A 136,410-nucleotide genomic window follows, 5' to 3' on the forward strand; every position below is an offset into this window, starting at 1 on the left:
GCCCTGAGACAGGCCGTAGACCTGTGGGGCAGCAGCTGTTCCTTTTAATGAGAGCATTCGCTGTGGAAAGAGGTCAGCCCCCCAAGGAGGAAGTGTGTGGGTGCCTGAAGCTGCAGGGATAGTGGCAGTGGTAACATTCCAGGGAGACAGGAATCAGAACCTCGGAGGCTTCTAAACCTGTATCGTCTTCCTACCTGGGGGAAGAAGTCATGTCAGGGAGGAGAGAACAAACTCAAGACACAGACAGAGAGCCCAAGAATCAGGGGCATCTTTTCAGCTGGACACTAGTAAAAAAAAGAGAGATGTCAGGACCCCACCCTCGGAAAGGAGGTCAATCTCACGCAGACGCTCTATCTTGACCCTCTCCAGATCCTACCTCACTGCTCCACATACAGGGATGTCGAGGGCTCGAGGATTGTTGAAAGGACAGGGGTGGACAGGCTGCAACAGGCTGTATTTTCACTTTCTGCCATGCAGGACTCACTTCGGGACCTCAGAGACGGGAAGCAGTGGGAATCAGCTCCCTTGAGAAGTGACCCTCTGCAGCCCTGGGATGAGCTAAGCCAGGAGACTGGAGTGATGTCTCCAATTACAGAAGCCTCGGGCATCACTTAAGAAAGCAACAGGCATGGCGCACTCGGGTGGCTCAAGTGGTTGAGCACCTGACTCTTGATTTCAGCTCAGGTCACGATCTCAGGGTCTCGGGATCGAGCCCCGAGTTAGGCTCCACCCTGGGCATGGAGCCTGCTTGGGATTCTCTCTCTCTCCCTCTGCCCTCACTCCCTCTCTCAAAAAAAAAAAAAAAAAGCAACAGGCAAGACCAGTGGTCTTCAGTCCTGACTATAATACCCATGCGCTCACATATCCCATGTTTAACGTGGGGTTAGAGAGCCATTTTTTACTCACTAATCTTCTTAAAATAATATTGGAGTGTAAATACTTATCTTACTTTTTCCATCTATTTCTAGAAGTGTTGGTAGAGGGCTAGGGAGGGAGAAATGCCACACAGCCCGGTTCCCTGAAATTTGTTGCACCAAACATAAATTCCAGTTCTTTTGTCTGCATTAACAATTTAGAGAAGACAGTGGCATCCGATGGAAGGAGGTTATCATGGCGATAACACCTGGTTGGAATGAGACTCGTCAGACCAGCCTATAAAATATTAACCAGCATTTATTGAATCTATGCAAGTACCGGGCACCATGCTGGTGCTTGGCATTAATTGGCCCACTTAATCCTCACCCAAAAAACTGTAAAACAATTATTATTGTAATAAGGTGTAGCAGTGGTTCTCAAAGCGTGGCCTCTAGACCGGCATCACTCAGGAACGTTTAGAAATGCAAATTCCTCATGCCCACCCCAGACCAACTGAGTCAGAAACTCTAAGGGTGGCGCCCAGCCATCTGAGTTAAAGGAGTTTTCCGGGCGGGCTTGAAAATCACTAAGGTATAGAAGCGTCTCTATCTTTTTTTTTTAATGATTTTTTTTATTATATTATGTTAGTCACCGTACGGTACATCCCCGGATTCCGATGCAAAGTTCGATGAGAAGCGTCTATATCTTAATACCTGCCACCAGAATTCCTCTTGCAGAAAGAACTTTTTTTAAAAGATTTTATTTATTTATTTGTCAGAGCGAGAAAGAGAGAGTGTGCGCACAAGCAGGGGAGCAGCAGGCAGAGGGAGAAACAGGCTCCCTGCCAAGCAAGGAGCCCGATGCAGGACTCGATCCCAGGCCCCTGGGATCATGACCTGAACTGAAGGCAGACACCTAACCGCCTGAGTCACCCAGGCGCCCCAGAGCTGTCTTTACTTGAATAAATACATTAAGTTCTTGGGGTAGAAGATGGGACCCTAAGTGCCTGGATGTTGGCTGGCAAGACATTAGAGGGAGAAAGGAGAGAGGAATTGGAAGTTCCCAGAACAATCATGGAAGTAAGGGGTGAAGGGGAGAGGGTCCCAGAAGCGAGGAGGATAGACACCAGGAAGGAGATGATGGGCCATGCTGTGGAGTGTGGTCCCACCCCATGGTGTCCACAAGACCTTCAGCAAAATCCACTAAATTCAAACTCTTGGCGTGAGCACTGAGTTCACATGACAGAGGAAGGACTGGGTCTCACATCAGAGTGGGTCTGAAGGAAGGGGACAGGGACAGGTGGGTCCAGGGCAGGAGCATCACAGCCGGTTCTCAAACCCAGTTCTGTCTGAGTCCAAAGCCTAGCCACTGTACCCCCAACGCCTCTGAGGCCAAAGCCAACTACAGGGCAAAGAAGTATATTTGAAAAAGGGAGAGAAGGGAAAGTCACTCGGAGAAGGGCAAGGAAGTGGGAGCAAACGAGGAAGAAACACCAGTGAGAGCTGGCGTCTAACTATGTCCAGAGTGGAGGGTCCATTTAAACAAGGGTCAGTAGGGGGCCCCTGGATGGCTCAGCTGGTTAAGCATCTGACTTTGGCTCAGGTCATGATCCCAGGGTCCTGGGATGGAGCCCCGCATCAAGCTCCCTGCTCAGTGGGGAGCTTTCTTCTCCCTCTCTCTCTGACACTCCCCCTGCTCATGCCCTCTCTTTCTCTTAAATAAAATCCTTTAAAAAAAATAAAAATAAACAAACGTAGGTAGGATGCACATGGGGGCCTGGCCCCAGACTGTCTCCTTCCCTCTCTTCTTTGAAAAACCAGATTGACCCAGACAAAAAGACTTATCAAAGCCGAATTTAAGTAGTTCTACCATCCAAAAAGCCCATTTGCCACCTGCCCATAGTGTCGTGTCATCAAACATAAGCAGAAAGATCACCAGATATTTGAGAGAAGTTTCCAACATCGCAGACAGAGACGCAACGAAACAAGCAAACAAACAGTGAAGAGGAAACTGGGGGAAACGGAAACAACGTGGAATCTAGAACAATCTATCAACACATTTATACACGTGTGTGTGTGTGTGTTAGTGACCTCAGAGTTAAGAACAGCAGTCGTGAAACAAGAGCTGGATGTTATAAAAGAGGGACAGAGAACAAAACAAAACAAAACAAAAACCTCTCTGGAATTAAACATATGATAACTGAAATTTAAAGTACAGCTCAGATGTTTGAAATTAAAGGAGAGAAGCCAGAGCTGAGGGATAATCAAAGGCACCGGTCAGGGATCCGCTAGCACTGAGGGTGACGTCAGAGCTGCCGGAGCCCCCAGCTCCGTTCCAGAAGGCCCTCCCCCCAACGAAGGAGCTGCACGCTGGAATCATTGGGGTGCTTTTTAAAACCCCAACAGCAGGCCATATCCCAGACCAACAAAGTCGGGTTTGCTGGGGGTCAGACCAGTGACCTGACTGCCCTCTAGGTCATTCCACTATGCAGCCAAGGTTGAGAATCTCTGACTTAATAGAAACAGCATTGTACTCAAAGAGCTCAAGCGGACGACGTAAATAATAAGAGGCAGGGCTCTGCAGGATCTGGTTCGCTTCATCCTGGAGGGAAGGAGGACGGGTTTGGAAGGGATTTGGACCACAAAGGATGTCATAAAGAGGAAGTGTGGCTGATGGGATGTGGAGTTAGCTGGAGCCATGTGCTCGAGGGAGCAGCCTTGCAGGGTTTGCAGACTGCGCCCAACTCTCCTCCGAGTCAGAAACAATAGTAAGCCGCAGAAGGGCATCTCTGCTTTGGCTGCTAGGCGTTGCTGCCTGCAAGGAAAGCTCAGGAATGAAACTCTGGGCAGGGAAAAGGCAGACGCCCAGCCTCAGAGCAATCCAGGCCTCCAACTAGGGTAGATGGTCAATAATACGGAGCCATTTTCAGAGGCCCAGCATATGTTCGGGAAGGCAGTATGGACCTCAGAGTGTGTTTAGTGTCGTGGCCTCGATTTTACTGATGAGGAAACTGAGATTCAGCGAGGGGCCACCCCCTGCTAAAGTTCCCACGGGCAGTAAGTGCTGGGGATGGGATTTGAACCCAGGTCGGTCTGACTCCATGTTTGGAGCCCGTCTTCATCACACTACTAACGCTGCAGCCCTTCAGCAGGCCTCCTCCTCCCACTGAGGCAGGGAGTGGGTGTCCTTCCTTTCCCACCCCAAGGCCTTCCTCTGACAAGGGTCGGTCCTGCTCCTGGCAGCTGACACACTGTCTTGCCCAGGGAGGCACTGCACAGACTTTCGTTGAATGAAGTGATCATGAGACCGTCATCCCCTTCGGGTGGCTGAGCCTCCACCAAACCAGCCAAGGTGTTCCAGGAAGACCACAGCCGAGGCCGTGGAAGATGCCTGGAGCAAGGGGGCTGGGAGACACCAAAGCCCCAGGCTCTCCTTTATGGGGGGGTCAGGAAGCGGACGACTCTAAAGTCGAATCAGGGTGAATAATACCAGGCCCTCTTAAGGGGGGGTGGTGGTCTCAGGCCCCTTGGTCACCTGTCTTTCCACAGTCCAATCTCCACCTTATGTGCTTTGGGCCAAAATGCAGGGAGCTCCCACTTCCCTGCGGAAATGCTCTGGTTCTAAACGGCACTGCGCGCGGCATCAGAGGCCAAAGGCACACAGAACACGAGGAGTCTCCGATGGACAAGAATCTCTGAGTTGTGTGTGAAGGTCACAATGGCAGTCTCACTGTCGCACCTGCGGGGGTGCGGGTTTTGGGGGATCTGCCGAGCTGGAGGGCTGTGTGAAAGTATCGCGGTGGAAGGAGTGAAATGAAAATACCCTGGTGTGGGATGTCACGAGAACCACAGGCATGAAATGAATAGCAGCCTAAAATGCTTCACCTTGTACTGGCCTCGGCTTTATCCGCCCTCTTCTGGGATCTCAGGGTGGCCATGTAGACTAAGGAGGGTAGTAGGGGAGGTTTGGTCGTATGGGTCACCACATGGGAATCTTGGAGAAGTGTCTTCATCACGAAAGCTGAGCCGCTTAGCCAAAAGCCCCACTGGAGGCCCTTAGTCACCCCGAACAGAGCCACAGGGATCCCGTCATCCCCCGGGTCACACGCGGTCAAACATCCCTATCCATCTGCCCAGGAGTCACCCCTCTTCCACCAGCAGAGACGCACAACAGGGACACCAGAACAGTGCCATTAGGCATTGAGAGCCAAAGCTAACGCACTTTATTATTCTGCCCACAGAAGCCCTCCACTGCATTCCAGAACCCACTAAAACAGCACCCGGAAGGAAAACCTGACCCAGGAGGCAGCCTGAGAACAGAGAGCCTGGCCGGCACCCATTGAAATGATGAGGAGTTGAGGCTTTCAGGGGCGGCCAGCCTTAGTGACAGGCTTGGAGAGACTTGGAGGGATATATGTGCAGGGAGCCCTCTCAGAGCCAGGCCCTGGCGCCCCGGGCTCTGCACAGAGAGAGGGGATTGGGCTTTAGGGTTAGGGTTCAATAGAGGCCAAGTCCAGGTCCTGCAGACAATGGCCTGGGCTTTCTGAGCCAGTCACGCTCAGAACCGGCCCCCGGGGCCGGGCACGCAGATAGGGCGGGGGCTGCAGGTGGTGCGGACCGCAGCAGGACTACAGGAGACCGCAGGAAGGCAGGGGAGGCACGACTTGGTGGGCGAGTGGTCAGGGGCACACGGGTTACATGGCAGCCTAAGAGAAAGGGAAAGTTCAGATTACCGTGATTTTCCAATTGCTGTTTGCAGTAACTCAGAGCACCTTAAAAGTCACCCAGTCCTGCCCCCTTGTCTTACCAATGGGAAAACAGAGGCCCAAAAAGGACTTGCCGGGGTCACGTGATGAATTTGTAATAAGCCCAGAACTCAAACCCAGGGCTCCTGACTCCAAATGCTGGGGTCTTCCCAGGCACCATGCGGTCTCCCCAGAATTTTGTAGACTATCGGGAAGACAAGGGAGCATGCAGTGACACTCACTTGCCCTCCTCGCTCTCCAGCAGGCCCCGGTACGTGTTGATCTCGCACTCCAACCGGGCCCGCACGTCCAGCAGCACCTGGTACTCCTGGTTCTGCCGCTCCAGGTCGCTCCTGATCTCGGCCAGCTGGGACTCCACATTGCCGATCAGGTGCTGCATCTGGGCCAGCTGGGAGCCGTAGCGCCCCTCAGTCTCTGCCAGGGTGGATTCCAAAGCATCTCTCTGGGGGGCGAAAGACGAAGACGGGAAGTCAGAGAAGATGCCCTGAGCCATCTGGGTCTCAGTGAGTCCTCAGAATCCGAGAACAGAAGCTCAGAGAATCACTGTGAACCGGGATGAACCACAATTGGACCCCTCATTTGAGACAGCCAGTTAGCCCCTGCAGCCTCTCTGATCTAGAGAGTATCTCCCCTATTAATGATATCTCTGAGGAAGTGATAATTACTCAGGTAATTACTCAGAAGGAATCTCCTTACACAAGTCCAGGAGCTGCTGCCGGAACATGTCGGTTGCTATAGGTCTCCTGTCTTTCACCACTAGGACGTTTGGGAATGGGGGCTGGGACCTCATTCCACCCTACGCAGAACATCCCTGGTGCTCAAGAACTTGAACCCCTGGAGCCTGCCTGTGTGGTCAGAGCACGGAGGCCCAGGGGCTTGTGTGCTGTGGGGTTTGGTCCCCCAGCAGCCCTGCTCAGGCCTCGGGCTCACCATGCTCTGCTGGGCCTGCAGCTCGATCTCCAGGCCATTGACTGTGCGTCTCAGCTCGATGATCTCTGCCTGGCAGGTCTGCAGCTGCTCCGAGCTGGACACCACCTGCTGGTTAAGCTCCTCGGTCTGAAACATACACACACAGGACCTGGTCAGGAACGTCAGGATTCAGCTTCAGAGGTCTACAGAGGCTTCATAGAATCATGAGCCAAGAAGAACCTTCCAGAACAGCCAGTCCAACCCATTCATTTCATCCTTGAGGACATCATTGCTTAGAGGACAGCAACCTGCCCAAGGTGCACAGCAAGGTCAAAACAGAGCTGAGGCTCAAACTCAGTTTCCTGATTCGGAGCCCCAAGGTCAATTCTGTCTGACCCACCCTGTATTTCTGTTGCACTGACTCTCTCCGGGTGCCTACCTGAGTGTTGAACCATTCTTCAGCATCCCTGCGGTTATTCTCCACCAGGGTCTCATACTGGCACCTCATCTCATCCAGGACACGGTTCAGGTCAACAGGCGGGGCAGCATCGACCTCAACATTGAGCCGGTCACCAAGCTGGCAGCGCAGCGAGTTGACTTCCTGTGGCACAGAACAGGGTCAGCACGAACTGTCCCAGCTGGCTGCCTCCCTCCCCTCCTCCCCTATGCCCACCTGCTCCCCATGCCCACCTGCTCCCCCATGCCCACCTTCTTCCCCATGCTCACCTTCTTCCCCATGCCCACCTGCTCCCCCATGTCCACTCTCTTCCCCATGCTCACCTTCTTCCCTATATCCACCCATTCCCCCACGCTCACCTTCTTCCCCATGCTCACCTTCTTCCCCATGCTCACCTCCTTCCCCATGCTCACCTTCTCCCCCATGTCCACCTTCTTCCCCATGCTCACCTTCTTTCCCATATCCACCTGCTCCCCCATGCTCACCTTCTTCCCCATGCTCACCTTCTTCCCCATGCTCACCTTCTTCCCCATGCCTACCTGCTCCTCCATGTCCACCTTCTTCCCCATGCTCACCTTCTTTCCCATATCCACCTGTTCCCCCATGCTCACCTTCTTCCCCATTCTCACCTTCTTCCTCATGCTCACCTCCTTCCCCATGTTCACCTCCTTCCCCATATTCACCTCCTTCCCATGCTCACCTGCTCACCTCCTCCCCTGTGCTCACCTCCTCATGGTTCTTCTTGAGGCACAGCAGCTCCTCCTTCAGGGACTCCACCTGGGCCTCCAGGTCGGACTTGCACAGGGTCAGATCATCCAGGATCCTACGCAGGCCGTTCATGTCCGACTCCACCAGCTGCCGCATGGACAGCTCCGTCTCGTACCTGGCAGGAGCATAACAGGATGCCTGAAGCTCCATTTCTTTTTTATGTCCAAGTCACATCCCACCCCAGGCTGTCCTGGTTCTGTGTGTCCCACCTTAATGCCTCAGTGACTTAGTGCAACCAAAACCCTGCGTCCTGGCATCACCAATGTCCACTCTACCAGCCCCCATCCAAGGAGCGAGCAGGACACTCACTTGGTTCTGAAGTCGTCGGCGGCCAGCTTGGCGTTGTCGATCTGCACCACCAGCCTGGCGTTCTCTGCCTTGGTGCCCAGGGTCTGGGGAAATAAAGAAGTGACATCAGTGAAACGTGGGACTATCTGCTGGCTGGAGCTCCCCAAAGCTGGTGAGGACTACCTCCAGGGGGAGGGAGTCAGCCGTCCCTGGATTCCTGGCTTCTGAGGCTCTGTGAAGGCTTACAGGCATGCAGTAGGGATCAGACAAGGAAGCTTCTACAGCCCTTCCCAGTGCAGTACCCCTGGGACCCATAACCTGGCACAGACTGAGGGAGATGTGGAAATGCTGCAGCAAAGACTGGCATGGTGGCCAACTCTATCTTCCTATCCCCAGGCCACTGGGGGCTCAGGGCAGGTCATGAACAACAGCGTACTCTGTGATTCCTTGGTCACAAATGGTCCCTCCCAGGAGCCAGCAAGTACCCTCAGAGGATCTGGGTGGGGCAAGAAGGAAACCGGATGGGCTTTTCCTTCCCTGAGTTCTTTATAGAAAACCTGATCTGCACCAAACAAATCAAGTCCAATCCCCTCACCTTAAAAAAAAAATGAAGACAATAAAACTCATAGAGATAGACCATGCTAGCAAAGGCTACACAGCCAATTAGTTCATAGAGCCTATGTCCAAGCTCCGGCTCCCCCAGCTGCCAGCTGGACCACCTAGAATACGGCACTCAACCAGCCTGAGCTTCGGTGCTCTCATCTGTAAAATGGGCTAATGACACCTCCCTCATCCCATGACTAGGAGGAGCAGATGAGGCCACAGATGTGAGAACGCCCTGTGACCTCTGCAGTGCCCCATGGGAGCAGGGCTACCAGCCCAGGTGTTCTAGCTTCCAGACCAGCGCTCATGGCATCAGACTTCTGGGCAGCCAGAGCCGCTCTGAACCTCCTACCTTCTTCTGGAGCTCCTCGATGGTCCGGAAGTAGGACTGGTAGTCAGGGCACAGGTAGGGCACCTGCTGCTGGCACCACTCCCGGATGCGGCTCTCCAGGCTGGCGTTCTCCTGCTCCAGCTGGCGCACCTTCTCCAGGTAGCTGGCCAGGCGGTCGTTCAGGGACTGCATGGTCTCCTTCTCGCTGCCGGTGAGGATGCCCTCCCCAAACCAGCCCCCGCCCAGGCTGTAGCTGGTGGCAAAGCCTCCAGATGGGAGGCAGAGAGCAGGGAGGCAGCTGGCCGCCCTGCAGCTGCTCCTGCCCAGCCCGACGGAGCACGCAGAGAAACTCCGGGCCCCGCGGGAGAGACTCGGGAGCTTGCAAGAGCTGCTGGAGTACATCGCGGACACGCGAGTAGAGCCCCCGCCAGCCCCTCCCAGGCCCTTGAGAGACGCCGAAGAGAAGCTGGTCTTGAGGCACTTGGAAGCCATGGCCTCGGCAGCCCAGACACAAATGATAGGTCCTCGAGGCCAGGTGCCCCCCGATTCAGAGAAACAGCTCTTCACCCCAGGTTTATATCTCTGCTCCAGTGGGCGTTGGCCTTTACAAAGGGTTTTCTCCTCATTAAAGTTATACCACTTTCTATAAGAACTCCTCATTACCCTGTTATTTAGCTTCCCATGAACATTTCCCGGCCTCGTAAAACGGGAGCCCCGTTGAACTGACGGCTATGTCGAGACGTCTCCTCCGCCCCATGTTGCTGAGAAGACCAAGTATCCGTCAGTTCTTCAAAGGGGCCTGTCATCCAAGCCCAGACCTCAGCCTCCGCGTTAGGAGGTGTGGGAACCCACAGCCATGGTCTTGACTTTCTCTAGCATTATCTCCTTTTATGGGCCCCGGGGAGTAGAGGAGGCCTCTGGTTGGCCCCTGGGCGATGAAAGAGCAAGCCTGGTTGCTGCAGGAAGCAGAGACCTCATGCCCAAGGAGACACAGAAGGTTCTAGAATGGTCCTGAAAATAAGGCCATGGGGACCAGCTATCCCAGTTTCCGCAGGACTGTTCTGGTTTTCGTGCCAAAAGCCCCCTAATCCTGGGAACCCCTCCGTCCCACACAAAATGGGAAAACTGGTCGCCCCAAACAGAGCAGAGCCCTGGTGGACACACTCCCCCCTACTCCCTCCCTCACCAGGAAATCTGGCTGGTTGTGTAGCCCCAACATCAGCCAAAACGACTAGAGGTCGGCTAACTGAGCACCTGCCCGTGGTGACACATACCATGTGTAGGAAGATACGTCTCCCCGGGCCCTGGTTGAGAAGTGGAGCAGCCTTCCCTGCCAGCTGCCCGGGGGCTGAGGCGGAGCGCGGGGGCATGATCACAGGCCTTCTCAGAAGACACACTGTGAACTTCGAGTTTCATCTCTGCTACAGGAGTTGTCCGGGCTGATGTCCAGAAAGCTTGACAAGGGTGGGTTATTTTTCCAGAAAACCCAATGTACCAAGCGAGTGAGGCCTGGGAGAGGGGCCAAGAGCTGAGCTAGAGGGCAGGTGGCACTGCTCATGGGGCCTCGTCAGGTGGATCCCCGTGCGACTCGCCTTCCAGCCTGCCCTCGGTTTAGGGTCCTGTTTACTCTTCTAGGGACAGGTTTTACCTTCCTGTCGGAAGAACAGCTGTGAGCTGAGTGCCAGCAGCCTTCCCAGTGCTCAGCATGGTCTCACTTCACCCTCATGTTGCCCTGTGAGCCCGGACTTGTCACCCCCACCTCAGAGCTGAGGAAACATCTAGAACAGCAACTGCTCATGGTGAGTGCACAGAAATGGCAACCGCTATGGTTACCGGCCCCCACGTGGGCGGAGTCTTACTGTACTCCAGGTGACGGTGCTAAGCAGCTGTCACCGGGGAGTGTAGATGGACTCTGAGCACCTGGGCCACCATGGCCCAGGCCAGGTGCCTGTGTTTGGGGGCCCTCAGCTCCAGAACTCTCATGAGTCACCGTGCCCTTCCCACACCCAGGAGCCTGGTGTGACCGGCACCCGCCCAACACAGAGCCAGGGCCCATTGGCTGTCTCACCTTCTCCTCCCTGGAAATCCATGCTCCAGTGCAAAGGACGCAGCTGAGCTGAGAGCCGGGATGAGGCTCCTTTGGTGTTCATGGTTCGCATCCCTGTGAGCGCGGGGCTCCACCCAAGCCCTGCTAAGTCACAGCGTCCCGTGCTCTGGGCTCAGTGAGGGCTACTCTGGATCCACAGGACCCGGAAAAGCCACAGCAGCCAGGGCCTGGGAAGCCTCATGTTGTTTATACAGCCCTGGGGGTCACATGAGTTTCTAGGCAGGGCTCCACACCTGTGCTACCCAGAACGGGTTTGTCTCCCCGACACAGCCCAGTTAATGACAAGGCTCATGGTACCAGCCATCGGTCACAAAGTGCTTAGGACGGCCAGGCCCCGTGCTGAGCTGTCTCCAGGCATTCTCTCACTCACTGCTCACAACAATCTCCTGAGACTAGCATTGCCAATAGCCCCATTTAGCAGATGAGTAAACTGAGGCTTGGAATGTTTCTGGAGCCTACCCTTGCTCCAGCTCTGCTTTGCCCTCCTGGCTCTGAACTTTCCCTCCAGGACCTGTGCACTCTGCTGAGATGGGGTCTGCACTGTCCCCCGAACATGCCGTGGGTCCTCTTGGCCATGCTGTAAAATATCCTTTGCCCTCCTCCTTCCGGTTCTGCCCATCCTTCAAGGCCCCCATGAATTCCAGACTCCCCGAAATCCCCAGCTCTCAATGATCTCTCCGCATCCTCAGGACCCAAGAGCCTGGCCCACACCCACACCTGCCATGCCTGTGCCGGGTGCCAGCGTGGGCGGTCGTCTCCCCTGCTAGGCCGTCGGCTTCTGGAGGTCAGGGCCTGTGATCCCACATTGGGTCCAGCTGCTTCCCCGGCACCCCCACTTCTCCCTAGATGTGCCCCTGCGTTAGCACTGGGTTTTTTGTGCATGGGGTGTTCAGTCCACATCTGTTGACTGACTAATTGATCTGAGTGTGTGTCAATGAGCCAGAGAGCAGCTCAGCAAAGCCAGAGAGCCAGAGAGCAGCTCAGCAAAGTATAAACAAGATCAGAACCACCTCGAAAGAAAGGACTATGTTCACTCTGGGGAAATTTGATAAAATGTAATGTTTTATATCATCTCTCTCTTATTGTCAAGAAAAGAGCAATGACATGGGCGTCAAAAGGCTTCTCAAGCCCTCTCAGGGCATCCTAAGCCTGCCACTCACTGCGCCTGTGTGGGCCTGGCCCCCAGCAATGCTAAGTTCTTGTCTGCTCAGCAGTGAGTGATTTAAGCCGAACTCAGTGAAGGGTGGGTGTGAGGTTGAGAAGAGGGGGGCTTCCTTAACCAGGCCAAAATGGGGAGAGGCAGACCTCAGTCCCCAGAACAGGAGTGTGGAGCACAGAGAGAAGCAGGGCAGTACAGGGCTGCCCCCTGACTCTGTCCAGCAGGGAGTAATGATTCAGGTGGGGGTGGGGGGGACACTGCGTGCTGGGAAGAGCACCGGCGTCGGAGTCAGAATGGCCGGAAAATGGCCTCTTCTCTGCCGCTCACTGCTGTGTGGCCTGCAGAAAGCTGCGGTCCTCTCTGGGCCTGTGTTCTCCACGGAAGAATAAATCAGGGGGACAAAGAAGGCATGGGGCCCTCATACTTCTCACAGGCCATGCTTCTCTGCTCGGAGGGGTGTCCGGGGCCCGGCACTGTTGGGCTGGACGCCCAGAAGATCATGACTCAGCCAGTAGAATTCGGGGCACTCTGACCTCAGCCCCACAGTGAGCTTCCCTCTCCCTGCTCCATCTCTGACCCCCCCCCCACACGCCATTGTCCCTGCCACCCTTTACTTCAGCCCTGTACCCGGCGCTGGGACAGGGAGTCACCTGGCCTCCTGCCTTCATCGCCCAGATAGCCTCCCTGAGGTGGTCTGCCCAGGCTGGTTGGTCCTGGAAACCCCTCTCCTCAACTGTCACCGGTGTCAGGCCTGGGGGTGAGCCAGCAGGGTGGTGGAAGCTGGACAAAGGAGGCGAAGCTGAAGGGAAGGGGAGAAAACCCCCAGATCCAGGCAGGGCAACCGAGGAAGGCTGGCTCGGGAGGCTTTGCCCCTTGTGGGGCCGCCCCAGGTAGGTAGCTATGGACAGGGCCAAGCCTGTCCTGGGTAATGGCTATGCCCATCTGTCCTTATGGGCCAGGCCCTGAGGTATCCCCATTCTTAAATATTTTAATCATCCTATCACTTCCTACCACCCAGACCCAGAGAAGACAGACCTGAAACCAAAACCCAAAACTTTACTGTGACCCGATCAAATATCCCCATTAACTAACCTCATGAGAATAGACAGAGTCAAGTTTGCAATGCCAAGAGAACACACTTTATTGGATATATTTCAGGGGGACCTAGTTTTGCATAGCACAAAAGCAGTTAAGTCCAGAAACTCAATATAAGAAGTATTTTGGTAGAAAAAAATCTGCTGAGCGGGGAGCCCCTGTAGGGAGTGGCGGGTCGTCTGGAGCCGGGAGCCATAGGCGTGTACTTCCAGTGGGCTGGCTAGAGCGGGCAGGCCTGCAGGTGCTCCCTGGAGGAAATGACTTTCCCGTCTCTGATCTCCTCCGTGATGGTGCGGATCTGGGTGCTGATCTGGGGAGCCGGGCCACAGGGTGCAGCCGGAGCACAGGGCCCAGTCGAGACGTAAGGTCCCCTAATCGATGGCTTGCATTCTGTGGCACAAGGGTGGGCAGGCAGCCTAAGGAAATGAAATCAGATCAGAGTGCATTTGGCACCGGGGCATGGGACTGAGATTCCTGTTAAACGGATTTAGGGGATAGATATAGGTGGGTGACAACAACGAATGGCTTCAGTGCCTCTGAAACCCCCAAGGGCTGCAGGGAGGAAGACGAGGAAGCCCCAGCCAAGCACAATGGTTGGAGAAGAGCTGTAGGGACGGGCTAGGGTGGGGGGCATCTTGTCCCCCGGTGATGGCTGGGATGAGAGGGGATCTCTAGAGAATGGCTTTGGATCGATCCTTGTCATCTGTGCGATCACCTCTGCAAGGACTGACACCCCCTCCGAGGCCCCGAGAGCTGGTCCAGGGAGCCCTGCCCCCACACCTGGCTCCCCGGGGTCCACAGGCACTCACTTGCAGTCCTCGCCCTCCAGCAGGCGGCGGTAGGTGGCGATCTCTGACTCCAGGCGGGCCTTGACGTCCAGCAGTACCTGGTACTCCTGGTTCTGCCGCTCCAGGTCACACCTGATCTCAGCCAGCTGGGACTCCACGTTGCCGATCAGGCACTGCATCTGGGCCAGCTGGGAGCCGTAGCGTGCCTCGGTCTCCGCCAGGGTGGATTCCAGGGAATTCCTCTGGAAGGGAAAGAGGAAGAGCTGCTTGTGGGAAGGAGTCCCACCCAGAGTCCCGTAGCCCTGGGTATCTGCGTATCCCACGTGATCACACCCCAGGACAAGCCCCCTGCCGAGGCTGGTGGGTCAGGGCTTGCCAGGGGCTGTGGCCGGTCCCTCAGGCAGAGGCCACTCACCATGCTGTGCTGGGCCTGCAGCTCGATCTCCAGGGCGTTGACCGTGCGTCTCAGCTCGATGATCTCCGTCTGGCAGGTCTGCAGCTGCTCCGAGCTGGACACCACCTGCTGGTTCAGCTCCTCGGTCTGAAACACAGGAGGGCCCAGAGCACGGTCAGACCGAGCCAAGCTCCTTCTTTCAAGGAGAACCCCTGCCCCAGGAGCCTGTGGTGCCAGGCAGCCCCAGCCCCACCTGGGTGTTGAACCAGGCCTCCACGTCTCTATGGTTATTCTCCACCAGGGCCTCATACTGGCATCTCATGTCATCCAGAATCTTGTTGAGATCCACCGGGGGGGCGGCATCCACCTCCACATTCAGTCGGTCCCCGAGCTGGCAACGGAGTGCGTTGACTTCCTGCAGAGAGGAGGCGCGATGGCGTAAGGTTGTGGGAAGGATGCCGGATTAAGAGTTTGGGTGGCTGGGTTTAAATCCTCCTCCCTCGGGGGCTGGCTGTGTAACCTCAGACAGGATCTTAACTTCTCTGAGCCTCGGTCCCCCTCATGGACATGCACCTACCTCCTCTGGGGATTCAGGGGGGTAAAAGGAGATGATGCAAACATCAGGCAAATAGAATGCATGTGATCGGACACTAGCGTCCAGAGGGAGATTTTAGTGTCATGGGCAGGAGTGTGGGATCTGTGTGACCTTAGGCAAGTGACTTCACTTCTCTGTGCCTCATTTTTCTCATCTATAAAATGGGACGATTGTGAGGATGAAACGAATTGAGAACAAAATGCAAAGTGTTTCAGACAGCTCCTGGCATACAGTACGCCATCAGCAAATGTTCCTGTGGGAGCCGTGGTCACTGCCGTTGTGCCCAAGGGCCTCCAGGGGCTCCCTGCTGATGGGAAACACGGGGAGGTTGCACGGCACCAGCCTCACCTCCTCGTGGTTCCTCTTGAGGCACAGCAGCTCCTCCTTCAGGGACTCCACCTGGGCCTCCAGGTCGGCCTTGCACAGGGTCAGCTCGTCCAGGATCCGGCGCAGGCCGTTGATGTCCGACTCCACCAGCTGCCGCAAGCCCAGCTCCGTCTCATACCTGCACACACAGCCCTGCTGAGTCGGCAGGGCAGGAGCCAGGCACAGGCAGGGGGCAGGGAAGGAGCCGGGCACCGGCTGCCCTCCATCGGCTGCAGGGGCCGATTTGGGGTCAACAGCATGGTGAGCCTTTCCTCAGACCCAGATGGGATCCAGGGCCTGTGCTGTATTCCCACTTATGGTTCCATCTGGCCTTCCTCCCAGCTCACCAGCTCCCAAGGCCGGGGACAGAGGCAAAGGCAAGCACAGCAGAACTTCCCCGATGAGGCCACTCACTTGGTCCGGAAGTCATCAGCAGCAAGCTTGGCATTGTCAATTTGCAGGACTAGCCTGGCATTCTCAGCCTTGGTCAGCAGGATCTGAGGAACAAGGGGCATCCCATGAGCTAGGAAAGGCCTAGCAGTGAGGGGTGGGTGGGCAGGGATCACCCAATTCACAGAGGCCATGCTTCCAAGTACCCCAGTACCCTCAGCACCCCCGGCCCTGAGTCCTGAACCCAGGTGTGGAGGGAGGATCAGTCCAGGAGGGGCATCCCTAGAAGTAGGCCCCAGAGGGGCACAGTGGGACACCTCAGGGTAAGGTGGAAAGAACCAGGCAACCGGATTCAGATTCTACATCTAACACTCAGAGGCTGTGCAATCTTGGGCAAGGGGCTGAACCTCCCTGGTATTTAACTTCTGTATCTGCTAAATGGGTCCAGTAATACCCATCTCTCCAAGATGAGGAATAAATAGTCTAATGGCTACAAAGCGTCAGGCATGGCACCTGCATCCAGCAGGGGCTGGGTGTACATTATGGCCCTTCGTGTAGCCGAGATGGCGAGGGGAGGGGCGGGAGGGCTAGTATAGTTATGCACAAGCAAAAGACTCACACAGAGATCTGGGCGCCCCAGGAAACCAGGACCCCAGACAGAAGAGCTGTCCCTGGACAGAGAATTCCCCAAGAGCTACCGTCGGTAGCTAGTCCCTTGGGATGTGACAACCCCCCCCACACACACACACACCCAGGGCTGGGGATGCTGGAGAGGGGCCAGGTCCCCGTTACCTTCTGCTGGAGCTCCTCGATGGTCTTGAAATAGGACTGGTAGTCCGGACAGATGTACGGGATCTGAGACCCGCACCACTCCCGGATGCGGCTCTCCAGCTCCGCGTTCTCGCGCTCCAGCTGGCGCACCTTCTCCAGGTAGCTGGCCAGGCGGTCATTCAGGAACTGCATGGTCTCCTTCTCGCTGCCATTGAAGGAGCCCTCGCAGAACCAGCCCCCACTCCCGACAAAGCCAGAGGGGTGGCACCCAGCGGACAGGTAGGAGCCGGGGAAGCAGCTCCCGAAGCTGGACAGGCCCAGCCTGACGGAGGAGGCAGACCCAGCAAGACTGGGCACCCTGCAGGAGCCCATGGAGCGGACGGAGGACACCCGAAAGAGGCCGCTGGCCGGGCCACACAGGCCCTTGACAGACCCAGAGGAGAAGACGGGGGAGCAGACCTGGGTGGCCATGATCCTAGCAGAAGCAGGCTTTGGTTGAGCAAGGAGCTCGGGTTCTAGGCTCTCAAGGCCTCTCTGGAATATATATATACACTCTCCATGGGGTGTTGGCCTGTTACACTTGGGAAACCCTATTCCTCTTCCAGAAAGCTAATCTCATTAGAATGTGATTTTTGCTACCCATCCAGAATTTCTTACCTTATAAAAAAAAATTTTTTTTTTAATTTTGTTTGCTAAGTCAGGACTCTTGTCTGTTGTCATTTCCTGGCAGAATATGAATTTTATTGCCTCTTCAAAGTCTTTGCACCAGATCCCATAAATCGGGAGTGGCCTCGCAAATGACATTTAGTTCCTGCTCTCTCTGCTGTGCCCTCCCCTGAGCATCCCACTCTCCCCACTTGTCACCCCCATCCCCCTCCCCAGCGCTCACAGGTGCTCATGGACACCTGGGCCCCTGGGATGGTTAAAAGGGAGCAAAGGGAGCTACAATTTATGTCCATCCCAGCAGTCCCGGGAGGTGGCCGATCTGTCTCCGTGTCACCGACCTAGAAACAGAGACGCCGAAAGGCTAAAAACAAGCTTGCTCAAGGTGAACCAGCAGTGAGTGACAGAGACTGGAACTGAGACCGGGGCTCTCAGACCCCAAATCCTACACTCATGCCCCTCCGCTTCTCTCAGACAACCAAGGGCATGTTCAGACACCCAGAACTTAGGGACCAGAGACCTAGGTCCAAATGGTGCCTCTGTGGATAATCTGCCCTGTGACGTGAGCATAGGTCACTCTCTGGCATACCTCTTTGTCCCCACCAGGACAGCAGAGGTCATCAGCCTACCCTGCCTGCCTCACACAGATACAAGGAGAATCAAACAGAACGGAAGTAAAGGTGATTTTGAAAGCCCTATGCGCTAGGGAAGCACTGCTTACATAGGCCAGTCTTTGCTGATGGCTTATGGCTGTGACCAGCAGAGAATCGGGCTGTGAGCCCTCAAAGGGGCTGCGTTGGAGGGCAGGTTCCTTTGTGACCCGCAGGTCTCTGCACCTAGGAGAGTAGAATCAGGATCCTGGGGCAGTCTATGCGGACCCCCGCCCCCGGCCCTGAGAGATGGGCCAATGCGGATGACCCGAGCTGATTCATGCAGGCTCTTTGGACAGGGAAGGAATAAGAAGAGCAGCCGAAGCCCTGCCAGGGGGTCAGGCAAGCTGGGAGGAGCGCCTGAGACTTCGCCACCACAGGGAAATTCCTTCTTCCGCCGCACGAAGTGGGATTTCCCAAGGCTTGGGCAACCTGCTCACGCTTCTCCCACACAGACTCGGTTTGCAAGGCTGGCGTTTATGGAAGCTTTTATGTGCTTCTGGGGTTGTAATTTAGCAACCTCTTAAAATGCTTTATAAGCTTCTCTCTGGAATTACTCAGGAGGGTTGTCTGTGATGCACACACCTCGCCCATCACAGGGGACACCTCGACGGGGTGCCTGAAAGCAGCCCCTGCTGGGAGCGAGAGCGGGGACCTCAGGCCCTTCCAGCAGCCCCATCATCCCTGCTGTCCGGACACAGCCTCGGGTTTCTCAACCTCGGCACTGTTGACATCATAGACTACGGAATTCTTCGTGGTGGGGGCTTCCCAATAGCAACCCTTTCCCCCCGTTATGACAACCAACTGTCTCCAGACATGGCCAAATGCCCCCTGGGAGGCAAAACCACCCCCACTTGAGAACCACTGGGCCATCAGGACAGGGATGGGGTCTCTGACCAGACCACCTATAAACACACCCCTTTACTTTCTAGGGAAACTAGCGCCGAGTCTGGCTGTGCCTGTGGGACCCACTCGGGCACGTGCTTAAGGCACCCAGGCTTCAATTTACCTCGCTGGTGACACAGTGTGCTCGTTCTCAGGGCGGCCCTCCCTGAGCCCTGGAGCGGCTCTGCTCTGGGGTGTTTGGCTGCTGGGCATCTGAAGTTAATGTTCTCCTTTTCTGGTTTTTTTTTTTTAATCCTCTGCTGTGCCATCCATGTCTGAAGACGATGCTAGGTGTCTTTCAGGGCAGGTGTCCGCTGCTCCCATCACCCCCAGCCCGCACATCAGGACCGCCATGGGCCCGAGTCCAGGCAGGTGTCTTCCAAGCTATGAGGAGAGACACACACCTCTCCTGGAGCAGGTGACAAGAGGGCCAGAGAAGGGCTTTTGGTCCCTCTTGGTCCCCTGCCTTTTCTCCATGGTGTGGACGGCAAGGCCACCTCTCAGAGGCAAGCGTGGAGGGGGCCTTGTGGGAGGAATTCCTCGGCTTCCTTCCCCCCAGGAGTCTGGACCATCACAGGATGAAGCAAGGCCCACGTGGAACAGAAGCTCTACCTGCATCAGGGGACAGAAGCCAGGACTCACAGAGCTGCTCATCTCCCAGCACAGGCCTGGGGATCCGACCACCCCACTCCCCGTGGTGGCCCAACCCCGGAGAAAACCCACCTGTTCAGTGCTAAGGAGACCAGGAGTGCCCCCTCATCAGGTTTTATTTCAAAATAGAGTCCTATTCCGAGACCGTTCTTTCTAACGTTAATCTAAAATGCATTGGGCTAAGGGTCGGGGGCCTGGACTCTAGGCCAAGCTCAGCCCCAAACTCCCTGAGTAAGCCTCGTCCACTCCAGGCCCCAGAGCCCCCATCTGGGCAGCTTGACATCTCAGACATTAGAGGCATTTCCTGTGGAGGGGGCCAGGCGTCACCTGGACATGTCTGTGACTCATTCACCTTCCCCCACAGCCACCATCCCTTCTTTGCCACTGACCTACAGAATTAAAGAATAAAGAGGAGTGACAGACAGCCACCCTCATGACATAGAGTTTCTTTTCTTGTTGTTTTGCTTCTGCAAACTCCCTTGGACCTCAGGTCACCCTTTGCGTCCACGCTGGCACACCACCAGAGCTGTGCTGTGGCACGGACTTCCTCCGGGCCTGCCCTTACCGGCAGAAGCCCCATTAAGCCACCTCCCAGGGCTGTTCCCCCCCCCCATTCAGAGGCACAGTGTCACCAGGATGTTGAGCGGGCATCCCAGCATGTCCAAGCTGAAATGACATCTCTGGTCCCCTGAGCCGGGACGTGGCTTTGCAAAAGGAGGGGCTCAGATAGTGTCAGGCTGGACAGCGGGGGCGCTGGGCCTGAACACAGCCAGACCTGGTTCAAGCCACTCAGTCACTTTGAGCCTTGGATTTCCCCAAGAGGCACCACATTCTCAGGATTGAGAAGTAAATGGAAACATGCTTGATAAATAGGAACTGCTATCATAGATTTAAGAAATCAAAACTGTTCTTAGAACCCATTTGACTGAGCCTCAGTCAAATGCTATATTCAAGGGCACAAGCCCCTCGCCCTGGTTTCATGGGATACTGGCCTGGCCCAGCTGTGCAAGGAAAGACCGTGGCTGGGACTATGTCAGAGCATCAGGGGCCCCCCAGACTAGGCATCTGACCCTTATTCTAGCAGCTTCCAAAGCTACCCTCACTTCCTGCTGGCACGAAGTGCTGGTTTTAGGGCTACAGAGCTGACAGAATGCTCTCTGCCCACCGTGGCCCCAGCTTCAGGGGCGAGGGGAGAAGGGGAAATGCAGCTGCAGGAGCATAAAACGCCCTGGCTTTCCCCAAACCCACCTTGGAATGCCAGCAAGTTCAAAATCAACCACCGGGTTTGTGGGTCCCTCTTTAGTAAAATGAAGTTTCCGCTCCCAGATGAGCTTCCAAGTGAAAGCCAAGGTTCTCCGTGGGCAACAACCCAGGAAATCAAGCCTGAGCCTCCTTCCCAGTGGATCAATCCCTTCAACACAGAAGGGACCAGGCATAGCCCGTCACAGTGCGCCCAAGGAAGAAATCAGGGTCCCTCTTTTCCTGCTTCTCAGGGCTGTGGTTAAAAGGGGCCAGTCATCACCACCACACGGTGCCCCAAAGGCATCAGGGGAAGCAGACAATGGACCACGGGGCAGCCAGGTCACCTACCAATGGGCACCAACAGGAGTAAGATCATTCCAGAAGCACAATGTCTCTCTCTCTTTCTCTCTCTCTCTGACTGGCCTGCTGGCTTAGGCTTGAGTTTCCTGGCTTTGATCTTTGATGCCCATACACACAGGTCCTGCAGAATTTCCCACTATAAGAAGCATCTAAGAAATGTTCCTGGCTGGCTCAGTCAGAAGAGCATGTGACTCTTGACCTTGGGGTTGTGAGTTCGAGCCCCACGTTGGGTGTAGAGATTACTGAAATAAATAAAAACTTGAAAGAAGTGCTTTTAATAAAAATAATGTAAAAACAAGGAAATGCTGATCCTAAGTCTTCAACTCTTGAGACCCTACCCAGCACCCCCACCCACGCAGACCCGGGGAGACCCACACGGATCTTCATTTCTTCCCCCACGCAACTGCTTTTCCCATTTATTCAAGCAACAAAGTACCCGGGATGCCTGGCCCCTCCCCGAAAAGCAGGGTTACTCTATATTCTGTGTCTAAGAACCACATCAAACGCTCCTGCCCAGTCTGCAGCCAACTGTGGGTTCTGGTACACACCTGCCGTGACAGGTCCACAAAGTCGAGGGAAGCATTATGGGAGGGGAAGTAAAACTTCAATTAAGACATTTTGAGCCACGAATTTGATTTGTTCAAAGAATCAGACAAAAGTCTCACTTCTTTGGTCTTGAGGACACGAGACTCAGAGCTATTCCCAGACCTGCTCAGGATAGGGTGGCCCTATGTAGCAAATAAAATTGCATACAATACTGGGACATGCTTGTACTGAAAATTATTCTATTGTCTATCTGCAGTTGTCAGTGAATGAGGCAGGGCCACCATCTTTGCCCTCACAGGCAACAGCGAGCAGGACTCCCATGTACCCTGCTGGGTTGTCCTCTCACCTCAGTGACATTCCCCCCACAGAGCAGCTGCCTTGAGTAAGGTGACTCAGATCTTCTCAGGCAAGATTTGGCAAGTCCCTCCCTTCTCATTCCCACTCCCCCGGCCTGTGTCCCAACCCTCCACCTACCCCCTGCCATTGCCAGCCCTCACCGGGCTCAGGACAGTCTGGACGCACACTAAGCAGCCAAGAGGGTCTTTCCCTACTCCCCTGGCTGCCTCTCTGAAGGGCCCAGAGCCCACGCTCAGCGGCCTCAGGAGAGCTGATGAGCAGGCCACGGGCCTGAGCTGTGGTTCCTCAGTAGGCTAAGGGGGCGTCCTGGGAATGTGGCTTCCCAGCATGCTGCTCTTTGCATGGCCCCGAGTCCCCACTGGGCCGGGACCTCACCCAGATGAGGCCTGGAAACTCCCACTTCACCAGCTCTAGAACCCCCCGGAACTCTCACTTCCCCCCAGAATACAAAGGTACTTTCTCTCCCCCGAGGTATAATGTTGGCAATTGCCCAGGGCTTTGGGATTCTGCTCCAAACGGCTGTGGCCTCGGAGGAGGCCCAGAAAGCCACCCTGACCCCAATCTTCAGCCATACCTCTCCGGTCCTCTCTTGCCAGGCTCTGCCTCCTGCGTCCCAGGGCCCGCTTCCCTCACCAGCCGGCTCTTCCTGCCCGGCTGCATCGGCTCACAGCTCCCATCTGGAAGAGTCCAGAGCCTCCTGTTCACATCCACTTGGCCCCTAACTCCCCCCCACCCAGCTTTTATGGAAAATGCCAGAGCTGTCACTGCTCTCCCCAAGGTGCCGAGAGAATCTGTGGTTTGTGGGAGACGCGCGGCCAAGCCCACTGGGGGGAAAGAAGCGGAACCTCGGTGTCCCGCGTCCCCTAGAGTCAGGTACCACTTAACTGAACTACAAAGCAAACCTCGCAAACCCCTCTTTAATTGGATGCCATCGTCCGCATGTACAGGGCCCGGTGTGCCCTTGGTCTCAGTGTCTCCTCCTCACGACAGCGTGTCTGCAAACCAGGATCCGGGCTCCAGGTTGTAATTAACTAGGCTTTACACTGTGGATTCCGCTTCCAAACTAGTCCGAGATCCTTGGATGAAAGAAGCCACAGAGTCGTTATGGCTGCTCATAAAAATGGGCCAGAAGAGTGCATACCAGCTCTTCGCCAACCGCCCCCTAGTCACACTCCCGACGGGGGCCTGTATGGGTCTCAGCACCCACCCACCAACCTGATCCCTCTGAACCCCTGCAGGAGGATGGAGGCTGATGCGTGCTCAGCTCTTCCAGAACCTCCCAGAGGAACTGCTCAAAGGGATGCCACCCACATACCCTGGTCCAGTCCAGCCACTAACAGCCCCGGGAACACCATCCAATAGGAGGCAGGTCCCCGGGCAGCCCTGAGATGTGCTGACCCAGGCAGAGGACAAGAAGGGCCCCAGCGGCCCACATGGGAAAGATGAAACTGTGCGTAGTCACAGGTCCTTGACTACAGCCTTCCTGTGATGCCCCTTCCTTCTCTTCCCTCAAGCTTCCCTTGAGAGTCCCCTTCCCAGAAAGCCCCAGGCACCCTTCATCTCACACTCTGGGCCCTTTGTGGACCCTTAAAGTTTGCCACCCAAAACAGAGAGTTAAGTGACACACAAGGGGTCTCAGGGCCACAGTTCTAGCCTCAGCCGTGCCCTGTTCACCAGAGTGCCCAGCTGCCCAGCCCGAGCCTGGGGACGGGCCAGGGCCTCGTGTCGAGACCAGACCCAGATAGGATCAGGTCTGGGGCTCTGTCCCTCCACCGTGGGTCCCGGCAGGTGGCCAAAGAGGAGCTGATCTGCTTCCTGGGCTGAGCCTGCCCCCTGCAGGACCCAGGCGGGACAGGCAACCGCATCGGGGAGGGGCAGACGTTCCCACCGGGTGGAGCCTGAGGAAGAGGGAGGCACCTTTTGCTGCGGGGGAGGAGCAAGGTGACCGAAGCCGGGAGCCACAGAGGCGACACAGCAATGAGCCACCCTTGTGCAGCACCTACCATGTGGAGACGCTCACCTCCGCAGCCCGACCAGCTCTGAGGCACTGGGGCTTAGAAGAGAGCCTCATTTCTTTCCCTAGATTCCCAGCGCTGATCGACAGAAGGCCAACCGCAGTCTTGGAAACCACATTGGGACACAGATCCCCGCTCTCATGATAGACAGGCCCCTTCACCAGAGTGGTCCTCAGTCTTCAGATGCATAAAATGGGCACAAGGGTGCCAACTCATGGGCTTGTTATCAAGATGACATAAAGAATGAAAGAAGCTCTGTAAAGAGTCAAGAGCTAGCCACATCGCTCCTCTCCCCTCTATTTTCACCCCCTCGTGTTGGCATCTCTTGCCTTCTCGTGTGCTCAGTGGCAATCACGACAGAGAGCCTAGCCAGACCCTCGTAGCCACAGCCCTGGGAAGCAGGGGTGTGAGCCTGGGGTGGGCGGGGGCACCTAGCCAACCGGGGAGGGAAATACAGACCCAGCAGCCCTGATAAAGCTGTCCTGCCCCCAGTGGCCACCCCCTGCAGATGACAGGGAAGAAAACTGAGTCCCGGATGGAAAGTTCCACCCCTCAGATGGCACCACTGAGGCGACCACCTCCTCCCAGTTCAGGAAAGCTCCTGGGTTGGCTTGCACAGCCCCTCCTGGGCTTTCCTCCAGGCTTCCCTGGGACTCCCAATAGGGCCACAGAGGTCGTTGGGTGGAGCCCAGCTTCTCAGTGTCCTTCCTGCAGTCTGGGTGAAACGGTCCCAGGCCAGAGCCCCCACTGGGCCGAGGGTCCAGCTCAGCTCCCTGCTCCACATGGACCACTAACCTCAAACCACACCAGCCTCTTCAACACAAGCTCAGAAAAAGAGGGGGCTGCCCCCTAAAGAGCCTTGGCCTGGGTCTTGGGGACAGCAGCTGCTCCTGGCCCAGCAAGCCTGGAATATGGACCCCGGGGGCCTTGGACAAGCCATAGGGCTCAGCTCTGAGGAGCTCCTCTGGCCCGGGTCCCTCCATCAGCCTAGGGGACACCCCTTCTCTGGGTGCTTTCAGTGCAATGTGCCGCCTTACCTCTTTCAACCCCATGGCTCGTCTTTATCCACTCTCTCATCCTCCATCCGGCAGGTTTATTGAGCTCCTAGAACATTCTGGGTATGAGGGTGAGGACGACTACAAAGGACTGTCCTGCGAGCACTCACGGTTAGGGAAGAGGGTCGGAAAGCTCTCATCTACTGAGCACTTGCTGTGTGCCCGGATGGCTCTAAGCACATGACTTTAACAGCCTCCAAGGGAGGCAGGGCTGGGGGAGGAAAGTGAGGCCACAAGGTCCGTCTCTTGGCCAGGGTTACAACAGAGCATGGGGCAGCGCCAGGACACACAGATGTTGCTCCTGAGCCCGTGGCCCTCACTAACTGCCGCGATGGTCATCAACACAGGGGGACAGGTGGGGACACTGGAGGCCTTGGGCACAGATCGGGAATGCCGGGAGTGGTGGGGGGAGACCAGAGAGGGTGAAGCATCAGCTGAGCTTTGAAGGTTGCAATCTCTTATTGTGGGGGTGTCTCCTCCCCCTGCCCCATCAGTCAGTCCGTGAGCTTCCAGAAGACAGGCGCCACCTTTTGCCCTTCTCTCCAGGTCCCCCACACAACACCTGTCACACAGCGGGCACTCAGCAAACAGTTGCTGATGAAACCGAACCCCAGACAGGGACAAAGCTTTCAGGAAAGGAGGCCGGGTCCTGTTTCTCTTTGACGCCTCAGCTTGAGTGCAGTTCTGGTCACAGCTCGCCCCGCGCATTCCGCGGCGGGGTGGGATCTGGAACCATCTGGCTTAGTCAGCCGGGTGGGCCATGTCTGAGTGACCCGTGTGGGACGAAGCCATCCCCCCGGAGCCCACAGCAGGCTTGAGATTGGAGGAGGAGAAGGAGGACAAAGCATGAGGGGATCAAACCGCAGGGCGTTGGGGAGCCGAAGAGAGGGAAAATGAGGCAGGGCCAGCAGCCCACCTATGTTCTGGACTAAACCCCACGAGGGAAGCTCGATGGCATCTGACAGGCACTGCCCAGTTCCTTCCTCCGTCTGGGCCTCTGTTAAGAGGGGCTGAGCCCCCAGGCAGGCTGGCCCTGAGACGGAAAGACAGCCCCGCCCCTCCAAGTGCAAGGTCCGTGTTGTGCGGGCCCAGACGTGCACACACCTGAACACACCCCACACTATCCCGAGGCCACAGAGGAGGGAGAGTTCATCTCAGTCTGAATGTTGAATTAAAACCTGGTAGTTTCCAATGACACAAAGATGAGGGTGCATGTCAGACGGAGGTCACTCACGGAACAAGGGCCTGAGGCTCCCGGCCACACGGCTGGGTCACCGAGAGCAGTTTGCAGTGTCAGGACTGCTTGGAGTGAGAGGAGGAGATTGCAGAATCCAGGGCTGGGGAGAGGCAGGACGAGGCCCAGGGCCTCTCCACCAGGGAGTAGTGGGGGCTGTGCTCAGTGGCCGGGGGTAGCTTTGGAAGCATTGCCAGGCCAGAAGGAACACTTTCCATGTCCAGCAATCATGCCCGCTGGAGAGTGGAGCAAGGACGCAGGGGAAGCTCCGACTGGAGGCAGGAAGGCCAGGGAGGCTGTGAGGACGTTATAGCGAACAGCATCCACAGAACGGACTTGAAGGGGAGTAGGGAGTGAGGAGGCCACGGTGATTCCTGGGCTCCTGGCTTGAGTTTCCAGGCCCTCTGGAATGGGGGACGAGGAAAGCACAGATCTGGGAGAATGAGGGGTGCTCCTTCCGACAAGTAGATTTGGGGAGGCGATGGCCAGTGCTGTTGAGTGTGAGAGTCTGGCGTGGAGGACAGGGGCCTCACTGGAGTGTCATCGGAATGTATGGGTAATTGTGACCACGGACATGTCCCAGATGGGCCGAGGGGGGAGTGAAAAGGAGAAAGAGAAGGGTGCCTGTGCCAGAACCCAGAGGACCAGGCTCCATGTGAGGAGTGAGCCAAGTAAGAGGAGATTACAAGTCTGAGCTGGGACACTGAGGCAGGGGGCGCAGGGGTGCAGAGGGGAGTTGGGAAGGACGGTCAGCTCAGATGGAGGCCACTCATAGAGTCATGTGGCTGATTCATTGAGTGGGTTGGAATGGCAGGACCTTGGGGTAGGCTACAGGGTCAGGGGCAACTGAAGGTCAGGATGCCCATCATCTTAAAAGGAAAGACTCTGGGGGCGCCTGGGGAGCTCAGTCGGTTAAGCGTCTGCCTTTGGCTCAGGTCATGATCTCAGGGTCCTGGGATTGAGTCCCATGTGGGGCTCCCTGCTCAGCGGGGAGTCTGCTTCTCCCTCAGTCCCTTCCCCTGATCATGCTCTCTCTCTCTTTCTCACATAAATAATCTTTAAAAAAAAAAAGAAAGAAAGAAAAGAAAAGGAGGGGCTCTGCAGGGAGCAGGGAGGCAGCAGTGTGGGCCTGGGGTAATTGTCCTGGCTCACCTCTTTAAATCAGCCCTGCACTGGCCCCTCAAAGCCTGCCCCAGAGCCCTCTGTACCGCTTCCCGTATCTCCCCATCACCAGACACTACTAGAACCCCATTGCTCCCTTATATCCTACAAGGTGTTGAACTGGCTCACGTGTCCCCTGATGTCTCCAGTTTGCCCCATTTGTTCATGTTTCCTGACCACCATCATCCATGAGCCACCTGTTCCCCCGTGTTCGTGCCCTGATGTTTGGCCCAGGCGCCTTGCATCCTCCCCAGCTGGGAGTGTCCTGGGCCAGACCTTGTCAGGCAGAGCCACTTGGCCCAGGGGCACCCATGCACCCCCTGGCCCAAATCAGGACCTCGGCAGGTGCTACCCTAAGAAACCAGACCGGAGTCAAAAATACATTTGCAAAAAGGCAAGAAACTTTATTGAATTATCTTTTCTTTTTAGTAGAGAAGCTAAGAAGTCAGAGTAGCCAGGTAAGGAGGAGAAGGAGAGCACGGGGAGAGAGGCCTGGAGCCCCCGCCCTCAGGAAAGCACGGGCAGGGGAGCATCCTGCGGTCGGTCTCCCCGCCTCTCCTGCAGGGACCCATCGGCTCTCGCCTCTGGATGCTGGAGACAGCAGGAGAGAATGCTGGGGATTTAAAGCTTCCGGGTGTCTGAAAGGCGGCGACTGGAAGAGGAGGTAGAGGTGGTGACCGTGACCCCGGCGCTTCCTGAGGAATGGAGGGGGCAAGGGACACTCAAGCCCGAGAAGACCGACCTCGGCAGGTCAGGGTCCCCCAAGAGGGCCCCAAGCCCCCCCGCCAAGGGTCAGGTCGGAGGTTAGTTGATAGGGACTCGTGTTACTGTCGCCAAGGTTGGCTCTCTCCAAAGTATCCCAGTGGCTCTATGGGGCAGACCCAGCTATTTTACAAAGAAAACAGACGAGCAAATGACCACATCCACCAGAGCCCCCTCCCTCCCTCCCTCCCTCCCTACACTGGGGAGTCTGGCATGGCCTCTCTCCCAGCCACCCAGGGTGGGGAACAGGAGCCAGACTCGCCCCTCCCCCCAGGGTGTTTCCTTACCTCCTGAGGCGGTTACGCCAGCCATCCTGGGAGAGAGAAGAGAGGTCACGTGAGCAGAAGGCACCAGAGGACAGCTGCTCACCTGTCCTCGGATGGAGCGTCTCGGATCATCCTTCAGAGCCCCTGAGTTGGGCAGTTTTTACCAACCCTGCCCCCAGCCCACAGGGGGTGCAGCTGGGGCCCGCCAGGCCCGTCTGCTGTCTGTGAGACTTCAGGAAATACTTCTGGCCTCCAATCCAGGACATTTGCCCAAAGTTTTGTCCTCCCTCTCGTCCATTTGGTACCGCTCCCCCACCACCACCACTCGCCCTGAGCCCACAAGGATGGCCTGGTCCCTGCAAATGGTCGGAGGGGAGTTAAATCACCACGTTTATAGCTTTGTTCAGTTGATCTGAACCCAAGGTAATATTTTGCCAATATGAGATGTTCTGTCCATGGCCCCTATTCCTGCCAATCTAATCCAAAGGTCCAAACTAGAAAGTTTAAAGGGACTGATCCTGCAGCCTGCTGAGGAAATGCCCCCACAGTCTGCTTCTAAAAAACAGGGAGCTCTGGTCCTGGATCTGCATCCAGTCTGTTTAAGCTCAGAAGGTCCCCTTCCGTGTGGACCTTGAGGACCTGATCCCTAAAGCCCTGTCTGCTCGGATGTCCAAAGGCCCTGTGGTCACTTTCCCGAGAGAGAGAGACTCGAGGGGCCCCACCTGGCGTCCTGGCCTTCCAGCAGGCTGCGGTAGGTGGCGATCTCCTGCTCCAGCCGCGTCTTGATGTCCAGCAGTGTCTTGTACTCCTGGTTCTGGCACTCCATCTCGCTGCGCAGCTCGCTCAGCTGGGCCTCGATGCTGCTGATGAGCCCCTGGATCTGCTGTAGCTGCAGGGCATAGCGGCACTCCGTGTCCGCCACCGTGCTCTCCAGCCCGGCTTTCTGGAGGGGCAACAAAGAAGCGATGAGAGGAGCCAGGCCAGGCAGAGGCCTGGAGGCGGTGGCCGCTGGGCAGAGGGCAGCAGGTGTACCATGCTGAGCTGGGACTGCAGCTCGATCTCCAGGCTCTGGAGCGTACGCCTGAGCTCCGTGATCTCGGTCTTGCTGGTCTGGATCAGGGCAGTGCTGGAGGACACCTCCTTGCTCAGCTCTGCGCTCTGCAATTGGAGCAGGAAGAAGGTGACGGAGGGGCCCAGACGTGGAAGGTCCCGGCAGCCCCCCGGCTCCACGGGGTCAGAAGGCCAGGCACCTTGCTGTGGAACCACTCCTCGGCGTCCCGCCGGTTCTTCTCGGCCATGGCCTCGTACTGCTCCCTCATCTCGGCCAGCACGCGGGTCAGGTCAATGCCGGGGGTGGCGTCCATCTCCACGTTGACCTGGCCCACCACCTGGCTGCTGAACTCCTTCATCTCCTGCAGCGATGGAAGAGGAAGACGCGTGACGCTCCTCACCCCTCCCTCCCTGGCGCCGAGCGCTACCAGCATGTTCTGGGAAGCGCTGGCACGTGCACAGCGGAGGGCTAAGTCCACTGCTCCCCTTTCTCGCTCGAGGTGGTTCAGCCATGGCAGCCCCCACCGGCCCCCACCTCCTCGTGGTTCTTCTTCAGGTAGGCCAGCTCCTCGTTCAGGCTTTCGATCTGCATCTCCAGGTCAGTCTTGGACAGGGTAAGCTCGTCCAGCACCCGGCGCAGCCCGTTGATGTCGGCCTCCACGCTCTGGCGCAGGGTCAGCTCATTCTCATACCTAAAGGATTTTTTTTTTTTTTTGATTGGAAAAGCAACAGAGAAAGGATATGAGACCCTCCCCGGCATGTTCTGATTTCACTGTTCAGATGAGCATTTGTCTCAAATAAAAGACGGTTTGGAAAGGCCAGTGAGGACCATGAACTCACTTGAGCCTGAAGTCGTCCGCCGCCAGCCGGGCGTTGTCGATCTCCAGAATGACCCGGTTGTTGTCGATGGTGGCCGCCAGGATCTGCAAAATACAAAAGGTAACCACTGGAGGGTCCGCGAGCTTGGGGAGGAGGAAGAGAAAACGCGGGCTGGACTGTTGTCATCAGACATCAGGCTGCCTCAGCACTGTCCCTGTGAGCCGGGATAAGGCCCTGCTCTCTGGGACTCGGTGAAGTGAGGGGTGGAGCAGGTCCTTCCTCTGGGTCTGTCAGTCTGGCTTTCTCTCTATGCCTGGTCGTGATGGGGAAGATCGGAATGTACATTTCAGCGGAATGGCCCTGCCCAGGACATCTTTGGTTACTCATGTCTGGGCAGCCTCAGACTAGAAACCTCTCTAGGTCACTGTCGTGACAGCCTTCTCCTTAAGGTCAGGAGGGGGTCGGCCTGGGTCCACACAGTTCATAGTAACCTTACTGGAGCTGGCCTCCTAGCTGAGCAGAAGGAAGAGCCAGTCAATATTCCGACCCATTTGAATTTCTGAAGCAGTTAACCTCCACCCCACACAGCTGGGTCCCAGCCCAGGCAGGTGGATTTCTGTTCCAACAAGCTGGGACCCCAGCATGACAGACAGGCCTTGATGAAGGAATCTCAGCTCAGCTTAGCACGGCCTGAGCCTCTGTCACCACTTCCCGCACCTCAGAGCCAGTTGAGAATAACCGTTTAAATGGGGCCCCTACAAAACCGACTAGTATCCCCAGACCAGTGAATGAACATGTATACCTTTCTCTGCTGATTTTAGTCATTCTCAGTGGCTTTTAAAACTGCCATGGTTTTCAAACAGCTCCATGGGTTGGAATTATAGGGACCAAGTCATTAATAGCATAACTGTTTGGGAAGCAGTAAAAATGTTGACGTGAGTAATAACAACAGTAAAAACGGATAATGGGAAAGAACACATTTGGGGAGCAGTGGCCTAAGAAAGCTTATCAGGAGTAGAGACGCTTGGTAGTAAAAGACTAGAATTTTCCTCCACCGCGGGGTGAGGATTCCACCACGCTGCATCTTCTGGTCCTTTGGCACACCGTGTTCCCTGGCCTTTGCAGCTAGCTCTGCCCCCCAGAAGAAAGCTCACCACCATCCCAGGGCTCACCTTGTCGCGCAGCTCCTCAATGGTCTTGTAGTAGGCACTGTAGTCCCGCTCCGGGCTGCTGGGGCTCTGCTTCAGGTGCCAGTCCCGGATCTTCACCTCCAGCTCGGTGTTGGCCTCCTCCAGGGCGCGCACCTTGTCCAGGTAGGAGGCCAGGCGGTCGTTGAGGTTTTGCATGGTGGTCTTCTCGTTGCCGGAAAGGAGGCCACCATCGCCACCGCCGAAGTCACCGAAGCCACCACCAAAACCCCCACCAAAGCCACCTCCAAGGCCACCTCCAAAGCCACCTCCGAAACCACCTCCAAGGCCACCTCCAAAGCCACCTCCGAAACCACCCCCAAAACCACTACCAGCCCCTCCACCGAAGCCACAGCTCATGCCGCCCCCGTAGCCCCCAGCAGATCCCCCAGAGACAAAGCGGGTTGAGCAGGCAGAGACATTGCGGCCTCCTCCCAGCTGGCAAGAGCCACCCCCGAAACCCCCTCCGTAGCTGGCGGAGGAACTCTGCAGGCGACAGCTCATGGTGAGAGCACAAGCAGGATCAGGTGAGGACGGGAGCTGGGCTTGGCCGGGGCCGAAGACTGTGGCTCTTCCCCAGAGTGGGTGCCTTTTATGCTGCCCTCCGCAAGGTTGGACAATTGCCCCATCGTCCCTCCTCCCTTCCCCACCCTCTGACCGCTGCCAGCTGCACTTCTGTTTCCCACAAGCCCAGTTACCTCTGCTCTCCAAGGTGGGTTGTGCCTTTGGGGGTGGCTTTTTTTTTTTTTAATCCTTAACAAAAGGGATGATTCAGAAGGCACAGTGTTCTGCCTGAGACTACCCTCTTGACAGCTGAATTCAACTTCACCTCTGCACTTAGGAGCTCACTGCATAGGCTCTCAGCTCCACCTAGTACTAGAATGGGGATGGAGCTGCAAGGTGGCCCTGTGCTTTCCAAAGTCACCGCAGCCCTCGGCTCCCTTCCTTCTATCTCTAAAACTTCGGACTAGAATGTCCTGCATTTTTTTAGCATTTCACCTACTCCAGTGCTCCCAGCAGCTCTGATGACAAGCTTTGCTTGGTCCTGTAGAATCGACCACCTTGAAAGTGTTTAGGCTGGGGGACGGGGGGAGCTCCAAGACCACCAGATAAAGTCACAGTGGCAAGGGACCTTAGGGACCATCTAACACAGCTGGGGAAACTGAGGTACAGAATACGGCCACCCTGCACATCACAATAGCTCACACACTCACATCCCTCACCCTAGGGCACAGAGCTGAGTATACTCACTGTGTCATTCAATCATTGTAGCAGCCCAACAAGGGAGGTCCTACTAGTCACCCCATTTTATATATGGGGAAACTGAGGCTTAAGGGTAGTCAGGACTGAAACCCAAGTCTAGTTCAGTCTGACAAAAGGCCCTTTTCTAGGTATATAATTCATACGGTGAATTGTACAAACGTTAGCATTCAGTTTATGCACGCTTACCTATGTAGGAAGCTTCAAGCATGCGTTCGCCTGTGGACCCAGGACCCAGAACATTTCTAGCACTTCATAAGCTCCCTGTACCTTTTCCCAGTCAATTACCCACACCCTATGCCCCTAACGAGACCATGATTGCCATTTCTGTCTCCCTAGATTAATTCGGAGATCTCAGCTAGGGGCTCTTTTGCTCCCTAGAGAACACTTGACCATGTCTGGAGACATTTTGGTTGTCACAATGGGAAAGCTTCTGGTACCTAGAGGGCAGACCAGGGGTGCTGCTGAATGCCCTGCCATGCACAGGACAGCCGCACAGCAAAGAACTCTCCAGCCCAAAAGGTCAACAGTGTGGGCACTGAGAAGAGCTGGAGCAGCCCGACCCCTGTGTTCAATCCGACCCCCATACCAGCTGCCTTCAAGGCGTGGGTGGGTCCAGAAAGGAAGTCTTCTAATGCCTGGCAGGGCTCTTGCTAGCCCCCCGGTCGCTGGACATCTGGCTCAGCATGTGAGCATTTAACCAAGAGGCCACATTGGAGGATGTGACCCAGGGCCTAGGGCCAGGGTCTCTGCCGAGGAGCCGGGGACATAGCTAAAACTCAGGGACTGCTTAGTCACCCTGCCAGAGAAGGCCTCAGGCTGGAATGAAAGGGCCTAGAGGTGGCCTCTCAGAGCCCAAGGTAGAAGGAGAAGTTTCTGGGGCTAAGAATGGAAGACTCTGGACTCAGGCTCCAGCTCCCACTCACCAAGGGGGCCAAGGTTACCATGAATGGCTTCTCGGGGGCAGTCTGCTGGCCCACAGCAGCCAGGGGGTCTGGGCCAGGCTAAGGACTAGGGTGGGGTGACCCAGGCCTGAGGTTATCCCAAAAACCCCTTCGCTGATTCAGCAAGCCAGGAAAGAGGGCTCTGAGTCAGGGCTTTCCGGCTCTTCGTTTTCTGCGGGTAGGAGAGGAGGCCTGTGTTTCACACCACGGGTGTCAGCACCAGGGAGAGAACCAGGGCATGCTTGGGGTCTCACGGGGAGGCCAGGGGTTCAGGCTGACCTCTGACCCTGCCCAGCCCTCCTGCCCCAAACTGATGGCTCAGCGCTCTTGCTGTCTGTCTCTCTCTCTGCAAAGCTGCGTGATTCAGCCCATCTCTCTTCTCTCTCTCTCTCTCTCTCTCTCTCTCTCTCTCTCTCTCTCTCTCGGTAGAGGATCAAAACTGACAAAAAGGTGATTAAGAAACCTGCCAGGCCTGGAGTGATGATCCCCCCCCCAGGGCCGACAGCAGGTTGAGACCAACGCCTCTGAGAGGAACAATGGCACAGAGCCTCCAAGTCCCAGTAGTACAAATACAGGGTGGCCACGACATGCCTTCCCTTGCAGGGTCAGGGCACGGCCCCTCCCCTCCACTCCCCTCCCCTCCCTGAGCAGGTGCTTATGGGGCCTTAACACAGGAATGCCTTCCTCTGACCCATGGTAACCCCAGGGCCCTCCTGGAGGAAGCTGGGCAGGGACCCATCCTGGGGCCCCAGTTTCACCTCTCCCGGCCCTGCTCCTGATGGGGCAGGACAGAATGCTGGGGCTCCGGCTTCCGTCTTTGCTTTCTTTTTTTCTTTCTTTTTTTTTTTTTTAAGATTTTATTTATTTATTTGACAGAGAGCAAGATAGCCAGCGAGAGAGGGAACACAAGCAGGGGGAGTGGGAGAGGAAGAAGCAGGCTCCCAGGGGAGCAGGGAGCCCAATGCGGGGCTCAATCCCAGGACCCTGGGATCACGCCCTGAGCCAAAGGCAGATGCTTAACGACTGAGCCACCCAGGTGCCCCCCCATCTTTGCTTTCTGACAAAATCACACTAACTTCAAAAGGGGAGGGAAAGCCTCATCTGTGAGCAGCCCCAGCAAACAAGGCTGGGCTTCACATGCTGTCCCCAAATCCGCACAACAGGAGAGGAGGAGAGGGGTTTTCTTGGCCCCATTTTACAGCTGAGGTTCAGGGAGCCCGAGTTACTTGCTCAAGGTCACCACGAAGGCAAAACTCAAACCTCGACTCTGTCTCTCTCTACTCCAGTGGACGGCGCCTTGGAGCCTCACTGTGAACTCAGTCTATGACCTCTGAGTGTTTCGTTCTGTATTCATTAAAGATAATAAAATAACACTAGCGAAGGTTTCCTGAACGCTGTGTTAAACGCTCTGCGTGTATAACTTCAAAAGAGCCCTACTGTTTTGGTCACATCTCCTTGTCACCTGAGGACACTGAGGCCCAGAAAAGTCAAATTCCTTGCCCAAGATCCAAACCTCTGGCTCCAGGGTCTGAACCCTTCTCTACTGTCTTCTAAAGCCCTTCAGGCCAGCGTCAGCACCACTGCCTCCAAGCATGGGCGTCCTTGGCTCCCCTCCACGCTCCCAGGCTCCCTGTCACTGCAGGCCCAGCGGGTAGAGGGTCCTGTTTCCCACAGGGGCTGGGCCTGATGGGGAAGCCTGTCTGATGTCTGTCCTGATGTGATCTCCAAAGCTTGGGGGCCTGCGAGGGTGCTCAATGCTGCATGTCAAAGCCAGAGTCGTCCAGGAACTTTCCCATCCAATGTCCTCATTCACAAAGGGCGACAATGAGCCCCGGAAGGCCAAAGCCCAAGGCAGCGGGAAGCAAGGAGAAACGCATGGCTTTCCAGCTCTACCACCACCTCGCTGTGGGCCTTACGTGGACTGATTTCTAGTTTCCTTCAGCAGTGCCTTTTGGGGTCTCGGATTCTCAAGGATTTGTCCAGAGTGGCCAGATTGCCCACCTGCACAGCTGAGGCCTAAATCCTGTCCCCCAGCTCCGAATTCAGGCATCCTCGCTTGGCTCTTGGCTCGGGCTCCTCTCTCCTTCTCTCTTCCCCTGGACCACATGGGGCCTGGAGCCCAGAATGGCTGACCCACCTCCCAGAGGGTTTTGAGACTCCCCCACGGAGAAGGAGCCTTTCATGAAAAGCAGATCTTCCCCGGACAGTGGACCTGGGCTGTCTGGTCAGCCCCCCTCGCCCTCAGACACACCTGCTTCTCACAGCAGTACTCAGGAGTCTTCTCCAGCCCAGTGTCAGAGCCCCAAGTCCGTACATGGCTACAGTCCCCAGCTTTCTAGAACACTTCATACCACCCGGGCTTCCCAGAAACCCAGGGAGGTCGGCAAAGGCTTTGAATTAGGTGGAACTGAGTTTCAACCCTGTATCTGCCAGCAACTGGCTGTGTGACCTTGGGAAAGTTACTCAAACTTTCAGTGGTTCGGTGGCCACCACTGAAAACCAGGCATTAGATGAGTGAGCATTTGAGAAGCGCCTGACACGCCGGAAAACTTGGCAGACAGAAGGTTGCTAGGCCCTCCCTTTTACAAATGAGGAAGTTCAAGCTCATCCTTGGGTTGTGACCTGTCCTGGGCCTCCATCCCATGCCACTTTGCTGTGCTTTCCTCTCTGGTCCCTGCAGCCAGCATGGTGCCCACCAGGACCAGACAAGTGACAGTTGGTGGCATGCCTGTCTTATTTCCCCATCCCAGCTTTACATTCCCTGAGGAAAAGGTCTTTGAGTCCCTCCAAATACTACTTCTGGCAGAGGGCAGCTGTCAAAGGCCAGACAAGCAGTTTCGAGGATACTTTGTCTGCTGGCTTTGGGGGACAGGGCATGGCCACCGGGAGTAGCATCCAATGGGGTCATCCCAGCTGCAAATCTCACGGGAGAAGCTGCCAACTCCTGATTTCCCCCTATGCTGCCAGCTGCCCATGGAGGGACAGGTGGCCACCGGGAGCACACTCACCCGAAACACTAGTGAATGGCCGGAGCCATGTCTAAGGCAGGAAAGAGCAAAGGAGAAGCAAGGTCATGCGTTCGTTACAAATACTTAGAAAGCTTCCACTCTGAGGGCTCAGCGGTGCAAGGAGGAGACATGGCCCTTACTGTCACCAATCTCAGAGGTCCCAGGATACAGATGAACCCATGAGAACCTTGAGTCTGGTGCAGCCAGACCCCCCAGTTTAAAGCCGAGGCCACTGAGATCCGGAAAGGGACAGGGACCAGGCGAAGTCCTCAGGGAGATGGGTAGCCATGCCCTGTGCGGCGTCTGGGAAGCCCAGCCTCGCCCGAGACTAGCCCAAGTCCCTCATCCCTGGCCCCAAAGCTAGCCTCTCTCTAGGGGACAAGGGAGGCTGCTGCCTGCTTCCCGGATTGGTTGGAAACCAAGCCCGACCTCAGCTCAGGGGCCGGCAGAAGGCGGGCCATCTCTGCCCAAAGCAGACTTAAAGGGTTTGGCCGGGAACAAGCTCTTCCTGGATGTGAGCGTCTCACGCCAGGGCCAGGCAGGAAACAGGATTTGGCAAGTGCAAGGACCTCTCTCAAACCCCAGAATCCCAGGAGAGCAGGAATGGGCACTCCGAGGAAACAGAAGCAGCTTTCTCTCTCCAGCCCAGGGTCTGGCCCTGAGAAAGGCCTGCTGCATGGGGGGGGCGGGGGGCTCGTTGCCTCTCTGCACCTTTGCAGGGGCTATTTTGACAAACCATGGGCTGAGAAAACCCCCTGTGGGTTGCTTTGAAGCCCTGAGACTCCTCGACAGAGACCCGGAGGCCAGTGAAGCAGGAGCGGCAGTCGGGCCGTTGGGCCTGGGAGACTCGGGAAGAGGCCTGGCTGTTCTCAGGACGTCAGAGACATGACAGCTAATGCTTTGGGCTTCAGCGTGAGCTTAAGCTATGACGTAAGAAACCAAGGTCAGACATGAAAATAATCTTTCTGACAGTAATGGCTGTATGACATTTGAACAGGCTTCCCACAGGGGTTAAGAAAGGGGTTTCAGATTAACACACCCTCTTAAGAAAGGTGTTGCTGGTTTCCATCACCTTCACGACATCAAGGGAAATGCAAGGGTCTGAAACCAGAGAGACCAGTCCCAGACCCAGGCTCACTGTTTCCCAGCTTGTGACTTCATTCAAGTTACTGAACTTCCCTGAGCCTCAGTTTCCTCTCTGAAAACTGGTGCTGTAGGCTGAGCCCACCTTGACAAGGCCCCTGGGGGAGTAAACGAGATGCCATCCACTGAACGCCCTGCCCAGAGCCCTGCATAGTGTAGACACTTCATAAATCCTGTTTCATTCCTCCAGCCCCTGAAAAGTCTGGCCTCAAAGTATGTACTCAGGAGACACATTCTGGATTAAATCTCCCCCAGAAAAGACAGGTGCCACGCTCTCTCCAACCAGGAACACTGGGCTAGGAGTTTCACCCAGCAAGACTCATGGAGGCCCTCTCAGAGGGCTTGATTCTGCCCCCTGCAAATGATCTGATTCTCAGGAGAACAGAAGCACCTCCAACCTCCTCTTCCCCTCAGGACTAAGAAACCGGTTTTCCCTCTTCCCCCCAGTCCTCACCAGAGCCCAGCCCAGCCACAGCACCCAGAGTTCTCTGCTTCCTCATTCCTTGCCTTCTGTCTGGAGTTATGAATCCCAGTGGAACCAGCCTCAGACCAGAAGCAACAAATTAAGTGTGTGTGGATACTGCTGTTCTAGTGAGCCCAAGGGCAGAGACGCTGGGGATGGGGGAGAAGGAGCAGGGCTTGGACTGAGGAAGGCAATTGGGGTTGATGTTTCTTTGGACTTAAGCTTGGAGAAATCTTGGAGGGCTTCCTGGAGTTGGTGTCTTTCCCTCTGAGCACTTTAATTGCCTTATGGAAAGGAGATGGTGGCTTCAGGGGGTATGGGAGTGGATAAGGTTCCTCTTTGCAGGAGATAGAGCTGTTACCTGGCTCAGCCACTCCGGAGGTCAGGTGTGACTGACTGGGAAAAAGGGGAGATTCTAGGACACATGTGGGAGGGCCAGAAATAAGGAACGCGGTCCTGGCAATGAGCTGTGAAGGGCCAGGGCCTGGGCTCCTGGAACAAGCGCTGGACTTTGAGTCCTGCAGATGTGGGGCCCAGTCCCAGCCCCTGTTGTTCACTAGCCATTCATGAGGCCCCTGGTGAAGGCATGCACCTCCCTGCCTTCCTCATCTCTAAGATGGGAATCATAAACCATGACCGCCCACAGTTGCATTAAACAAGACCCATGGGTGGGGTTGCCTAGCACGGTGCCAACCCACACAGTAGTGAACCAATACAATCTATACAGTCAGTCGTTCAGTAAATAATTGTTCCATGCGACAAGTACCGTGCTGGGCGCACCGAACTGCTCTGAGGAAAACCCCCATCTCCTGCTTCCATGATCACTGGATGGAATCAGCCAGAACTGCAAGTCACCTGAGCAGCCTGAGTTGGTCGTAGGTGCCCCAGGCACCCCAAAGAATGAATTATGACCATGCAGGGAAGAGGCTACGGTAAGAAGAAATGTCAACCTGTGGGTCCTAAGCCCACAGAGGCCCCCAACCAGAAAAACTGGACATACTACCAAGAGATATTTGCAAAAGGAAAAGCCATTCTTTATTGCATGGACAGACACGGTACAAACGAGCTTGTTACCCAATCCAGCAACTTCTTGCCCGTCCCTGCTCGAAAGCAGATGGAGAGCTGGAGGGGAGGGGGAGCATGCCGAGCACCCAACAAGGGGAGCAGGACCCTCTGAAAGCAGGGACTGGGGTTTGCTCTTCTGGCCCCTCTAGCCAGTGCTCCACTCAGCCTGGGGAGGGCGGAGGTGACGAGGGACGTCTCTCCAGCACCGGGCACTCAGACCTCTCTCTTATGAGAAGAAACCACCTTCCCATCCACTGTCTCCTCGACGTTGATGCGAACTTTGCTGCCACCGCCTCCCAGCAAGGCTGTAGAAAGAAGGAGCAAGCTTTAGAGTGGGAGACCCTTGCTGTTCTTGCTCCCAAGGCAGTCAGGACCTTGGCTGAGCTCGGGGAGAACTGGACAGCACCCCTGAGAATGGCCACTGGCCAGGAGGTCTGGCGTTGAATCACTCATCATAGAGGTGGGCGGTGGCAGTTACGTCCCGCAGCAAGCAAGAAAGTCAGGGATTTAACCACAGATGAGAAGGAAAGGATTGGGGGCTTCTTACCATTGGGTGCAGGAAGGTGGGGACTGGGGGAAGCTATACCCCGGATAAAGCCTGCTCAACCTGGAAGGTTCTCAATAAATCTCCAGTAGAGTGGGGCTGATAGAGGGTCCCTGAGGAAGAGGTATGGCCTGGAATGGGCATGTCCCCTCCCCACTGGCATATTTGGCGTCCTTCTCCTTCTACCCCATTCCAGGGGGAATAGTGGCTTCGACAGCTCCCCTTGCCACCCCCCGTGGGAAGAGTGAAGCCTTCTTACCTTCTCTGGTGCCAATGCCAGCCATCCTGAAAGAGAGGGGACGCAGATATAAGAGAAGGGCATGAGCCCAGGTCTGCCTAAGGCAGGCCCCGTGGCTGGCTAAGCAATCCTCTCCAGCGCCCCCCACCACCAGCCGCACATGTGACATCTCTAGAGGCGGGGGCATCCCGAAAGCCTGTCCAGACCTGCCACCCCTCAGCAGATAGGTTCTGACCTATAATAGCACGCCATCTGCTTCATTGTGCTGTCCCACTGCTGTCCACGTAAGATGACTCTCCACCCCAACTCCAACTGGCTGCTCCCTCATTCCTCCCCCTGCGCCCTCGCCCCACCTGGCGTCCTGGCCCTCCAGCAGGCTGCGGTAGGTGGCGATCTCCTGCTCCAGCCGCGACTTGATGTCCAGCAGCGTCTTGTACTCCTGGTTCTGGCACTCCATCTCGCTGCGCAGCTCGCTCAGCTGGGCCTCCAGGCCGCTGATGAGCCCCTGGATCTGGGACAGCTGCGTGGCGTAGCGGCACTCCGTGTCCGCCAGTGAACCCTCCAGCCCGGCTTTCTGGAGGGCCAACAGATGGACAGACACCCCGTCAGGCCAGGAAGGAAGCTGCCATGGGCGTGCGGACTGGCATTAGATGGAGCACAGAGAACCCCCTCGGATGGGGCTTGAGAAGCCAAGACTTAACCAGCCCTGGACGGTGGGAGAGGCCAGGCCACGCTGGGGTGGGAGGGCGGGGGTCAGGGAACCCCTACCATGCTGAGCTGGGACTGCAGCTCGATCTCCAGCCCCTGCAGCGTGCGTCTCAGGTCTGTGATCTCCGTCTTGCTGGTCTGGATCATCTCTGTGTTGGAGGCCACCTCCTTGTTCAGCTCCTCCGTCTGTGGGTCCCACACAAGACAAGTGAGGCCCACAGGCGTCCTGGGAGACCTGGGGAGCTGGGGCGGGGCCGCGAGGTCAGGCCCACCTTGCTGAAGAACCAGGCCTCGGCATCCCTCCGGTTCTTCTCCGCCATGGCCTCGTACTGCTCCCTCATCCCAGCCAGCACGCGGGTCAGGTCCACGCCCGGTGCCGCGTCCATCTCCACGCTGACCTGGCCTGCCAGCTGGCCGCCAAACTCCTTCATCTCCTGCAGGGTGGGCAGGGCCCGTTTAGGGACAGAGAGCGGAAGGGAGAGCTGAGAGTCTGAGCTCCCACTGGCCCATCCTGGCTTCACCCCTAACTTGCTACACACCCTTTGCGCTCCTGTGTCCCCACCCCCAGCCTCTGCTTCCCACTGAATGTGAAGAGGTGTGATCACATGGGCCCCTGGCTCAGAGGGCCTCTCTTCCTTGTTAGGTGCTACGGGAGGACCCCAAGACAGTAGGGCCCTTGTCTGAGCTCATGAAACAGATCAGGACAGCTGGTCACACCGACCGCCTGGCCTGGCTATGGATCTGAGAAGGAAAGGGGCCTGGGTCCCCAAAGGATAGTACCCCTTGCTCTCCATGGGGACCCCTGATTTGGTGGAGGGGAGCATATCTGAACCACTAAGCCCTTCAGCCAACTAGGAGGAGGAGCCAGTGGCCCCACTCTGCCTCCGGCCACCAGCAGCGCCTGCCAGCACCCACCTCCTCGTGGTTCTTCTTCAGGTAGGCCAGCTCCTCCTTCAGGCTCTCGATCTGCATCTCCAGGTCGGTCTTGGCCAGGGTCAGCTCGTCCAGCACCCGGCGCAGCCCGTTGATGTCAGCCTCCACGCTCTGGCGCAGGGCCAGCTCGTTCTCATACCTGGGAAGAGAGAGAGAGGCCAGATTAAGGAAGGGCAAGAGGTCTGGGCTGTTGGAGCCAGAGGAGGGAGAAGAAGGCTGAGAAAAGGGGGGACTCCAGAAGGGGAGAAGGAGGCAGGAGCATACTTGAGTCTGAAGTCGTCCGCTGCCAGCCGGGCATTGTCGATCTCCAGGATGACACGGGAGTTGTCGATGGTGGCCGCCAGGATCTGCAGGAGACAGGGAGTCGGTGCCTAGAGCACTGTTCCGTCTTCCCTGCTGCTCTCCCCACCCTGCGCCCCAGGTCAGACCCCTGGCTGACAGTCTCCCCAGCAACAGAAGCCTGTAGGCTCCCCAGGGCAGATGTTCAGCGTCCCCGCAAGTGCCCACGACTTGCTCTGCCCCCAAGCCACCCTTCCTGCCTCCAGATCATGGAAGACCAAGGAGCCCGGAGTGCCTGGACTCCCCTGTGGATATTGCCTGGCCAGGAGGGGTTGGGGTGGGGTTCAGTGGGCTCTGACAACAGCCCTCTCGGGGGTAGTCCACCAGCTGGCCCTGGTCACTGGCCTCCTGCACACCTGGACACAGCCATGGACCCACAGAACATCCCACAGCCAGGAGCAACCTGGAGGGCAGGTCAGGAAGGCACACAGCTCAGGGAGCTGGTGCAGGTGCTGAAAGTGTGAGCAAGCGGCTGGCAGAGCACATCATGGGTTGAGGGTCTCCGAAGTCCCAGTACTGCTTTTGGCCCCAAAGATATCCTCAAAGGGTGAGGCCGGTGGTCCTGGAATTCAGGGCTCCTGGGGTGACACTTACTGTTCTTGCAAAAGAAGCAAAGCGGCACCTGGTGCAGGGCCCTGCAGGGCGTGTGTCGCACCCGCACTGGGACACCCCCCCCGCCCCCACTGGGATCCCCTGTGAGGCCCGGGATCTCCCCCAATGCCAAGTTGAGCGGGTGTGTGCCGGCATCCACACCTGGAAAGCATTCCCTGCTCTCCAAGCTGCACACCGACAGTCGCCACCTGGGCAGGAAACGCTTTCCTTGAAGCAGCAGGATCACGGATGTCACAGACGCATGCAGGCACCAGCCACCTGCTCCAGTCTCCCCGTCCGACACCCGAGGACTCACCTTGTCACGCAGCTCCTCAATGGTCTTGAAGTAGGGGCTGTAGTCCCGCTCAGGGCTGCTGGGGCTCTGCCTCTGGTACCAGTCCCGGATCTTCACCTCCAGGTCGCCATTGGCCTCCTCCAGGGCGCGCACCTTGTCCAGGTAGGAGGCCAGGCGGTCGTTGAGGTTTTGCATGGTGAGCTTCTCGTTGCCGGAGAGGAGGCCGCCATCGCCACCGCCGTAGTCACCGAAGCCACCACCAAAACCCCCACCAAAGCCACCTCCAAGGCCCCCTCCAAGACCACCTCCAAAGCCCCCTCCGCAGAATCCACTCCCAGCCCCTCCACCGAAGCCGCAGCTCATGCCGCCCCCATAGCCGCCTCCTGACCCCGAGGAGACGAACCTAGCCGAAGAAGCCGAAATACTGCGGCTTCCACCACCCCCACAGAGACTCCCCCCACCAAAGCTGCCTCCCCCAACCCGGAGGGAACCCCCCCTGGTAGAGCCACCCCCAAAGGTGGAGGAAGAGGTCTGCAGGAATGTGGTGCTCATGGCCGGGCAGCTCGCACAGAGGCGCTGGGGGAGGCGCAGGCTGGGCTGAGCGCAGAGCACTGCCCGGTCCCCCCGCCAGCCTGGGGCTCCTTATATACCCCTCCGAGGGTGTTGTGGGACCGCGTCTCCTCCCCCAAAGGGAAGCCAACTCCTGTGTTCAAACGCAACTGCCTGCACACCTCTGCGGGGCTAATGTGCAGTTTCTCTTTTCTTTCTGTCTTTTTTTTTCAGTGCAACAAAAGAGATGATTCAGAATGAACGGTGTTTTGCCCCAGGGCCATGGTTTTAACACTTCGAAGGCCGGTTCATCTCTGCACTCCGGGAGAACAGCAAGAGTAGCGGGAAGCAAACTCCGATCACTCCTCAGCTCCCAGGCCTCTGCCTGCAGGGTGGGAGCAGCTCCAGCCAGATCTGCTCTTGCCGGACTTCTCTGAGGCCACCAGCCCAGGACCCCCACCCCAAGGTGGCCAGCTCCCCGCTCTCAGTTTGGGAGTCCACTCCCCCCTCACAGACCCCACGTGTGAGCCTGCAGGGCCCAGGGAGAGCAGTGGCCTTGGGGGGATGGGTGGGCAGAGGCATGGGCATGGGGCAGGAAAGGCCCATGGGGATAGGCTGAAGACAGGAGAGGGGGGACATGAGTCAAGTTGCAGCTAAAGTGATCAGAGACGCCTACATCTGTCACTTGCCTGACGCCACAGGACTCTCCTGCAGCCTTTCCTCCCCTCCCCACCCAACTCCCCCCAGCCCCCAGCCCCATTGCATTGGCACTCTCCCAAAGGCCAGGAGGCTCGGGGCTGACAAGCAGCCGATGGATAATCCCGACACCTGCCAACTGCACATGTCACTGAACCTTTGCTTGCTCCTGGGACACGTTGGGGCAAACCTCTGCAGATAAGACTGGAGAACGGTCCAGAAAGCCCCTGCCTTCTCCAGAGAGCGGCATGTCCCTGCAGAGCAGGGCCAGATTAACTCCGTTTGTCCTGTCAAGCACTTTGGGGCCAGGGAGGAACCCGACCCAGAGGGCTCTACGTGCCTGAGTGTCGGGAGGGAGGATTCAGGGAGGCCTGGCAGGCAGACTGGAAGACACCTCTTTTCAGAGCAGGACGCTGAGGCCAGAGAGGGGAGCCAAACACTCAGGAGAGCCCTTTTCTCGGCTGCCAGCGCAGGGGCCGGCTTTCAGGGATACGTGATACGTGTGGGCAGTACCGCCTGGAGACACAGCCTGGCCTCTGGCCCAGCTCCGGGCTTCAGGAGAGCCAGGGGGTTGGGGAGGGAAGCAAGGCTGATCCAGAGAGTCAAGAGGACACCTGGTCCAGGGCTGAAGTGCAGTGAGGCAGATAGAGCTCCGCAGTCCCCCAGGCTCCGGTTCAAATCCTGGCTCCATCAATGACTACCTGTGAAGCCCTGGAGCGAGGGGCACTCTCAGCTTCCACGTGAGGCCCGAGAGCCCCTAGCCTGCCTCCTCCCACCTCCCCATCTTCTAGGAAGCAGACAGTGGGGCCCAGGACTTGGGGTTCCCGTCCGAGCCGGGGCGGTGCCAGAAGGACGGCAGGCCTAGGTGGATTGAGGTGCCTGAGCCGGGTCTCTGAGCGCTGGGCGCAGACAGTACAGTATTGTCTCATGGGTGAGAGGGTATTGTCTTTTCCTCCGAAAGAAAAATAATCAAACTCAGATCAGCCACAGCTCATTAAAGCCTCTGCAGACATCATGGCCCCAGCAATTAACAGGGGAACAATTACACGCCATCACCCCAGGCTGAGGGAGGGCTGGGCCCCAGCCAGCCCCTCTTCTGCCCCCTGACTCCTCTCCAGCACCCCTCCGGAGGTGGCTTTCGTACACTCTCAGGCCCCTGCTGGCGCGGCAGCTGCCCCAGTCACAAATCCCTGTTTCCAGTGCAAACAGCTCCTGTGAGCTCAAGGTCTGGGCCACTTGGTGCTGCTCATTAGCACCAGGTGGGGAGACTGGGCAAGGGTGGGGCCCAGGTCTGTTTGGCTCCGGTCCAGGCTGCAGCCCAGGGCCCTGCCCCAGGCAGCACGCCCATGACGCTGTGCCAGTTTCTGTCCTTTGCCCACTGCAGAGACGCCGTCCCCGGGGCCTCCTCTCCTTGGGATGGGATGTGCGGCCCAGGGGAAAAGCCTGGGCTGGACTCCGCCTCTGGGTGTGACTCTACCTCTTCGAGCCAGGCTCCCAACTTAACACCGGGCCATTTTGCCACTTATATGAGGCTCTTGGAGTAGTCGGAATCACAGGAGTTACTGTTTAACAGATTTAGAGCTTCGGTCTTACAAGATGGAAACAGTCCCGAGCGTGCATGGTGATCCTGGTGGCCCCGTAATGTGAACGGACTTAAGGCCACAGAACTGTCCACTTAAACACAGCTAAGATGGTAAATTACGTGTGTCTTTCACCAGAATGCACTAAAAGAAAAAAAATGGAGCCATTAACACTGAGTCCTGCTACAGGGTCCCAGGGAGCATCGGATGACACATGGAGGTGTGCTCTCCCTAGATCCACCCTCCCCTCCCCGCTCTCCAGGGAGATACTAGGGACAGAGAGAGCACAAGTCCTAGGGCCTGGATAATTCCTCCTCTCTTAGGTATGTGGCTCTCTGAGTAATCCAGCCGCCTCTCTCAGTCTCAGTCTACCAATCCAGAAAATGGAAATAACCCCTGCCCAGCCTGCCGCACGGGGATGGAGCTATGCCTATGACTGACAGGAAAGGCTTTGCAAACTGAAGTGGTCACAAGGACCAGGAGGGAGGGAAAGACCCACCCCCTGAATTCCCTCCCCTTCTCTCTCCTTCCCTCCCTCTCCCTCTCCTCCATCCCAGCCTCTGTCAACATAGCACCCCTGGTTTCAGCTCCCAGACTGAGACAGAAAAGTGTCCCTGCACTTGCCTCCCCCCACCACACACAAACACACAAAGGAAGGCTTCATTCCTGACACCCAGACCTGCGACCCAGTCACCTGCCCAACCTGTGTGGGCCCAGACCCCACCCCACGGCCACATTCCTGGGGCCTCTGGGGCATAGGGGAGGGTTTCAGCTGTGACAACAGAGGCTTTCATGAACAAGGGACAAAAATCTCTGGGCAGTCCCAGCCTGGGGGTGAGCCAGGCCTCTAAAATTAAGAGGGAGAGTGGGGCTGTGGGTGCTGGAGGCCACAGCAGAATAGCTAGGGAGGTGGCAAAAGGGGCTCCGGGCCCAGGGCAAGAAGGAAGAGCTGGGTTCTGGGGTCCCCAGTTCTGTGGCCTGAAGCAAGTGAAGGAACCTCTCTAAGACCCACAGGAAAGTGGCAGAAAGAACACCTACTTCAGGATGCTTAGCACAGGGTATGAATGGATCACAGCCTCCTCGCGCATAGCGCTGGGCACTCACAGCAGCCAAGCGCTCGCCTCTGGGAGACCTCCTGGGGACACGGGGTAGAGGGTTCCTCACTGCCGCCCCCCCCGCCCCCATCACAGGATCAGGCAGACTCATGGGACCTAACCAACCCACTCAGCCTGAACCTCTTGGCCAAGGGGAAGTGGGACTACTTATTTACCTTTAATTGGCCTCAGTTCTTGGCAGCCAACCTGGAAACCACAGGGGCAAGACCATACCCACACAAAGGCAGAGTTAGACCGGGAAGCTGGGACTCAAGTTCATTTGCTGGCCTGGGACCAGCCTCAGGCAAGCCAGGTCGGGGGTCTGTATGGGAGGTCCGGGTCACCGCTGGGTCCCATTCCAGGCTCTGGGCCCAGGTATGAGCTGGTGGGCGTAAGGGGCTTATGTGGGGCTGCCCAGGGATGGACGAATGTGTTAGTGCATGCACACACACTATACACACCGACAGGTACACCCTCTTCGGCCCTCTTAGTGGGATGCCTGCCCCCATTACTCAGGCTCTGACCCCCAAAGCCCCAGGCTCTCTTTCAGTTAGATGGAACAATTTATCAAAAGGAACTGTCCCAGGGGATCCCAGTCCTAGACCCTCACACGGAGCAAGACTGATAGGTACTGAGCACCTGGCACAAGAAATACCAATCCCAGGAGACTGGGCTCCGGGGTGGCACCACGGGGTGATAATCAGGAAACCTGGTTTCTGGTCCTGACTCTGCCATGAAGTCACTGTGTGACCTCGGACAAGTTACTTAACCTCTCTGAACCTATTTCTTGCTCTCGAAGATGCTACTCATACTACCTTTTAGGGTTGTTTGATCAAATGGTATATACTAGGTGCTCAATTAAACATTAATTTCAGACACACAAATATAACCCTTGAGGGACTAAAATGGAAAGAAAACTAAATCTGAAAAAAAAACCCACAGTTCAAATCCCACCTTTGCCACATTAGAAGAGTTACGTATACAACAAACCACGTCACCTCTCTGACCCACAGTAAAAAGGGAGCGATGTGGGGCGCCTCAGTGGCTCAGTCTGTTCAGCTTCCGACTCTTGGTTTCGGCTCAGGTCATGCTCTCCTGGGTCCTGGGATCTGACCCTGCGTTGGGCCCCGCGTTCAGCAGGGAGTCTGCTTGGGGTCTCTCTCCCTCTGCCCCTCCCCCCCCCACACGGGCTTGCTCTCAGGCACGCTTGCTCTCTCTCAAATAAATAAATCTTTAAAAAAAAAAGACGGGGGGGACAATGCTTGTTTCACAAGATTGTTTTCAGGAACAGGTGAGATAAACAGAGTACTGCAAACAGAAATTACCCTACCAGCAGGAGTTAGTGGGCACCTCCCTCCCCACTCCTGGGACAGGGTGCACTCCGATCCAGATAAAACCGAAACAGGACCAAGAAGTTCTGGCCCATCTCTAAGGGCCGAAAAAACAAACCCAACATCATTCTTCGAGCCATAAAACTTTATTGGCAGGTCAGGGGTAAGAGCCAGGGGTAGGGTCCCTCTCCTCCCAAACCCTCCCCTCCCTACCCGAGGGATCCCCTCCACAGGACAGCAGGAAGCCCAGGAAGCTGGAGGACTCAGAGAGCCTTGGGGGTGGGCAGGTTGTTGTAGTGGGCGTCCTGGTCCTCCAGCAGGCTGCGGTAGGTGGCGATCTCCTGCTCCAGCCGCGACTTGATGTCCATGAGCTGCTGGTACTCCTGGTTCTGCCGCTCGGTGTCCGCACGCACATCGCTCAGCTGGGCTTCCATGCTGCTGATCAGAGCCTGGATCTGGGCCAGCTGGGCTCCAAAGCGGGCCTCTGTTTCCGCCAGCGTGCCTTCCAGGGCGGCTTTCTGAGGGCAGGGAGAGGGAGAGAGACTCAGTGGAGACTGGTTCCCAGAGAGGGCAAGGGCACAGCCACGGCCCAGGCTGCACCAGGCTGTGTCCCACAGGGCAAGGGGGTACAGACCATGCTTAGCTGAGACTGCAGCTCAATCTCCAGACCCTGGAGGGTGCGCCGCAGGTCAGTGACCTCCGACTTGCTCATCTGCAGCTGCTCCGTGTGGCCGGCCACCTCTCGATTCAGCTCCTCAGTCTGCAAGAGAGGAGGCAGAAGGACTAAGCATTGCGGCAGCCCTCTGCCAGGCAGCATGAAGCCCTCTCTCCCTGCCACCTCCCCGAAGGACACCTGCTATCCCCTGCGTACCCGGCTGGTGAACCAGGCTTCGGCATCCTTTCGGTTCTTCTCAGCCATGACCTCATATTGGCTTCTCATGTCACTCAAGATCTTGGCAAGGTCGATGCCCGGAGCGGAATCCACCTCCACACTGACCTGGCCACCCACCTGGCCCCTCAGGGCACTGATTTCCTGGAAAGACACAGCAGAGAAGGGAGTGTCAGAGCCCAAAGCCTGCTGGGCCTGGGCCAGGTCACTCCCCAATCCCCCAGACGGAAAGGGGCTGGTTCAGGTGCAGACCTTGGAGCCAGCACCAAGAGCCAGACTAGCACCTTCCACTGCTGGGATAGGAGCCCTGCTCCACAGCCCGGGCCACATCAAGGGTGCCGCAAGTGTGGTCATGCTCAAAAGGATACAGGATAAAAAAGTGTCCTCTGCCCTGGGAAGTTGGGGTGGGATGGACAGAAGGCCCAGCCTGAAACCCACCTCCTCGTGGTTCTTCTTCAGGTAGGCCAGCTCCTCCTTCAGGCCTTCAATCTGCATCTCCAGGTCGGTCCTGGCCAGGGTCAGCTCGTCCAGCACCCGGCGCAGCCCGTTGATGTCGGCCTCCACGCTCATGCGCAAGGCCTGCTCCGTCTCAAACCTTTCAGAGGAAATAGGTGTAGTCAGGCCAGCATTTCCTCTGAACCTCTGAAGACTTCCCCCATCTCCCCCAGGGTTCGGGAGTCCATGGTGGGGCGGGGGGGGGGGCTTCAGGCCAGCTGGGGTTAGTGAGGACAGAGTCTAGTCCCCCCACGGCACTGAGCCCCCAAAGGGTCTGGGATTGCCCCTCCTTCCCTGCCCTGGCTTCTGCGGCTCTCCAAGGCAAATACATACTCACTTGGTTCGGAAGTCATCCGCAGCCAGACGGGCATTGTCAATCTGCAGGACAATCTTGGAGTTCTCGATGGTGGCACCAAGAATCTGGAAGATAAGAGGCAAGAAGTTGGCACCAGCTTAGTATATGGCACTGCCCACCCCTTTCTTCCTAGAAGAGAGAGGAGAGCCAATGAGCATGCCTCTACCCCCTAGAGACCAAAGCCCCAGCCATGTCTCAGCTGTCCATTGGCTGGCTCTCTGGGAGGTCTTGGAATCAGTCCATGCCCAGGAGCTGGAGCAGGAGAAACCATCGTCAGGGACGCTGAGCCAGGGGGTAGGGGATGGGGGTGGGAAGGCCGGGAAGTAAGACTGGGAAGAAAGTGTCTGAGGCCTCTCCCCAAGGAAACTCTAAATGGTCTTAAGGGAGGCAGACTCTAGTGATTTGCAAACCAAACAAAGTGTTGGGGTACTTTTGTCCGTAGCCCCACTCAAAGCACATTCTGCCTCAGGAAAGGGAATTCCCATTTGTTGAGCATCAGTTATGTGCCAAGCACCGTGCACCGCATCGTTCATGCCAGGTCAGTGGGTATGCCTATTTCATAGAGGCAGGAAATAAGCTCAGGATTTCTTGTCCACGTTCGCTCCCATCTGAGGTCCCTCTGCTGTGATGGGCATGTTCCCACCATTGATTAAGGTACTTGGGTTTATGTTTTCAAAGAGCAAGTCATGACTCACTAGTCATTGTACTCGGAGATCATTTGCAGAGTTTTTTAATGAACCTGAACAGAATATAAAATATGGGAAGAGATCACCCACAGTACGATTAAGAATTGTTTCAAGGAAGTTTTGCTGGGGCGCCTGGGTGGCTCAGCCGGTTGAACAGCTGACTCTTGATTATTTGCTCAGGTCACAATCTAAGGGTCCTGGGATGGAGCCCCGCATAGGGCTTCACACGGCGGGGGGGTCTGCTTGAAGATTCTCTCTCTCCCTCTCCCTCTGTCCCTCCCACCACCCTGCTCTCGCTCTCTCTCTCAAATAAATAAATAAATCTTAAAATAAGTAAATAAAGTTTTGTTTCCGTTTTGGGTGTGTGTATGACAGAAATAAAATGGGTGAAGGTACATGGTAAAATGTATTTCTGATGGTTAAGTTACAATTCTTGAAGTGTGTAAGCAGTATCCTACTTTGTTGTTTCCAACTCCAGCTGTCCCTCCTTATCCACAGGTCTGGTCTATCTGCTCTATGCCCCTGGCACCCAGCACCACGCGGGCCACATGGCAGGCACTGGGCAACATTGTGCGGAGCTGCGAGCTTGGAGCCCCAGCATGCGGGATCATTAAATATCCCACTGGCTTCTGATATATTTCTGGGGACAGAGCTCCCAGCTTTTCCCTGAAGGTGGAGACCAAGCCCCACCCTGCATGCCCTTAGGGGCTCCCTGTTAGACCTGTGCCTCCAGCACCCCCAACCCCAGGACTCTCCACCCACAAAAAACTATTGCTGAAAAGGATGGGGGGGAGGGAGCTCTGCTTGTATGTGTTTCTGGCCTTTACCAGGTCCCTAGGCTATTATCATATGTCCCCTCCCATTCTTCCTAGAAGTTCCTAAGTACGGTGTGCCGGCGCCCCCACCCCCGCGGGGCGGGGCAGGAGGGGTTTCAGCCTGAGCACGAGGGAAACCAGACCTGCCCCACCAGAGAAAAGAATGCCGGCCGAGGGGCCCATGCCCGGGGCAGCAGAGGGTAGGTTTGGCCCGGGTGGACTGCATTCCTCTCGGGCCAAATTCTTCCTTGTCCTTGCTGCGACTGCGGCCTGGGCCAAGGCCTCTGGGCAGCCCCTAGCCTTGTCCCATCATCTCCTCCCACTCCTTCGGACCCCCTCTCCCAGGCCTCCCCACCCACCAGCCCCCCCCACGCCGCCTCTGTACACCCCACTCACCCCACTAACCGCCCTCTTCCCGACTCCCGGACATCCACTTCCTGCCCATTGTCCTGCCCCTCCTCACCTGCCCCCTGCTCTCTGCCCCACCCTGCGGCCCTCCCACGTCCTAACGGGCTAGCTCCCGTCCCGCAGGGTGGTGGCTCGTGTGCCTGCCGTCGCTCCTCGGGCCTCTCCCGGCCCGCGGGGCTGGGTTTGCGCGGCAGGTGCACCTCCCGCAGCTGGGCCGCCGCCCACCTTGTCCCGCAGGTCCTCGATGGTCTTGAAGTAGTGGCTGTAGTCGCGGGCGGGCCCGGGCCCCTGCTTCTGGTACCAGTCGCGGATCTTCACCTCCAGGTCGCCGTTGGCCTCCTCCAGGGCGCGCACCTTGTCCAGGTAGGAGGCCAGGCGGTCGTTGAGGTTTTGCATGGTGAGCTTTTCATTGCCCCCCAGCAGCCCGTCGGACCGGGTCAGGCCGCCCGCAAGGCTGCTGCCGAAGCCCCCGCCGTAGCCCCCGGAGGACGAGGACACGAAGCGGGCGGAGGACACAGACACGCCGCGGCCGCCCGACCCTCCGTGGATGCTGGGCGCGCGGAAGGCACCTCCCGCCCCGAGGCGCAGGGAGCCGCCGCCCAGACCCCCGAAGGACGAGGTGGCGGACGACTGGCGATAGCTGTAGGAAGTCATAGCGAAGGAGGACTCGGGCGCCACTGGTCAGAGGAGCAGCGGTAGGAGAGAGGAGTGGCGAGGGCCTCACCTGCCGCCTTTTATGCCCGGGGCGGGCGGGGAAGGGAGGGAGAAATGGGAGGGAGTCGGGGCGGATATCTGAGCCCCGAGGAATTTGCAGGCTCCTGGGTGCAAATACGGGCACCCTCCCCATTGGTCAGTTCCTGGTGGCTCTACCCCCAGCTCTTCCTTCCTGCGGCCCTGCCCCTGCGGGGAACTGCCCCGCCCCAGCCCACTCCAGAGCCCCGAGCCCGGAACCCCGAGCCCCGACTGCACACTCCTCACCTCCTAGCACACTCATTCCTTTCTTCACCCCCATCACACACGGAGACACCTGCATTCACATTCTGACCCTCCCCCGTGTAGCGGTTAACATTAACCAAGGCTTGAAACCCCCCAGGAATTAAGTCCCCCTGAGAGTAGACTCCTACACCCCGTCCTCCCTTCAAGCCCCCATCACTCAGAGACCCCCTCCGGAATTATGTCCTGAAGCCCCTTCCTGGGGATTCGAGTTAAACACTTCCCTCCAGCACATTCAGGAGATTCCTACCCCCGACTTGGAATTACAGGCTCTCAGAGCCTGCCCCTTGGGGATCACCCACACCCTGACTTCTTCTCAGTCCCCCAGGGGAGGGTGCTCTGGCGGCTGGCCGCCTGAGACAAAGCTGCCCCGCCCTGCTGGAGCCCAGGGAAGCCCTGGGGCGACCATGGGCTACTGAGAACTGCTGCAGGAAGTTTCTGCAGGCTTCTGTGGCTGGACTGTGAAGAACTTCCTGGCAACCCTAAGCTCAAGCCTGACCCCACCCGGGGCAGGCCCCCACTGGGGGCCTCTCACCCCTCCAGGACCACCCCAACCTCCAGCCCCAAAATCATGCATTCATTCAACACAGATTTACTGAAATCGTGATCTGAGCCTGAAGGAGGCAAATAACTTGCCCATGAGACATTTAGCACCTGCCACCCCAAGACGAAAATGAGATGGGATCCCTCCCTCCTTATGAGCACCTGGAAGGAGGGTGTCAGGCTGAATCCTGGAGCCTGGCAGGGTCCTGTCCTAGTACCTGGATCAGTGAGTAGACTGCTAGGCCCTGCAGGGTGCTCAGGGGCGAAGTGAAGAGCTTCGCTAATAAGAGGAAGGAGTCCTCCTCTCCAGCCCCCAGCCCTGCTCTTCACCCCGCTCAACAATTCCACCCATTCTTTCAGAGCACTTGGGAGGGCCAGGCCCCCTGCCAGACACTCCCTGAACTTCACCCCAGTTCCTGGCCCCGAGGACCTCACCCCTCCTCAGAACAGTCCCCATGGGTCCTTAGGTCAGAGCAGTCACCTAGTTGCAAGACAGTGGCCTTATGCCCTTTGGAGACAGTGTTAGGGAGGTGGGGCAGCACAGGCCTCAGTTTCCCTCCTGTGAAATCTCAGCCCTCCTTTTTGCACATCATCACCTGGGTCACCTGTGGCTAAAGGAACACTTGTCTCAGCCTCTGACACTAGTCCCCAATAAACTGCCTTCCAGCTACCTACTTACCCAGGAGCGGGGGCAGGACACCGCCTACACAGCCCCTAACCTACGGGAGCAGCCCTGAGCCACTCAGGAAGGCCAGCCTGAGGCTGTTGAAACTAGTGAATCAGACTGCAAGTGGGCACGAGGTGGCCAAAAGGGAAAGGAGGCGGGCGGGACCCAAGGCCACCATGAAAGCAGGGTGCGGCTGGGCCTTCACAAAGGTTGTAGCCGCCAGGGCTGGTCTGAGCTGAGTCACTCTTTATTTGACCCTGAGAAGGAGGCTTGCTCCTTCTGGGCCGGATAGTTGCTACCACACCAAGCCCCAGCTGGAATCTGGTTTTCTGGCCTCATAGGAGGCTTTGGGAAGGGACTTTGTGTTAGGAAATAAGATAATAAAACCAAAAATCCCCCCTCTCTGATATCAAGGGGTTGTGAGCTCCTTAAACTCCAGAGAAGCTTCGGGTCCCAGTGCGTACCCCAGGGCCACAATCCTAAGAATGACTGACTGAGGGGAGTACAGCTTACAGTCTTCGCGGGTCTCATTGGATCCTCCCGGCAGCCCAGCCCATTTTACCCAGGAGAAAACAGAGGCTCCAAGAGGAGCAATGACCTGCTGGGTCCCCAGCCGGCTGTGGCAGAGTCTGGCATCCAGCCTCTCGACCCTCAGCCCCGTGGCCTGGGTTCCTGAGTGTGACAGAGGCTCTGCTTTCCCTTCCAAGGAGGTCCCAGCTCCAGAACAAATCTTTTGGGTCCCGTTTCCAAAATATTATGCCAACTCCAAGGGCAGTACTGAAATGCAGGTGAAGTCAGGAAGAATCCCCCACTCCCGCTCTCTGGCCAGAACAGTGCCCAGCACCTTCCACCATGAGCCGTGTGGCTTCTGACCAGTTCTCTGGTACATCAAGAACTCAGGAGAACAGTCGGTACGGGCTGCCCTCCCCAGAGGTGGAACTGAGGGGTCAATCACGGACCGCCCACAACCAGGAGTCTCCGATCTGTTCCTGGCTGCTGGAGGGCAAAACCCGACTGGAGGAGCGGTCCCCAAGCCGGGGTTCTGTCGCCCCCAGGGGAGGTGCACACAAGGTCAGGAGCGGGAAAGGAATAGTGAAGCATGGAGGGACCCCACGGCGGATCCTGCCCAGCCACACCCAGCTCACGTCTGCAAGGCCCCAGCATGGTGAGAGCCCTGTGGGAAAGGGGGGCTCTGTCCAATAAGATCAGAAACACTGCTTGTTCAAAGTAGTATGCATACTCAGTAATTCTCTCTTTCTTTAGAAATAAAGAAAATGATATGGATATTTTCAAGTTGCTACTAAAATAGCAGTACTATAGAAATTTGGTATACTCCAAAGGCATTTTTTCTTTTTTTTCCAATTTGTCTTCCTGCTTCTTTTCAGGTAACTAAGTCTATTGGGGACAACTGTGCCTTATGTATCCTTTGTTTTTGTTGTTTTTAGATAAACGCTGTAATAAAAGACTGTAAAAACATTTAAAACAAAACAAACAAACAAAAAAAGAAACACTGCTTGTTAGAGAGTTACGGTGCATGGTACCCAAGTCTCTGATACCCTGAGTCCCTTGTAAAATAGAGATAAAAATATTAACAACAGTGACGACCTGGTCCATGGGGTTGTTTTGAGGGTTAAATGAGATGGTGTTTGTAAGGGTGCCTGACACATAGTGAGCACTCAAAACATGTTATTATATATATAATTGTGGAATAGTAAGATCACGATATTTCACAGTAATATTATATAATAAATACATGTATTTGTTATATTATCATTACAAGTATTATTATATATTTATTATTATAAGTATTATTTAACTTGGTCCGACCAACATTTACCAGCTACACTGGACCATGGACTCTTTTTTTTTTTAGATTTTATTTATTTATTTGACAGAGAGAGACAGCCAGCGAGAGAGGGAACACAAGCAGGGGGAGTAGGAGAGGAAGAAGCAGGCTCCTGGCAGAGCAGGGAGTCCTATGCAGGGCTCGATCCCAGGACCCTGGAAGCTGAAGGCAGACGCTTAACGACTGAGCCACCCAGGTGCCCCTGGACCTTCTTTTGTCAGCTAACACCTATTAATAATCCATATGTCACAAGAAAAGCGGATCCACTCCAAGGATCAGCAGAGGCTCAAAGAGAATAATAATGTGACCAAGGTCACACAAGTAGTAATGGACCTAGGATCCAAGCCCGGATCTTTAATGCCCTAAAGCCACAGCACAACCAGGAGTGCTGTGCTCTTATCACAGGGCGGAGGTCAGGGTAGCTTCCTCCACTGGCCTGGAACAAGAGTCATCAAGCTGGGAAAGGCAGAGGGTCACCTGTTAAGATCCTAGCTCGTCCTCCCTGCTCCAATATGCGATTATTTGGTCAATCGGTGGGTCATTCAAGCAAAGCTCTAAGTTGACCCCCACAGAGGAGCCCCACATGAACAGAACAGAATTCATAAGCTGGAGGAAAGAAAAGTGTGGAGATTTCATGAACTTGCTTGTTGTGTAAATTGGTAACCCTTCCCTAGACACCATCCCCTTCCCCAGGGACCATCAGCTGGGGTTGTCAAAGGTACTTTCTGACCTGTGCCTCCATTCACTGACCCTGTATCTGTCCCTGTCCCCTATCTACCGGGCATAGTACAGGTGCTGGGATACAGAACGATATACAAGTTTTGCTGCCTCTGAGAAACTAACAACCCGGCAGGGGATTATAGAGACGTATTAGTTTTGATGAAATGTGTTAGATTGAATACTCACATTAATGTCCGCTCCTTCCTAAAACCCTGTTAAGCTTACAGTTAAGGAATATTGGAGAGAATAAAACAAGAGGCAAGAGAAGATGATTAACTCCCACAAAAAGTTGAAAGCCTGAAAATGGTAACAACAGACAGGGGCAGCAGAGACCAGGGCTTAGGAGCATAGGGAGAGGGGGGCGGGGCAGGAAGCCCACAGAGCTCCAGAACTGGGCTACCAGGTGCCCTGAGTGGAGCCGTGGAAGCTAGGACTGTGAACAGTCTGGCTGGAAGTTTCCATAAACAGCACCAGGCTCCCCTCCCAGACTCCCTACCCAACCAAGGGCAGCCAGGACAAGACAGGAGCTTCACTCTTTCCCATCAGCCTGGCACAAGCACAAAGTCTGATCATGGCAAGTGTTGGGGAAGCTGTGGGCAAATGAACTCCCTCAAACAGGGCAGGAGGGGAGCTGTAGTGGCCACTTTGCAAGCTGATTGGACGGGGTCTTCTCACAAAAATCCACACACCTTACAAGGCACCAGTGCCACTCTTTCTCATTTACCCCAAAGAACGCCTCGTCCCTATGTTCAGGGAGACATAGAAGGATGCTCTCTGAAGCACTGTTTGTCAGGGCAGAAAGACAAACCCCTGGTGACAGTTGAGTAAACTGGGTAACATAAACAGAATGAGTCATGTCAATATACAGTGACACAAAATTCCCTAAAGAATGAGGTCTTAGATAAAAGTGGCAAGAGAGCAATACATGTGATGAATTAATGCTGGCATTAATGTACCTGTGATTGTGCATGTAAACACATATGATATAATATGATTCTGCACGTACGCACATATGACGTACATATGATTCCGCACATAAGCACATAGATGTGGGAGGAAATGCACCAGCCTGAAGACCAGGATTTCCTCTGAAAGAAGCCGAGGGAAGGCTCGTAGTCAAGGGAAGCCCACACTTATCTCTAATGTTCTAATTTTTACAAGGATGTATTTACATGGAACCTCTTTCATGTAATGTATTAACAGGTAATAATTTCTTAAGAAACACTATATGATGGACATTGAGAGCCAAACCCATTTGATATATTAAACACCTCTTCCTCTCCATCAGCACACCACTGACATCCTTGTCTCACTCAGATACTAGAGAGGAAGTTTTGGAAAGGGGAGCAGCAGATGTGGGGAAATGAGAGCCTCCCCAAAAGTTTTCTAGGCTCCTGCCTGGGTCTCTTGCGCTGGTTTTCCTTCTTTATGAAGCAAAAGGGTAGAAGGGAAGAGTGACAGGACTTGGAAAGAGTCTGGGTTCAGGAGGGCTCCTTCAGGCCTGATGACATGGAATGGAGAGGGGGATGCAGTGGGGAGACCCCTGCTCTGGCTCCCCAAGGACCAGAAACTTTAGGAACATCAGAGTCGGCCTGGTAGCAGGGACATGGACATTCACCCCAGGTAGTGCACGTGGACCATGGGGGGAGGGGACCATTCCTCCAGGGACTTTCTGAAATAACGGGGATTTCTAGAGGTGCTGGAGTAGCCACTATGTGGGCCACCTTTCTAGAACTATTGAGCCAGTGGGCATTTAGGCCTCAAACAGATCACTCAAGTGTGTAGGTACTGGGAATTGGGTCCACACAGAAGCAGAGTGGGGGCAAAGGGAAAGAGCCTTCATTTCTGCCTGGGAGCATGGAGAGATGTTTCATAGAGGGCACGACCCTTGAGCAAGAGGCTAAAAGACTAGTGGATGTTTATCAGACAGAGGAGGAAGGGGATGGGGGCCTGGAAGAGTAGCATCACGGGGGCCAGCTTGGGGAGCCACTGGTAATTCGGTCTGGTTGGGGTCTGAGGGGGAGGGCAGGCATCCGGGAAGGAGTGGGGGAGGGGGCTGTAAGCTCAGCCAAGGAGCTGGACTTTATCCTGAAGACAACGGGAAAGACATTGTAACCAGAGATGCGATGTGGCCAAACCTATACTTTAGAAATTGCTGTGGGTTCCATGTGGTGAGGGGGCTGGTGGGACGAGGAAGGGAGACGTGGTCTGGGGTAGGGAGACCAGCGTAGGGTCTGCTGACATAGTCCGAGTTACAGAGAAAGAGCCTGCGTTAAGTCCTAGCAGGGAGCATGGGTTGTAAAAGGACAGAGACAGAAATCCGGGCCATGCTGTGAGGAGCTCAGGACCTCACTCGGGCCAGGCGCGTGGTGTCACAGGGACCCCAGGCCAGCAGCCCAGGTCCTCCTGCCTCTGTGGCAGATCATCTCACTTTCCCCCATGGGAACCCAGGGAAGGTAGGGCAGGGCAGGCCGGGTCAGGATGGCCCCCGGTGTTCCTCTTCAAGCCCCAGGGGAGGAAAAACCAGCTTGACAGGAACCAGAGCCAATCCCGGGGGAGAGGAGGAAGCTCTGAGTCCTAGGGAACTGCCCCTAGTCCAGGCAGTGGGGGAAGGGAGAGGGTCAGCTCCCCACCAAGCGCCACATTCCACACTCTGGGAAGACCGGTGCCTCTCCCTCCCTCCCACCCCGCCGCGCCCTGCCGGAGGGGCTCAGTGTACGTGACCAGGCTCAGGCTGCTCTGAGCACAAGGAGGGGCCGGGGTGCCTCTCTCTGCTGCTGCGCTGGCCCCGGGCTCTCCAAGCCCCATCTGGAGCCCTGTGCCAAGCCTCAGCCCATCCCACCTGGGCTGGGACACCGGAGGGCCAGACGCAGGACAGGCAGAATGAAGAATGTCTGGTGTCTGCCCTGATTCCACCGGGATGGTCCTCGGCTCCCTTTCCAGCCAGCTAACTGTCCCCTTCAGGAACAGAGACTCTAGGACTTGGGGCTCCCTCCATTTCAAAACTCATCTGATCCTGCGACTCCCTAGAGCCCTTACTACCCTCGCCTCCACAGTTCCTGTCCAGCCACTGAAACGGTCTTCCTCAACATCAGGCGTGGCTCTGGGACCCTGGCTACCGCAGCAGTTTCTCTGAACATCTACAGCGTGCCACAGGCGACATCCTCGCCCTCCAGGAGGGACCGGGACCTTCCTCAGGCCTGGAGAGTCCTTCCTCCTTGCCTGCCTCCTCCCTTTCCCTACATGTCAGGAACTCCAGCTCCTCTTTTAAGCCAAGCGCTCAGCTTGGGCATCACCTCCTCCTGAACGTCCTCCATGATGCACTCAGGCTGGGCCAGTTTTTCCCACGACTGCCCCCCACCCTTGACAAGCCCCTGGACTCTCCACCTTAGAGGCACGGCTCTGTCTCCCCAGCTAGACCGGGGTGTGGAGGGAGTGGCTGGCCCACTGCATCTGGCCGCAGGTCTGACTCCAGCCCTAGTGAATGATTAACGAGTATCTGCTGGGAAGGAGGACAGGGAGAAGTCCATTTTTTCATTCAACCAATAATTATGGACCACCCTCTCTGTGCCAGGCACCTTTTGGATGCTGGGCTTCAGGAACAAGATGGTCAAAAACTCCCTGCCCTCCTGAGCTTTCAATCTGGGTGCGACAAACACACTGCCATTCTAGCAGTGAGGGGTGCCTGGGGAGGAGCTAATCAGGGAAGGGGTGAAGAGCCAGTAGCGGAGAGAGACCATCGAAGGAGGAGCCTGCAAACTCCTGGGGGAGCCAGGCCAAGGGCAAGGCAGAGGGCAAGCTCCCCGAGGAAGAATGAGCCGGGTGTGTCCCAGGAACACCTGGCACCCCCTGGCTGGGAGCGGCACGCCAGGGGAGGGGCGTGCAGGAGAGGAGGCCCAGAGGAGGCCAGGCGGGAGCACAGCACGAGGGGCTGCAGTCCCGTGCTCAAGACCTGGGCTTTTCTTGGAGAGCTTTGGCCAGAGCAGCCCTGGGAGCCCTGGGGCCACTCTCTGGAGCTGGATGGGGGCAAGGGTGCAAGCTGGAAATCTGATAAGAGACTCTAATAAAATTCGAGATGTTGTGAGCTTATTCTGGGGCCTTGTGGGAGGGTGTGCGTGTGAGAAGTGGCCTGGGGCGTTCTGAAAGCAGAGCCTTCTGAACTAGGGGACCTGGGGGGTTAGTTGCTGCAGAGGGAAGAAGAGGCATCCCGGTGACTCCTAGCTTGAGGCCTGAGCCTGACATTTGCATTGCAGTCAGAGGACTGGCCGGGGGCCATGGTTTCTCTGACGCCCCTCCAGATGGACAGCGGTCACCCCAGGGTCTGGATCATCAAGCCCCCTTAGGTTCTCATTGGGTTCTATCACCAGCACTCACTGTGCCCCAGCAGCTCTGACACCCACTGAGGGAGGGGAAAGGACAAAGGCTGTGCCCACCCAGGCCATCCTTTCACAAGCCCACAGATGGGGGACAGAGTCGGGAGGTGACCTCTGACCTGTGGTTTTCTAAATTTTCAACAAAGGTACAATGGACGGGTATCACCCCTATAATCGGAGGTGAGGAGCGTTTATGTATTTTCAATTCTGACTTGCCCCAGGTTCCACTGGCTTCAAGTTGGCAAGTGGGGCCTGGCAGGCTTGGGGTGGGGATGGTCAGGTTAGCTGAGTTTCTGGGAAAGCTGCTTCTTTGCCAGAGAGGAAGACAGGCAGGGAGAGGGAGGGACATTCTTGAGAGCAGCCGGACTTCAGAGCTGCTCTAGAGACAGAAGTTGAGCCCCCGCCTCTCCTGGCCCCTTCTGGCTCCTCCTGGCTCCAGCCGGCTGCAGGGTAAACATTCATTAACAGACACCACAAAGAATCCCATAACAAGGTGGGCTGCCAGAAGCTGGGAACGCCAGCAGTGCCCAGGTCTGGGGTCTGGTGGGTGAGATGCCCTTTACCCAGAAAAAAAACAGCTGAGGGCCCACCCTCCACCAGGGGCCCGGGATCGATGGACAGTTGATTGGGAGAGAAAGGGAATCTGCACTCCAGCCAAGATACACACACACACACACACACACACACACACACACACGCAGCATTACCAGAGGACAGAGCCTCATCGGCTCCCATGGGCACCTCACAGCTATTTCAGGCAGGACCTATCAGGCCCAGCCCTCAGCAAGGTGCGTGGGCACTAGCCTGAGACCTTTGGGCCGGGCCAACACCAGAGAGGCAAGGGGAAGCAGCTGGGAAGCCACCGTGCTAGAAAGCCCTCCAGTCCTACCTGAGACCCAGCCCCCCTCCCGCGGAATGTGCTGGAGGTGGGGAGGGGTTCCTTCCACTGCAGGCCTCATCTGGGATTAGGGCAGGGGCCTGTGGAGACCAGGACATCCCGCAAAGACATCGGTCCCAGCTCAGTAAACACGCAGCTAGGGCCCCTGGCACACGGAAACCAAACAAACACATTCACACAGACAGATCTGTATCTGCGGTTTCTGAAGGAAGGGTTTGAGCTCAGGAAGGAGGGGGGGAGGCTTCAGGAGCCCAGAACTTGCCAGTTTTGCCTGGCCTGTTTTCCCTTGTCCTCCTCCTGACCACTAAGGAACATCAAGCATCCACTAGGAGCCTAGCAAATGAATCAGGCGGACTCCTACCCTTGGAGGATGTGAGTGGAGAAACCTCCTCACCCAGAGCTGTTCGAGCGTGGCCGGCAGGGCCCCTAACAGAGTAGCCGCGGCCCACTCGCACTCACACACATGTTCGGTCACATACACACGCACGGTCACACATGCAACTCACACATGCACACACCCTCACACATGCACTCGTGCTCTCACGCCCTCCCATGCCCTCCACGCTCACAGTTACGTGCTCACATGCACACACGTACGTTCACACACTTACTCATACCCTCACGTGCTCACACTCACGCAGAGCAGCTCTGTCCTCCCTGGTGCTACGAGCACGGCTTCCTGTAGGGTTTTGCTGAAGCAGAAGGTCTCCCTCTTTGAAAGCTCAGTAGCTGGCCTTTAGCGCAACTCCATCCGTCTGTAGCTCGGAAAACTGAGACAGGAGCGGATACCCCACCTGCCCCAGGTCACACAGGGGGTTTCCTGCTGAACAGAGAGCCCCGCAGGCAGGTGTCCTAGATCCAGGCTGCCTGCCGCTCGGGGAAGATCTGCGCTTACGGGAAGAGCAGGTGGCAGGCCAGGGTCAGAGGAGAGACGCAAATCAGAGGGCTGCTGGGGCTCAGGGAAGGACAGCACCTCGGAGTGAGGCCTGGGGGGAGCAGGGAGGGCCTCCTGGAGGAGGAGAACCCGGGGTGAACCACCATAAGCACTGAAGGGAGGGAGGACACGGAGGTGGCAGATGGGCAGAAAGTCCCAGGAACAAAGGATCCTTAAAAAAACACTCGGTATCTATTGAGTCCTTCCTACAGGCCTGACTCCCTAAGCACATGACATGCGTGACTCATTTAAATCATCGAAGCTCCTATGCCAGAGACACTGAGGCAAAGAGCAACAGCCCCATTTCACTGACTAGGAAACTGAGGGCAACTGGCTTAAGCTTAAAGTTTGGTAAGTGGCCGAGCTGGGATTTTAACCCAGGAGGTCCGGCTCTGTGCCCCCTGGTCTAGCCTCTGTGCCAAAGAAGGATCGGGGCACAAGAGGTTGCAGAGTGGCCAGACTCAGACAAGGAAGCTGGATTTCTTTCTTTTTCTTTTTTCTTTTTTCTTTTCCTACAGAAGCAACAATGGCTTTTGCATCAAAAGGTGACACATGCGACGTGTCCGATGAGTCAGACAGCCGGCTGCAGGGTGCCCCAAAGCCTGGAACACGGGGCTATCGTCCCAGCTGGGTGTCCCCACACCCCCTTCATTCCTTCCCTCTGGCGCTCCCCCCCATCCGAGCCTTATCGCCTCAAGACCCAACAACAGCAGCTCCTCCCCCAGAGCTGATGTCCCGTGCCTCCCACAGTACCAGGCTCCTCCGTCTCCAGCCAGCTTCGATCAAGTCAGTCTGCCCACACACTTCAGTGGCCGCCAGCCCACAGCAGGAACTCTCCGCCTGGGGTCCTGAGACCCCCTGGATCAGCATCACCTGAGGAACTTATTTAAAATGCTGATGCCTGGGTGCCCGCCTCCGCCAGGTTGCTGAATCCAGTCTCTGGGGGTGAGCCTACATTTTTAATAAGTCCACATCTTCTGTCTGCTCCAGGCTCTGAGGCTCACTGCAGCTTGAGAACCACTAGCGCAAGAATGCAATTCATCGAAGCCCCATATTGGAACCGTGCAGGAGGGGTGGGACAGACACAAAGATAGTTCAGCCTCGAGAGCCTAGCCATAGCCAGCTTGCCTGCCAGCAGGGGAAGGCTACGCGTAGCCAAAGCTCGGGGTGGGAAGTAAGAGACCCAATCCCAGGCCCAGCTTTGCTGCTTTCTATCTGGGTGACCTCGGGTTCAGGTGAACAAAGCCTCCCCTTGCCCAGCTGCCAAATTGTCAAAAACCATAAATAAGGGTCTGAGATTTGTTCTTTCGGCAAGCTAACAAGTTAGCCTGCCACAGTTTTATGGATGCTGGCAGACCAGAGATTCCTGGGTCAGAGACAAAGGACCTGATTATTCGAGGCACAGCAAGCAGCCGGAGTTTCATGCTTCCATTGATTCCTCTCCCGCTGTCCATCCAAGACCACGGGGTGATGCAAAGCTTGACCCAGCTGGGTGCTCCATATGCAATGGGTTTTGAATCACAGCTGAGAAACCCCAAGCTTTGGGAAACCAAATCTTTTATAATCAGCAGCAAGCAAACCTGTGTGGCCTTTGCTCCAACGGGAAGCATCATCATTGTTATACAGAACAGGAAAAAAATAACCTGCCTCTGCTCAAGTGGGAAATGCTATAGCTCTGCCCTCCAAGGCAGTCGGCTCCTAAAACGTCCTTGAAAAGACAGACCACATCGGAAGCCTTTCGGTGCCTCTGGTTGCCAGATGTGCAGAAGGCATGCACCAGATCCATGGACGATTGTCTCCCAACATAAACGGAGCTTCTAAACTGTAAACCAGATCGCACGGGGGAAGACACCCGGCATAGGAGAGAGAATTACAGAGGAGATAAGACAAGTAGGCAAGTAACCAGATTCAAAGGTGGAAAGTGATAAGCAGGGAGCCTTTCACAACAGACCTTGTGGAAATGATGACAGGGAAAATATTTGCAACTTATATCGTAGGCCAATGGCCAATATCCTTAACACATATGAAGAGTTCCTACAAATAACTGAATAAGAGATCGATCACCCAGGAGGGAGAAAAAGAGCAAAGAATATAAGCACACCGTTCCTAGAAAAGAATATACAAATTGCATTTAGATTTATGAAAATGTCTGGCCTCACATGAAGAGAAAGTCAAACTCAGACTATCATAAAATCTCATGTTTTTACAGGTGTCAGATCGGCAAGGATGAAAAGGGTTGCTATCTTACCGTGTGTTGAGAACAGGGGAACCAGACACCCACACATTGCTGGTAGAGGTAAAATTAGGATAAACTGTATGAACAGTGATTGCCAACATCTATGGAGATTTTAAATCTGATTCTTTGCCCTACCAACCTCTTGTACAGGTATTTTCACTTTCAGGCGTAGTTTTGCACACACAGTGCGAAATGACATTGTGTGCTAAGATATTCATTGCCGCGTTATTTGTAGTAGCAAGAGTGAAGACGCCTAAATGTCCATTATATGATACCTCTTGTACCGTAGGCTACTGTGCAACCTTCAGAAAGAATGTGTCCAAAGGACTGATAGGAAAGATTTTTCAAAGTATTTTATTAAATGAAAAAGTAAGACTGCAAAGCGACAGGCATCACAGGCTACGCTTTATACGTGCGCTCCAGGGGAGAACATAGACACGGACAGGTTTGTAAATGCAGGGGTAGCTTTAGAAGGACCCGCAAGGAAGTGACAGCACGGGCTGCTGCTTGTTAAAAAAAAAAAAAAAAAGGCAAACTTGAATGTTGGATCTGCCAAGAAATTTGGGGGGGCTGGAACCCCAGGTCTGCACCTTGCACGGCTTCAAGCCTGCAGCCCCTCTGCATCTCAGCAGCGGCGGGTGGCCTCCGCCCAGAGCCATGCCCCGGGGAAGCATCATTTACTCCTCCATTCATGCCCGGCCAGGCTGGTGCTCTGAGCTGGAGCTGGGCCGGATGCGGAGCACGGAGATGAGAGACCCAGGCCCAGCATCCCGCCAGCTCCCCAATAGTGGCCGAGGGGGAGGTGGGGTAGGAGAGACCTGTACAGACGACTACAAGGCGGAGGGTAAGTGGCCTGGTGTGGCAGTTAAGATTAATGAGTGACCACGTAGTGAGACAGTGACAAGGTTGGCCTTTGAAACTAGCCACACCTTGGTTCAGGAGCCGCCCCTTAGCCTGGCCCTGTTATTGAATCTCCCCAAGCTTCGTTTCCCTCCCCTAGAAAATAAGCCCTGGGTTTAATTCTTGGATCCACTATTTACCTTAAAGCCGTGTCACTCAAGGCCACTTACTTACCTACCTCTCAGAGCCTCAGTTCCCTCATCTCCGAAGTGGAGCCAATAAGATCAGTGTCAGAGGGTTTGTTGGGGAGAAGTCAAAACCGTGTGTCAAGAACAGTTCCCCGGGGGGGGGGGCCTGGGTGGCTCAGGCGGTTAAGTGTCTGCCTTTAGCTCAGGTCATGATCTCAGGGTCCTGGGATTGAGCCCCACATCGGGCTCCTTGCTCAGTGGGGATCCTGCTTCTCCCTCTGCCTGCCGCTCCCCCTGCTTGTGCTCACTCTCTCTCTCTCTCTCTGACAAGTAAATAAATAGAAATCTTGGAGAAAAAAAAAAAAAAGAACTGTGCCCAGCACAGAGTAAGCCTTCAAGAGTCAACAGTTCTTACTACCAGTAGGACGAGTGAAGGTGACGTGTCCATCATCCCGGCACTGGACGGCCACTCAGCAGGCACGGGCTATTATAAAAAATCCCGTGGAAGGCACTTACTGCTTCCATGCTTGGTGGAGAAGGAGGCAAGGGGGACACAGCCTTCCTAAGAGCTGAGTCTTCAAGGCTGAGTAGTGGGGAAGGGGGTGGGGGGCTCCTAGAATAGTCTGGGCCTAACTGGTGAGCAGATGGGGGGAGTTCAGGAGCATGGAACAGTTCAGGGTGGTGGGGAGTCAAGCTGGAGGAAAGAATTGGAAGGTGGAGGCTGGCACAGGCCTCGGAGGGGAAACAAGCCCAGAGCAGGAAGGGAGTGTGGGAGGGGAGGGGAGGGGAGGGAAAGGGAGAGTGGTACTGATTCTGAGGAAGTCTGCAGTGGGAGTCGCATGTCTGGGAGGGGGCAGGGTGAAATGGAGGACACCCCTGGGAAACAATTACAAGGGTATTTTGGCCACCATACCCGAAAAGAGCAGCGCTAAGCCCTGGAGGAACAGTCCCGCCCCAGCCCCACCATCCCTCAGGGGGCCAGTCTGCCTCATCACCTCGGAGGCCAACTGGGTTTATTTAGACATGGAGTGGGCACTGGCCTTCCAGCTTCCCCGGGGCTGGTCCCCCAAACCACAGCTTCCTGCAGCCACACACCAAGCCCTGGCCTCTGCTCAGGTTGTCCCCTCCACCTGCAGCAAAGCCCCCCCAGCCCTCACATGTCTAAGCTCCACCCACCCCCGAGGCCACCTGCGGTGGGCAGAAGAATGGCCCTCCAGAGATGCATGGCCCCAGAACACCTGACCACACGCCTTGTGGCAAAAAAGCTGCTCTGTAGATGTAGTGAAGTTAAGGGACCTGAGATGGAGAGATTATCCGGGATTATCTGTGTGGGCTCGATGTAATCGCCAGGGTCCTCGTAAGAGGCAGGCAAGGTGGTCAAGGTCAGAGGGAGGAGATGGGACCATGGAAACAGGGCAGAAGGGTGTGCTTGGAAGGAGGAAGGGGCCACGAGCCAAGGCATGCAGCAGCCTCTAAGAGCTGGAAAGACAAGGAAACAGACTGTCCCCTAGAACCTCCAGAAAGAACACAGTTCTGCCGACACCTTGACTTTGGCCCATAAGACCCATTTCAGACTTTTGACCTCTGCAACTATAAGACACCAAGTTGGTGTTGTTTTAAGCCACTTCCTCTAGCCAGTGAGCAACTTAAGGGCAGGGTCTGGCTCATTCATCTGATGTTCCCATCATCCTGACCCTTCTCCCGGATCCTTCCAGATCCATTCCCCATGCTTCTGTGCCCTGCGCTGATGGAGGAAGGCTGATCGGCCAGCGGGAGGCAGCTGCAGGCGCTGGGGGGTATCTGTTAAGCGCCCTGGGCAGCCTCCCCACCACCGCCCTCACCAGCTACCATCCACTGCTCCCTCACCTGTCCTTCAGCCTCCTGCTGCTCCTCCCACTCCCCTCCCACCCTCCGCACCCCAGGTTCCCTTCTCCTGTCCACACTTCCAAAACTTGTTCTTTCTCTAAACTCCTTTCAGTTGGTCCTGAGAGTCCGAAGTATCCTGCGGACCCCTGACCTGGCAAGCATGGCTAGTCTGCTGCAGCCGGCCTGATGCACGTGTGCATGTCTGTCTGTCTGTCTTAGATGGTGACCCTGTGGGGGCTGGGAGAGGCCCACAGAACATTTTCCTCCAGCCCCAGCCACAGGGGCAGGAAGAAAGGCCTTAGCAGGGCTGGAGAGCAGGAGAGGGCCGGCAGCTGGGGGAGGAAAGCATCCTGAACCTCGCGCTCAGCGAGGGACCCCACTCACCACACAGGCCCACACGGAGAAGTCCCCGACCACATTTCTCCTCTGGCCCACCCCATTCCTGGGGTGCACCAGACAGGACAGGAGCTGGCAGCCTGGGGCGGGCACAGGGCCACACCCTCGCCTCCCGCTGCCAGGCGGCCTCCCTGCCTGGTATCCTGGTGCCTGGTGCTGCCAGGCCTGGCCAGCACCCACACTCCTTCCCCTTCACTCCACAGCATCTGGGCGGGAGAGTGACTCACCCCGCAGCCCTCACACCCTGCCCTGCCCCGACCCCAGCCGACTTGGCCCCTCTCAGCTCCATCTCTGCACTGGCTCCAGCGATCTGAGCAATGCCTGCCCTATGCTCTGCACCCCAGAGTCCATGGCAGTGCACCCCTGCCTCAGGGAGGCACGGCAGGGCTCTGACGTTCCCAGCCTGGATCCCTGGGGAGAAGGCTATACAGAGGACAGGGCCTGGCAGCCCCCGCATTTACAACACTGACTACCCTAGACCAGGTGCCTAGCTGTCTCTTTCCATCCTTATGTCCGTTTCTTATTGTCACCTCCCAACAGAAATGATTACCACCCATTTTACAGATGAGAAGAGGAGGTACAGAAAGGTTGAGTGACTTGCTGAAGGCCACCTTAGCAGGTAGTAGTGGAGGTGACTCCAAAGCCCCTGCCCGCCGCAGCACACCTTCCCATTAACCCTAAGCCAAATTCACAGGAACCTGAGTGTGTAGGAAACGGGGCTGGATTTCGAGTCGGAAGCTCTGGTTGGAGGCCAGGCTCTGTCATTAGCAGCTGGCTGGACCTGGCCAATCCCTCGGCCTCTCTGAAACTGTTCACCATCCTAGCAACAGGGACAGTGATCCTGCCTGGCCACCTCCCTGGACATGGGGAAACTCAACAAGAAGAGGCAGCTTCTGGACAGAGTAGTTTCGAGGAGGGGGTTGCGAGGTGGATCAGAGGCTTGGCGTCTTGAGCCACGGAAAGAGGTGTTGGTGTCCACTCCGGAGCCGGCACAGCTTTGAACAGGGCAGTCTCCCCACACTCTCCCCAGGCTGGCCTCCTGCCGCTGCCTTTGTCCTCCCCTAGCCGAGCTAGCTCCGCCCCTGCAGCCTGTGCCCAGGACCCCGCCGACTCGGTGCCACAGCGCCCCCTGGAGGCCGTGCGGGGGCGCTGCCCGGCCACCAGGCGTGCTCCTTCCTGCCTTCTGCCCCCTCTTTCTGGACTCCTAACCCTCCTCAGTTCTGAAGCGAGAAGAAGGATCAGAGGGGGCCTAGGTGGGCAAGGGCAGGCCCTACACTCCAGGCTACTCCCTGGCCTTGCTACACACAACAAAAGGGCGTTGAGCTGAGAGCGGTACAAGAGAAAGAGTCCCAGGAGGGCTAGAAGTCCAAGGACCTAGGTTCTAGCTGTGTGACCCAGGGCATGTGTCTTTTCTTCTCTGGGCAACAAGGGAGTGCAGGAGGCCATCTCTCTAAGGAAAGGTACTTCCCCATATCGAACACTCAGTTTCCCCATGTGTAAAATGGCCACAAGGGGCCGCTGCAGCCACAGCCGTGAAGGAAGCTGGCACCCACATCCTCCCAGCTCGACTACCTGCCCCCATCATGCCCCTGTGGCATCATCCTCCTGCCTCCCAGTACCAGACCTGCTGGAATCACATGTAATCACTTCCAGGAATAGGACCATCCTCGTAATTCAGTTCTATTGGGAGTAGAGTTTATTGGGACCCTTGAAGATCAAGCTATGGAAAGCAGGGCAGATAGGAGCATATATCCAATGAGACCTTGAAACAGCCCTAAATCTTTTGCAAGGGGCTGAGACAGGATGCCAAAAGAAAATCCGCTAGTCATGGAATCCCATGCACGTGTGTTCAAATCTGGGAGGGTAGTAAGTCTCTCCATAGCTATCAATCCTAAGACAAGTCTCTGAACCTCCCAGAACCACCAAATGGGAGGGGACACTCTTGGGGGGAGTCTGTGTTTGGACTAGGGGACCCTCCACCAAGATTTCCTCTCCCCCAGCAGTTGCCCCACACAATGGGGAAGTGGGCATAGGAGGAGACTTTGAGAAATTTGACATTGGAAGATTGCACATCCCGAACGCAAGACCTTCAGGAAGCCCACTTCTCTGGCATGGTTTTCAAAACGCTTCATGATCCAGCCCAGCTACCTCTCCATCTTCAACCCTCAGCTCTTTCTCCCTCCCACCACTCCACACTTGCTCTAGTTTCTTTTATTTTTTTTTAAAGATTTTATTTATTTATTTGACAGAGAGAGAGCAAATACAAGCAGGGGGAGAGGCAGAGGGAGAAGCAAGCTCCCTGCCAAGCAAGGAGCCTGATGCGGGGCTCCATCCCAGGACCCTGGGATCATGACCCGAGCCACCCAGGTGCCTCACTTGCTTGAGTTTCTTGAATGTTCCAGGCTGGCTCTTACCTGCAGGCCTCCCCGCTAACAGCACCTCCAGGTCTGTCCCATCCCACCTGCTTCTCCTTAATCCTCTCCCTGGTGCTCCCTAATCTAGACCGCATGCCCTGCTCTGAGCTGCAAGGCCTATGTTCCTCCCTCATCACAGCCCTCGGCTCACTGGACATGGTTTCTGTGTACCTATATGTCCTGGTGGATGGTGAGGTCCATGGAGACAGGACCACGTGCTCTCGGGATATTTACCAATTGCATGCATAACCTGGGAAGGGGATGGAGGGCCCCGTGTGGCTTTGCTGGAGACAGCCACTCTTGTCTTCCTTTGCCCTCAATCCCGCAAGCGTGACTCCATCTCATAAGGTTACATCCGCTCTGAATAGTCCTTGTTCATTTCTAGTAAGCCTTCCCCAGGGTTGTCAAACTTCCGTCTGAAAAATCCAAAGCATCTCAGACATCAGCAGGAAGGGAAAGGAAGGGAACCAAGGGAAGAGAAAAGAGGATTTTGCTTTCCTGGCATTTGGAACTAAGAGAAAACTAGGGCAGCTTTCCCCTGCAGCAGGAGGGGAGCCATGACATTGGAGAGAGAGATGAGAGTCCCCACAGGAAGGAGAAACCTTGGGAAATGCAGATTTTCTTTGAAATTGATGAGTTTCAGAATCATTCTTCAGTAGAACCAGGGGTCTTCTGCCGCAACGCCATCCCTGCATGTGTCACACTTGAGCACGTGTGTTCAGGAAGCTCAGACATCAGCATCTCTGCCAACCCACCCTTGCCTCTCAGCAGCCCCTCCTCACACTCTGCCCTGGGAAGCATGTTCCCGGTCCTCCCTTGTGCCACACTCAGTGCCACCTCCAGGCCTTGACAGACGCAGGTCCCCCAGCCCAAAATACTCACCCTGCCCCAGCACGCACACACGTACACACACACAACGCACGTCCATCAGCTACAACCCGGATAAACCCAATCATCCCTCGGGTCTCAGCCCAGCGTTTCCTCCGTGGAATGTTCCAGGACTAGATCAGGCACTCCCGCTATGCGCCCAGAGCCCCCCAGACTTCCCCCACAGGTACTCAGCACACCGCACCATGGTTCCTGGTCCTCATTGGTCTCCCTGACAAGACCCTATGGGCAGAGCCTGTGTCCGCATGGGTCACCATTGTGGCCCCAGCATTGAGCAGCATGCCAGGCACAGGACAGTCCCTCAATGAGCACCTGTTGAACGAAGGGCTCAGTGATTTGATAAAAGTAGATAGGGGCTCCACCTGGGGTCCCAATGAGCAGGACTCCCAGAGGTGCCAACTTTCTCCCCACCCCCTCCCCACCTTTGGGTCTGTCTCAAACGTGACACTCTCTTATGGGTTTTGTGTTTTCATGCTTCATTTCCCTGAGGTTTCTCTCTGTCTTGACAAAAGTTCCATCCAACAATCCCCAACACATCTTAGCCACGCTGAGGGAAACACATGAAAGGGATCGTGTTCCACTGGGTTTAGTCCAACTCCAAGTGAGAATGATATGTCCCTGAGGCTGAGGGCGCTGGTGGCAGTGAAGTCCTTGAGGCTGAGGGCACTGGTGGCAGCAAAGATGGATTGAGAGATTCCTGGGGAAGAGATTCGAGCAAGCTCAGGAAGATCAAAGCCATCTGACAATGCATGAAGGTCAGAAGCAGGTACTGTTGGGGCAGAGAGGTCCTTAGACACCATCTGGTCCAATGGCCTCATCCACTCCTTACTCATTCACTCACGGATTCCTTTAACAAACTCAGACCAAGTGCCTTCAGAGGGAAACTGAGGCCGGAGCCTGCAGAGCTCGCTCTTGGCTGTTTGCACGGTTGTCTCAAAACAGCTCTGCTCATTGGAAGCCCATTTCTGACCTTAGAAAGTTCTAAAAATTGTTAGAGGCCAGGTGGGCAGTGCTGGGAGGGCAAGATTTGGAGCCAGGCCAACCTTGGTATGTGTGACTTGGGCAAGTGACTCCCCTTCTCTGAGTCTGTTTGCTCATTGGCAAGTGAAAGCAACAGTATCCACATCCCATGGCTGTTGTGAGAAATATTGTGTTCTGAGAAACAACGACACACAGAACATCCCTGTCCCACACCTGTCATAGCAGCCTACCCAGCCTCCGTGGCCAGGTCAGGAGCCCATGCTTTCAAGACCCCAGGGCTCCTCCCATCGTGGACGGTGCTCACAGCACCATTCTGCAATTACCAACCCGCACACCTGCCTCCAACACGAGAGACCAAGAACCCCGTGGGGAAAGACCCTTCATCCGTTTTCCCCCCAGTTTTCTTTCTTTCTGGCCCTGATACAGAAAAGTCACCAATAAATTTTTGTTGAATGAAGGAACAGATGAATGAAATGATCTGAAGAGGACATGAAAAGAGAAGCTCCGATGAGAGTTTCATAGAGAGACAGCTTTGACACCCCACCCCCGCCTTGTTCCGCGCTAACTTTTTTTTTTAGATGTATTTATCTATTTGAGAGAGAGCGCGCAAGCATGGTGGGGAGGAGCAGAGGGAGAGGGAGAGAGAATCCCAAGCAGACTCTCCGCTGTTCGCAGAGCCCGACGCGGGGCTCAATCTCATGACCCAGGATCATGACCTGAGCCAGAATCATGAATCCAATGCTTGACCGACTGAGCCGCCCAGATGCCCCTTTCCTCACTAACTTCTAACCTCACGCTGAACTGTGTCTCCTGCCTTGTACTTGGTGGAGGCGTCCATCTCCTTGAACTTCCCTTTGGCTTCATGAGAATCCCCAGACAGTCCTAGTGGTTCCCAGTCTAGGAAGAGGAGAAGAGAAGGGAACGTTGTTCCTGTCTGGGCCTGAGGTGGGGAGACAGCACCAGAACCCCAGGCCAGGAGGGCCAGCAGCAGCCTCCACCCGCAGAAGAGACTTGCAGGGGTGGGGGCCTCCATGAGGTCAAAGCCCTGGAGATTTATGAGTCTTGGAGCAAGAGCTGTTGGAGCCAAGAGAGTTTTCCAAGGCCATCCAGCTGTCACTTTTCATTCCCCCTCTATCCGTTCATTTACCCATTCTTCCCTCTGGCAAGCACAGACCCAGGGCCTTCTTCGGGGGCGGGGGTGGAAACTGAGGTCCCAGGAAAGAACCTACATGGGCGACGTTGCCCATCTTCTTCTCAGTTCTTTGTGCCGTCATTGCTTCCCACATAGGGCATTTCTCACAAGCTTCTGCTTACGGGTGCTGCTTGCCTCTGTATTCATAGGGGCTCAATAATTGTTCAAGGCCAGACAGGGCAGGAAGAGCACCAGCTTTGAAGCCAGGCCAAACTGGATTTGAGTCTTTGCTCAGTCACTTACAAGCTGTGTCACTTCCGACAAGTTACCTGACCTCTCTGAGCTAGAGTTTCTTCTTCTGCAAAATGGGCATAATCATCTCCGCTTTGCTGGAACAGAGTTCTAGATTCACATCCTGGCTCCACCGCTTAGGAGCTGCGCGATCTTTTTGGCAAGTCATCGAATCCCTTGAAACATGTTTCCTCATGCATGAAACGAAAATACGAACAGTATCATGAGGTTGCTGGGAGGACTAAGGAAGGTGATATATACGAAACGCCTTGGATGCAGTAAGTACGGGACAAATGTTCCTCCCTGCCCCTTGCTCTTGGTCACCCAGCTCCTTTGCAAAGGAATTCTCCACGTGGTGGCTGTGCCTCCCCAGGGTAGAAGCCAGAATTAGCCCTCCAGGCTCCCTGGCAGCTGGAACACAGACACGTGACCAGAATTCCCCCCCAGCCAAACCCATGGCATAAGCCTGCGAGCTGAGAGCTAATGACCTAAAGAAGGAGGTGCCCCGTGGGATCCGTTCTGGCAGGAGAGGCCGCAGAGATGCCAGAGCCTGAGCAGTAGCATCGGGGGGACGTGTCACTGAATCCACGCCCACAGACAGGGGCAAGCATGGGCCTTCCTCCAGCTGCATGGCCTGCAAGCCTCCTTCTCTGGGACCTCTTCCCGGGGATTCTATGACGTCCCTAACGTCCCTTAACAAACTGGCTTCAGAGTGTGGCTTCTGATCTGTGCAGGTAAAAACCCTGACTGATTCAGAATTTAGTAAAAAAAAAAAAAAAAAAAGGGAAGGCCGGCAAAAGTTTCCTAAGAAACCTCTCCCTGGGTGTCTGACTTCCTTAGCCTGCTCAGGCTGCCAGACGAAAATACCACAGACTGGGCAGCCTCCACGACAGAAATGTATTTCTCACAGTTCTGGAAGCTAGACTTCAGAAATTAAGGTGTCGCGGGTTTGGTTTCTTCTGAGGCCTCTCTCCTTGGCTTGCAGATGGCCGCCTTGTCCCTGTGTCCCCCGCGATCTTTCCTCTGTGACAGCACGCCCCCGTTGGTTCCCTTGGCATCCAGATTTCCTCCTCATAGAAGAACACCAGTCAGAGCAGATTAGGGCCCAGCCTTATGGTCTCGCTTTAACTTAATCACCACTTTAAAGGCCCTGTCTCCAAGGGAAGTCACCTCCTGAGGTGATAGGGGACAAGGCTTCAACATACAGACTTGAGGAACTACAGCTCAGCCCATAACGGTGTCAACAGACCTTGTAATTCAGGGCGTCCCCAAGTGACTCATCTCCCACCCCAGTTGCCTCCACTCAGAGCCTTCCCATCTCGGTGGGTGACGACTCCTCTCATCCAGTTGCTCAGACGAGACCAAAGATTTGGAGACATCCTAGACTCCTTTCTTTTATCCTAACATACAATCATTCAAAAATCCTGTTGGAGTCACCTTCAAATTATGTCCAGAACCAACTGACCTGACCGTCTGCACTGTGAGTGCCCCGGTCTCTCGCCTGCATTACCTCCCTCCAAACTGGTCTCTGCTTCTACCCCTGGTCCCTTGTGACAGCCAAAGAGATCCTTTCAAGACATCACTTCGATGGTTCTAGACCCCTGCTGGAAGCCACGCGTGTTAGTCGTGCTCATCGACTCCAGCTGCCATCAGGACCCCAAAAATCTCACTGGCTTAACGTGATGAATGTGTGTCACTTGCTCTCAGAAGGAACAAACTGGTTGGGCAGCTCTCCTGAACCTCCCTCCAAACGATAACTCAAGCATCCAGGCTCCTTCCATCCTCTGCCATCTACCATGTTGGAGTCCTTTGCTTTCTTCTTCTTTTTTTTTTTTTTAAGATTTTCTTGATTTGAGAGAGATAAAGCATGAGCAGGCAGAGGGTCCGAGGGAGAAGCAGGCTCCCCACCAACCAGGGAGGCCAAGGCAGGGCTTGATCTCAGGACCCCTGGGATCATGACCTGAGCTGAAGGCAGACACTCAATGGACTGAGCCACCCAGGCATCCCTGGAGTCCTTTGCTTTCAGCAGTGCCTTCCGTGGCTTTCCCATTCCACTGAGTGTCAAAGTCAAGTTTTTTTAGAGTATCCCACACAGCCCTGTGTGGTGAAGCCACGCCTTACCTCTCTGACGCATCCTCCACTGCTTATGTCCTCCCTTGCTCTGCTCCAACTACATTGGCCTCCTTACTCGTCTTTAAATATACTAGACATGTTCCCTTCTGACCTTAGGGTCTTCACACCACAGGGCACGCCCTGTGCCCAGATCGGCCTCCTACCATGTACATTCCTGCCTGACTCCCTCACTCTGTCAGATCATTGCTTATATTTCAGCTTCTTGATGACGCTGACCTTGGCCACCCTATTTAACCTTGCCATCCGTCCCTCCCTACCACAGCACTCCAATCCCCCTCACTGTTCCCTACTTCTCTCTGCACTTACCACCTTCAAATATATCATAATAATTTATTTATGTATTACACTTGTTGTTTTCCCCTCCCCCTACCTATAATGTAAGCTCCGGGTAGGCCGGAATCTTTGCCTCTTTTGTTCACTGAACAGTGCCTGGCATAGAAGGAACATAATACATTTTTACCCCGTAAGTGTTGTTGAAAGAATGACATGAGAATCAGAATGGTTGTCTGGCCTACATGGACCAGTGTAAATCCAAATATTATTAAAATATGGAGCTCTGCAAGCCCAAGGGAGGCAGTGATGAGATAGGGGGTATCTAGTTTCTTCTAAAAGTACTGGAGAGTTTAGAGAAAGAGTAGTGTGCTCAAATTCCCAAGTTCTAGACTTTATAGGCAGTCAGGAGACCAGGGACTTTCCATGGCTACACCAGAAAGGTCTCTTATTTCCTGTACTTACCAGGCTGAAGTAGCTAAGGGTTCATCTCAAAGGAATTCCCCCAGTTGCCAAGTCTTGCATCAGTTGAAATCACAACCTTGCCAAGTCTCCTGTGTAAAAATTAGACTGTTGATCTGGAAACAGGGGCACTCACAAAATTGGAATGGGTACATATGAGAGGATTTCATTGACTTACAGTACCTCAAACTCCTAATTATCCTTACATTCCGCCCTACACCTTTACTGCCTTCAAAATTATAAATAAGTCAGATCTCTGGAAAAGAAGGTACATTATAAAGTCAAAGTTTAGAGAGAAAGGGTTACCCACCAGGAGAATTTCAAGATGTTGTTAATCTGTATCAGCAGAAATGAGAAGACTTGGGTTTGAGAATTAATTCTAATTTTTGATCAGGCTGAGTTAATCAATATGGTGTCATTCACCAGAGATTCACAGTTCAAGTACTAGCTTGAGTATCTGGGAGTGGGTCTAAATATTTGCTCAGTTGGGTGGCAGACACTGAACTCAATGGTGGCCTATACAAAATAAAATTGAGTTTCCAGAAAATTCCTGTTGTAATGAAGAAGGAATGCAACCAGTTAGGGAAACGGGAATGTTGGAGTGGAGTTATCATGTGGAACCCATTTAATGATTCTCCAACTATGAAAGTCCGGAAGACACTAGGTAGACTCTGGCAATTAAGAAATACCTAGGCAAGAGGGAACACAGAATCTCTGAAAAGCACAGTAGCAGGGTTCTCTGAGGATGTGGGTGAGAGATGCTACCACCGAATAAAGATCCCTATTTCAATAACAATGGATTCTAAGTGTCAGAGGACAAGCAGGGATATTTTAATGCTGGAGGGCTAGAATAGTAGGTAGAATGATAAAATCTGTAGGGGTCTATGATTGTGGTCAGTTAGCCATGGGTCTCTAAGATCAAAATATATGAGCAGCCCACCAAGGTCCTGATTCAGTCAGGATTCCATTTTAAGTAACAGAAACAAATCTCACTTTTTTACCAGAGAGGAATTTAACACAGAGCATTAGGTGCTTACAAAACCGTAAGAAGACTGGAGCCTCATACTCTAGATTGGGCCTCTTGAATAGCTCCCAGATTAACACCACAGAACCTGCCTCCATGGGAACTCCTGGTCTGTCATAATCACAAGGCTTGGGACTCTGTAAGCCACAACCAGATCTGTTGACCCCAGGACCATATAGTACCTAGTAGATTGATACCAGCCAAAATATTCTCCACTCTAGACCCTGCGCCACTCGATTCATGTCCCACAGAAGCGTATGTGACTGGGAAAATCTAAATTTCACCTTCAGCCATAGCTGTAAGGAAGTCTGGGAAGTTAGATCTAAGATTATCAGCCTTTAGAGTACAGGAATGCTCACTAGAAGGATGTGGGACTGATATGAGCAAGTCAGTCTTCCATATGTGCCCCAATTCCCTATCCCACACTCCAAAGAGAAAACTAGGTCAAAAAGAGGCCTGTCTCAAGCCCCATGACAGAGAATGACAGACTCATCTAATTCTAAAACCAGAACTAACTCAGAGATGCAGAGGGCTTAGAAAAAAGGGAAGTCCAGGTATCCTTGAGGAAGGACTTTGCAATAACATCATAAGCACATAGTGTATGTCCACCTCCAAATCTTCCCCATAGGAACCCGTGGGCATTTACAAGAGTAGCTATATATTGGGGGAAGAGAAATACCCAGACCTGGTTGGATTATTGGACACTGACTCCTCACTAGCTCTACTCTCTGAAAATTGGAGGTTAGCATAACAACACTGTGGTTTACCAGTTAGACTGGAAGCTTACATGGGTATATGTTATATCTGTCATTTTGATTACTGTTCTTTCCCAGGTACATCCAAAAACTACATTTCCCAGCCTTCTTTGCCACTAAAATGAGTTTCTACACCATGTGAGCCTTAATTTAGAAGAAGTGGGCTCCACTTGGGACATCCAGTTTGCCGGCATGATGGCAGAGACAGCATGGCTCTGAAGTCCTGGCTGTGGATGCTGTTTTTTAATTCAGCAGGCCAGATCCTGACTTAGAAACTTCCAAACTCATACCAGAGGCAGCAACTCCCTTGGCAAACCCATTCTGCTGTGTCTTTTTGGGAGATGTTAAAAATTCAGCCTCTATTTTTTTCTCCGGCACTCCTAATGATTCTTCGGGTTATCTAGAACTCTTATAAATCCCTTACTTGTTAAAACAGGAAGAGTAGTTGGGGCGCCTGAGTGGCACAGTAGTTGGGCGTCTGCCTTTGGCTCAGGGCATGATCCTGGCGTTGTGGGATCGAGCCCCACATCAGTCTCCTCCGCTATGAGCCTGCTTCTTCCTCTCCCACTCCCCCTGCTTGTGTTCCCTCTCTCGCTGGCTGTCTCTATCTCTGTCGAATGAATAAATAAATAAAATCTTAAAAAAAAAAAACAGGAAGAGTAGCTTTTGTTGGTTGCAACTGAGAATCTGACCCGTACAAAGGATCAGATAGCAAATGCAGTTTTGATTTAAGTCTGCTTCTCGTGAGCCCAGTAGTACACTGGACCTATCTTGTGGTTATTTCCTAGTGTCTGAAGTGGAATAGATATAGTCAGTAAATGGCTCCCTGATCCATACAGTAAGGATTATTGTGGTGAGAAGAGCCAATAACACTACACTACTCCTCTAGGAGAATGACAGGGATTAGCACCACAGAAAAGTTTTTATAAATTCAGGGTTGATGACTCTGATCACTTCCCAACTAACTTGCCATTTTCCCTGCATAGAATACAGACAGCTGTTAGGGAATGATTACTTTGCAATTTATCACATGGGTATTCCAATAGCAATCAGTGATCCAGATTTGGTCTACTTACTAGAACAGACCACCATAGTCCCTGGCCCCTGATGTGGAAAACTCTTTTTTCTTTATCCCAATAAGCAGAGAATAACAGAATATGTTTGCTTTCACCTACAGAGAAAGCTGTACATCATTTCCAGGATATGCAGAGAATCAGACTTGGGGTATGGGCAACCAGAAACATTGCCCAAATCACTCAAAAGGATTGTGCCAAGAGGACACCACTGCCACTGCTACTGGGCCCAGAATTGCAGCTCAAACAGTTGATGTTGGGCACTGCGTATCCCTGCAGAACCACCATTTCTGTGGCCTCAATAAACCATGTGTCTCTGCCCCAGCTCTGTTCCTGCCATATTAGATTCCACCCAGTGCTTCCTTCACATTCGAATCAGTCTTGTGTGGGAGCACCTGATTGGCAAAGCTGTGTCACATGTTCATGCCCTTGCTGCAAGGGAGGTTGGAAAAGCAAGTTTCTGGCTTTTCTCTTGGGGAGCCTCAGACTCAAGATGGGCAGTTCTCCAAGTAGAGGTTGAGAGAAGATATAAAGTGGTAGGAGAGGAAGACAGCTAGTAGTAGGAAGAGAACCAGGGAACAGAGTAACCAGTTGCACAGTAAGTGGTGGAGTACTAGCAAAAGAATCACAAACCCTCACTGCTCCAGCAACCTGCTAGAGCCATCTTAGACCCAGAGACACCATTCAGCTTCCATCTTCATAAATCCCAGGATCTTGAGTTTTCCTGAGCTTCTTGTCACTCCTGTCCTAAGTTTACCTTTATGTAACCTCTCCCCCAATAATCTGGCCAATCTGTGACAAGTTGTGTTTTCCGAAGATCAATATATCCCATTCCACATGCTGATCTTCAATGTGACATTGACACTCCTCTATCTTGTTTTCTATTTCTGCTTAACAAATTATTGCAAATATAGAAGCTTAAAGCAGTACCCGTGTATTAGCTCACAGCTCTGCAGGTGTGACTGGGTTCCCTCTGAAGTGTATCACAAGGCTGAAATCAAGGTATCGACCAGTCTGAGTTCTCACTTGGAGACTCTGATGAGAAATCTCCTTCCAAACTCTTTCTTGTTCTTGGAAAAATTCAGTTCTTTGCATCTAGAGGGCTGAGATCCCCTTTTTCTTGGTGGCTTTCAGCTCCTAGAGGCCACCCACATTTCTTGCCACATGCACTTTTCATCTTCAAGCCAGCAGTGGCATATCAAAATCTTGTGATTCAAATCTCAGACTTCCTCTTCTATGATCAGCCAGAGAAAACTCTTCGCTTTTAAAAAGCTTATCGGATTATGTCAGGCTCACCAGATAATCTCCCTATCTTAAGGTCAACACATTAGAGACCTTAATTACTTCTCCAAAATCCCTTTAAAGTAGTACCTAGATTGGTGTTTGATTGAATAACTGGAGTCATCTTGGAATCCTTCCCACTGCAAGATCTATGCTTCCTCTCTTGGATCTAAGCAGGCCCACGACTACAGCAGAAGGGACACTGCATGACTTCCAAGTCTAGATAGTAAAGCAAAACAGCTTCTTCCTGGCTACCCAGAAGCTGCCTTGCTGGAGGGACCACACTGAGACTCTCCATACAGAGCTGCTGAGGAGCCCCTACAGGGCCAGCCCCCACGTCTGGGTCTTTCCAGCCCAGGGGCCAGACATATAAGCCAGATTTCAAATGACTCCAGCCCCAAGCCTGTGAGCCACAGTGACAAAAAGTGGAGAAGAGGTGAGCTATCCCGACCAGGCCTCCAAACCAACATTGTTCTTTTAAGCCTGCAAGATTTAGGAAGGTTTGATAACCAGCTGTAATAGCTGGAACATAGACTGAGGGGTCATCTGTCCCTAGTCAGGACAAGGAGTTTTGTATTAGGCCCAATCAGAATCCTTGGAGAACTTTGTTGGCTGCTGTCTTGTGGAATATTCCTTACTGTGTCTAGGAGCACTTTCCTTGGGCTATATTTTTAACCATCTGTGAAGTCTTCTAAAGCAAAACCACATTGTTTTTGTCCTGTTTCCCTCTGTACCTAACACATGACCTGCAAATAGACTATGGCAGACTATTTGCACACACTGGCCTCAGTTATGGCCCTCCCTATATCCATGTCCTTGCCATGTGACTTTGTAGCTCCCACCATCAAGAAGAGTCTATTTCCCCTGCTCTTGAATCAGGCCAAGGTTGGGACTTGCTTTGGACAGTAAGATGCAGCCAAAGTGATTACTCTGAGCCTAAGCCTCAAGAGGCCTTGCGTCTTCTACTCACTCTCTTGGGACACTTGCTTGAGCTAGCCAACTGGAGGATGAGAGTCATGTGCTTCATTCACCACCAGCACCCTCAAACAACATGTACCCCAACCCCAGAGGCAGAGCCACTAGCCAACTTTGCAGCTGACCATAGATGCATGAAGGAAAATAGAACTGCCCAGTCTAAACCGCCAACTGCAAAATCATGAGCTAATTAAATGGTTGTCATTTGAATTCACTAAATTGTGGGTTGCTTTGTTACAAGCAAAAGTCAACTGATAGAAAACCTAACCAACACTTTACAAGTGGATTCAGTTGGTTCTCCCTTGACCTCCTTTCTGTCCCTTCTTAATCCCAAAGAACAAGTGGGTCAAAGTCCAAGTTTTACTTGCAGTAGGAAAGCTTTATTAGGAGCTTGAGATCAGGCAGGGAGGGGGGTCAGCCCCAGACCAGACAGTGGAAGAGAGGTCTCCCCAACTCTCCCAAGGGAGGGAGCCAATGGGCAGCTAGAGGCATACATGCCCACTCAGCCCAGTCCCAAATGAGCTCTGGGGCTCATTGCCAGCTATTCCTGATGCCAGAAGACAACAAGCAGACTTCTTCAGGGGGCTGCCTGTCTGGAGGACACTCAGCTGGGGCCAGGGCCAGGAAAGTTTACAGGAGCTCTAGTGTTGATTCTGGGAGCCTGTGGAGAGATGGAAGAGAGGTAAGAATGACAGGGAGACAAGGACTTGAAGAAATATGGGCACATTGGGAGCAAGGAGACTGGAGCTCAAAGAGCTGGAAGGACCTTGGGGTCCCAGTGGCCCCCATCTAATTCCTAAAGCACTCCTGAAGCAGCCCCAACAGATACTCTTCCATTTCTTTTCTTTCTTTTTTTTTTTTAAATTTATTTGACAGAGAGAGAGCGAGCACAGCAGGGGGAGCAGCAGAGGAAGAGGGAGAAGCTGGTTTCCTCCTTCTACATTTAGATTATTATGTTCAGTATATGCCCCTTTAGATGGCTACACCATTTAACTGACTTGTATGAGCCAACCACTGACTACAACACCTGAACCTCTTTTCTAACTGAACTGTTGCTGATCCAGGTCTCCCCATCCTCATGATGATTGAAAGCACTTGCTGTGGAGAACCACAGAGCTGAGTCCCTCATTTATTAGTTGTATGACCTTGAATAAGTTACATAGCTTCTCTGAACCTCATTTTCCTTATCTCTAAAATGGGTATAACAATACCCACTTCATAGGGTGTGGTGGGAAATATATAAGATAATGCACAATTTCCAACCCATCTCCTATGCTATTGAGACTCAGGACATTTGTAGATTTGGTCCTAGTCTCACCCAAAGCTCTGTCAAAATTAATGATAATTCAGAAACAAGGGCAAGTGTATGACACCTCACTAGAGACCTCCCTAAAATCTAGTTCTTTTCAGAATATGCATTCCCCAGAAAACTCAAAGATACTAAAAAAGGGGTGGTACCTTGACAGCTTAACACCTGTGTCTCCCTGACCCCACAAGCTAGAGTTGTCCCTTACCTTGTTTATCATCACATTCACCAGATTTGGAGGAATAGGACTGGGACTGAGATGATCTTCCACTTCCTCCTTTGGATCCACTTCCTTCTTCATAGCCACCACCACTTCCTCCTCCATGGCTGCCTCCACTTCCTCCTCCAAAGCTGCTGCCTCCACCATAGCTGCTTCCACTTCCTCCCCTGCCTCCACTTCCTCCTCCAGAACTACTTCCTCCTAAGTAGCTGCCTCCACTTCCTCCTCCAGAACTACTTCCTCCTAAGTAGCTGCCTCCACTTCCTCCTCCAGAGCTACTTCCTCCTAAGTAGCTGCCTCCACTTCCTCCTCCAGAGCTACTGCCTCCACCATAGCTGCCTCCACTTCCTCCTCCGTGGCTGCCTCCACTTCCTCCTCCAGAACTATTTCCTCCACCATAGCTGCCACCACTTCCTCCCCAGGATCCTCTTCCATGACTGCCTCCGCTTCCACCTTGATATCTATTTCTGCCACCTCCAAAGTGACTTCGTCCAGATTCATGAGATTCACTGAGAAGGAAAGATAACACAGAGAGAAAAATTAGTGACCCCATATACATACTCAAGGATAGACCTGGACAGAGTCAAGACCCAAATGTGAGTCTTACTAAGGTTTCCTTTTGCAAGGCAGAGGACAGCCTGGGCTGACACCACAGCTTGAAGGGAGAGCTTCCCTCTCTCTGGAGCAAGGACTAGTCCCTTTTCTCATCATTACCAACCTCCTTTGCCAAAGCCCAAATGCCTAGAGGTTCCCCTACAAGATGAAGAAGTCCTCAACCCATCAGACCCTTGTGTACAGGAACTTCCCTAGCTGCCTCTATCCAGAGGGACAGATGTAGTGTCAGGAGCTTAGAAATTCCTAGGGATTCCAGAGAGTCCTGGGGCACCTACAAGTCCTCCTGGCCACCCTCAAGGAGGCTGCGGTAGGTCTTAATTTCCTGCTCCAGCCGTGTCTTGATGTTGAGCAGAAGGCTGTATTCCTGATTCTGGCATTCAATCTCTTCCCGGATCTCAGTGATCTGGCCCTCCAGGTTACTGATCTGCTCCTGTAACTGCTGCAGCTGGCCACAGTAGCGGTTCTTGGTGTCTTCCAAAGACTTCTCCAGGGCCGATTTCTAGGAGGCAGGAGGAGGCTATAAGAGGGATGCTACTTCATAGCTCCTCCCCTTCCCTCTCCTAGGGATCATGCCAAGCGTTCAATGCCTCACCTGGCAGAGGGTCTAGAGCACAACTACCAACCTTGCTGAGCTGAGACTGCAGTTCAATCTCCATCTCCTGGATGCTATGCCGGAGCTGGGTCACCTCCCTGTGGTTGGACTCCATCTCCCGGCCACTACTCGTCACCTCTTGCTCCATCTGGCTCATCTGAAAACCCAAAAGCTCAATGAGAACCAGGCTGGACCAGAGACTGCCATGGAAAAGGCTCTGCCGCACTCATCAGGACCTTTGCCTCCAGGCCCAAGAGTGAGCCAAAAACACAGACAAGTCATCCTGAGTTCTGGGTTCTGCTATCCAGCCAGAGTAATCCAATTCTCTCAAATGAACATTCCCTCTCAGCAAGGCTTCAAGACTCTTCACACTTGTCCCCAGACCGCCTTTCTAACCTTATTTCAAACTGACTCCCAAACCCACACCATGCTCCCATGTGCCAGGGTCTATGCTAGGCACTGGAGGCCCAAGGAGGAAGGGAGTCATCAGAGAGCTCAGTGTGGCATGAGAGGCACACCATGTACCTTTACTAGATTCTGACGGCACATAGACTTACGTGAGTTGTTCCTGCTCTGCCTTGTTCACATATGTAATAAACTGTGAGCTTCTTGAGGGCAGCAGTCTTATTTGTCTCATCTCTGAGACATCGGGACTTCACATAAAACCTGGTACTGACAAGCTACTCAATAATTGTGTTTATGGTTTAATAAATGAAGTTGGATAGATGGCAGCTGGACGAAGAGATGGAGGGATGGGAGAATAGAGAGATGGGGTGGACGAGTGGAGGGATCCACGGAAGACAGAGAGAAGGTTGAATGGGCAGCCCACTCTGCTCACCTGAGTCTCATATTGCTCTTCAATGTCCCTACGGTTCTTAGCACTGATCCGCTCATACTCCTCACGCATGTCATTAAGGATCTTGGTGAGATCTTTGCCAGGAGCAGCATTTATCTCCACACTGACATCTCCAGAGTTCTGCCCAGTCAGCTGGTTCATCTCCTGCCAGGAACAAAGGAGATGTGAGGTCAAGGGGTGGGATCCTCTCCACCAACTTTTAGCCCTCCCCCTCTCCCTCACCAGAGGGACAAAAAGGAGGCACAGTTGTGAAGGCAAAGCCCAACCACCACCATAGGCACTGCAAAGGAGGCACTGGGGGTGTCCTCAAAAGTCAGGGAGAGGGTGTCTCCCAAGCAGTGCCCCACAGCTGTCCCCTCACTGTCTCTGCACTTCTGTTCCTCCCTCTCCTCAATAAGCCACAAGAGGCCAGGACCTCCTCATGATTCTTCTTTAGGGCAATCAGTTCCTCCTGCAGAGACTCATACTGCATCTCCAGGTCAGACTTTTGCATCGTCAGATCATCCAGCACCTTCCGCAAGCCATTGATGTCAGCATCCACTCCTTGTCTCAAGCTGTTCTCCATCTCATACCTGCAGACCAGCCACAGGTAGGGAATGAGCAAGAGGGCACCAGTCCCTATAGGGACATTCAGAGTACTAAGGATGGAGAAAGATTGATGACAGCAGAAGGAATGGGAGCGGAACTCACTTCATCCTGAAGTCATCCAGTGTCATGCGAGTGTTGTCAAGATCCAGGACAGTCTTATTGCTGTTCACTGTGATGTTCACAATCTGAAAAAAAAAAAAGAGGAGATGGCGGGGAACTCATGCTCCCCTGCTATGACTCACTGCTGGGAGGGCAAGAAGCCAGGCAAACACATAAGAGATGAGGACCCCATCCAGGAAGATGCTTAAGAGGTAGGAGGAGCTTCCAACAGCTGCTACAAGGCACAGACCCTTCACAGGCTTCAGCAAGGATGTTCAGTGTGGCATTCATTCAGTCATTCATTCATTCAACAAATATTTGAAGATCTACTACCAAAGACACTGTGGAGTGTAGAGATCAATGAGATATTGCTCCTCGAGGAGACTGCAGTTAATTACTTCATCCAAAGTTATCATAGAAGAGCTCAAGGAAAGGAGAGATGACATATGGTTATAGGAGATCAAGAAAGACTTCAGGGAGGAGGTGACAACTGAATTGGTCCCTGAAGGATAGCTAAGGTTGCACATGGATAAATAGATGAAAGAGGTTTTGTGTAGAAGAAACAGAATATCTAGAGGCTGTTTATCAGAAGTTGTAGGAACTTCCCCTTGTAAGGCAAGGGGAACAAATTAGCTAGACTGTGAGCTCCTCAAGACAGAGACCAAGTCTGGTACATCACAATGTCTGCCAAGAGCAGCAATGAGGGTAGTCATTCACTAAATTGAGTGAATGAATAAATGGATAGACAGACATGTGGATGGATAGATGAGTGGATGGATAGATGGATGGATGGTCGGAGGATAGGTAGATGGGCGAGCGTGTGGGGAAAAGGAAAAATGGATAGATTACTTCCATACCCAGAGTTCTAGATCCTGTTCATCACATAAACAACTAGCATGTGTACCTGGAAAGATCAAGACAGGCCTCTATAGGAGCCCAGGAGAAGTAGGAAGGAAGAGATACAGCTTCTAATTTTCCAAACTAGAAAACTCTAAATTCCGAGGGAGCGAGAGGAGAGAGAGGCACAGATTTTCTCTTCTCTTGAGCTGTATGATCTACCTGTTTGGGGAAATGGCACTGTTACCTCTTTGTCATATGATTACAGAAGTTTCAAACCAACAGGGACCTAAGAGCTGGTCTGCCCATCCTCTGCATTAAATGCATAGGAGAACAGATGCAGAGAGGGCATGAGGTTTCCCAAGATCACACAGTGAACTGATGGCAGACCCAAGACTGCAACACTGGCTCTCAGGGGAGTGCCCCCATCTCTATGCTCCCTCCACACTGCCTCTTCATTCCCAGCCTGGGGCCAGGCCAAGAGGAGACCCCCACATCTAGTCCCAGGCTCACCCATGTTAATCTAAGCCTCTTCTCGGCTCTGCTCAGATTCTGAAAGTTAGGAACATGGTGATGAAAGCCCAGAGCATAGGCCAAAGTCCCAGCTGTGGTGCCATCAAGAACCAAACACAGTTGGCTTCTTTTTTTTTTTTTAAGATTTTATTTATTTATTTGACAGAAAGAGAGAGACAGGCAGCAAGAAAGGGAATACAAGCAGGGGGAGTGGGAGAGGAAGAAGCAGACTCCCAGCAGAGCAGGGAGCCTGGAGCGGGGCTCAATCCCAGGACCCTGGGGTCACTTCTGAGCCGAAGGCAAATGCTTAAGGACTGAGCCACCCAGGCGTCCCCACAGTTGGCTTCTGATGAAAGTATGTTTCTAAAAAATGGATTCCCTGACTATTACCTAAGCTAGGATTCTAGCATCTGGCCTTTTTTGGAAGATAAGCGTGTGTGTGTGTGTGTGTGTGTGTGTGTGAGTGTGAGTGTGAGAGAGAGAGAGACAGAGAGACCAGGAGAAAGGGAGCAGAGTTTCCCCACTTACCTGGTTCTTGAGGTCTTCAATAGTGTCATAGTAGGGGGAGTAATTCCTGTGGCAGACCCTGGACCCCTGCTTGTCATACCATTCACGGATCTTATTCTCCAGTTCCTTGTTGGCATTCTCCAGGGACTGCACTTTATCCAAGTAGGAGGCCAGCCGGGAATTGAGGCCCTGCATGGTGGTCTTCTCATCAGCACCCAGAATACCACCAGCACCACTATCAAAGCCACTGCCGAATCCCCCAAAGCCTCCTCCAGATCCACCCCAAAAGCCCCCGGAGCCCCCAAAGCCTCCTCCAGATCCACCCCCAAAGCATCCTCCAGAGCCACCACCGAAGCCCCTAGAACGTCCACCAAAGCTACCAGCACTAAAACCACCCCCAGATCCTCCACCGTAGCTGGAACCAAAACTGCCACCACCTCCCCTCCCACAGGCCCCAGAGCTCCCCGCTCCATAGCTACTGGAAGAGCTGAATCGGCCCCCTCCTCCACCAGCCCCTGAGCAGCTCCTGCGGCTGAATGAGGACATCATGCTGCCCCCAGCGCCCCCAGAGCTGTTGCGGCTCCACGGGGAGGACATGGACTGCCTGCAACTCATGGCTGGCCCTGCTGCAGCTGTGGGATAGGAAGCAGTCGTCAGAGTGATGCTAGCTCCCAAGTGCAGGGTGCAGAGCCATCCCCGAGCCTTCCTACTTATACCCCCAGCTGAAGGTGGCACGCCTAGGTGTGCCCTCTGTCTGCACCAGCCTCCCCCCACAGACTGGAAGGAGGTCTGAGTTCGGGAGGCTTCAGGGCTGCCCCGGGCTCAGCGTCCTTTGGTGACTGCCCGGAGGCAGCCCAGCCTCTCTCCATTGTGTGGGGTAATTTGGTGATATTAGGCTGTCAGGGGCACCATAAATCAGCCCTGCTGCCGAGGGGGTGACCTAGATCTTGGAGTTGGGTCTCTGGCCGGCCCGACAGCAGTTCTGAGACTTAGCCCCTCTAGGATAGAAACTCCCAGGAATAGACTCACCTCCCTCATGGATGATTCTCACTGTCTGCACCCCTCCCTGCTCCCAGCTTATGCCCACTGTGGGGAAGCTGGGACTGGGGTACCAAGGAGTTACATAGAGGAGGGGGAGGCACAGCCCCTGCCCATAGAGAGCTGCCAGTGAGGGCGAGAAGCCCAGCCCCTGCCCTCCCAGAGCCCCAGTCTGATGGCGAGCCCAGTCCTTGCTCTCAGAGCCCCAGTCTGATGGAGTAGACAAGTGGCATGGCAGAGAGGCCGAGACGGGGACAAAGCAACATGCCCGCCAGCGCTCGGAAATAGCAAGCAGGGCTCACACAGAGGACGCGGGAGAAAGGCTGAATGAATAAATTGGCGCTGGTATCAGCTGGCTGACCTTTCAGCAGGAAGGCAAGGGGCTCGACTGTCCTGGTCCTTCAGCAGGGCCCAGCAGTGGGTACGGAATTGACCTTGGTTGACTGCCTAGCCCGTATGGAGCCCTGGGAGGGATACGGAGATGTGTGGCTTTTCCAGCCGTCCTGGAATTTGCGAGCTCCCTACTCCAGGCAAAAAGTCAGAAGCATGTTCTGGTGAGCAAGGCCAAAGACAGGGGTAAGGAAGGTGGGGGGCTCTCGAGCCAGGCTATCTGAGTCAACCCTAGCTCCCCACTCACTAGTGTGTGACTTGGGCAAGTTAGGTAAGCACTCGGTGCTCTGTTCCCTCCTCTGTGAAAGCGTGACGTTGATGGTGTGCGTGTCTCCTAGGACGAGACGCATGAGAAGTGCTCGAGAAACGGTGTGACTGCCTCTGATCATTGAACTCCAGCAGGCTCTCTGGACTCTGCTTTCAGCTGTATCTTTGCCTTCGGCTCCTAGCTGCTCTCCCCGCCTCTCTTGGTCCTGACTCCTCCCCCACGCAGCAGCCGGTGTGGTCTTTCCAAACCCAGGGGCAACCATATCACTCCAGTCGCTTCCCTTCACCTCCAAAATAAGGTCCACCTTCCTGGCACTCAAGGCCCACACCGATCTTTCCATTCCAGCCCCATCTGCCGTCATTGCCCAGACCCCCTAACCAAATCCTGCCATGCTCCCAAACGCCCTTCAAACCTCAGATAATGCTCAGAGCTTCCAGTTTGCTCCAATTCAAATACGCCTCCATCTTTTCTACCCAGAGATTCCTACTCATCTTTGGCGACCCAGGTCTGTGCTTCCTCCTCCAAGAAGCCCTCTTGCATCCTCTCCCTCTGACTTTGCACTTGGCTCTGTTGTTCACCTTGTACTTGCCCCAGTGCCCAGCACCATGTCTTGTCCAAGTAAGATCCCAGCACATATGGAATAAAGGAAGGATAACCGGTCATTCCAGGTAGAAGATGCTAAGAGCTGAAGGTGAGAAGAGAGGTGCCAGGTGGTCAGCAACAGCTTCTGGAAAAGGCATGACCTCTGGGCTGTAACAACAGGATGCTCGGACTTCATAAAGGACCAGTGTTTCTTGAGATGATTTTAGGCAACGCATGGAGACTCTGTGAAATAATGTTGAGCCACTTGGTAAGAAAAACATTCCTTTTTCTATTTTTCAGTCTTCCCATCAGTCAAGGAGAAAATCTCAGGTGGGCCCTACAGCCTCTTCAACACAGCTCCCTTGCTGCCAATCGCTTCTTCACAAACCAAAGCTGGGCTTGGGCTCAGAACCTGTAGAAGCAACAGCATCTGGTTAGACGTGAAGCATGTATTTATATCATTGCCTTCTATTTCTGGCAAGCGATTCTGATTTTCGTTTTTTTGGTAGTAATAGAGTAGTATAGGATCTCCTTCATAAATGTGTATTTGTTGAAATGACACGTAGGCTGATATACCAAAATGCAGTAACTATTTAAATGGGTAGTACGAAATATTAAATATTACATAAAAAATTAAACGGGTAGTCCAAAAAAATCTTGAAGGCATTTTGTGAATGTCTAACACCTGGGACACTTACACCACGGCTGGTGGCGAGCGTGTTGTTTGTAAACCTTTCCCAGGCTCCTGCCAAGCTCTGCTGGTGAGCCCGGCACCTGCCTGCGATGTGATTGGAGCCCTGGGAAGGCCATAGCCTTGTTTACCTGATCCCCATGTGATGCTGCCGCCCCAGGATGTACACCCCAGGTCTCAGATGCATGAGCCGGAGAGAGGAGGGGTAGGCAGAGCTGGGGTGAGCAGGGGAGGCCAGAGCCAGCAGAGCAGCACCCCTGGGACCCTGCCTGTGCATTCTCTGAAAACACCCTCATGCTGGGGGGGGGGCGCGCTCCTAAACACCCAGGCCTGACTCTGTCGGGGGAGTCAAGACCGGCCTGCCTGACCAGAGGCTCCCAGCTAGGGTACCGCTACCCAGCTGGCCTCTGTGAGGGAGCCCCTTTCTGGCCCTGGTCCAGAGCCCTCCAACCCCTGCCCTCAGCCCCGTCCTCAACTCCCCCCTCTCCCCGCCCCTGCCCCAGGCTGGCCAGAACCCACAGGCACTCAGAGCAGCAGGGGGCAGCCCTCAGAATTCCATTGCAGCTACCCAGGGAGGCTGGGCTGCCGGTGGGGACACCCAACTCCCAGGGGGGTGGCGAGGTGAGGACCTAACAGTTCGTGTGCTCTGGGTTGACTGTCACATCTGGCTCTCGCCTGAATTTTGGACTCGTCTGGCCAATTTTCTACCTGTATTGAGGGAACCCTGGTCCCTGCTAGCCCCACTCCCTTCCCTGAGTGCTAAGGGGTCCAGGCCTTTCTCCCACATCTGGGCTGTCCCCACACATTGGCTCCAGGACTTGCTACCCTCTCCTGAGCTCTCTCTCTGTCTCTCTGCTCACTCCCTCTGGCACTCCTCACTGGGGCTCAGGGAAGCAGTGGAGTGGAGAGAGAAGGGGCTGCCTCCCAGCCCCACCTTCCCTGCCCTGGGCCTTGGCCTCAGTCTCCTCATGAGAAGCCCCTTCATACCCGGCTGTCGGGGGCCGTAAGGACAGCACGTGCACCAGGCTCGTCAGGAGGGGTCTCTGGATGAATGCCCAACTACTTCGCATGGGCGGCCCTGCTCTCCACATCTGCCGGTCCCCTCCACATCTGGCCCTACTTCCAACGCCAAGAGGAGCTCGCTGGGCTCACAGTCCTATGGCCAGGAAACGAGGCCCTCCTCCCGTAGTCCCTGGGCACCCTCCCTTCTCTCCCCAAGTTCTCTGTCTGGCACAGGGATCCAGACTGCAGAAGATGGGTTCAGGATGGGGAGGCTCACAGAGCCCCGGCCTGGGTGAGCGATTTCCCTCTGGCTCACCCTCCTACCCTCTCAGGGCTCAGGGGCTGCCCTCTGAGTCCCATCCAGACCACCTCTCGCAGGAAACCTCCAGAGCGCGAGTGAGAAATGGTGCACACTCAGCTCAGGGCACCCTGGCACCTGGGACCCAGGGCAGATCTGCGCTGCCTTTGCAGCCCCACGCGCAAGGCTGCAGCCGGCACCCACGGCGCCTGCACCCGCAGTGCAGGCCCTGCCGCAGAGGGGGAGGAGTGGGACACAAGGAGCTGCTCGGACTCAGGAGAATGGAGGAGCAGAGAGGAAACCAGATTCCACCTGCAAGGCGTCCCCAGAGGGCAGGGGGTAAGGGGGCTGGGGGGTGAGGGGACAAGGACAGCCTTCCTGGGGCCACAGGAGCCCTGCCGCTTGCCTGCAACCAGCTGCTCACACCCCACACTTGCTGTGTCACGGAGCCCCAGGTGGGGCCCAGGGAGTGCCCTGAGTCATCGTGCGTGGCTGTTCTGGGAGGCAGGCGTGGGCCCGCCGGCCAGCACCTCCATCACCCATCTAGGCAGGGACCGGCCGCTGGCTCAGGGTCAGGCGCCTTCACCTGCTCGCCAACGCTTCTTTCCTCACATCTTAGGCGCCAGCCACCACCCCACGTAGCCAGACCCCGTGACACCAGGGGCCCTGGGCAAGGGTGCGAGGACATACATGGCAAAGAGGTTCAGAGCACCAGCTTTTGGAGCCAGACAGGTCTGAGTCCAAAGCCAATTTCTCCCACTCATTGGGGGAAAGTTGCTCCCCTCGCTGAATCTCCATTTCCTCACCGTAAGTTGGGATTCACCTTCTCTTGAGTATTTACTATATTCCAGGCATTGTCCCGAATGCTGGGGATAAAGCGGTGAGCAAGCCGGACATTAGTCCCTACCGTCTTTGACAGTTACAGGATAAAGCAGACCCTCAGGAATCAATGTGTAATTCAAAACTGGGTGAGTACTGTTGGTGGGAAAATGGGGAGCCCATAACAAAGCTGTGGCCCCATCTGGGTCTCCCTGAGAAAGAGACACTTCAGTGAAAGGTGAGTAGGAGTGAGCATCCCCAGGGAGGCATAGACAGCATGTGCAAATGTCCTGAGGTGGGAAGGAGCGACGTGACTGCAAAGACAGAAGACCAGTGTGGCTACAGGGCTGATGGTGAGGCTTAAAAGAGCAAATATACAGCTACTTGTGTAGGCCCAGCACCTAGTGAGACATTTTCCTGTCCATGGCATTGTGCCTGCCCCCTAACTTCCTCTGAACCCCTGGGGACAACTTGGGTCCTCAGCCCTCTCTCTTATCAGTCTACCCCTCTGGTCTGTTGAGCCACTAGTAAGATCGAGGACCTGTGCTCCGTGGGGGCCGGGGAGGAGGGCACACAAAGGTTGGAGGACCATGATTTCTTCCATCAAGGAACCTCCAGGGCTCCCAGCAAGACCCCCCCATTGTTTTGCCTGCCCTGTTGTATTTAATCCTCACAATTGTTTAATGAGGTAAACACTAATTTTTAGATCATTTTACGGGTGACTAAACTGCACATCAGAGAGGCTATCTTGGTCACAGTCACAGAGCCAAACAAACAGAAGGTAGAACAGGGCTTGTCCTGCAGTGAGTGGGAGCTTAGATGGGCACAAGGCTCAGGGCTCCCTCTCTCCACCCCCAGCCTCACACACACCTTCTGGGGCCCTCTCTGCCTTCCTCCTCACTCTGCCTCTCTCCTTGTTTCAGTCTGTCTCAATGCACCCCCATGTTCCTCCACACATGAAAGAGCAAATTTCAATAAATATGTGTGAGTGAATGAATGAATGAATGAATGATCCTCACTGCCTAGTTCTAGCCCACGGCCTTCACTCTCTTGTCTCCCTGTGACTCTGTCTCTGTTTCTGACCCTCTCTCTGTCTTTCTCTGTCTCTGACTCTGTCTCTCTGTCTATATGCATTTGTTTCTATCTCTCTGTCTCTTTTTACCCTTTCTCCCACGCCAAGATGCCCCGAAGTTCATAAGGGTACCTCAAAGGAAAAAGCTTCCTTTCCCAGGCCTGGGCCTACAGCTGATGGTGCCACACAGGGAAGCCCCAGCAGGAAAGCGCTGGCCCAGCAAAGGGCAAAGGGGGAGCTGCTGGTGTGTGTCCTGTCTGCCGGAGGCCAAGCCCTTGCCTGGAAGTCCCTAGTATCTCCTTGTCCCCTCTGTGGCAGCATCCAAGCTCAATGAGGTGGGCCAGGCCAGGACATCAGGACCTTCAGCCTCCTGGGCCTCAGGCATCCTTGCGGCTGCCCCCTCTGACACTAGCCTTTGGGACTAGATGGCTACATTACCCAAACCAGGTCATCTGCGGCCTTGGGGAAGAGCCTTTCACCAGACCAGGTAACCACAGGGCGATATGGCACTTGGGCCTATTAATCCCTGGACACAGCTGAGCTCCTCTCACAATAAAAAGGGCCCCCAAAACTAAAGAGGACCCAGTATTACAAGGTGGCCCATCCATAAGACAAGAACGTCGGAGTCAGCTAGGAAAAAATTCATACTGGTCCCGTGGGGCTCTCAGCCTCATCCAACTCAAGAGAGAACACAACAGGAAGGAAGCACAAGCCTGGTCAACCAGAGGCCTGAGCACATGGTTCACTTTCAGTCTGTATGACCTAGAGGAGGCCACTATTCCCTAAGCTGAAGGCTTTGGAGGAGCCGTCTCCCACACTCTTCGGGCACTGCCCTTCTGTACTCTGAGAGGGCGGAGAGAGAGGCTCATTCCTACCAAACGGCAGCAGAATGGGAGCCAGAGAGGCCACGTGACCTGCCCTACGCCTCGGAGAGGCAATTCCTCCCGCCTCCACTAGACTGTGCTGTGGAGTCACTTTCCTGGTTTCCTATCATTCAGATCTGGGGTGGCAGTGGGGGAGGCAGCCTTGCCATTGTCAGAGTGTCTGGCCCTGGTCTTTAGGTGGGTTCTTGTGGTGGCAGGCCTTGTGAACAAGAGCACTGGTCAGCAGCAGGACCCAAAGTGTTGACTCCAGTCTTCCTGGTAGAGTATGGCGTTAGGGAACTCCAGAGAGGGGTGGTCTCCATGTGAGATTCTGGTAGGACAGCCCTGCCTGCTCTCTTCTTCTGGGGCCCAGACAGGATGGAAGCCTCTCAAGGCCCACTGTTTGAGTTCCTTCCCTCCCACTACTGAACCTGCTTTCCACCTGGTGGCCTCCAGCCACCATCTTTACCTTTAAGCAAGCCCACTCCCCCTATATTCCCTCCAAACAGTAATGGCAGCCAGTCAAGAGGAGGGAAGCTCACCACACCACACTCAAGTCTTAAAAAATCTCACATTCTATATTCCTCTAAAGCAGATCTCTTTTGGGGGTGGAAGCTTTAATCTGCCACCACCTCCAAAGCAGAATCTGGGGATTCTTACACAGTCTGGAACATTCTAGGCTTCAGTCCTCATGGGTGGCAGCTGATAGGTTTGGCTCTTTTCCCAGGTCGATATGGCCTCCCAAATGTGAGCCACTCCCCAGATTCCAGCCACCCGTATGTTCATTGCCCAGCTGGGAACACTAGTCCCTACGGTCCAGCATCCCTAGGGATATCATTTGGGTCCTATCATAGGGCCACAAAATCATCCCTTCCCAGTATCCAAGGAAAATCCTTCAAACGCCCTCCTCCCTGAGTTGTCCCCTCCTACCTCCAAAACTAATCACTCATCTCCAGAACGGAGCACCCTCCCCCAAATATCACCCCAGATAAACCCTTCTTAATACCAAAACTCAGGTGAAAAGACACCCCAGAGTTTCAGGAACACAAAGCAGGGGTGTTTTGTGTTCCCTGGGGTGAAGAGGAGGTGAAGAGAAACCAACATCACTTCATTCCAATTCCTAATAACTCACCCTCTTACTCTACCATTTATAGAGCACAAACTATGTGCCAACCACAATGCTAAACTCTTTGCCTGCATGAGATCATTCAATCTACCATTGGCCTTATGTGGTAAGGGTTTTCATTCCCTATTTTGTAAAAGAGGATCTTTTCCAAATTCTTCCAAGCTAGTCAGTGTGGGAGCCAGGACTCCTACTCAGGGTGTCTAATTCCAAAGCCTAGGCTTTTGGATCCCTTGCTCTCAAGAACTAAGTCTTTCTTTAACCCCAGTCCCCTCCTTGGTTCCGCCTAGAAGTTTCATTCACACAACCCAGTGAATGAGCTCTTGCAACTGACACAGTGACTAGTCAACTCTTTCCTAGCTTGGGGCCATGAGCCCTACCCACCTCTGGAATCTTCACTATGCGCTCAGGTGAGATCCTTCCCTTCCCACTCCTTTTCCAGCCCCCTACAGAAAGAAAAAGACACTTTCCACCAGAGAAGTCTCCTACAACCTGGTTCTTAATGTACATTCACTTCCTGGATTCCCATATTAACTCCAAGAAGCTGAGTTCACCATGCTTACTAGATAAATGGGGAAACAGACTCTCCAAGATCACAGAGCTAATACAGAACAGAGCCAGGGTTAGAATCCAGTCAATCTGTTCCCAAAGCCCATAAAACTGCCCTCATCATAGATGGAGAATCACCACACATGAGAGGTAGCTCCCCCAGTATTGCTCGCAGTCGTGCCCTGAGCCCGCACAGTGCCAGGCCCTGCACTAGTGGACTTTGCACATTCTTCCAGAAAATTCTCACAAAAAGCCCATGAGGTAGGTAGTGTCATTGTGCCCACTTTACAGACATGAAAACTGAGGTTTGGAGATCATAATCAACCTGGGCTATGTCAACTGAGAGCAGGCAGGTTCAGCCCCAGCTCTAGAGGCAAGAGCAGGTGGGATGGAGGGAGACAACTTCACAGTAAAGCATGAGCGCTTGCTGGGTTTGTGGACCTTCCACTGATGAGCTTTAGGGGACCCAGGAACCTCATGAGTTATGTGCAAATGTGTGTGTGCTCATTGGGCTGGGGGAAGAGAGAAGATCTATAGCTTTCAATGTATTCTCAAAGAAGTCCCTGATGACAAAATTGTTAAAAAAAAAAAAAAAAAAACTTTAACCTGCCACAGTGCCCGGCACACAAAAGGCACTCAATAATATTGGCAAATGAATAAACAAATTAATGAATAAGTGAGTCAACGAATGAGTGTGTGAGTGAATGAATGTTCCTCCATGCCCTAGGAGACACCACAAATGACCTAGGACACACTTGATCTGTATCTTTCGAGATGGTGAAAGCTATCCCAGGACCTGAGCCCAGTCCGCCCCCAGGCCCTTTCCCCCAGTCCCAGAGGCCACAGCCAGGTGCTAAGACAAGCTCCAAAGAGATCCTTCCCCCGGTTTTCTCCCCACCTCCACTCCTGACAATGACCATCAGGCAGAGGCGGGAGTTGTGCAACTCAAATAATGAAGCTTTATTGATTGTCAGGAGGGGGCAAGGGTGAGGCAGGACTCAAGTGTGAAGTGCTTGGGGGGCAAGAGAAGGGATCCCTCAGTGAGATCTTGTCCACGTGGGGGGCCTCCTAGGCCTGAGCAATGCCGAGCAGCCTCAGTTCTTGGTACGAAGAACCTGCTCGTGGGTGGACACCACCTTGCCATCGTGCACATCCATGACCTTGGTGCGGATCTGGCGACTGGTCGAGGTCACTGGGGAAGAGGGGACAGAGGCTGTTACCGGCAGTGGAGAAATCAGGAGTGGGGAGACCAGGGAGTTGACGGGACTTAAATGAACGCTCTTCCTGCTGCCCTCTGTCCTGATTATGACTTCGCTCACAGCTCTTATCCCAGCACTGATACCATCAACACATTTTTTTTCAAACTAGAACTCCCTAAGGTCAGGAGCAAAGTCTGTGTCCTCAGACTGGAGGCCCTGAAGAACTCAGACAGGTCTGGTCTCAGCATGTGGGGGCCCTGTCCTTGGTGCTGACCACCAGAACCATGGGGTCCGCCACAGACACCAGGTGACAGAAGTAAAAAGTAGAGGCCACTAGCTACTAACTCTAAGGAAGATTTAGAAAATGGCTTCTTCTACCCAAGGAGGTTTATAAGGGACCCTGGGTGAGAAAACTCTAGCTCAACCCCTCAAAAAGCCAACTTCCTAGACCTGCTGGGAGACCGTAAGTGGTGATGAGTCCAGGCTTGGGGAGGAGGAAGGTCTTACCGTCTCTGGAGGACTGAGAGCCAGAGGAGAACTGGGAGGAGGAGAGGCTATGAAGACAGAAAAGGGCAAGATCGTTAGACACATGGAGTAGAGCAGGTGAATAGCGAGGGAGGGAGCAGGACTAGGATGGAGGGCAGTGCACTCACTGGGCGTCCTCGCCCTCCAGCAGGCGGCGGTAGGTGGCGATCTCCTGCTCCAGCCGCGTCTTCACGTCCAGCAGGATCTTGTACTCCTGGTTCTGCTGCTCCATTTCGCAGCGCAGCTGGGCCAGCTGCTCCTCCACGTTGCCGATCAGGTCCTGGATCTGGGCCAGCTGCATGCAGTAGCGGCCTTTGGTCTCCTCCAGGCTGTTCTCCAGGGATGCTTTCTGTGAGGGAGGGAAAGATCAGGGATCAATGAGGGTAGTCACTCCCTCCCTCCTAGTCCTGATTCCAATCCATGCCTGGGAGCCCCCCTACCATGCTGAGCTGGGACTGCAGCTCGATCTCCAGGTTCTGCACCGTGCGCCGGAGCTCGGAGATCTCGCTCTTGCCACTCTGCACCAGTTCGCTGTTGGTGGCCACCTCGCGGTTCAGCTCCTCTGTCTGCAGAAAAGAAAAAAATCATTCACACTAGAAGTTCCTGGAAGGCGGGTCTCCTGGGTCCCTTCCACCCAGAATAACACCCACCTTGCTGAAGAACCAGTCTTCGGCGTCCTTGCGGTTCTTCTCCGCCATCTTCTCGTACTGGTCGCGCATCTCGTTCAGGATGCGGCTCAGGTCCACACCGGGGGCGGCGTCCATCTCCACGTTGACATCTCCACCCACCTGGCCTCTCAGAGCGTTCATCTCCTGCACGACCAAAGCACAGTCCATGGTCAGGAGCTGCACTATGGCAGCCAGTTGGGGTTCCCCAGTCAGAGGCGTTCCTGGCCTGAGCATTGCCCTCCCCCATCTCAATTCCATCCCTTCCCTCCCAGCTCATCTTCTAAGCTGGCCCTCACCTCCTCATGGTTCTTCCTCAGGTAGGCCAGCTCCTCCTTCAGGCTCTCGATCTGCATCTCCAGGTCAGCTCTGGCCAGGGTCAGCTCGTCCAGTACCCGGCGCAGCCCGTTGGTGTCGGCCTCCACGCTCATGCGCAGGTTCAGCTCCGTCTCGTACCTGGAATGACCCGAGACAAAAGGAATGAGACACCCAACCTGGCCACACGGAAGGCTTTGTTCTCAGCCCCCTGCAGCTTCTTCCCATAGCGGGCACTCTGTGGGTGGTTTAGGGAGTCAGTCTTGAAAATGGCATGGCTGGACACACCGCCCTTTGATGGTTCAGCTCTGAACATCCCTGGGGCCAGGGAATAAGGCAGTCCATCATGCTATAGAATTCAGTTCTGGCCTCACAACCAATAGCATGCAGGCCTCCAAACTGACTGCCTCCTGCACTTCAAGGACAGGAGGGAAAATAGGGAACACCTCTCCCTAAAGCAATGGCACCCAAACCTGGCTGTGGATCAGAATCACTCAGGTAGCCTGTTAAAAAATAACTGAATCAGAACTCCAAGGGTGGGGCCCAAGCATCTTGTATTTTTATAAGCACCCCAAGGGGTTCTCACGTGGCCATCCTGGCAACTCGTCAGCTCTGGTTAGGGAACACGAAAATGCCCCACCCTGGGGAGATGGGACATCCAGAGCCACCACTGCAAACTCACTTGGTCCGGAAGTCATCAGCGGCCAGGCGGGCATTGTCAATCTGCAGGAGGACGTTAGCATTGTCCACAGTGGCCGTGAGGATCTGCAGGTGGAGGGGACACAGAGGGTTGGTCAAACGGACATCACCAGCCAGATTTCACTGCAGCCTGCGTACATCAGGCCTTTGATTTCCTGCTCTCACCGGAGTCTCCCCTTCTCCCGAAAGTCTTTGCCACAGCAGCCTAAAGGATTAGCCCCTGTAGTCCAGCTTTGACACAGGACTTTGCTGACTCCTGGTCAGAAGAATGGATAGAAACAGCCCTGGCCTCGGAACCAAAAGCCCTTGAGTGCTGGTTCCTGGTTCTACCACAGACGGGTTGCAGGGCCTCAGTTTCCCTACCTACAGAGCAGAGGAGTGACCTAAGGCTCTCCAGACTCCCTTCCTGGTCTTAATTCTCCTCTTTCTGCCTCAGCCAGCCCTGCCAGTCTTCAACGTTCCTTTTCCAGCCTGCAAGAGCATGGGCCTCAGGTGGGGCTTTCCCAAAAGAGGAGACCCAGCCAGCACAAGGGATGAGAAAAGAAGAGGCAGAAGAACAAGAACAAAGATTGAACCCCGGATTGGCTGGAGTTCCCTCCCTCATCCTCTAATTTACCTAATCTGCGCAAGGCATCAGAACCAGACACCAAGAAACAGGATCAGTGGGGAGGGCTTCCAGGGTGAGGTTGGAGCAGGGGGTAGGGGTGAGGCTGGAGTCGGGTGACACAAGTCCCCCAGGCTCCCTCCCGTGCAGGGCATGTAAGGTGGGTCACCACTGATTGTCTCAGTGGGGTTTCTGTGCTCCCGCCCCGGCTGTGGGGAGGGGCTGGTGCCAGGGCTCATGGGCGGCAGCCGCCACAGCCCAGACTAATGAGCTAATGAGTGGTTTGGGTGTCTAGCCCGGTCCCGTTACAGCCTCGCTCCGCCCCTGCGCTGGGCAACAGGTAGCTGCGTCCTGTGCTAGCAAGTGGGCGCAAGGTTTCTAGCCTCAGCTCTGCCATTGATGTGCTGTGTGGCCTTGAGCAGGTCTCCGCACCTCTCCAAGCTTTGTCTTCTTCCCCTATAAAAGGTCAGTGTAGGGATCCCCCGTCTCACATGGCCTGGGGTCTGGAGCCCAGAAGAGCATGAGCTGGGCTGGGGACACTGACCAGCTCTGCCAGAGGTGTTTGGAGTCAGAAGACAGGGATCTGGAGTTGGAGTCTGCCCTGCCGGATCTAAAGATGCCAACGGCCCAAGGCATCTACTGCTCCAGAGGGAGGTGGGGGCATGGCAAGTCCTGAGCCCAATCCACGCACCTTGTTCCGCAGGTCCTCGATGGTCTTGAAGTAAGGGCTGTAGTCCTTGGTCTCGGCTGGCCGCTGCCTCTGGTACCAGTCCCGGATCTTCACCTCCAGGTCGGTGTTGGCCTCCTCCAGGGCGCGCACCTTGTCCAGGTAGGAGGCCAGGCGGTCGTTGAGGTTTTGCATGGTCACCTTCTCGCTGCCCACCAGGAGCCCAATCCCCACCGCCAAAGCCAGCACCAAGGCCACCACCAAAGCCACCGCCAAAGCCAGCGCCAAGGCCACCACCGTACCCTCCACCAAAGCCGCTCCCCAGGCCCCCACCAAAGCTGCTGCTGCTGCTGAAGCCGCCGCCGTAGCCGCCCCCCAGGCCGCAGGCCCCCCCGGAGGAGTAGCGGGAGGTGGAGACCGACAGGCCCCCGTAGGCGCTGGGGGCCCGGCAGGACCCTCCGGCCAGGACAGAGGACATGCGGCTGGAGCCACCACCGATGCCACAGGAGCCCTTCATGGAGCTGGAGGAGGTGAACTGGCGGCTGCAGGTGGTCATGGTGCCGAGGACGGAAGTGAGTGAGTGAGCGAGCGAGCAAATCGGCAGAGAGGAGAGAAAGGTGCTCAGGTAAGTTGGAATAGGATGTGGGTGCTTTATACTCCTGAGTAGGGGGCGGGACTGGCATTTTCCATTCCCCTTGGCTTTCATCACCCACAGGCCAGTGCCAACTCCCAGTCAGAGCCCTCCCCTCCCCCGCCCCATCACGTCTGTCATATTTTACTGGAAACTCATTGTTTAGTGTGTTTTTGGTTTCTTGTCCCGCCAGGCGTGATTCACATAGGAGGTGTGGGCCTGCAGGCTACACTTTCCCATCTGGCCCTGGGAGCCGCAGCCCTCAGGAGCCCGCATGCCGGGCTCGGCCAGGTGGCAGGGAGTAGGGCCTCTGCACCATAAACCTGGTGACCTGCGAGTTTCCCATGAACCAGGTGGGCCTCTGACATCCACCTAGAGGAAGCCCACCACTCCAGGGGGTACCTAGCAGGAGAAGTGCCAGCATGGCAAGGTTACGTGAGGCCCGGCGACGCCCTCCCAGAATCACCATCTATAAAAAGAGAGAAGTTCTTGGGGGTCTTGCCAGATCTGACCTGCTGGGCTGTGCTAAGAAGCCTGTCACATCCCTGAAATATGCCCAGCCAGTCCGGCGGCTCAGACTTCCACCCTGACACCCTCCCCTTGAAGGGAAACCCAGGCAGCTTTCCCCAGCCCTGGGCACAGACTCCGAGATCCTCCACACACCTGTGGCTGGACGCATGGCACTGGCTGGCCAAGAGCAGGTGGCCAAGGGCAGGTGGCATCTCAGGCCCAGCCAGAGCCGTGGCAAAAGAGCATGGAGTCGGACTGTGTCCTGGCTCTGCCATGTACCCCTGCACCACCCAAGACCTGGTATTTCTCTGAGCCTCAGTTTGCTCATCCGTAAAGTGGGGTGAATATCATCTGTCCTGCCTGGTTCAGAGTCAGCTCTGAGAATCCACCGCGGTCGTGTATGTGAAGGGGTTCGGTAAGCCAAGTGTGAAGTCGGTTAGCATTGCTGTAGCCTAGTCTGGGCCCAAAGAAGGTGGAGCAACAGCCCTGGAACAGGACAGAAAGGCCTATTTCCTTCGAGCCCCAGGTGTCCCTCAGCTCCCAGGGCTGCTGCAGTGGGAGAGGCTGGCTCAGGCACCCTTACTGGAGCCCCTTGTGGAGCCGGCCTGCGGGATTTGGGGGTGGGAGGGGATGCAGACACCGGGAGTGGATGTGCAGGACCCTGACTCCTGAACCCCCTGAGGCTCAGGGGACATTTCCAGGGCTCCATTTGGCTCTGCCTTGGAGGTTTGCATATCAGGGCCTCAGCTGCCCCGTGTCTCCCAGACAACCTCCAAAGGCACCCCCTCCAGCCCCGCCCCGCCCTCCTGCCAGCCCCTCAGCTCCATGGACCCCAGCAGGCATGTTGGGAGGAATGCAGTCGTGTCTGGGGCTGCCTGACCCGTCCCATCTTCTCAGACAGGCCCCAACAGCCCCCCGCTGGAGGCTCCAAAGCACTTCCTAGGATCCACTGCTCCCAGAAGGGAAGCAAAACCGCCCTCTTCCCCCCACCCCGACTGCCACCAAAGCAGATGCCAGCGAGCACCCCCTTGCCGGGGCTTAGGAGCTCAGAAGACAATGCTGAGACAGACACTTGAGGCTGTGGGCTCCCCAAATCTGCCGCCCAAGGACTTGCAAGGATGTGAGTAAGTAAGGGCCCCACCTCGCCCCACCCACCCCTGACAGACACTCTAATCTCCTTCCAGAGGATGGTCCTCCACCCTGGCCCAGCCCTACAACTTCCCCAGCGAGAGGCAGCAGGGATTTTGGCTGAGGGACAGATGCATTTGTTAGGAGACATATTGCTATCGGGTGGGGTAGGGGCCACTTACCAGAGAAAAAATGCAGCACCCACAGGGACCTGGGGAGCAGAGTGGGTGCAGAGCCCAACACCAGCTTTCTCCGTGCTGCCCACCACCCTGTCCCCCTCCACTGCGGGCAACCACGGATAAAATCCCTAAAGCAGAGGACACAGGAAAAGCTTTCCTCCCCCAACCTTACACCTGATTCAGGGGAGCCCAAAGAGGGTCCTTCCTTGCCAGCCTCCAAGGGAAATCGAAAAGTAAAGAGGGTAGGGAACCCATGACATATAAGTTCATGCACACAATCTAAGAAGAGAACTTGCCAGCCCTCCTTGTCCCTACGGACCCTTGAACACCAGCATAGAATATAAGTCTGATCTCCCGCCAGCCCCACCCTGCCAGCACCCAGGATTAGAACCCTGGCCCAGATCCTGGGACTAAGCCCTGCAGACATGGAACCAGGCATAAATGGTCTAGTCTGGTGCTCGTGACATTGGGAGGAGAGGCGGATTTCTGGGGCAGCAGGGACTCATGGGAAGGGGGCTTGTCAGCCGGGCCCCGGACTCCTAGACAGGCTTTGTACCTGCCCCTCACTCCAGCTGTCCCAAGAAGGAGGGGGCAGAAGAGGCGCCTGGGGCGATGTCTCCTGCGGTCGGTGAGTCTCCCTGCCAGCCTGCAGGAGGGACCAAAGCCAATCCAAACAGGTGAGGCCTTAGAGCCGGGCAGCCCCCCACAGAGCCCGCATTGTGTGCTGAGGATGGGCTCGGCACCTGGGGGCGGGTTCCTAAAGAAGGAGGGGACCTCATGACATCCCAGTCCGAGGAGAGAGGCACAGCCCCTGTCCTCAGAGCCCAGTCTAATGGAAGAGACTGTCCCTGCTACTAGGAAGCCCCCAGCCTGCAAGGAAAAAGAGGATACACATCAAAACTACTTAAGATAAGGACAAACAGAAGAAAAGTGCAATCCGTATGTATCCGTTTCCTGGGACTGCCGTAACAAATAACCACAAATGTGGGTTAGAACGACAGATGTGTATCTCTCGCTGTTCTGGAAGCCAGAAGTCCAAAATCAAGATGTCGGCGGGGCCACGCTCCCTCTGAAGGCTCTAGGGGAGAGCCCTTACTTACTCTTCCGGCTTCTGGTGGCTCCTTGCATTCCTTGGTTTGTGGCAACAAAACCCCAACCTCTGCCTCCACATCTTCACATGGCCTTTTGTGTCTGTGCCTGTCTCTCTGTGTCCTTTTCTGTCACTTTTAAGGACACTCATTGGGGGGGGCGCCTGGGTGGCTCAGTCAGTTAAGCATCTGCCTTCGGCTCAGGTCATGATCCCAGGGTTCTGGGATCGAGCCCCACGTTGGGCTCCCTGCTCAGACGGGAGCCAGCTTCTCCTTCTCCCACTCCCCTCACTTGTGCTAAGTCGAATAAATAAGTAAAATCTAAAAAACAAAAACAAAAACCGGACACTCGTCGGGTTTGGTTCTCACCCTAACCCAGTATGATCTCATCTCAATTCTTGCCATATGACACCTGCAAAGACCCTATTTCTAAATAAGGTCACACATTTCAAGGTTCTGGTGGACGTGATTTTGCAGGGGACACTGTTCGAAGGACCCACTACATGTGTGACAGACCAGGGGCTAGCCACATTGCAGGGGTGGGGGTGAACACTTGGTGGAGGAATGACTGTAATGAGAGTGGGCAGGGCCAATCCGAAAGACTTCTGGGGGCAGCTGGGAGCTCAACATAGAAGGGCGCTGGGGAATGGGGCAGCAGAGAGACAGAATTCTCAGGTGTCCGGGCCACACTTCCCACCACCTGATTTCTCTGGGCTCTTTACACATAAACAACTGCTCTGAAGAGAGATCTTTATTATTTTTGTTTTGACATTTTTTTTAAGATTTTATTTATTTATTTGATACAGAGAGGGGGAGAGAGCACGTGCGCGCACAAACAGGGGAGGGACAGAAGGAAAAGGAGAAGCAGGCTCCTTGCTGAGCAGGGAGCCCCATGCAGGGCTCGATCCCACAACCTGGGATCATGACCTGAGCCGAAGGCAGATGCTTAACCGACTGAGCCACCCAGGTGCCCCTGTTTTTTAAATTTTTATTTTGAAATCAAAAAAATTGCAAAAATAGTACAAAGAATTCACGTGCACCCTTCCCCCAGCTTCCCCAATAGGGTCATGCTACGTAAACATTGCACAGCTATCAAAACAAATAAATTCACATTAACCCAATGCTGTTAATTAACTACAGACTTTATTTGAATTTCTGGTTTTTCTACTGTCCCTTTTCTGCGGCAGGATGGCATATTCCGTTGGTTATCATGTCAGCTTGGTCTCTTCTGGTCTGTGACAGCTCTTCAGTCCGTCCTTGTCTTTCATGACCTTGACAGTTCGGAAGAGGCCTAGTCAGTTATTTTGTAGAATATCCCTCAGTTTGGGTTTCCCTGATGTTTTTCTCATCACCAGTTGGAGGTTATGCATTTTGGCAAGAAAACCACAGAAATGATGTGTCCTTGTCAGTGCATTGCCTCAGGCATAGAAGACGTCTATTGAATGGGTTTATTGCTGTCTACTGGTTAAGGTAGTGTTTGCTGCATTTCTCTGTTGTAGCATTACTATTTTTCCCACTGAAATTAAAAAATACCCTGCAGAAGATACTTGGAGACGGTGCAACCATACTGTTTCTCCTTCAACTTTTTTTTTTTTTTGCACTAATTCTGTGTCCATTAGCGGTGGGAAAGAGCTCTTGATACCCAGTGAGCTTGAGAGCCTCATTTGCCCTGGACTCCTTGAGGGACTGTGGCTTTTAGGAAACACTTTGGGGAAGGGGGTCCAGGCCCAAGAAAGAACCCTTTCTTCCTCTCTCATCCAGTCCCAAAGCCAGACTGGGCCTCCCCAAACCCTCTCTGTACCCAGCACACTCCCAGGCCACTGCCCTTGAAAACACACCAGCCATTTCTGTAGTCCTTGATGTCCAGAGTCTTTTCCTAGTACCCCACCGGCCTGGAGGAAAGAAGGGGACAGTCAGGGTCTTCCCGAGGTCACAGGTAGGAAGTCTGAGGTCCAGAGAGGCTCATAGCCAAATGACTAGTTAGAGCCCTCCTTGTGATTCTCAGATGTCTGCTGGGGGCCAGGCTTCTCCTCTCCTCCTAGCAGAGTTCTGTATCCCTTGCCCTTTCTTTCCTGTCCCTCCACACCCTTCCCTGCCCCCCCCCACCCCCGCTTTCACTTGGCCCATCCCTTTCCCCACCAAGTCCCAGCCATCTGTCTGCCTGTAGCAAGGGTAAAGTCTCCTAGAGTCGAGGGCTGTCACTTCTAGGAATGACATACTGGGACCTGAGCTGACCTGGAGCTCAACTTCTGCCTCCAGAAAGACTGGGCTAGCATGGGGACAGGGAGCAGGCTGGCAAGTAGGATTGCAAGCACAGGAAGCAACCGAGAGCCTGGAGCACCTCCCCGAGGCCTCATGTCCCCGTTCCCCTAGAAAGGTCTGCCACCCACTGGTTTCCCAGGCCAGCCTGCCCATCTGGGCCTTGTCCTTGTGAGAGCCTGCACTGACACAACGAGGGGCCGAGCCAAGTGTTTCAGTGTCCACAGCCTTGTCTGTACCTGCCAGCTGCTGAAGACGACAGGACAGAAATCGACTGTCCCACGTGATAGATGCAGGAGGCTCAGAGGTTGAGGTAATTCCCAAGGTCCAAGGACAGAAAGCCGCTCAGCCAGGACTCGGTCCCAGCCTTGCCTGGCTCTGAGCCTCCCTTTTCAATGACAGGTCCCCTCCTGATAAAGGGTCCCCGAAAGTCAGAGCCAAAAAGGACCTCAGGGGTCATATAAACCAGCCTCTTAACTTTACAGATGGGAAAACTGAGGCCCCAAGAGGGAAAGGGTCATGTCCAAAGTCCCACAGAGCCTGCTTTGCAAGTGCAAAATGTTTAACAAGTGCCTTCCAGAAATCCAAGCTAAGGAGGTTGAGAATATGTGGGATGAAAAGGGCTGTGCCTGCACCCCAGCATCACACTTAGGTTGTTAAGAATATGAAGGGTTAGGTAGCCAAAACCCAGCAACAGATGGGTTCACTAACCATCTATTAGCTACCTATTCAGGGAAAGTAAGATTTACCTTCTCCAGCCAACTACCCATAATGCTCCTGAAAACTGAGCTCCACCCCTAAGCCCAGTCCCCTCACCAACCCCCCATCCCCACCCATTTTCCAGCCTCTGCCTGAATTTCCACTTCTGTCTTCCCTTCCTGCCCCAATTGTTCATGTTCTTTAAGGCCAAGCCTCAGTTCAACACACAGATTTAAGATATAGTTTCTGCAAACTGTGTGGCATAAAGTAGATGAAAGATAAACAAAAGGGAGGGCGGAAAGGAGGAAGAAGGGAATGGGAAGATTGGTAAGGGAATGTGAAAGGATGCCTGGGATGGATGGATGGATGGATGGATGGATGGATAAGTGGATGGGCAGATGTATATAGATGGATGGATGGGCAGGTAGGTGGGCGGATGGATGGATGGATGAATGGATGGATGGATAAGTAGATGAACTGGCAGGTGCATGGGCAGATGGATGGATGGTTGAAAGGAAGGCTAATGGATGGAAATAGAAGAAGGGAAGGTGGATAGATGGTGGATGGGTAGGTGGGTAAAGGATGGATGGAAAACAGAGAAAAGGCAGTCATCCCACCCATCCCAGGGCGGGCAAGCATCCTACAGGAGTTCTCAACTCAGCTGAACCTTGACGATGAATAGATGCTGAGCAAGAAAGGAAGTGAGGAAGGACATCCCGTTCACTCACCCGAGCAAAGACTCAGGGGCATGGAGCACTAGTCCGAGGAAAGTGTGGCACCGAAGCGTTGCGACAGCGCAGAGCTGAGCCGCCTGGCAGAACTGAGAACAGAGGTCGGGGGTTACACGTGGATCACAGACTTCATCCTAACAACACTGGGGGGACCGAAGGTTCTACACAGGGGACTGACACTGTCAGGTGTGTCTCACAAAGGCCCCTCTGGTGTCCACGTGGAACATACGTTGGGAGAAGGGACAGAAAAGGGAGAACCAGGAAGATGCTGCCTTGCCATTATCCTGGGAGGGCCTGGGGTCACTTCACACCTCTCCTCTGCCAGGAAGGCCCACACCATCCCCTGGATCACCTGGCTTTCCGCTTCTCATCCTTCCCACTGCCTCTGTGATGTGTGCCACCCCCCAGGAGACCTTACTACAGTGCCTGAGGGGCCACAAAGTGTCTCTCATAGAGCAGGTGCTCAGCATGTTAATTTACTATAATTACTCCAGCCTGATGGGGGAGACACAGCCCTTGTCCTTGGGGATGTCCAGTCTGATGGGGGACGGCAAATGAGTGTAGAGCTTTCTCTACTCTCTAAGGGGAGCCCAGAGCCAAGGAGCCGCCAGGTGGGGTGGGTAGTACATAGAAGACTTCTTGGAAACGGTGCGTTTGACTCAGGTTTTGAAAGAAGGAAGAGCCCTGCATGGGTGGAGTGGGGAGAGGGCATTCCCAGGCAGGGGCGTGGCTGTGGGAATTCCAGTGCCAACGGTGAGTTGGTGAGTCGAGAGGAACGTCAGCACCTAAGCTGAATGGCTGTGTCAGGAGTCCTAAGCTACGGGGCCAGGAGAACAAAGAGCAAGGGAAGGAAAGGAAAGCAGTCGCCCAGTAGTTCCAGCCTCATGAGTAGAAAGAATAGGTGGCTGGGTCCTAATCTCAGTGCCCTGCTGCCCTCCCCCAGACTGAGCCATCATGTGGGACTGAGGAAGGCTCAGGGCCTCCCAAATCAGTCAGACCAGGGTTCCAGGCAGGCCTCCCCCACTGACCAGCCATGTGACCTTGGACAGGTCACTGCAGCCCTCCCAGCGAGTTTCCTCTCAAATGCGCATAGCAGTTCCTACCTTGCAGGATTATTGAGAGGACTAGATTATTCATGGCAAGTGGCCAGCGTGGTGTTTGGCACAGAGTAAACGTTTGGCAAAAAGTTCTCTTAAAGTAAGCCCTCGAGTTGGACCCGTGGGGGACGGGGTAAGCTCACATGGGGAACAGGTGTCAAAACGCAAGCAAAGACAAAGTCAAAGAACAAAGAGGGTCCAGGATAGTGCTGGGCAGCAGAATGGCAAGAGGAGGGAGGCCTCGGGAGAGCTGCTGAGGCCAGCAGACCAGGTGGTGAGCTGCTGAGTCTGTGAGCACACAGCCAGGGTGGAGTCTATGGGAATGGGCAGGCCCGGAAGCCCTGCCGGGAAGGAGTCAGCAGGATAGTTTGGGTGTGAGGGGAGAAGGCATGGGAGCTGCCATGAGGCCCACATTCTGAGGCTGGAGGCCCAGCACCGCCTCCCCTGCCTGGGAGTGAGGGGGACAGGGAAGCAGGAGCTCGGGAGTTCCGGTGAGGCCCCAAGGCCAGGAAAGCCCCCCAGCCACTCCGCATCACCTAGAGCCTGGTTCTTCTCCTCCCAGCCCTGGCTATCAGTGCAATGGGGGGGTGACATCTGTGCGTCCGCACGCACATGAACACACACACACACCCCACACCATTTCTGTCACTCACTTCCAAAAGAGGGGGCTGGGTCAGCTTATGATAAAAGGCACATGTATAATAAACCTGAACATATCCAGCAAGGGTCGAAGTCAAATCAAAATTAGGTAATAGGGCACACTGATAAACATGTTTTGGTTGCAAGCAATGGAACTTGAATTCATTTCAAAAAGAGGCAATTCATTGACTCATTGTTCTCTCCCACTCTCCCCTCCTGCCCCGACACATGCATACAAACACACACATACACGCACACCCCTCGGCCTTGATCTGCCTCCTGGCTTCACCTGCACATGCCAGCCACCCCCACAAGGCTGGAACCTTAGCTGAGGCAGCCCTGAATTCACCCTTCAGCCTCACGGCCAGAGAGGATCGGCTCAAATTTGACAAACCCCAGAGAGGATTGATACAGCTGGTGGCCAGAATCTTATATGACCAACCCAGCAGGCAGACCTGCCCTCCGTCCATGACCAAAGAAAAGGGATCTGACATCAGAAGAAGGAAGGCACAGATTTGGCCCCAACCTTTGCAAGCTAAGCAGCTACCCCAACGAGTGCCCACTGCCAAACTATAGGGAAGAGGCTGCGAACCCTGACACATGTCTCTGGGTTTCCTGGCAGCCAAGACAAAAAGGAAGACCTAATGGACCATGACACTTCACTAACTAAGAAGGAGGCATATATTTTTTTTTAAGATTTTATTTATTTATTTATTTATTTATTTATTTATTTGACAGAGATAGAGACAGCCAGTGAGAGAGGGAACACAAGCAGGGGGAGTGGGAGAGGAAGAAGCAGGCTCATAGCGGAGGAGCCTGATGTGGGGCTCGATCCCAGAACACTGAAGGATGTGAAGAGGTTCTATTTACTGAGTCCCACACTGCCCAGCACTGTGCTAGACTTTGCCACTGACTCTCATTTAACCTTACAAACCCCCTTGCGGAAGGTGTTTACTGTGTCCGTGTTATAGACAGAGAGAGGTACAGGCAGGGAAGGTCCACTGGGCCTTAGTCCCCAAGGGCCAAGCACCTCCCAGCTGCCCCTGAATATGTAGGTGGCCCAAAGTGCTGATGTGCTCCATAAAGCGAGGTTCCCTAAACCTGGCAGCATGGTGGCCTGCCTCCTGTAAGCACCGAGCTCCGGCCACTTCTCCGGGGCACTTACTGGCCAGACTTCATCTGTCGGCACCAGAGACCTCTGCCTGAGGGCCTTCTCTGGCCACCAGAGCCCATTCTGCCTTTGCACAGGGCAGACTGTGGTGCTGGTAAGTTAGCACCACTCCCCTGCCTGAGAGGCCCCTCAACCTACCAGGATGGGGGGATAAATACCCCAGCTCCCTCGTCCTCTGGGAGGAACTCTGAGGTGTTTATTCGTCACTGTCCCTAAGACTTGTGCTACAGTGGTCCACAGTGTTCACCTGCTGGATCGCACACCCCTTAGTAGCTTCCTGCCTTTCCCTGTCCCACCTACCCACTCCCTAATGGTGTTTCATGAGACTGCACCCACATATACTTCTTGCACTTGAGTTCTTGTTTAAGGATCTGCTTCTGGAACCGAAAACAAGGCACCTGAGAGGGGAAATATATGTATATTATCTTATATACACTATAATAGAAAAATAAATATTATAAATCGTACTAATATAAGGGATGTATAACACTTAACTTACAAATAAGAAGAATACTCTTTATTATAAATTCCACATAGTCCATTGATCTCCATAGGATGCTTTCAGTGATTTTTGCCAAGCTGTTGCAACCTGTAGCAGCAATCGACAAGCAAGTATAGTTCCAACATGAATGCTAGTTGAAATTTTTGTCTATGTTGAGGAGGAAGATCAAAGAGAAACAACACAGACATATGCCCTAACTTGAGCCATTCATCAAGGACGCAAGGGACTTCTTTGCTGAACCAGAGTTCAAATACAGAAAGCATGTTTTCTTATCGTTTTTGCTATTAACAGTGCAACAGCTAGAGGCATGACACACTTTTAAGATTAGTCTGCGTTATTCTTAACATTTTTGCTTAACATATTTAAGTCTAGGTTTTCTTAAGCCTAGATAATCAATAAAACACAACAAATCTAGCCCTGATTTGCAGCGTTTACCATTTTCATGGTGTGAATACTCTACTGCCTCACCTAGGGGAGGAGGGGGAGGGGTGGGGGAGGGACTGCCCAGGAAGAGCTTGGCCACAATAGGCACCACCCACCCTGAGCCCAGCCCAACTCCTCGCCCCCAGCAGCCCCTTGTGCATGTGGGCTGAGTTCACTTTGCTCCTGCAGGAACTCGCCCTCTCTGCAAACTTGATCAAGTCCAGCGAGGCCAGGGGGCTGCTCATCCGGAAGATCCACACAGAGGTGGCAGCCTACCTGATAGCCCACCTACCAGTCATGCATCCTCAAGCAGGTGGCTCAGCCTCCCTGAGCCTCAGTTTCCTCACCTGTAAAATGGGATGAGGGTGGTGCAGGGACATAGCGAGGAGTCTTGGCAAAGAGCGGGCAGGAAAGGGACATTTGCTCCAATTCAGCCTTAGAAGGCAGGACACAACTACCAGTCCCCAGCCTTGCTGCAAGCACCAAACGTAATAACAGGTCCTCTTCAGGTAGATACGAATACCCTAAATTTACAGAAGAAGGAACTGAATTCAGAGATGAAGGAATCAGCCAGGGTCATACTCCAGGCCCAACCCCAGACTGACCTCTTGCCTCCTTCCACTGTTCCACAATACCCTCTGCAAGGGGCTACAGTCTAAATTTAGGGGTGTTTTATTTCCCCTTTTGGTTACCACTTTTGATTTGTGTAGTCATATTATTATCTAAATACAAAGTTAATTTAAAATCTATTAGATGGTGTCACAGGCTACAACACAAGTGAACCCTAAGGAACATTGTGCCATATGAAATAAGGCAGTCATGAAAAGGATTAATATTGTGTGATTCCACTCATGAAAGACCTAAAGTAATCAGAAGCATGGACGCAGAAAGCAGAAGGTTTGTTAGCAAGCGCTGAGGCAAGGGACAAACGGGAACTGGGGTTTAGTGAGTAGAGAGCTTGGATCTGTCGCACAACACTGTGAATATATTTAACACTACTGAACTCTACACTTAAAAGTTATTAAAATTGTAAAAAAAAAAAAGACTCTATTACATGATAATATAAAATTGACAGTCCAGGATATTGGTGTGTGCTATCTGGTTTTTTTATTCTTTCTTTTTTTTTTTAGTTATTTTAAGTAATCTCTACACCCAATGTGGGGCCCGAATTCACAACCCCAAGACCCAGAGTTGCAGGTTCTTCCAACTGAACCAGCCAGACGCCTGTGCTTTTAACTAGGATGTTGATGTGGTATTCAACAAATGAACTGATTTTATGGTTTTTAAATTTTTTATTTACTTTCTCTGTTCGTATACACACAGACACAATTTTATGGATAGGTATAAAAGTGGGTGCACTCTTTTTTTTCTTTCCTAGTTGCTTGGATCTCTTCTTTCCCTCTACTCTCCCCTACACCCACCTCAGCCTCCCACCCTACCCCCCAAGGTAACCTATGTTAACAACATATGTACCCTTTCATATTTTGGGAGCTCATATATACAGACACACATATGCATTTACATAAATGCGGGACTGGGTTTGTTTATTCACACAAGTGGGATCAATATACTACCAGTGCTTTTCTGCATTGTGAGCTGATTTCTCTTTCCCCCATACCTCGGAGAATCTCTTCTTGTCATCCGACACAGCTCCAATTTATTGACTGTGGAGGCTGCTTAATAGTCCATAGTATGAGTGAACCCCTCTTTGCTCAGCTATATACTACCATTGGGTAGTCACTTTGTTTTCCTTTTTTGGTCACTGTAAATAATACAGCAAAAAATACCCTTGCACCTATGTCCTTTTATACTAGCCTCTTATTTCTATGACTTTATTCATTAAATACCAAAGCCCTTTGATCGTTTAAAAATTCTCTTTGATGTGTGCTCACGCATAACGAAGCCAGAAAGGAGCCTGAGAGAAGAAAAACTCTGGGGACAGAACATTGGATGAATGTGTGTTTTTTGTATTTTTGTTTACGTTATCACACTATTCATATGGCAGATAAAAGCTACCTGTTTTATGTGTAACAATCCTATAATCATAGGACAGAAAGGGACTCCAGGCGCCAGCAATGTGTTCACAGGGAGTCAAGACAGAAATGGGCTCTCTTTCTAAATGGCTGACATCTTTGCTTTAACACCCCTTGACCTACTCAAAGCCCTGAGGGGTCCTGGACTGTTGGGGGGAGATGGGTGCAGAGCTACGTCCACCTGTGGCAATGACCACACAGCACATCAGAGAAAGCACCACAGAAAGGACTCTACTGTCTCGGTGCCTCAGCTCTGGCAAGACCAGGCTCCCATCCTCCCGCGGCTCAGGAAGAAACTAGCTTTCTCTCCATGCAGGAAGAGAACCTACCATGGTGGCCGCCTTGTACAACAGGACAGGGGCATGTGGAATCCAGAGAAGCCTGTCCTCAAGAAACTTGCTTCTGGGGCACCTGGGTGGCTCAGTCGGTGAAGCATCTGCCTTCTGCTCAGGTCATGATCTCAGTGTCCTGGGATCAAACCCGCATCCTCGGCCCCTCCCACCTGCTCATGCACTTGTGGTCTCTCTCTCTTGCTCTCCAATAAATAAATAAAATCTTTAAAAGAAAAGAAAAGAAAGGAAGGAAGGAAGGAAGGAAGGAAAGGAAGGAAGGAAGAAGAAACTTGCTTCTGATTCCATGGAAACCTGAAAAATCAGAGGTCTGTAGCCCAAAACCAAGCCCTGACTCCACCCATCCTTACTGAGTGTCCCAGAGGCGCTGGGTGCTAAGCATTGTGGGGACCAGCAAAACAAAAAGCTTCATTTGTGTTTATGTCTCAGAAACCTGTGAGAAGGTCTTAAACAACATCCCTCAGAGGTGGGAAGGCAAACAGAAGAAATGGCTTATCTCAGACACCGGGAGGGACACTGTGCTTTTATAGCCCTCAGAAACAATGGGCTCAAAGAAGGCAAAAGCTGACGAGCTTACCACTCATTTATTTACATCAGCAGATACACTTTATGGGCTATCATTAATTCTCACTCCAGCCATTGTTTTAGCTCTTCATGCAATTATCTAAAACAATATTTCACAAACTTTGACACTAACTCAAGCATAAAGAATCTGAGGGTGTGTTCAAAATAAAGTTACAAGGAACATTTGGGAGCGCTCAACCTCTTCATCTCTGGTGCCAGGATCTTAGGAAACGGGAAAGGCCAGGCAAGAGCAACATGTCCTCTGATTCGGGACTTGAATCTTAGCCTGGGGAACCCAAGCCACAAGTCACTTCCAGATGGAAAAGCTAGTTCCCTTGTTGAAGGGGAAGCTCACATTTCTGCCTTGATATCATCCTTTGAAAGGGATTCATGTTTTGTTTCCACAGGTGATGACAATGAAAGGGAGAAACGTGCTTTCTGCTCTCAGGTAGTTTCACTAACTAGCTAGGAGACCCTAACAAAGCTTTTTTTTTCCCTTTCATTAGTTGGGGCCTCAGTTTCCCCATCTGTCAAATGGAGGCCTTTTTTTCCAGAAGGTTCACTGATGGGCGGTATGCACCATGAAGATGTGGGCGCGACAACTTTGTTAGGTAGAGGGCGTTCTGCAAACTCTGCTCTGGTGTCTTTTTTTTTTTAAGATTTTTTTTATTTATTTATTTGACAGAGAGAGAGAGAGACAGCCAGCGAGAGAGGGAACACAAGCAGGGGGAGTGGGAGAGGAAGAAGCAGGCTCCCAGCGGAGGAGCCCGATGTGGGACTCGATCCTGGAAGGCCAGGATCACGCCCTGAGCCGAAGGCAGACGCCTAACGACTGCGCCACCCAGGAGCCCCATCTGCTCTGGTGTCTTGAGACAGAACAGCTCATAAGCATGTGATCCAGCTCAGGGGTTTTTAGCAACCCAGACCGGGCATCTAACTCAGTGCGAGGGTCCTTCCATAAGGTCAGCTTTAAAAGTGACAGATGAATTAATTAACAACAGAAATTTTTAAAAGATAATACTCAAAGTTGGTGAGCAGGTTTTGAAATAGGCACTCTCGTTCCCTGCTAGTAAAATATGTAAAATTCTACACTTCTTCTTGAAATCACTTCTCTTGAAATCAACTGGACAGTACAAGTCGAGACCCTTAAAACATTCATTATCTTCTCACCTAGTAATTATACTTCTGGGAATCAAGCCTAAGAAGATCATGCAAAATATTTATAAAAGCTTTGTGTAGAAAGATGTTATTGCTGTAATATTTTAATTTGCAACAGCAACAACAACAACAACAAAAAAAAAAACCAGTGGAAACAGCATTGAAATGTATAACACTTTTAATAACACAGGAAAGTACTTCTCTTAAAATATTGATAAAAACTGAATGCAAAATGATATAGTGTGATTGTAGATAGATAGATAGATAGACAGATAGACAGACAGATAGACCTGTAATATATATATGAAAGAAACTCACCAAAATGTTATTAGTGGTTGCCTTTGGGTATTGGGATTTGGGTTTCAATCTGAATCATAACCTCACCTATGGCCCAGAAGACAGGATCGATGACCATAAACAAGGAGACATGTTTGCTGAACAACCAACAATGATCATGCATTACAGAGTGATGAATCAGACTCAGCAGCCTTGAAAGATGAAAAATATTTTGCCATGAAAGCAGGGACTTCAGATGACACTGGAGGTTAAATGTGTCATTTATCACCACCCCTCTAAACACCCGTAAAATTAGTATAAATGGATCAAACCTGTATTGGACAAAGAGAACAAGAGAAGGGATTACAGTAACAAAATTTTGGAATCTAGAAAACAAACAAAAAAGTAATCTTCATACTTTCCTAGGGAAAAGCCAAGAAGCAAGCAAATTCACACAGTGGGACCCTGGGAAGCCTCTGGAATAGGAGGCACCAGGCACCTCTGAAGGTGGAGGGCAGGTGGGCTAGAAACAGCAGGATAAGTGGGTCAAAAGTCTGCATAAAAAGCAGGGATACCTCCATAGCTCCTTTCTACCCCAACCCCATTGGATGTCAACCATTCCTCCTTTACCCCAGGAGAAACTGGAAATGTACTCTGGAGAATTTACCCAGAGGGACTAAACCCTGAGGGACCGAGCCCAGCTTGTGTAAGGGTGGGGTAATAAACTGACTTAAGTCAGATTAACTGAGACTGAGACCTTCTCAGTCCCCTTCCTCCACATAGCCTCCTGAAAGCTGGTAGCTTTTCATGGGCCAGGCAGGAAATTAGAGGCATCCTTCCTGAGGAAGACCCTACCTGAGAGAAAAGGCCTACAGATATTGACATTTGGGGTCCCCCAATAAAACAGTGTATTCTCCACCAGATTATTCTATAGTGACCCTCAGCAGGGGAAAAGCCCCGCTGCTGTACACACACACATTCACATTCCAATCAGCTTCTTAGTGACTTACTCTTTTTTTTCTTTTTTTTTCAAGATTTTTTATTTATTTATTTGACAGAGAGAGAGAGGCAGCAAGAGAGGAAACACAAGCAGGGGGAGTAGGAGAGGGAGAAGCAGGCCTCCCGCTGAGCAGGGAGCCCAATGTGGGGCTCGATGCGAGAACACTGGGATCATGACCTGAGCTGAAGGCAGACGCTCAACAACTGACCCACCCAGGCACCCCTTGTGACTTACTCTTAAATATTAACCGAAGACCAAGAACCACAGGTGTTTGAGGGAAGCCTCTGGCATAAAGGACGGTGGCAAGACAAAGCAGGAAAAAGGCAGCTGAGAAGAAACTGAAATGATAATGGAAATGGAAGAATTGTTAAAGCCATGACCAATAGGCTCAACAAGGTAAAAGGAAATTTTGTGTCTTGAAACAAGAACAAGAGCCCATTTTTTAAAAAAGTATCCAGAGCTACTAAAATGTATCCAATTTTTTAAAAACTAAATGAGAAGTTTGGATAGCAAAGCTTAGGAAAATCTCAGAAAGCCAAAAAAAGAAGAAAGAAAGAAAAGAAAAGAAAGAAAGAAAGAAAGAAAGAAAGAAAGAAAGAAAGAAAGAAAGAAAAGAAAGAAAGGGTTAGATGAAAAATAGAATAAATTACATAGGAAAAAGAAGAGTTCCAAAAAAAGAGAAAATGAAGGGGAGGAAACCATGAAATAAATAAAAAATTTCCCAGAAATTTTCTGAAGAACATGAATTTCTACTCTGAAGGATGCTGTGAAGTGCCCAATCCAACAGATCCAACCCAGCCACATCGAGGCACAACATGTGATACTGCAGCCTGCTAGAGAGCAAGAGAAGAGCCTAAAATCTCTGCGGGAAGGGGTGGAAATCAGATAGCATAAAATATCTGGAATCAAAATAGCATTAGACTTCTCAGTAGCAACACCGGAAGCCAGGAAATAGTGACACAATACCTTCGAAGTGCGGAGGGAGAATTATTTGCAACCTAGAATTTCATACCCAGCCAAACTATCAGTCAAGAATGGGAGTAGACTAATGATGTTTTCAGACATGAAAAGTCTACGCATCCTGTCTCAGGAAATTGCTAGAGGATGTGTTTCCCTAAAATGAAGAGGGAGGAAAAGAAGAAGGGAGACATGGGACCCAGAAAGAGGGAAGCAACACAGAAAGAAGGGATATCCAAGAGGATGGTGGAGGAAGATTCCGGGATGACTGAAGGCAGAGAGAGCACCCAGAACATGCTGGAGGAGGACAGTGGGCTCCAGGAGAAATAACTTCAAGAAGATAAAACTGATGGAATACTCAGTGTTTTGACATATTAGGAGGAGACCTATACTTCTGGCAGTGAACTAGGGAATACATTTAGGTTAGGTACATAGAAAATCTCAGCAAATTAAAACAGATGTTTATTCCAAAGAAATGTAATATAGTATAAAATACTTTTGACTGTAAAGAATAGTTAAATAGTCATGATAATGTAAAATTAAACATTTCTCCAGTGAAAATATGGATATATTGAGAGGGTAGGAAGAAGCAGGGAGGGGCAATGTTGTATAAGAGAGCTGAATCCCCCTCCTTTACAGCAAGAAGTCAAGCAATTAAAACCTAAAATTGAGGGGCAGCTGGGTGGCTCAGTCAGTTGAGTGCCTGACTCTTTGGCTTCAGCTCAGGTCACAATGTCAGGGTCATCAATCCCCGAGTCAGGCTCCAGGCTCAGCGTGGAGTCTGTTCAAGATTCTCTCTCTCCCTCTCCCTCTGCCTCTCCCACCCCCATCCCCACTCTCTCTGCCTGTCAATCTCAAAATAAATAAATAAATAAATAAATAAATAAATAAATAAATAAAATCTTTTTTAAAAACTAAATTGAAAAAAACAATCAAGAAATGGTTGTATAAGGACACCTGAGTGGCTCAGTCCATTAAGCATCTGCCTTCAGCTCAGGTCATGATCCCAGAGCCCTGGGATCAAGTCCTGCATCAGGCTCCTTGCTCAGCAGGGAGCCTGCTTCTCCCTCTGCCTGCCGCTGCCCCTGCTTGTGCTTCCTAGCTCTCTCTCTCTCTCTCTCTGACAAATAAATAAAATCTTAAAAAAAAAAAAAAGAAATAGTTGTATAAGCCTGTGATTTAGAATTAAGGCAAATGCCAAAAGTAACAGCTAAGAGTTGAAAGTGGGAGGTGGGAGCAGAGAATATGATACAACCTGGGGATGGCTTTCTTCCATAAAAAGACTTACTATGTGACACATACATAACTTTAATTTTGTTAATTAAATTTTTTAAATATAGAAGACACCCATAGCAAGCAAGAGGTGTGGGACAGGATGGTTGACTCCTGAGTGCAGAGCAGGGCAGGGCGGGAAAGCACCAAAATGGGTTGAGACAGAAGGTTGAGCATCGGAAGGGAAAGGGAAGGTCGAGGTGGTTAAACAGAAGAGTCCTGATCAACATCCTTGTTCTTGATCTTGACCGTATTCTTGCTAGAAAGGCCATCAGGCAGAAATGGGAGTGAGAGAGATGGACAAGTAAGGGCCTGCTTAGGGGGCCCCTAAGAACTAGGCATGGCCCTAGTTATTGGGAGAGAGGAAGCCGGTCTGAATGTGGGGGTGGTCGCGTGGGGACGAGGAGGAAGGCATGAGTGACAGATATTTCCTAGGGCACTCGCCAGCACTCAATCCCCTGCCTGCAGGAGATGAGAAAGACGGGACTAATAAGGGGGGTCGAGGAGCAAGTTGGGAAAAGAAAGTTCAGTTCTATCCATGGACCCCATTCCCAAGGCAGAAGGCTCTCTTTCCCACCATCCAACACAGAACTTGTTAGGCAAATGTGAGGAGCCAAAGGGCAGAGTTAAGAGCTCAAGCTTCGGAGTGTTTGGGTTAAAATACCTAAAAAGAGAGAGTGGCATTAGGAAAAAAAAAAAAAAAGGCTTGGCCTTCGTAACCAGACAGACCCAGGGCTAACCACAGTCACGCCTCTTACTATCTGCATGACTTTATGAGAGTTACTCAACCTCTCCAAAGGTCAGGGTTGTCTCCATTCCAAAACAGGCCTGACCACACCCACCTCCCAGGGCGGCTGTCAACACAGGGGAGCTCCTTCTCATCCTGTGTCCCACCTCCCACGCCCTCGCTAGTAGAGGGGTTCTTCTAGGAAGACCCTAGGGGTGCTTCTGAGCTTTGCTGTTTCCTGGACCCCTCCGGCTGTGTGGTCCCAGAAAGTCCCTGGGATACACCTTCAACCCCCTCCCATTAGTTCCAGAATAGAGACCACACAGGTTTGCATCAACCAGAAAGTCAGCTTTATTAGCCCACCACCAGCGGAGGGGAAGGGGAGACAGTTGGAATCCGCGCTGGGAGAACAGGGCCCTGGCCCAGGCCTTCAGGAGGTTGGGGCCGGTGGGCGGGCAGGAGGCCAGTCTGGAAGAGGCAGCTCAGTGCTTGGAGCTCTGGACCTGGTTGAAGCTGGCCGAGCCCTGCTCCTTGAGGATGGGCCGGGTCTGGTGGGCTTGAGGAGGACGAGGAGGAGGAGAAGACTGTGGGAGAGAGGGGAGGGTGTGAGAAGGGCTCTGGGAGCTAAGAGGCCCCACACGGGGAGGGCTGGGGTCTCTGGGGCACCCAGGACCCTCAGAAGCCTTACCATTGTGGGAAGAATAGGAATGGCCAGACGCTTGCTGGGAGAGGCTGTGCAGGAGGAAAGATGAACAGTTAGATGTGCTGGGAGCAAGGGCGGGGCTGCGGGGGCTGCGGGGGCTGGGCACTCACTGGGCGTCCTCGCCCTCCAGCAGGCGGCGGTAGGTGGCGATCTCCTGCTCCAGCCGCGTCTTCACGTCCAGCAGGATCTGGTACTCCTGGCTCTGCTGCTCCATCTCGCAGCGCAGCTGGGCCAGCTGCTCCTCCACGTTGCCGATCAGGTCCTGGATCTGGGCCAGCTGCATGCAGTAGCGGCCTTTGGTCTCCTCCAGGCTGTTCTCCAGGGATGCTTTCTGTGAGTGGGAGAGAGAGAAAGAGTCAACAGAAGTGGTCACTATTGTCCCCCCAGGCCTCTGGGCATGTCTCCTGAGAGGCACATGGATTGGGAGCCCAGCTGGGCTACTGATGGGCCAGACAATGTGGAGGAAAGTTATTCCATTGTTCTGGGCCTTCATTTCTGTGTCTATATAATGGATATAATGATCCCTCCGGTCCCACTGGTGGAATAAGAGGCGGAACTGTATTGTGGCAGTGCTAAGGGGCTGGTGGCCCTTACTGGGGGCTTGGGGACTGGGGCTGGGCAGGGTCCTTCATACCATGCTGAGCTGGGACTGCAGTTCAATCTCCAGGCCCTGCAGCACCCTCCGGAGCTCAGTCACCTCACTGCGGCCACTCTGCACCAGCTCGCTGTTAGAGGCCACTTCTTTGTTCAGTTCCTCAGTCTGCGAGAGGAGAAAAGAGCAGTGTGAGGCGCTCCACAGTGCTCCCTGGCTGGGAAGTCCCGCAGGAGGGCTGAGGACCCGAGCCCCACCTTGCTCAGGAACCAGGCCTCTGCATCTCTGCGGTTCTTCTCCGCCATCTGCTCGTACTGGTCGCGCATCTCATTCAGGATACGGCTCAGGTCCACGCCTGGGGCGGCGTCCATCTCCACGCTGACGTCCCCGCCAGTCTGACCCCGCAGGGCAAGCATCTCCTAGGAAGGGATGGCGGGAGGTGGTCAGCTCAGTGGACCCCTCTCCTGGCCCCTGAACCAGCCTCCCACAGCCAGCTGCCAGGAGCGACCTCACCTCCTCGTGGTTCTTCTTCAGGTAGGCCAGCTCCTCCTTCAGGCTCTCGATCTGCATCTCCAGGTCGGTCCTGGACAGGGTCAGCTCGTCCAGCACCCGGCGCAGCCCGTTGATGTCAGCCTCCACACTCTGGCGCAGGGTCAGCTCATGCTCATACCTGCCAGGACAGAGGTCGGGGCATCAGGCTCCGTCTGGGAGGCTTCTGTGGCCCCAGACCAACAGCCCCACTGCTTGCCCCGCACCCTCTGCCCCACACCCAGCCCGCCACGGGGGTTGCTCACTTGGTCCTGAAGTCATCCGCTGCCAGCCTGGCATTGTCAATCTGCAGGACGGGCTGAGCGTTCTCGATCGTGGCGGTGATGATCTGCAGAGAAGGCGGAAGGACGGGCCTGTTTGCCAAGACTCTGCTTCTCAGGGGGCAAGAGCAGAGAGGGGAGAAAGCTATCTCCCCCAACTTGAGGGTCGCCTGGCTGGTAGGTGAGGCCCTCTGTCCTTTCCACCCAGTTCAGGGTGTGTGGAGGGATCCCCCGCCCCGGTCTCCTACCACCCCATCCCCCACCCCAGGCTGAGAGAAGCTGAGGGTGCGATGCACAGTGGCAGGGAATAAGAGAGTCCGGGCTCCGGTCCCCACTCAGACACCAAGATGCTGAAAAGGGGACCCCGTGCCACCAATTCTGAATGGCCTGTGGCCTCTCCCCTAAGGTCGGCTCAGTCTCCCTGTTTGTAAAAGAAAGATGCTAGAAAGTGGTTTTCTAAGGGCCACTGCAGCCGTGACCTCTCAACGCTCCACCAGCAGCGCCGCCCGCCTGGCCCACGCACCTTGTTCCGCAGGTCCTCGATGGTCTTGAAGTAAGGGCTGTAGTCCTTGACCTCACTGGGCCGCTGCCTCTGGTACCAGTCCCGGATCTTCACCTCCAGGTCGGCGTTGGCCTCCTCCAGGGCGCGCACCTTGTCCAGGTAGGAGGCCAGGCGGTCGTTGAGGTTTTGCATGGTCACCTTCTCGCTGCCCACCAGGAGCCCATCCCCACCGCCAAAGCCAGCACCAAGGCCACCACCAAAGCCACCGCCAAAGCCAGCGCCAAGGCCACCACCGTACCCTCCACCAAAGCCGCTCCCCAGGCCCCCACCAAAGCTGCTGCTGCTGCTGAAGCCGCCGCCGTAGCCGCCCCCCAGGCCGCAGGCCCCCCCGGAGGAGTAGCGGGAGGTGGAGACCGACAGGCCCCCGTAGGCGCTGGGGGCCCGGCAGGACCCTCCGGCCAGGACAGAGGACATGCGGCTGGAGCCACCACCGATGCCACAGGAGCCCTTCATGGAGCTGGAGGAGGTGAACTGGCGGCTGCAGGTGGTCATGGTGCCGAGGACGGAAGTGAGTGAGTGAGCAGAGAGAAGAGAAAGGTGCTCAGAAGGCTGGGAGGATGGATGCTGGGGCTGCTCAAACCCCAGGAGCCTTTATATGCACCGGAGCAGGCGGGGCCTCCCGACTGCTGACTTGCGGGCTCCCCTCCGGATTTCATCACTCCAGGTCCCGTCCAACTCCCCACTCCGGATCAGGATTATTCAGCCCGGGGTCGACTCACTTCGCTGGGTGCCGCTTGAGTTCCCACCCAGCTCTGGGGGTGTGGGGCCGAGAGAAAAACATACAAACGCGAGTCGGTCATGACTCAGGCTGGGCGGCGGGAACCCGGCTCTCGGTCCTGGAGCCTCAGGGGCCAGCGGGGCCTCGGCACTGGCAGCTTTGTGGCGGCTGCGTCCCCAGGCAGTGAGTCAGCCCATGACAGACTCCCTGCCCCACGGGATGGCCTTGACGGAAAAAGGCCCTGCCAATCAAGGCCGGCCTGGGGCTGTCTCAGGATGTGCTGTGGGGGTCCTACGTGCCCGACGCTGGACAGGAGAGCTGGGTTCGTGGTCTCACTCCGCTTTGTTTGCTGTGTGACCTGAGACCCCTTGCCTCCCCTCTCTGGGCCTCTTCCCCCTCAGCGAAGTGACAAGGCTGGGCTGGGTGATCTTAGACTCTTTTCTCGTTCTGAAAATTCTCCAACTCTCTTTCCCTTATTGGATCCAATCCCTGTTTCAGAGGCTACCTTTGAGCTCCCAGGGTCCGCAGAAGGGTTGGGTACCGTGGAACCAGCACGTACCATTGAGACAGACAGGTGGCAGCTCCCCACTCTGCCCCTTCCAAGCTATGCAACATAGGAAGTCAGTCCTTCAGCGCCTCTGGGCCTCAGTTTTCTCATCTATAAAAGGGGAAGACATGCCACAGAAGAACATGGACACAGGACCACACTGGCCACTCCCCAGTGGCACCCCTGCGCTCAGCTTCCCCATCCTTCCTTTGCAGCCAGCTGCCCCCTCACCTGCCTCCTCACACCCACCTCTCCATCCGGCACCTCCCTCCCACAACCTTGCCCTCTCCTCTGTACCCCAATACTCCCACCTTTGGAGCAGCCCACCCCCAATGCATTGCCCTACTTAATCATGGATGCCCACCATAGACTGCGGTGGGAGGGGGTCCCCATCCTGCTGGTAGTGCCATGTGTGACCCCTGACCCCACCAGGGGCCTCCGAGTTCCCACACTGGATCCAGGGCTCCATTCCCAACAGTTTTCTTTTGAGTATCCGCGGATTCCAGGCTGGTCGTTCAGTGGGGGGGGGGGGGGGGGGGCCCNTCTCTGGTCACCCGCCACGCTGGGGTATTGCATGGAGCACTCTGTGTGTACCACACGGTTCCGTGAGGGGCAATATTCCTGCCACAGCTTCACAGACGAGGCAGCTGGGAGCTTAAGTGGGCTTCCCAAGACCCCAGTCAAGGGGGAGCTGAGGTCTGAACCCCTGCCTGTCTGCTTACCCAGTCTGAGCCCTTCCCACCACCCTGAACCACGCTCTCTCTCTGTACGTCGCGGACATGCCTGATTGTCTTCAATTAACCCTGCGAAGTAGGAAGGAGAGAGGGAGAATCGGGCGCGGGTAATTCGCCTGAAGTCACTTGGCTTTAAGTTGCGGAGCCAGGACTAGAACCCCAGCTTCAGGGTGTCTCCATTCACCCATGATGCCTTGCAGGCTGGGACTGGATATACCCATTCTCATTTACCTCCCCACAGTGCCTGGAGTGAGCTCTGCCCACAACAGGCATGACCTTAACCCGAGGGCTAGAGCAGGATTGCGGGGGTGGGGGGTCTAAATTCCAAAACAGAAGCCTCCTCCGTGTGCTCTGGGGGGTGACCCACAGAACTGGCCGCTTCCTTGCTCTGAAGTGCCTCTATGGGCTTGCTTCAAGCTGGGCGCTGCTGGGAGATACTACGGGAACCGAGGGACAGGAAATTCTGTCTCAGCACATCACGCCCTGTCAGTCACTCGGCCTGTAGGAACAGAGGGCAGCAATCTGAGCAGAGCTTTGCCCAACACACACCTCCAGGGCCAGGCTTGGGAGACAGAACCCAGTGCTCCCCTCTCCCAACCCCAAAACTGGACAAAATGGGTCCTAGAATCTTGGACAAAACCCCTGCCATCCCAGGTGTCAAGACGGGCCTGGAGTTCAGGTCCAACCACAGACTCACCCTCAGAACTAAAAATGGCCTTGGAGGCCACCAAAGGCCACCAAGCCCCAAGCAGAGAGAGTAAAAGATTTGTCCCGGGTTAAATAGCACAGAAACAGAGGAGCAAACCTCTATCCCGGCTCCAGCAAGTTTCCTGAGGTTCACATGGACTCTCCCTGGGGTCTCCAGGAGCTCCTCCTTCTCTGCCTCAGGCCCCTTTCCACCTCCCTCCCTTCTGATCGGACCCTGCCCCTTCCACCATTCCTGGAGTCTGGGTGGCATTGCGCACAGGCCCAGCACTGATGGCTGGGGATCCGTGTGGGCTGAGAAACTAAGGAAGTTGCCGACCAACCCATCAAACCACTCAGACAACAGCACAGACCAAGCACCCACCGTGTGCCCAGCACCCAGGGCGTGCGGGGTGGGGAAGATGATGACACAGTCTCTGACCTTGGAACCTGCCGTGTGAGCCTGGAGAGAAAGCTAAGGCTGGGAATAGAGCACGGTGTGGCAGGAACCCCCCGGGGTGCTCGGCCCATGGAATGCAGCTGGATAAGCGTTACGGACCCTGAGTCTCAGCAGTAAAGGAGGGAGTAATCCGGAGAGGCTGGGCCTCGGAAGATCTGAGCTGGCAGAGAAGGAGCAGGGGGCATGTATTCCATGCCAGTGAGGTGAACCTGCCCGGGCTTGCTGAGAGCCAGGATCACTAGGTCTGTGGGCACAGGGACTCCCACCAAACTGGCATCCCTCCAGGCAGAGTGGGTTCCTTCCCCCACCCAGGCCTCCTTCCTCTCTCCTTCACCAGCCCCATCTCAGGTGTGAGGTCATCTCATACCTGAGTTGGCTGGGAAATACTATTGGCACGCCTCAACTTGCAGCGATTCCCCAGCCTGACTGATCACCAGGATCTGCATTCAGATTCCTGACCTGCTCTGACCCACTGTCTCAGCATTGCCCAGGACAAGCCTGATCGTGGGGACATTTTACAAGCTCCCGGGGAATTCTGCTGACCAGCCAGGCTGGGAAGCAGGAGGCAGCCTGGGGGAGGAAGAAAAGAGGGAAAGGCCCTAAGGAGACTGAGGGGAGAGAGGGGGCTGCTGCAGGACCCCCAGCCCAGGGTGGCAGCTTGAACCACGGGCTTCAGGGCTGGGTGAAGAAAGAGAAGATCCCCAATGAACCAGGACAGAGCAGCAAGCAGGAGCCAGATCTGGGCTGGACACTGAGATACAAAGAACCAGGCAGAGAAGCCCCTCAGGGCATACTTATGGACAACCCCGATACTATGTGGCCAGGCCATGATGGGGTGCAGGGGGCCTGCAGGGAGGGGGCAGGCTCCCTGGGAGTGAACAGGTGTCCCCAGTCCGGGCTCTGGTCCCACGATAGGCCCCAGGATCTGGGTGAATCAGTGAGTGCCAGATGACAGGCGGTCCTCTCAACTCCCCCCGTGTTTCATGCCCTCCTTCGAAAGTGGGGGCTATCACAGCTCATCACGCTGGTCTGCACAACCAAGGGGCCCTCGGGGGAACCGTCAGGGGAACCAGATTGAGCTCGGTCACAGCCTCGGCTCTGTACCGTGGCTCCAGTCTGTCTGTTCTCTTCAACCTCCCACCCACCCACCCTGCAGGAGTGCTGTCAGCCCCAGGACTGTGCCCTGCCCACCACCTCTAAACTGGGGTCCTTCAGGGTCCCTCCAGGCCTGGGCGTGTGTCTCCTCCTTGCACCCAGGCCCAGTGCAGAAGCACCGAGTGACGCCGTGTCCTGGATGGAATGCTACTGCCATGTGGTCTCGTTGCAGAAAGCGCGGCCAGCTCACACTCTTGGGGTGTGGGTGTGGCAGAGGAAGAGCCACAGGGTCTGGCTAGGGCTGGCCCTGGGCCTGGAAATCAGGTGTGTGTGTCCATCACATGAGAGTGGATAAGGCCGCGCCGAGGGCGGTTACAGACAGGTTCACTGAAATGGGGTGAAATATTTTGTGCAGGGCGATGGGTGGATGTGGATGAACTACGGAGTCCCACAGTGAGGTCCCCCGATGCAGCCACAGGCACATGCCCCCAGCAGCCTGGGTTGGCTTCGGGTGGCCTGGACAAAAAATTCCAGCCACCCAAATTCCCCACACCATCCCCAAGGGGACCACAAGTCTCAGCGCCCAGTCACTCTGTCCTGTGGCCCTACCTGCCCAGGTGTGGCTGAGCACTCCTGAGAAGAGTGGGGCTGTCCCCCTCTGGGCCCAGGACCATCCCCTGGGGACCCCCACCCTCCTGAACCCCACCCCAAGCCACTCTGGGGACAGGGGTTTCATTCCCAGCAGAAGGGCACAGTCCAGGGCTATCTCTGGCCACCCCCACACTGTGACCCCTCCTCACTCACCCCATCAGTAGGGGTGGGACCCCAGAATCTGCAGGGAGAGTAGGCCCCTGCCTGAGAGCCTGGGGCAGGGCAGGGGCTGCGGCTCTCCTCTCTCCTTCCCAGCACAACCCGGACAAGGGCTGAGTCACAGTTCCTTGGAGCCTCAGCGTCCCTATCGACACAATGGGGCGCCTCTTCCCAGACCCTCTCCACTTCTTGGGACTGTTGTTCAGATAAATGAGATCATCCTCCAAATGAGCCATCCTCAAACCGGGGCTGGTTCTTCTGGTTGTGGCTGGAAGTGCCGTGGGGCCTGGTGGGAACAGTGCCACCCCCTGCCCTCTGTCCTTCACTGCCCTCCGTCCTCCCCACTGCAGGCAGCTGGGGGGCGCCAGCCTCTGATGGAGCCGAGTCTGCGCTCCCAGCCTGCTCCGAGCCCTGCAGTTGCCTCTGCAGACACAGACTCTGGACCCCAGCCAGTCATCCTGCCATGGCAAGGAACTCGCTGTCCTCATCGTCGCGATCAGGGCTGGAAGGACCATCTGCTGGGGCTCATTTCTCTCCTCACTTCCTGTAGCCTCTGAGGTTCGGAGCAGGCCTGGGACCACCCACCAGGCCTCGGGGGCTCTGGCTGACCTGCCCAGGCCCCACCTGCAGTCTCCAGGCACCAGGAGGGACCTGGTCCGATTCTACAACAGGAGACAACCCCAGGCTGTCGGTGATTGGGGTGGGGGCGCCGTTCGTCTCATTAACCCCTTCCACCCACTCCCACTTCCTGAAGAAAACCAGGAAGCCTCGCCCTGCCCACTGGTTTCCAGATTTACTCGAAGACTTCCAGGTGTTGGGGTTCCTCCCCAGCTGGCTCATCGCCGGCCACCAGAGTGACAGGGGCTGGGGCCCAGAGGGTCCTGGGAGGGGCTAGGGCAGAACTGCCCCTCCCACCTTCCCCAGGACACAGTTTCCGACCCTCCGCCACCTCCAGGCTACCTGGGAGGGTGTGCTGCTCCCCCCCCCCACCCTGACACACCCCTTGCCCCCGTCCTGAGCAGCCGCTGACCATTTGAGGAAACATCCCAGAGCGAGGCCCCACCCTTTCTCCCACACCTGCCCGGGCCCACAGCCTTCTCTAGAAGCACAGTCTGCAGTTTATATTCCTGGGGGAGGAAATGAGAGTACCCCTGGGAGCCCACAAACCCCTTTGGGGGCGGTTCCTGAGACTCACAAAGGAACATGGGCCCTAACCACCCAGGCTGCCTCCCCACCTTCCCTATGCTAGTGCCTCTTCCAGCAGGATCCTGTCTCCCATCCTCGCCCACCCCTGGCCCCCTCTTGAAGAAGGTCATGTCCCTCAGGACCTCAGCAGCCATTGACCGGATGCGTCATCCTTTAGGACTCTGGCTCCCACGACATCTCCTCGGCCATTTATGGATGAGAAAATGAAGCTCGGCGAGGCGAAGCCACTGCCCAAGGTCATGGACCTACTTACAGGGCAAGAAGACGTCACCTGAGACCTTCCCAGGTATGCCAGCCCCACCCTGGGTCTGGCACTGCCTGGACCACCCCCCAAGGATCGCTGACCCTTTGGGGATACAAACTGACTCCCCAAGCTCAAGCTGTGCCCAGACCTACTCTTTACCAGGATCCTAGATGACCCTTGACCTCCAAGTCAACAATAGTGGGTGTCCACAGACTCCTCCCCTACCATCGTTTCCCCTAGTTCACCCATTGCTCTCTAGGGCCCACCTCCGTGGCCACAATCAGAACACACTCCATATCTGAATCAACAAGCTTTATTGGTCAGGCAGAGGGGTACGGGAAAGGGACCGAAGCCAGGAGCTGAGGCTGCAGGGGGATCTCTGTGGGGAACTCTGGGTAGCTGGCCAGGGGGAGCAGAGTTCTCAGCGGGTGGTCTGGTGGACCTGCTCGCGGGAGGAGATGACTTTGCCGTCCTGGACCTCTTCCACAATGGTGCGCACCTGGCGGGTGGTCACGGCTGCCGGAGACAGTCAGAGGTGGGCAGGGGCCGAGAGATCCTGGCTCAGCCTCCCACCCCCTGAGTGGAGCCAGCTCTCTTCCCCACAGCCGCTTGCTGTCTACGCCTCTGCTCGCCTCTCAATATCACATCCAGACGTGTGTCCCTCCTGCTCTTGCCACTCCCACTTCCATGCCATCCCTATGCCCCTGTATGAGTCCAGCCTCCCAGATGGCTGGTTTGATTCTGACCCACTGTGGCCTTCTGCAAGACTGGGCACTGCCCAGTGGAGTCTGTCTCCTGTCTCCCCCATCACCAGACTGGGATCTCGAAGACAAGAACCAGATCCGCATCACTCCCATTAGACTAGATACCCAGGGCCACAATCTTATTTTCCCCATCAGACAGATCTGGAGGACAAGGACCACGTCCCCTTCCCATCAGACTAGAGATCCCAGGAACAGGACTGCATTTGCGCATCTGTAGGGTCTCAAGAACAAAGACCCCGTGAGACCATGTCCCTAATCTGCCCATCAGAAGAGGGTCTCCAGAGCTAGGACCATGTCTCTCATCAGACTAGGATCTCTAGGGTAAGGACCATCTCTCTGCCCTGCCCCTCATCTGATTCCCCTGAGCATCAACCCTGAGCCCTAACAGGTCCTTTCCCCCACCCCTGCTGGGGATCAGGCATCATTTTCTGGAGATCCTGGGGACCCTTCCCAGCAATATTGCCTGCCCCGTGCACCCCCACCCTCAGCTACCAAGATCCTTACGTTCTTTGGGCTTGTACTGGGTCAGGCTGGGGGAAAAAAAAGAGAGAGAGAGAGACAGAGAAGAGATTAGATTTGGGTCTGAGAGCTCCACCCCCAGCCCAGGCCCCCAGTCCTGGCCCCTGGCCCCCAACTCACTGGGCGTCCTCGCCCTCCAACAGGCGGCGGTAGGTGGCGATCTCCTGCTCCAGCCGCGTCTTCACGTCCAGCAGGATCTTGTACTCCTGGTTCTGCTGCTCCATCTCGCAGCGGAGCTGGGCCAGCTGCTCCTCCACGCCCCCGATCAGCCCCTGGATCTGGGACAGCTGCACGCAGTAGCGGTTCTCTGTCTCAGCCAGGCTACCCTCCAGGGATGCTTTCTGCAAGAAGGCAGGAGGATCAGGGGTCCGCGAGAGCGATCAGCGCCCCCTCCAGGGTCCCAGGTGCACCCCAGGCCTGGCAGCCCCCCTACCATGCTGAGCTGGGACTGCAGCTCAATCTCCAAGGCCTGCACCGTGCGCCGGAGCTCGGAGATCTCGCTCTTGCCACTCTGCACCAGTTCGCTGTTGGTGGCCACCTCACGGTTCAGCTCCTCTGTCTGCGGACAGGACACAGGGTAGTGCAGCATTAGCTGGGAATCCCTTCTCCAAGGCAGACGACCCCCATATGCTCAGCCCTGGGCCCATTCTGTGCCCAGACAGGCACCTGGGGCTCTTCTCATTCCCCATAACCCCCCTGGACATGGTCACCTTCCTGACGTCCCCCGGGCTTCTCAGGCCTCCTCCCAGACCTGACTGTGGGAGCAGTGCCTTCTCACCAGCATCCCACTTCCCAAAGCCCAGAAACCTTTGAAATGATGTGAAGCTTTATCTTTAGTCCCTCCAAGTAGAAGGCACTAGAATGGACAGCTTGAGGACCAGCCAAGATATCAACCAGTCCTCTGGTGCCAGTTCCCGACCTCTTAGAGAGGTGGAAGCTCTTGGGGTCTTTACCTTCTGGCTTTATTCCTGAGGGGGCTCTCCACCCACCCCCAGATCCCAGCTTTGGCCAGGCTCCTGGCCTATGGATGCAATGGTGATCCTCTGAGGTCCATGTGGCTCACTGAGGATAGGGCACCCCAAGACACCAGGTACTGGGCATCCGTTGGGACTCAGTCCTTGCCCCCCACCCCCTGGGAGAGGCCGCTGGCCTGCAGCAGTCCCCACCTTGCTGAAGAACCAGTCCTCGGCATCCTTGCGGTTCTTCTCCGCCATCTTCTCATACTGGTCGCGCATCTCAGACAGAATGCGGCTCAGGTCCACGCCGGGGGCGGCATCCATCTCCACGTTGATCTCACCGCCCACCTGGCCTCGCAGGGCGTTCATCTCCTGCGGGGGAGGGGGTTGTGGGCATGGGCATTCGGGCCTGTCCTATCTCTTACTTCCAACCCTTCCCAGGCTAACCCCTCCCAAGGAGCCCTCCTTCACTCTGCCTGTCCTCTACCCTCCGCCCCTCCTGTTGACTCTTGTTCATCTGCTCTGTGTGGGCTCTGCCTCCACCATCAGACTGGGGGTTCCCTGAGGACAGGTTCTATGTCACCCCCATTAGATCGAGGGCTCTCCAAACATAAAATCTAATTCTTAGGCCTGTACCCCTAAAATATCCCCTCTAGGGGCGCCTGGGTGGCACAGTCCTTAAGCGTCTGCCTTCGGCTCAGGGCGTGATCCCAGCGTTCTAGAATCTAGCCCCACATCAGGCTCTTCAGCTGGGAGCCTGCTTCTTCCTCTCCCACTCCCCCTGCTTGTGTTCCCTCTCTTGCTGGCTGTCTCTGTCAAATAAATAAATAAAATCTTTAAAAAAATAAAAAATAAAATAAAATAATAAATAAAATAAAATATCCCCTCTAATTCCCAAACTTCCACATAGGGTCCAGGTTCAAAGGTTTGAGCCGGAACAAAGAGACCCCCTCACTTATCACTTGTCCTCATGAAGATGGGCAGAGGAGGCCTCTGCAGACCCTGGGAGGGTCAGACGCAGGGCAGCAAGGTGGTACATGGAGGAGGCCACACTGCATGGGGACCAGGGTCCCACATACAGGGCAGCCCTGTAAGGCCACCAACCCTGGAGCACCTGCTCTGTGCTCTTCCCACGGCCTCAGCCCCAGAGCCCCGCCACCCGCTCCGCAGCCTCTCTGGCCTGCTGCCCCACCGCCTCACCTCCTCGTGGTTCTTCTTCAGGTAGGCCAGCTCCTCTTTGAGGTTCTCGATCTGCATCTCCAGGTCGGCTCTGGCCAGGGTCAGCTCATCCAGCACCCGGCGCAGCCCGTTGGTGTCGGCCTCCACACTCACCCGCAGGGCCTGCTCCGTCTCAAACCTGCACAAGGAACCAGAGACTTTGTCCTGATGCTTGGACATGCGGGTCCATGTCCTGGCCAGCACCCGGCCCCTGCCAGGGCTCTAAGAGCTTGTGAGGGTTGATGGGGGGCGGGGGGTGGGCTGTGGAAAGGAAGCAAATTGCAGCCCTGGGGCCCTGGGACCTCCCAGGGCAGAGCCCCACCCCCAGCCAGCTTCCTGCTGCTCTCTCCTCTGCCTCTGGCCTCCCCTCCCCCTCCCTGCTTAAGCCCAGTGACCTTCAGAATCTGCTGCATTTGCCACATCCATGACTAAGAGGAGGACTCCCCCAGCCCTAGCTCCTAGCCCTTGCCACAGCAACGTGGTCCTGGGGTGGGGAGGGGTGCCCCAGTAACCCCAGCCCACGGGCTCGGCTCACTTGGTCCGGAAGTCATCCGCGGCCAGGCGGGCATTGTCAATCTGCAGGAGGATGTTGGCGTTGTCCACAGTGGCCGTGAGGATCTGGGGAGACGGGAGAGCGGTAAGGTCATTGGTAGGGAGGAGCTCCTCCCGGACCAGGGTTATGAGATGGATCTTCCTGCCTGGAGGCCAGGATGTGGCTGCCTTCTCCGGGAAGGCTCCTTTCCTGCCCAGCCTCTCACCTTTACCGGCAATAATTGCTGGCAGAGGTGGGGCCAGCGGGAGTCCGATGGGCCAAAACTTGCCTCTTCTTCCCCAGGGCCTGCCTCCCCCCCCCATGGACCCCTCAACTAGAGCAGGCAGCCAGCTGGGAGTGCCCAGCTAGGAAGAGAAGAAAGGGCCCCGGGGCATAAGTTGTCCCAGAATCCCAGACAGAGAAGGGGAGGTGGACAACCCCATCATTTTACAGGTGGGGAGATGGATGGTGCCCGAGAGGCTCCTCCAGAAGGGACCCTACAGGACCCCTCGCCAAAGAATATTCCAAATCAGAAGTCATGACACCTGCTAGGCCCTAGCCCAGACTCCAGCCAGCAGCTCTGCCCTTGGAAGTGTGCGAAGCCCCATTCTTGAGGAGGCAGTGGGAGGGATGGGGAAGCCACAAAAATCCCCAAATAAGGCACACAGAGGCTTTCCTGAGGTCCCGCCCCCTCTCTCCACCTCCTCCCAGCAGGTGCCATCAGGAACTCACTAGACTCCTCAGGCCACCATCACCCCCAAATGCCCCTCTTGCTTCAAGAAGAGATGTACCCACATACTTGGCAGCCCCATGGGCCCAGCCTCTACGTGCACCCACTCGTCTTATCCTACAATTACATGAGGGGGTGGCAACAAGCCCCATGATGAGGAAACTGAGGCTCAAAGGAGCTCCATGAGGCCTGCTTGTCCCTGGCCCAGCTGCTGCCCCCCCAAAAGGGGAATGTGGGCCACACAGTGGCTTCAAGGTGGGCTCCCAGAGGCCAACCCAGCCAGAGCCACGCTGTCCTTGGCTCCCTGAGACCCTATGGCAGCCACCTAGGCTGACTCCAGGCCACGATCAAGGGGAGGGGATGGGAGAGAAGAAGTCACGCCCGCTGCCCCCCAGGCCCTGTCCCACCAGCAGGCCCCACCTTGTTCTTCAGGTCCTCGATAGTCTGGTAGTAGTGGCTGTAGTCGCGGGCAGGCCCCGGGGCCTGCCTCTGGTACCAGTCCCGGATCTTCACCTCCAGCTCGGTGTTGGCCTCCTCCAGGGCGCGCACCTTGTCCAGGTAGGAGGCCAGGCGGTCGTTGAGGTTTTGCATGGTGGCCTTCTCCCCGCCCGCCAGCAGCCCTTCGACAGCCCCAAAGCCGCCGCCGTAACCGCTGCCAGAGCCGAAGCTGTAGCAGCTGGAGTAGCTGCCGCCCCCGAGGGCACTGCCCAGGCCCCCGGCCGACCCCAGCCTGCAGGAGCCGGCGCCCAGGCTGCCAGACAGCCGGCAGGAGGTGCGGGACGAGCCGCCCCCCAGGCCGCCCCCCAGGCCGGAGGAGCCCTTGATGGAGCTAGAGGAGGTGAACTGGCGGATGGTGGTGGTCATGGCGGCAGGTGGCGGGCACAGAGCGGGAGGGCGAGAGAGGAGAAAGGCCCAAGGTGCGAGTTGCCGCTGACGCTCGCCGGCCTCCTTTATAGGCCGCCAGGTGGGCGTAGCGATTACAACAGGCTCGCTCCTCTGTTTCCATTCCCCTGAGCTTTCATCACCGCTGGCGACCCGCCAGCTCCCAGGTGGCTGTGGGCCCCCTCCCCTCCCACCATGGGGCCTTTGCCTCCCTTCTCCGAACCCTGGTGCTGGGTGTCTGCATGCTCGGGTACGTGTCTCTGGTCTCAGGCCTGTCACCTGTGATTCAGGCAGGCCCTCCAGCTATGCTTTCCCATGACCTAATACGGAGAAGAGGAGAGGCAGGACGTCACCGTCCCCAGGCCCTCCCAGGCAGTTGCCAGCCCAGCCCAGCCCACCTGGCCCCTGTGTCTGGTGGGGAAACCGGTTGGGGAACCAGGCAGCCCCCAGCCTGAGGCCACTCTCCTCCACCGCACGCGCTGGGCTGGCGGCCGGGGAGACAGTGAGGACCGAGAGCCTGTCCCGCCTTGGAAACTGGACCTCAGCCCGCTGGGCTCACCACACAATACGGTGCCTCTCAGGTTACCACCCCATTTC

At 54.6% G+C, this 136,410-nt stretch overlaps 9 protein-coding genes across 10 annotated transcripts; all 9 read right to left on the bottom strand.

The window, feature by feature from the left end:
- Positions 1 to 5,073: 5,073 nt before the first annotated feature.
- KRT35 (keratin 35) lies at positions 5,074 to 9,505 on the bottom strand. Its single transcript, XM_002922112.4, has 7 exons — positions 8,998 to 9,505; positions 8,064 to 8,146; positions 7,713 to 7,869; positions 6,969 to 7,130; positions 6,551 to 6,676; positions 5,842 to 6,062; positions 5,074 to 5,560 (listed from the first exon to the last, which is right to left on the bottom strand). The coding sequence occupies exons 1-7, from the start codon at positions 9,466 to 9,468 to the stop codon at positions 5,413 to 5,415; spliced, it is 1,368 nt and encodes a 455-aa protein (XP_002922158.2). The 5' UTR covers positions 9,469 to 9,505; the 3' UTR covers positions 5,074 to 5,412.
- A 3,853-nt stretch (positions 9,506 to 13,358) lies between these two features.
- On the bottom strand, positions 13,359 to 17,163 carry KRT36 (keratin 36). The gene is made up of 7 exons (XM_002922113.4): positions 16,663 to 17,163; positions 15,895 to 15,977; positions 15,463 to 15,619; positions 14,773 to 14,934; positions 14,541 to 14,666; positions 14,147 to 14,367; positions 13,359 to 13,753 (listed from the first exon to the last, which is right to left on the bottom strand). The coding sequence occupies exons 1-7, from the start codon at positions 17,110 to 17,112 to the stop codon at positions 13,558 to 13,560; spliced, it is 1,395 nt and encodes a 464-aa protein (XP_002922159.2). The 5' UTR covers positions 17,113 to 17,163; the 3' UTR covers positions 13,359 to 13,557.
- A 10,914-nt stretch (positions 17,164 to 28,077) lies between these two features.
- Positions 28,078 to 32,121, bottom strand: KRT13 (keratin 13). Its single transcript, XM_019802703.2, has 8 exons — positions 31,530 to 32,121; positions 30,379 to 30,461; positions 30,074 to 30,230; positions 29,739 to 29,900; positions 29,521 to 29,646; positions 29,211 to 29,431; positions 28,510 to 28,535; positions 28,078 to 28,155 (listed from the first exon to the last, which is right to left on the bottom strand). Exons 1-8 carry the CDS (start codon positions 32,046 to 32,048, stop codon positions 28,082 to 28,084), a joined length of 1,368 nt encoding a protein of 455 aa, XP_019658262.2. The 5' UTR covers positions 32,049 to 32,121; the 3' UTR covers positions 28,078 to 28,081.
- A 7,251-nt stretch (positions 32,122 to 39,372) lies between these two features.
- Positions 39,373 to 43,708, bottom strand: KRT15 (keratin 15). Of its 2 annotated transcripts, none has more exons than XM_034641051.1 (8): positions 43,097 to 43,708; positions 42,115 to 42,197; positions 41,833 to 41,989; positions 41,190 to 41,351; positions 40,978 to 41,103; positions 40,563 to 40,831; positions 40,231 to 40,256; positions 39,373 to 39,732 (listed from the first exon to the last, which is right to left on the bottom strand). In XM_034641051.1, exons 1-8 carry the CDS (start codon positions 43,625 to 43,627, stop codon positions 39,641 to 39,643), a joined length of 1,446 nt encoding a protein of 481 aa, XP_034496942.1. In that variant the 5' UTR covers positions 43,628 to 43,708; the 3' UTR covers positions 39,373 to 39,640. The 2 variants fall into 2 exon arrangements, with proteins under 2 accessions (XP_034496942.1, XP_011226902.2); XM_011228600.3 differs by having other exon boundaries at positions 39,641 to 39,732; positions 40,563 to 40,783; positions 43,097 to 43,627.
- A 4,741-nt stretch (positions 43,709 to 48,449) lies between these two features.
- Positions 48,450 to 52,712, bottom strand: KRT19 (keratin 19). The gene is made up of 6 exons (XM_011228648.3): positions 52,199 to 52,712; positions 50,047 to 50,129; positions 49,653 to 49,809; positions 49,197 to 49,358; positions 48,960 to 49,085; positions 48,450 to 48,843 (listed from the first exon to the last, which is right to left on the bottom strand). Exons 1-6 carry the CDS (start codon positions 52,625 to 52,627, stop codon positions 48,589 to 48,591), a joined length of 1,212 nt encoding a protein of 403 aa, XP_011226950.2. The 5' UTR covers positions 52,628 to 52,712; the 3' UTR covers positions 48,450 to 48,588.
- A 29,821-nt stretch (positions 52,713 to 82,533) lies between these two features.
- KRT9 (keratin 9) lies at positions 82,534 to 88,900 on the bottom strand. The gene is made up of 8 exons (XM_002922160.4): positions 88,307 to 88,900; positions 86,432 to 86,514; positions 86,157 to 86,313; positions 85,724 to 85,885; positions 84,917 to 85,042; positions 84,569 to 84,792; positions 83,667 to 84,187; positions 82,534 to 82,813 (listed from the first exon to the last, which is right to left on the bottom strand). The coding sequence occupies exons 1-8, from the start codon at positions 88,898 to 88,900 to the stop codon at positions 82,794 to 82,796; spliced, it is 1,887 nt and encodes a 628-aa protein (XP_002922206.2). The 3' UTR covers positions 82,534 to 82,793.
- Positions 88,901 to 97,916: 9,016 nt separating this feature from the next.
- Positions 97,917 to 102,296, bottom strand: LOC100465166 (keratin, type I cytoskeletal 14). The gene is given in 9 exon segments (XM_002922114.4): positions 97,917 to 98,172; positions 98,687 to 98,733; positions 98,833 to 99,053; positions 99,145 to 99,270; positions 99,355 to 99,516; positions 99,669 to 99,825; positions 100,367 to 100,449; positions 101,679 to 101,880; positions 101,882 to 102,296. Coding segments are annotated over 9 exon segments (1,425 nt in total). The 5' UTR covers positions 102,211 to 102,296; the 3' UTR covers positions 97,917 to 98,074.
- A 19,085-nt stretch (positions 102,297 to 121,381) lies between these two features.
- KRT16 (keratin 16) lies at positions 121,382 to 124,300 on the bottom strand. The gene is given in 9 exon segments (XM_002922161.4): positions 121,382 to 121,602; positions 121,604 to 121,632; positions 121,737 to 121,780; positions 121,862 to 122,082; positions 122,386 to 122,511; positions 122,601 to 122,762; positions 122,857 to 123,013; positions 123,138 to 123,220; positions 123,676 to 124,300. Coding segments are annotated over 9 exon segments (1,425 nt in total). The 5' UTR covers positions 124,207 to 124,300; the 3' UTR covers positions 121,382 to 121,530.
- A 6,209-nt stretch (positions 124,301 to 130,509) lies between these two features.
- Positions 130,510 to 135,870, bottom strand: KRT17 (keratin 17). The gene is made up of 8 exons (XM_034640778.1): positions 135,352 to 135,870; positions 134,205 to 134,287; positions 133,652 to 133,808; positions 132,662 to 132,823; positions 131,929 to 132,054; positions 131,616 to 131,836; positions 131,481 to 131,506; positions 130,510 to 130,728 (listed from the first exon to the last, which is right to left on the bottom strand). Exons 1-8 carry the CDS (start codon positions 135,793 to 135,795, stop codon positions 130,634 to 130,636), a joined length of 1,314 nt encoding a protein of 437 aa, XP_034496669.1. The 5' UTR covers positions 135,796 to 135,870; the 3' UTR covers positions 130,510 to 130,633.
- Positions 135,871 to 136,410: the final 540 nt, after the last annotated feature.

Source organism: Ailuropoda melanoleuca, chromosome 13 (assembly GCF_002007445.2).
Source record: "Ailuropoda melanoleuca isolate Jingjing chromosome 13, ASM200744v2, whole genome shotgun sequence".
In the NCBI taxonomy this organism is placed as follows: domain Eukaryota; kingdom Metazoa; phylum Chordata; class Mammalia; order Carnivora; family Ursidae; genus Ailuropoda; species Ailuropoda melanoleuca.

What these genes read in the sequence shown, in the direction of transcription:
- KRT36 (XM_002922113.4), bottom strand. Translation starts at nt 17,112, where the DNA reads ATGGCCACCCAGGTCTGCTCCCCCGTCTTCTCCTCTGGGTCTGTCAAG. An exon ending in TCGAGGAGCTCCAGCAGAAG is followed by an intron (nt 15,978 to 16,662) that starts GTAACGGGGACC and finishes CTTGTTCCTCAG; the next exon opens with ATCCTGCTGACCAAGGCTGA. An exon ending in TGCAGGCCCAGCACAGCATG is followed by an intron (nt 14,368 to 14,540) that starts GTGAGTGGCCTC and finishes TTTCCCTTCCAG; the next exon opens with AGGAATTCCCTGGAATCCAC.
- KRT35 (XM_002922112.4), bottom strand. Translation starts at nt 9,468, where the DNA reads ATGGCTTCCAAGTGCCTCAAGACCAGCTTCTCTTCGGCGTCTCTCAAG. An exon ending in TCGAGGAGCTCCAGAAGAAG is followed by an intron (nt 8,147 to 8,997) that starts GTAGGAGGTTCA and finishes TTATTTCCCCAG; the next exon opens with ACCCTGGGCACCAAGGCAGA. An exon ending in CTGGAGAGCGAGGAGGGCAA is followed by an intron (nt 5,561 to 5,841) that starts GTGAGTGTCACT and finishes CCTTTCTCTTAG; the next exon opens with GCTGCCATGTAACCCGTGTG.
- KRT13 (XM_019802703.2), bottom strand. Translation starts at nt 32,048, where the DNA reads ATGAGCTGTCGCCTGCAGAGTTCCTCCGCCAGCTACGGAGGGGGTTTC. An exon ending in TGAAGAAGAACCACGAGGAG is followed by an intron (nt 29,901 to 30,073) that starts GTGGGGGCCGGT and finishes CCATCGCTGCAG; the next exon opens with GAGATGAAGGAGTTCAGCAG. An exon ending in TGGCGTAACCGCCTCAGGAG is followed by an intron (nt 28,156 to 28,509) that starts GTAAGGAAACAC and finishes TCCATTCCTCAG; the next exon opens with GAAGCGCCGGGGTCACGGTC.
- KRT17 (XM_034640778.1), bottom strand. Translation starts at nt 135,795, where the DNA reads ATGACCACCACCATCCGCCAGTTCACCTCCTCTAGCTCCATCAAGGGC. An exon ending in TCGAGGACCTGAAGAACAAG is followed by an intron (nt 134,288 to 135,351) that starts GTGGGGCCTGCT and finishes CCGTCTCCCCAG; the next exon opens with ATCCTCACGGCCACTGTGGA. An exon ending in TGCAGTCCCAGCTCAGCATG is followed by an intron (nt 131,837 to 131,928) that starts GTAGGGGGGCTG and finishes GCCTTCTTGCAG; the next exon opens with AAAGCATCCCTGGAGGGTAG.
- KRT15 (XM_034641051.1), bottom strand. Translation starts at nt 43,627, where the DNA reads ATGAGCACCACATTCCTGCAGACCTCTTCCTCCACCTTTGGGGGTGGC. An exon ending in GCGGACGACTTCAGACTCAA is followed by an intron (nt 41,990 to 42,114) that starts GTATGCTCCTGC and finishes CTCTCTTCCCAG; the next exon opens with GTATGAGAACGAGCTGGCCC. An exon ending in AGGCCTGGTTCTTCAGCAAG is followed by an intron (nt 41,104 to 41,189) that starts GTGGGCCTGACC and finishes TGGGACCCACAG; the next exon opens with ACGGAGGAGCTGAACAAGGA.
- KRT9 (XM_002922160.4), bottom strand. Translation starts at nt 88,900, where the DNA reads ATGAGTTGCAGGCAGTCCATGTCCTCCCCGTGGAGCCGCAACAGCTCT. An exon ending in AAGAGCAATATGAGACTCAG is followed by an intron (nt 85,043 to 85,723) that starts GTGAGCAGAGTG and finishes TTGGGTTTTCAG; the next exon opens with ATGAGCCAGATGGAGCAAGA. An exon ending in GAGGGTGGCCAGGAGGACTT is followed by an intron (nt 84,188 to 84,568) that starts GTAGGTGCCCCA and finishes TTTCCTTCTCAG; the next exon opens with TGAATCTCATGAATCTGGAC.
- KRT19 (XM_011228648.3), bottom strand. Translation starts at nt 52,627, where the DNA reads ATGACTTCCTACAGCTATCGCCAGTCGTCCGCCACCTCGTCCTTCGGG. An exon ending in TGAAGAAGAACCACGAGGAG is followed by an intron (nt 49,359 to 49,652) that starts GTGGGTTTCAGG and finishes GTGTCTTTCCAG; the next exon opens with GAAATCAGTGCCCTGAGGGG. An exon ending in AAGCCTGGTTCACCAGCCGG is followed by an intron (nt 49,086 to 49,196) that starts GTACGCAGGGGA and finishes CCTCTCTTGCAG; the next exon opens with ACTGAGGAGCTGAATCGAGA.